The 144,179-nt window shown below is 45.5% G+C and overlaps 1 long non-coding RNA gene across 1 annotated transcript; it reads left to right on the top strand.

Moving 5' to 3' along the window:
- The first annotated feature begins 94,418 nt into the window (after positions 1-94,418).
- LOC124700132 lies at positions 94,419-95,745 on the top strand. Its single transcript, XR_007001649.1, has 3 exons — positions 94,419-94,724; positions 95,285-95,433; positions 95,532-95,745. It is a non-coding gene; the product is annotated as an uncharacterized LOC124700132 (long non-coding RNA).
- The last annotated feature ends 48,434 nt before the right edge of the window (positions 95,746-144,179 follow it).

The following is a 144,179-nucleotide window of genomic DNA, read 5'->3' as shown; positions in this document are numbered from 1 at the left end:
CATGTAAAGAAGCGCCACTCACCGAGATAGAGAAGGACAGGGGCTAGGACAATGATGCGGAACAACCGTGTCTTACAATCCCTGGGTATCCCCGCCGTAGTGTCAATTTTTAGGAAGTCACATGGTGGTCGAGGTGGAGGTCGTTCCACACTTTCAAATGATGAGTCATCTGCCATAACACAAGGCGACAACTCAGATTATCATCCGAGCAATGACCAATTGGTTGACCAGGAGGATGGGGAGGTTGAAGGGAGTATAGGGGAACACATTGAGAAGGTGCATTCTGCTTATCATCTTTGGAGGGCTGGCATTACTTGTATCTCGTTTTCTTATTTATGTTTTGCTATAACCTTGTGATGTAATGCCATTTTGTTTTGCTATTTTTGCGAGGCATTGAAGGATCCCAAGAGTAGAAAGAAAAAGGCTTCGTTAGAAAGACAAGCCCGGGGAGGAGGAGTAAGAGGTTGCAAAAGGAACAAAGTTCAATGCCTCCTGTTAGAGTGTTTGTCGATGCTCAAGGAGGGAGAAAGAGGCATCCGGAACCCGTTCGTTGAGCTCCTTCCAAAAGAGCCACCAGGAGGACATCAAGTGAAGCGTCCGCAACCAACAATGAAGATACTCCGCCCCGCAACAATCGCGGTAGCTCACCGCAGATTGATGAAAGGATCGATGAAGCAAGCAGTCGTTCGCAGGGACACAGGTCCTACTGCATCTGATGTCATGGTCCATCAGCACTTTGATTCTGATGGTTTTCTTGATCCTGAGGATGATGAAGGCAAGTTTTTGTTGGACAACTGTCCACACTATCTACTGCCTTTTTTGTTTATCTTTATAAACTCTTTTGGTTGTGGGTGCTGCTTTCTGACATGATCTTTGTATGTATGCTATTCAGGTGGAACCACTGCTGCAGGTGGCCGTAAAAGGAAGGGCACCGAGCTGGAGCAGATTTGCAAGGGGATGGAAGTCAAGCTTACCATTGAGATTCCTCCAGGGCTGAAACGTCCTGAGAAGCCTTTGCCTGCTGCCAAGTTTGCATCGGAGGGTGGAATGCTTGCAAGAGGCCAGATGCCGCTCCTTCCGCATTTCAAGTTGTACAAGAGGGATGAGAATTTGTTGGCCGACTTTGTTGGAAAGATGGGGGTAATCTTCTTCATCACCGAGTTCATTTGTTAGATGATAGGAGTGCTTGCTTGATTGTTCATAGTTCATGATAACTAACCTCGTCCTTGCCCTTGTTTGCTTTGTAGGCAAATTTCAACATGGACACGAGTCGGAAGTCATCCGGAAGGCTTGCTATGACGTATCGCGGAAAGTGTCGAAGAACAGCGCTACATCCCGAAAAGGGACTACTTCGACAAAGTACCAAGCAAATGAAGTCAGCATCAAGTCCCCTGTTAAGGATGTCTCGGATGAAGAATGGGAAGCTCTAACCGCTCTCGTGGGTAACCCCAAGACACGGGGTATGTTCTTTGCTTCGATTTGCGATCATTAGTGCTTGCATGGTAGACATGATGCTCATCGTTATAGTGTGCACATTACTGAATATCATGATTGTGCCCTTCACGTGAACACATGTACCAAGAACAAGGACAAGTCGTGCTTGCGGTCAAATTTGGCCAAAAGACTGGCTCTCGTAGCTATGCTGCTCATCTGTATGCAACTGTAAGAACACTCTTACAGAATTTCCTTTTGCATCTTACTCTTGTCTCCACAAGCTTATTTCTGATTCTTGGTGAACATCATTTCCAGAGGGAGGAGCGCAGAGGTGAAGAGCTAGATGCAGTCGACATCTTTAAGGCGACCCATCACAGCAAGAAGGATGGTTTCTCTGAGGAAGCTCTAGCTGCAATAGTAAGTGACTTGTTCATTTCACTTTTGTGAACCATTCTTGGACCTGTGCGTTTCCTGAATTGATGAATCTTTTGGAAATGGATCTCCAGGCTGATATGGAAGCTGAGTTGGCTATTCCTGTGCCAGAAGGTGCACCGCCAAGGTCTGCAGTCGCTGTTGTTGCAAAGGTTCTTAGCAAGGAAGCCAAGCACAACACTTTCCTGAAGAATGCTCGGACTTCAGCCCAGTTCCACTGTCAAGCTCAACAAGCCCACCGCAGCTGCTGTATCGGCGCATGTTCATGACCTGGAAGCACAGCTGAAGAGGTCCCAGGAGGAAGCTGAACAGATGAAGCAGCAGTTTGCTGCCATCATGGAAGAAGCAGCTGCCCAGAAGGAGAAGCAAGCGGCAAATGAAGCCGCACAAGCTCAGCGTGACAAGGACTACATGGAGCTCCTCAAGCGGACTGAGGAAAGTGATAGGAGGCTTGCTCACATGATGTCCATCTTCGGAGCATCTGCGAATTAGCTCCTGCTGCTGGTCGCATCCCTTTTTTGTGTCCCGCCATGGAACTTGGTCATATCCTGGCAGCGTGACAATAACTTGGTCATATCTGTGAACTTCTTACTGTGAATCTGTGAACTTTCTTGACATGTTGGTGAATCTGTGAACCTGGTCATGTTGCTGCTGTCACTCTGCTGTGAAATTTGCAGATTTGAAATGTTGTCTTTTATATTTTGCTGTTGAATTTCTTAGTTTAATATATGCACTGTTGGGCTATTGTGGGGTCTTAAAAGGCCAACGCCCAAAGTAGCCTAGAAATATATGGGCTCTTAAAAGGCTAGAGCCCAACAAATAATTAATTACATTTTCGAAAAATGGGAGTTGAAAAGGCAAAAAAGGCCGAAGCCCAAAAACTTGCGGGACGAGTAAAAGGCCAAAGCCCATAACTTTTATGGACCCAAAAAGGCCAAGGCCCAATATCTTTATGGACCCCAAAAAGGCTGAGGCCCAAAACCTTTGTGGACCCTATAAAGGCTTAGGCCCAAAATCTTAATGGACCCTAAAAGGCCAAGGCCCAAAACCATAATGGACCCTAAAAAGGCCAAGGCCCAAAAGTGTAATGGGTCCTAAAAAGGGCACGGCCCAAAACTGTAATGGGTCCTAAAAAGGCCACGGCCCAAAAGTGTAATGGGTCCTAAAAAGGCCACGGCCCAATGAAAATTGGCCCAGGCCCGATAAGTACAGCAGACTAAAAAGGCCGTTGAAAAAAAAATAAGCTAAAAAGGCCGAGGTAATTGGGCCGATTACGGGCCAAGGCCCAACAAAGCCGAAAAAATAATCGAGAACTAATGGGCTCAGCCCACATAAGAAGCTGAATGGACCGGGCTGAATTCAGATAACGACGTTTCTAATTCGTCACAATTTTGCCACGTCGGATTGCCACGGCTGGACTCGGGGGCAGGTGCCCATGACGTTTTGGGAACGTCATGCCGTCAGTGACATTTTAAAACGTCACAAAGCTCTACGACGTTTTCAAGTGAAACGTCTTAAGCACTCACTGCTGACTCCCAGCTTTCGACGTTTTGAAAAGCGTCACGGTAACGTCACAAGCAGCCATCAGTGACGTTTCAGTGACACCTTATTTTTGTCAACTTATGGCAGATTTCTTGTAGTGATACTCGAGTAGAGATTCGGCGGCGACATAAGGGTTTGAGTAACGGCTATGCATGACGTGGTTCGCACGTAACATCCCAAATTTCCAATCAATGAAGAAGAGGAATTCCAAATACCCAAAATCTAGAACCAACAAAAACTTTTACTTTGCATATAGTGATGTGCATAGGACTTGTGCATTATTGTGTGAAATGCCATGATGATTGCTTATGTGCTTATGCGTTACATTCTAAAACCCTAACTTGATCAAGAGAGGATCACAAAATAAAATCAAAGAAAAAGAAAAGAAATAAAAAAGAGAAATTCCAAAACCCTCACATATGGTTTATGCCATTCTTGCAAATCTTTAACCTAGACCAATTTGGCTTGCACCATTAATTGTATAATGTTACTAAACACTTATTACCACTTTTGGAATCAAAGAAACTCAAATCAAATCAAATTTGAGATCAAATAGTGCTCACATGCACTAATGGTCAAATCTGCCAATTCTAGTCTGATCACTAGTTTGAGCCCCTATAGTTTGAGATTTTCAAACCAAACAATTCCAATTCTTTGCACCTCATCCAAGTACACATCAAGGTGAACAACTTTGGTAAAGACCACCACTGCAAATTCATCTTGGATCAAAAACTATGCTCGAGCAAAGTTGGGACTTTTTAACAATTTCAACATCACTCCCACTTTGAAAATTTGCAATTCTTTTTATTTTAAAATTCCACCACCACCAATGTGTGAGGTAGATCATCTGAAGCAAGTCCAATCCATCCTTCTCACATTTCAAATTTTGTTGCAGCATTCAAATTTGACAAAAACTTGGGATTTCAAATCCAATTAAAATCAAAAACACTATTCTAAATAGTGTTTGGCCCAAACCCTCTCACCCATAAGCGGACCCAGGAAAATTTTGAAGCCTGGGCAAATAGGCTTAGTGTGCTAATTTTGTATCAAATACATGTAAAATACAGGCAAAAATAAGGCTGTCGGCCGGCCGGAAGCCTAGGCGGCCGCCCGGGCTGGAGGGATGGTAGATCCGCCTATGCTCTCACCACTGGTCTCTACCCTGTCCCCTGGTTCCCCCTCCACCTCAACTATGCACAGCAACCCTAGGAGGAGAGTTGGCCATGGCCAAACTCTAGCCATGCCGGCCATGCCGTGCTCCCCCTCTCTCCTTTCTTCCCCAACCCTGGCCACCTTGTCACACGACGCCACCACACCCTACTAGACCCACTGGAGGGCGCCATTGCCGGAGAGGAGTCCTGCATGCGCTAGACACGGACATGCCCACGACGTCCTGTGCATGCCAACCATGGCGTGGACACGCCCACGGGCACACACTGGCCACGAGTCGCCTCGACGCTCTACGCTGCCCATGCCCCCCCTCTCTGCATGTTGAGCATCACCGTGACACCGCGACGAGGCCAGACACGCGCTCGACACAAACCCGTGCCCGCCGCTGCCGGAGACGAGGACGAAATCCTGCCACTGCCGCGCAACGTCTCGCAGCATCCCGACCAGGTTTGGCACCGCCTAAGCTAGCTAGCGCCGCCCATAGGATCACCTGGATACGCCGAGCAGTACGGCGCCCTCGCCTAGCCCAATAGCTCGCCGGAGAAGCCGCGCCATTGTCGACTTCACCGCAGCACCCACGGCCACCTCCGCGCCTATAAAAGGAGACCCCTTCGCGACGATTTATTCACACCGCAGCACTCCTCTCTTCTCCCTCGACCTCCTGAGCCACTCCACCGTCGACATTAGCCACCACCGCCGCTCAATTGAAGCCTCACTGCCGTACGCCGCCGCGGAACATCGCCGTCGATTGGAGCCGCCCCAGGACGCGCCCCTACTACCTGGAGCTTCGTCGTCGTCTACCACTTCGTCGAGCATACTTCCCACCGCCGCTGGAGCCACGGTGAGCTCTCCGACCCCCCAGCGCTGACGCGCCAGTAGCCTGTTCTCGCCGGAGACGACGACGTCGCTCGTCCGTCCGATCTCGATCTAATCCTGCGTCCCAAAATCCCCCGTACCGTTTCGGTGTTTAACAGCCGCTGACAGGCAGGCCCCACCCTGTCAGGCAGCCCACGCGTGCGTGGACGCATGGTGGGCTGGGGTTTCGCCGTTTGAATTGTCTTGGCCCGTTTAGTTTCCCGCCGGCCCATTTCATTTAAATTCGAAATTCTAGTTTAATTCAAATTCAATACTGGCTCCATTTTCAAAATTTCATAGATTCACATTGGCTTAACCAAATTTGATGAATTTTATACCGTTTGGAAAGCTAGTGAAAATATCTATACAACCCCAGTGGTCTCACTGTTAGATTCCTTGTAGAAATAATGTGACAAAAATAATAAGGCAGGGACTCTTGCAACTTCAAACAAATATTAAAAATCAACCAAAAATGCTTTTGAGTTGATTTCAACTCTCATAGCTCACATTTCACTTGCACTATTTGTTTCTGCCAAAATATGGTAGGGTTACTTTGAGTGATCATGGCCTATTTTAAATAAAGGACTGTTTGGCTATGTTAGTCAAATGATATTGTCCAAAACTATTATGTAAATTGTATGAGAGGCTTGCGCTCATTTAAATCTTGTCCCAAGTACTTTCATATGAAGTTGTGACCCTGGTCTAATTACTCTCACATGGAATTACTTGGTGATATTAAATAATAAGTGGTATTGATAAATTGCATGAGGTGCTCTACCTCATTTAAATCAATTTCTCAAATGATGGGTATGAATGGTTGACCTTGGTCAACAAGGGTTCACACCTTATTAGCTGGGGAAATTAAATCTTAACTAGATTTAATGAGAGGAAATTATTTCTCCAAGAATTGAATAGAAACATTAATCAATAATTGTAATGAGAGGAAATTATTTTTCTTAAGAATAAAACAATATCAACCAACATGATGGCAATGTGATGCTAGAATAGCTTGTGTAATTCATGTGTGTGCTTAGTCTAGTACTTGAGCTTGTTTGGTGATTGGATACGTCGTATTTATTTTTAGACGCTAGTACCGAGGAGTACCAAGAGGAGGAGGAGGTCTACTACCAGGAGGAGGAAGACCACTTTGACCAGTACACCAACCAAGGCAAGCTAATATTCTTGCAAAGTGCAAAGCTCTACCAAGAGCAAGGCACCCTCATCTTTTCTTATGCTTCATGAACCCATCCCAAGTTTTACTCTTACAAGTTTTCACTTTGAATATTTAAGCTTCCTTTTATAGTTAACTTTGGTCTAAGTATAGGGTACTACAAGAGTATCAAACTTAGCCTAAAAAGCACTACAAGTTAGTTAGCACCCCTCATGACTAGTTGCTAGTGCTAACAACTAAAATTGACTACTCTAGATGGGAACATGTGAAATGAAATGACTTTGAAAGGTTTTGAAGGTGAATATGACTTGAAAGACATGATGAACTTGATCAAAAACTGATGGTGTGGTCGTATGCAATACCATTCCAATTCTTAGTACCCCCACAATACATGATTATGGGTAGGGCTTAACTGGAAGTTTATGTGTCTTAGTATGGGTTCCCACTAAACAAGCGTCATAGGGGTTATGCTGAGGCTTCCTCCGTTGAAAGTGAAATGATGTCAACTGACGTGAAATGAGGTGAATGTCCGGACCAAGCCATGTGCAGTTCCCAAGCTGACGGTTTGTCTTCACTGGGAGGCCAAGCTCATGGGGAGAGGTGCCTATACTAGGATATGTAAGTGAAAGGTTAGGGTTGATGATCCGCGTACTGAGTTACGATTATTCAGGGTTATCCCTGACGGATGAAATCAAATGTTGTGGCACAAGTGTGCAACCTCTGCAGAGTGTAAATCTATTCGAATAGCCGTGTCCATGGTTACAGACGATTGGAAAGGCCATATGTTTCCATTGTCAGATCATTTCTAAACTGAATGGTGACATGAATGGTGACATGAATATTGAACTTGAATTGAATCACAACTGAGTTGTGGGAATGACACTAATGTTCCCACTTGAGTTAGTTAGCATATGAAGAATCTTTCATTAAAATGTTTATGAACTAAAATTGGCTTTATGCAAGTAAACCTAGAGCTTAGCCTCCCCTTAATAAAATTGCTAGTCATTACAATAGTATTTAGTTTGCGAGTATTTTAAAAAGTACTCACGGCTATGTCCCTAGCTATTCAAATGGCCAGAATATGAAGAGGAGCAGCAGTACGAGGATGACGATCAGCAGGACGTCTACACCAACTAGGAGTCTGCTAACGTCAAGCGTTGGCCTGTGGACTAGATAGTCCACTTGTATTACGCTTCCGCTATTTGCGTTGTTGTGTTGATCAATAGATCAACTATGGTTGTAATATTGGATCATGTGATCTAGTTATGTAAGACGATGATGGCTTGTAATGAATGATGACTTATGATATCAACTGTTATGTCTCGCAACAACAATATTCCTGGGATTGCGATGGATGACATAATAGGCATCCGGACTTAAAAATCTGGGTGTTGACAACTAGAAGGCGTGCGTGTGACTGGGTTGTCGGCTTGATTGACAACTTCAGAGGGGGAGTTGCCCTAATCACTAGTAACATATGGGTCTTCTATAACGATTTTAGTTCGTCGGCGAACTTGGCGTTGATGTCCTCGGTCAGGTCCATGGCGGCGGAGAGCGCGTGGTCCTTGGCGGCGAGCTCCCCCGCCTGCCTGTCGGCCAAAGCCCGGGCGTCCCGAAGCCGCGCGGCCTGGTCGGCCGTCTCCCGCCGCAGCCCGTCGATGAGGGCCGACTTGGTACGGTGCTCGGCGGCGCGGGACTCCAACTCGGCTCGAAGGGAGTCCAGCTCCTTGGCCATCTCCTCCATTTCCACGGCGCAAATCAGAAGAAAGTAAGAACGAATCGAGCGAATCTTGCGGAAGGCGGGGGCTTTCGGAGGCGGGCGCGCGGGCGGGCAACCTTTGTGGGAGGAACATGTCGGGAAGAAGGAGCGGGACATGGGGTCGGAGCTAGAGGTTCGACATGGACGGGATGGAAACCCTAGAAGGGAAGGAAGATTTGAAATTCCGGCGGCGCTGTTGCGATTTACCTGGGTTTGGGGACAATGGGAGGGAGGCTTGTGTGTCAGTTGATGTAGGTCCGGCGCGGCCGGGGCAGCGACAGGCGGAGGCGGAATGGATCTGGGCGCACGGCACAACGGCCAGGTCGGAGTAACGGGCTCCGTTTGGGACTCGTCTCGCCGTACTCCGGCTTTTGAATTCGGCCGCGCGGGGGATGCCGGGAGGGAGGGAGAGAGGAGTAGATGGTAGGCTGACAGTTGGGCCACAAACCGGAAAAAAATCACAAAAAATGATAAAATTAAAAGTTATGACTCTGTTCTATACGTAATATAAGTCGTTTTAACAAACTATTAGTTTGCATCTAAACTTACTTCTCGAGCTTCAAATGTTGCATCTAAACTTACTTCTCTAGCTTCAAATTTTGCATCTAAACTTATTAGAAAAGTTAGGTAAAGAAATCGGCATACTTAACCTCCTTAACTATACAAAAGAAAAGGCAAAACACTCCCATGCACAAGTTAAGGGGTTTCCCGATGTGGTTTAGGGGAAATGGGATGGTAAAAAAAAAAGTGAATTGTACGTGAAGCTCTCCTCGTCGTCGTCCCCCCTCCCGTGCACGCCATCGTTTATTAGCAGGCTGGATCTATCAGTTCACGTCTTCGGGTGCACCACATCGTCCACCCTACCCTCCTCCCCCTTTTTCTGGGAGTAGATACCAAAATGCATGCATGGATGACATCGAGAAATCACTTTTAATTCACATATTCTAACTCTCGTTTAATTTCACGAATTATTGTCACTAGTTGAATGCCCGTGCGTTGCTACGGATCATATGTTTTCTGATAACATGTTAATATAATATATGCAAATTCACGTGTATGAAAAAAGGCACAATATATTCTAAAAACCCATAAATTTCTACCTGGTTTAAAGTATATTTTAATAACCAATATAGCTGGCATCGTTTGAATATAAAATAAGTATTGACTAATTATATTTTTATTAACAAATATCTACTCCTCACCGCTCCTTAAATTTTTGCCTACAATGTAAGGGATCAATATTTTCTTCTGCTTTGTTTAATGGTATTTGAGCAACCGTATAAAAAAAATCTTCCTCAACTCATAAATATCCTATAAAACAATATTTTTCATTAACATGTATTATTAACATGATTTTTTTCTAAAAAAAGTGCAATGTAGAATTCTCACATCACTTCTTATATGAACAAGTAATTGCGGAGATTCGTGCCGGAACCCCCACTTTACATTTTAAAGAAAGTATACAAAAGAATATTTATTCTGAATCAGACAATGAAATTCACTCGAGTACTCATGATTACCATGCGCGCGAATATCAACGGTAATCTTCGTTGATTACCAAAAACAACCCATTTATGGATATTGTCAGTAAGGATGCAGATCAAGTATACCGTCTTTTTCACTCCACAAGGATCAAGATCAAATGAATACTTATGGTGAAAAAGATGAGGAAATTTTTGACTATTCAACGTTGGTCGAATCATGGCTATCAGCCATTGGAATTTGCTATATCCTTCTATTTTTTAAAGATAATTCGGATTTAGCATAATGTAAAACAGAAAATAACCCAACACACTCTTGTAAATAAATGCTTCATCATTATGTTGAATAGTAAAAAAACACAGTAAATATTTGTATTTTTTATACTAATGACTTTATCAGCATCCTAACCAGTCTGTGCTAATGCGAGTGCTTCACTTAGGTAGATTGCAATTCTTTGTAAATTATATTTTTGTTGAAAAAACATGATAAAAAGGTACAACGACAAGCAAGTTGTCACCAAAGATATGAAGGCATCGACTTGTAAATATTAGGGAATATGATTCACATATACAAGTCTCTACAACTTGCTTAGTCTTTTTTACGCAAATACAGTGGGGAAGGCCCCCGCTGGGTCATTTTTCATTTAAGGAGCCAAAAAGAGGCATGGGTAGTCACAAAGGATGGAAACAAAAGAAAGTGTAACAATTACAAAAGATCTAACAAGTCTTGCGTCCCCTCCTTAAGACTGGATTTAACCCTATGTCTAATATCTTGCACAGAACTCTTAAAGAAAGGGTAGCATGAATCCATATCCCTATGTTGGTTGTCAAAGATTCTATGATCCCATAAGCTCCAGTATCCAGTAATTATAGGAACTTTGAAAAAAGGGTTAAAAGATCTGGGTTTTTATTTGCTTCAATGAGCATATCAGTGAGCTGACGGTCAGTATTCCATCCCTCTCCAATCTTACTGAAATCACATGAGAAAAATAGATGCAATATGGTTTTATCAGAGTGCACATCACATGGTACACATGATTTATCCTCAATGAAGAAATTCTTCATTCCCATAAGGTTCCTTGTATTTAGTCTATCTTGGATCACCAGCCAGAAGAACTTATGCTTTAGCAGACAAGGTGATTTCCATATCCATCTAAAAGGAGTAGGTGCATTTGGACATTTAGTGAGTTCCTCATATACTCTTTTTGTAGAATAGCTATGTCCATTCCAACTTGCTTAGTCACCAAACTGAGTTCAGAAACTCCCTCATTAAAGAACCAAAAGAAAAGGAGTCCAGCCATATCGATGTAGCCTAAAACGTATTTCTCCTCCACCCCAGCCCTTTTCCATCCTTGTCAGAGCCGCACCTTTTCTTCCTCCTTTGCAGCACCCTACCACCTCTTTCTATAGCTCGCCTAGTTGCATTCTGCTTCGTGAATCTTTGCCCGCCGCTATCACCCTCGGCAACATGAAGTCAGTATGCCACCACTCCACAACAATGCGGCCCTCTAAAGCCTTCTAGGTGCTGGTCGCCAACTCCAAACCTGTGAGAAGTAGCAAATTAGAAGTGTGCATCAAAGAAACCGGAATCAAATCATGCAGTTGCTATTAGAAAGTGTAGTTGCTATTAGAAATGCATAAAAACGATTTGATTCCCAGGACAGCTTTGAATACTCTAGAAAGTTCACAATACAATATGTAGATAGTAAATAAGAAAGATGAACGAATTAATATATATATATAGATGTTATGGAGATACTTGATGATCGGAGTCTGAATAAAAAGAATGCCCAAATTGCACACAAGAGAAAATGCGGAACATCGTAATTGGTTAGGACACGGGCAATACCTATTTAGGACCGCGTCAAATAAATATATCTGTGTGGATAAAATTGTAATGTGCAAAAGTAAATCAATGAACTATCAGTTCAAGAATTAGAAGATTCCATATCATATGTATAAATTTAAACATTCCATTGATAAACTATTGCAAGTAAAGCATGAACAAATCCTTGTTACCTAGGGTAAGTTTCTTATAATAAAAGGCTCAATTGCAAGGCAATTGCAAGGCAATCTAAATGATTCCCATCGGGTTACTATTACAAAGATGAACCATTATGAAATCAACGTACTTCACATAATGTATTTCAGTGTCACGAGCACAGTGCGGTGAACTGAAATTGTAGTTAGGAAATATGCTGGAAGTTCAGATGTATGCAAATTATGATCACACAAGCAAACATTATATACGTACTAAGAATGCTTCTACTTTTCATCATAGATGTAGCAGATAAAAAAAATGAATTGCTTAATCACCTTTGACTGCAGCGAGGAGAAATGGCAGAAAACAAAATGAGAGGTAAGCTGAGAAGGTGCATTGAACAATATAAATGAGAGAAAACATAGAAAAGCAACCTGGAAAAATAAACTTACAAAGAAATTTCCATCCTAATATAAGGATCATGCAATTGGCTAGCCTTCGTGCCATATTGCAAACCTTCATAACACAAAAAACTCCAAAGATAATAATATTGAGGGTGAAATACTAAACTGCAATTTCACCGGAACAGTTCACTACTTTGCAAGCTAGTGAACTCCAGCTTCTCGCCATTGAACTGTCGCCAAACATTGGCTTTGCTTATCACCCATACAGCCACTTATTTCTCCCTCTCTGTCTGCCTTAGCACGATCATTTTGAAACCACTGGAAAATAATACATGCATTGCAGAGCACAAAATAATCCACGGTCAGCATAAACGAACTAAACCTTGTGCGAAATGAAATCGTGAATTTGTAAAGTGAGGCACGAGACTGAACTCACCGTGTCATGCAAAATGTCATTATACATCAGATGGTTTATAATAAGAGCAGTTGACCAAGAAATTTCCAGATGAGGCCGGGTTGATTCCTGGCTCCTGCGCCATGGCACTGCCACATTTGCATTAATTAACAGAAGCAACAAACGTTAGAGACGGCTGACACTCCGTCTCTGCAACATCAGTGAACATGTCATTAATCTGAGATAGTTAGATAGGACTGACATAACAAATACCGGACAAGAAAAAATACCAATTGTAGCACATGTGTTAGCCCCTACAAAATTATTTATCCATTTGATTCATCTGGACGCTCCATGATAGGCATCCATCTTGTCATTTCACACCGTGGAGACAGAATTGAAATCTTACAATCAATCAGACCAAACAGAGGTATCTTTAGAGCCATACATCAACCTCCGGCACTCGGACAGTCAAATGTGAACTGCGGCAAAACATGTGACGGTTAATTCATGTCGTGAACAAACGGGCAGAGAAACAATCTTGAGCCCATAACCAAACCGGGAACTGCATAATAGAGGCTCTATAGAATTGGGGAACACAACATTCCAGTTGACGACAGATGTTGGGACGGAATGGGAAGCTCACCAGATAATGATGACCGAAAATTTACTTCCACTATCTCTTAAATCAACCATTTAGTACTCAGCTCAAATTGTCAGCACAATGATATTTCTGCATGGTAATCTTTGCACCCAAGTTAATAGAAAGGTCATAGGGGAAAATAGATAACTATTGTACTATGGCCAACGGTTAGCTAATAATGGAAATTGAGACATCAGACATGAAATCTATAATCAACATTGTACTTAACGTTACTGTTGAAGAAAATTCATTACTTGGAAAAAAAGAATTTACCATGAAAACTGATTTTGTTTCACACTTGCCACTATGTTTATTATCATGCTTGCATAGCCTTCCATGTTCTGCAACAGTGCAACAAAATGAATTGCACACAACAAGTGGGGACGAACTAATCAAATTTTCATCCGTAAAAAGAATGACTACAAGAAAGAGCCGAGCAAATAAATCTCATTTGCACCTCATCTGCAAAGCAGCCCATTCCCTATATTGCATATTCTTTCTACCAAACGTTCAGACTGCGCTTTCCTTCTTCCATCTTCCCCTTTTCCAGCTGAAGCTACATACAATAGTGAAAGATGAGGATTTCAAGAAAATAGAAAACAAAATTTGATGCTACTGAGTTCAGCTACCACTGAACCAGATTCACGAGTGCATTTCATAGCAAAAAAATCCCAGATACAGGTCAACCAGCACATGTCGTTTTGGTTAACTTCTATAACTCCATCAGCTCATGCCACAGGACAAATACTTGACAGTCTAGATTTCTGACACCAAGCAAGGAAACGAATACAAAGTGATGTGTCCTGCATTTGATCAAAAACTTATATCAGTAACAGTATATATAAGGGGAATTCATTTTCTACATGAATCATGAGAGTTAATGCATCTTGACAAAAGATATTCTGTAGGATGTGGAAATAAGAACCTTTACTCAAAGAAGAATCCAACAGGGAGTGGTGGAACCAGAGGAATAAGAGTAACATGGCCAAGAAAAAGAACATTGCGCCCCTCGTCAACAAATCAAGCCCTCCTCAGTTCTTTCTTCTTTGTTTGACTCCTCCCAACGACAGCTACTCTTCTCAATTCTTCGCCATCGCATCCCCAATGCACACAAATAATTAGATACTTATAATGCAAAATCTAACATTGATTGAATTAGTTCTGTATCCCCAGTCGGAAATCAAGGTCCAGTCTACCAACAAATTCAGAAATACAATTGTTCTCAAATCCCTAGAACTGTTCCAGTGGGGAGGACCTAGGGATGTGGGAGATGGCTGTGGCCGTGAACAGATCACCGATGGCGGTGCCCCTAGTGAAGTGTTTGAGCGAGATGTGGCAGATGGTGGTGGCCACGAACTGGTCAGCGGTATCCAAGAACAAACATGCCATGCAGCTTACCTTGGAAAGAGCAGCAACTGGGAGACGTGTCGCGGCAACTGATTGGGGAGGTGGTCACCGGAATTCGCCGAGAACAGCTCCAAGTGGACGCTGGTAGAAACACCCTGGGCATGCGGCCACCAAGCCGCCATTTATGCGCCGTGGCGAGATCCTTCAAGGCATGCCCCTCCCGCCGGCCGCGGCCAACGCCGAGCGCCACCGTCGCCCCAACTTGGTCGTCCCCGTCGACCACCGGGTTCGTGCTGGGGTCTCAACCGCCAACCCTAGCCTTGGTTCGATCACCCCTTCCCTCGGATGCTCGTCGTGGCGCAGCCAGCCACGAGAGCGAGCACGAGAATGGCGGCCAGCAGGTAGGCGCATAAAGTCCCGCACGATCTGGCGGCAGGAGGAGAAGGGGTGTACGGCGAGGTGGGGGCAGAGGCGGCGGCGCGATGGGATCAAGAGGGAAGAGAAGGGGGTCACGTTGGAGGCACACCAGAGAGAGGTCGTCGCTCGCGAGGAGGGTTGCACGAGAAGGGGAGAACGAGATCGGACGGTGGTTATCCGTTGCGGAAAGTTAGAGGGTCCGGATAGTTTTAATGACGACCATCAAATTGCGTTGAGTGTCAAACGACCAACTGCCATTTAATAGTAAAGATATGTGCAGTGACACGTCTTACCTACATATAAGCAATGGTAGTGTATCTTAATACATCACCTACTAAAGTACTATGTACCAATATCATCAAGACAACAATACTAATACGCTACCTAGCATCCTTTCTTTCTTCTGGGTTACGTCACCCCCTACTTGTTTGTTCCCAATACTTGTTATATAAAGCATCCAAGTGTGTATCACAAAAGGAAAACTAAAATAGAAAAGGAACACATGTCGAAAGGATGTTGAGGCGTGAGAGTAGTATCTGATGGCATTTTTATTGTCTTCATTCATGCATGTGTAGGAATAGAAGGTATTGGGAAAATGATTTCTACACTGGAGGATCAGATTAGACCAAGCGTTGCTTCTTTGCTTAATAAAATAGGTTTCGGGTTAGAGTTATTCATATTATACGCCAGAGCCATTCGCCTATATGGTCAGAATCGACAATGTTTATGTTGTATGAACATGAGCTCTGGGCGACATATAGAAGAGGAGCTCTCCTCAGTTTTATCATGGTTCTGTTTGGACAACCCACAAATGCCTGGGCACCGCCGTCGTCCTATACGATTGATAACTTACGCGCGGCTGCTTGGCCAAAAAAGTGCAGATGCAGCATTTGCCGAAATTCACGGGGAAACACATTCCACCTTCATAGATAGTTCTCTTCGATCAGTAACACCAGAAGTGCCTTCACTGAAAAATATGAGTACCACTACGACCTTATTTGTAGCATACAACTATGATCACTTCTCTAACAAGTGGGTGGATATGATCTGTCGTCTGCCTTAGAAAAAACCACAAAATATGTCTACCGGTTCATTGTGGTCTGGTAGGGGATATGGAAGAAAAAACAGATTGAAAAATGTTCAATTTCAAGCCTAAAAAATTATCATTGATACTTGATAAGATATCCACGCCGTCTTGAACATTTGGAATCTAGTTGATATGTCAGTCCCTCTCCTTCCTCTTCTTATTTTTCCTATTGTTGCACCACACAGTTGACCACCAAATCTGGTCATATACCGCTAATGGAGCCTTGATCAGGCATCAAACCAAACCCGAGAGGCTCCAATTTTACATGTATTGTGTTTGTGAGCACCTTTTGTTTGCTATCGCTATCCTATCCATCTCTCCGTCATGGAGAAATCCAATGAAATACCTAGCTCCACCATGCTAAAGAAATTGATGGCAGTACGTCGCTACCTTTCGTGGAGGCGTCAGACATGACTGCAATTGCTATACGTGCTTCTCTTGTCGTGGCCGGGGGTTGTGGATGTCGGGATGACCATCCTAGATTACTAACGGTTGTGTGTCGAGGCTCCATCCTCGAGTAGAGATTCGGCGGCGACATAATGGTTCGAGTAACGGCTATGCATGACGTGGTTCGCAACTAGAAGTTGCTTGTGTGACTGGGTTGTCGGCTTGATCGACAAGTTCAGAGGGGGAGTTGCCCTAATGTGACCCTCTCTATTGATTTGCAGCGCTAATGATGGAGTAATATTATGTGTATATTTTTAGTTTTAGTTCTTCATCGTATTTCTTATGTTTTAGGTTGTTTTCCTCTGCTTTTGGTCATGCTTTTTTTATCCTATTTATTTTCAATTACTTTATCCATTTTAGCTTCTTTAACTTATTTTTTATTTAGCCATTTTTTGCTATTTTATCTAGTTTTGTTTTTAACCTTTTCAAGATTTTATGTAGTTCTATTTCTGAGTTGTTATGTTTTACCATTGGAAGTTTGTCCCACACCATTATTGTTGAAAATTTTATGTAGAAGATTTTCTTCATTAATAGCTCTTTTGGAGATTTTTTTTTTGAAACCATAATTTTTATGATCTATCAGACCATATTTCAGAACTAGTATGGACATACTATAAGATATCTTTGAATGAGTTGACATTATAGAAACAAAAAAATAAAGAACAAACAAATTTATTGTTTTGTATTTCCTTTATAATTTTGGAATTCTGTTATCTTCTCAGTTATTTTGTTGAATATTATTAATATTATTTTCATATTTTATTTAGGAATTAATACAAAAATGTGAGCTGGCTTATGGAACGAGTGCACATCTTATTTTAGCACGGTTGAGTGGAGGCCCCTTATTCCTCGCTAAAGGTGGAATATTAATGGTTCCCATCATCCTAGGAGAGACTTTTTTTTGACATGCAAATGGAACTCCATTGCTCAGAGTGCACGGCAGATTCGCCGGCAACAAGTTCAGATACAAATTTCAGGGCTACATCAGTTCACCCGACACAGTCATCATCGTCCTCTGAGCCATACTTAGCTAGCGAATGAGCTACTATATTCCAATGACGCCTACAATAACTGAAATTAAACAACTCAAACCATTCTCCCACCGCCTTGAGTTCTTTGTGTTTTACTGCTCTACCAGGCAGCAGGTAATTGTAGAAATTTTCACTGAATTTTGCCACTAATGTAGCTCATGTTAGAAACAGATGTAGTGGCCGGTTCGACACTTTCTTTGGTTGCTTTCTCTCCCACGACCGGTCACTGTTGCCTTTCATGGTTTTTTCCCAGTCATATACAGTCATATACTGATCAGCAGGAATATTCCAATCTCCTTCCACATATAAACATGACCTTGTTGCAAGATGACTGTTTCGGCGCCGTTGTGGCCGGAACTTTGAGCGGCGGCGTGGGTTGTGCGCGGGTTATTGGGGGCGGGGGATTTTTGGGTCGCAGAGAGAAGACTGTGCGTTCTGTTGGGGCGACCGGAGGGGTCCACCCATGTGGGGTGATGGGAAGGGTGGCGGGGAAACGACCTGATCTGATCCGTCAGATTAATCCGACGGTTCTTGACCCAGGGGATCGGGGCGTGGGATTCCCCGGGGGACGCTCAGCACGGCCCGTTTAGAAAACAGTGTCCGAAATCCAGGAACTAAGTGTGTCGATAAAGAAAGGCCCATCTAGGAGCCAACATAAACATAACCTATTGGTGAAAGGTGAGAGCCGACAAAGGTAGATCACAGCCACCAGTAACGGGATGGGACCACGATGTTACCCCAAAGGAGGGGCAGACTCCCTTTAGCGTCGCCGTCGCCGTGGCCACCACCATGGACCAAAGGTTTCCCTTGACCAAAGCCCAACCACCACAATTATACATTAGATCTGGTGAGGCCATATCTAAAGGGATCGGGGTGGGAACCGCCCTGGCACAAGCCACCATCTTTAGATCTAGCAGGAGGGCGACAATGCGGCCCACCGCACCGTGACCTCAATCGCCCTCTCCTCGCGACTCCGCTAGGGCCGAGAAAAAAGGCTGCCAGCACCGGCGAACATCTCCTGCATACGGATTAACGTCGCCCTCATCTCGCGAGGTCATCACCCGAGATGCCAGAGTTCTCCGGGATTGGATCTAAGCACCAAAATCTCCGCCGCCAGCATCCTCATCAGTCACGCGCGGGCTTTCCGGTGGTCACCTCTAGCGCTGTCAAGGGAGAGGAAGAGGAGGGAGATGCTAGTGGCTGCTAGGGTTTGTCGCCTCTCGAGTCGCCCCAGAGCGGAGCGACGCGTGGCTGAGCGAAGTTTGGTCAATTTCAAGACCTAGCCCACCGATTCAATCTTTTGAAGGTTCCAATTCCAGCCTTCGACGCCATCCATTGTTCATGTCTCATATATTTTCTTGACATATGCACTAACTCGTCTCACATGCATCTCCTACGTACCTTGTAGGACTATCATCATCAAAACAATTGTTTGGTACATACAATTGGATAGCCTCTTCTTGTTTGCTCAGTCTTTGTTTTATAAAGCCCAAATACGAAACACGGAAGGAGAAACATATTACTAGTTGAAGAATATTGTCGAGGTGTGAGAGATGCGTAAATGGCCTTTTGATCGTTTTGATTCATCCAGTCTATGTAAGAGTGGGAGGTGTCAGCAAGATGACTTCGATCCACGCCTGTTAAGAGCATCTCCAGTCGCGTCCCTTAAAACGTCCCCCAAAAGGATTTGGGGCGCGTCGGACAAAAAATGCGTTCCAGCCGCGTCCCCCAAAGCCCATTTTTGTCCGGCGCGCCCCGATACGTTGTCCGGCGCCCCGAGCCCGTCCCCGTCCCACAGGGGACGCTCCGGGCACGCCGGACACAACGAAAAGCGAGGCGAACTGACGCGGGCCCGACCCGTCAGCGGCTCGTAAAGGCTAAAATCCCGTCGTCTACCTTTGGTCAAGCGACGTTAATGGCGTCCCTGTTTTCCCAGGCGACGCAGGGACGCGTCTTGTCGAGGAAGGCCGCGTGGCCGTCCGCGCCGCCGTTATTGCGTGCAACCACCCACTGCCGCCGCTGTTTTAAGACGCCCTGCAGTTCTCGCCGCTCACAAACCTTCTCGTCGCCGCCGCCTCCCCCCTCCCAGATCTTCTCCTCCGCCGCTCCAAAAAATGTCGAGCTCTTCCTCCCGCAAGATCGCCGCGGCGAACGGCTTCGGCCGCGGCAGCCTCACCGTGGCGGAGGCGTGGGCGTTGTACCACGCCCGGTATCCAGTCCCGCCGGACATGCGGCTGCCAAGCAGCGGCGGCTGGAAGATGGCCGTGAACGGCATTGGCGTCCCGCCGCCGCCGAAGCCGGGCTCGGACCAATGGAGGGACGCCATCAAGGCCCGGCGGGCTCAACTCACCGCCGAGGAGCGGTTGGATCCAACGTGGGCGGTCGACGACAACGACGCCTGGTGGACGACGTACTTCAAGGCGAAGTACGACGTCGAGATGTACAGCACCGACGGCCTCGTCGGCGGCCCCAACAGCTGGAACAAGGACGGCCACGCCCTGTTCTGGGGCGTTCCGGGGCGCACCCTCGACAACGTCATCCGCGGCATCCGCAACGGCGCTCCAAGATTGGAGATGCCGTCGTCACCGCCGCCGTCTCCTCAATGGCAGCCGAGGAGGACGACGTACTTGTCCTCCTCGCACTCTTCTTCCTCAGGACCGGCGCGATCGACGCCGTCCTCGTCGTACCGGTCGGTGCCCTACACTGTCCCCAAACGGGAGGTCAAGGAGGAGCCGGCGACACCCGTCAACACGAGGCGTGGCGGCAGCCGGCGTCAGCAAGGGAGGCGTGGCGGCGCCCTCCTCATCCCGAAGCCGGAGGTGAAGGAGGAGCCGGAGGAGCCGGAGGAAACGTCGCAGGCGGCGCTGCTGGCGGAGTACGAGCGGCAGCAGCGGCTCATCGCCAGCAGCGACGACCCCGAGGACTGCCCAGGGCTGCGGGCGGTGTTTTTGGCGTCCATGGACGACAAGGACGCCTGGAGGGGCGACCTGGATGCGGCGATCGCCATGTCCATCCGCGACTCCGGCTAGCCGCTGGTGGACCTGACCGACGACGGCGAGGCAGGACCAAGCGGCTTGGTGAAGGACGAGCCCGTCGACAAGCCCGTCGAGGAGCGCGTCAAGCAGGAGGTCGTCACCGACGCCATGTACAACTTCCAGTAGTACTACGACGCCTCCGGCCGCCGCAAGTGGTTCTAGATTAGGTTTAGTTTAAATTTAGTCAAATTTCGTTTGAATCTATGTAAGTTTGGACGAATCTTAATCGAATCTCGTTAAGTTCAAAATTTCCGAAATTTTGTTTGGGGGACGCGACTGGGGATTGATGTCCCCCAAACGTGGCACGAACGAAACACGTCCCCCAAACGATCAATCCGGCGCGGTTTGGGGATGGTTTGGGAGACGTGACTGAAGATGCTCTAAAGAGCCTGATAAGTGAGGCAGGCGGACGCAGGCGCATAAATCAGTTTCATGGTTTAGCTGACAGGCCCAAATTAAATGGGTGTTACAGACTTGGCCATTGTATCTTTGCTCGGCCCGTGTAGCATGCTCATAGAGCCTGTCTTAACTCAACAACAAAAAACTCGTAATAGTATTGGTGTTCGCAAATTACGCTTCATGGGTCATTGTGGTCTGCTGGTGGATACGGAAGGAAAATGTAAAACGTAAGTGAAGATTGGTGTTCGCAAAGAAACCAAACTGATTTGCATATTTGAACTCATGTTGATCTGCTGCCCCACTCTTTCGGTCTTTCCCTTCCTACTATTCTACTGCTGATCGTCTAGCGCCAACCGATACGTTGAGCATGCATAAGCAGGGCCGGCTCTGGCCCAGGGCAAGAAGTGCGACGGCCTGGGGCCCAACCAAAACGGGGGCCCATTATTTCTGGCACAGTGCATATAGAAAAAGGTAGAAGAAAAAAAATTAGGCCCATCTAGTAAGCACGCAGCCTAAATTGGGCCCATTTATAGAATTTGCCCTGGGCTCCTCCAAATCCTAGAGCCGGGCCCTGTGCATAAGATATTCAAACCAACCCATGTGGTCTACCTTTGATGTGCATGACCCCTATTGAGGAGGCAATCCGGTCAGTTCCCCCTTCTTCCTTCTCATTTACTATTTTTCTCACTGCTTTTTTAGCCATCGGTACTATTCCCTCGTCCCATGGAAGGTGTGTTAGATTGTCTAAATTTAGATGTATCCAGACACTAAATAGTGATTAGATACATCTAAATTCAAGACATCTTTAATGAGACCGATGGAGTATGTGAGAGCATTTGTTTTTTAAGCGAGCAGAAAGATGTAAAACTTATACGATGGGTAAATTGTGTTGACACTGAATAATCCTGCACCTAGGCAGGTTAGCTGTTAGCGGTTTTTTTCAGTTAAAGTGTTTCGGCTTTCAGTTAAGCACGATCTCGCGATTGTTAGAGCGGGTCGTGTGTTGGTTCGTGGACGCCCTGGTTTCGCGCTCGTGGGATGGCACGAGCACATAGTGCGGATCATGGCGCAAAGATAGGCCTCGTCTATCTGCCACCTCGTTTTCGATTGGAATAAAAGGAAGAACGAACGAACAGAAAAGTTGCAACGTTTGCAACGCAAAACCCCTGTCTCTCTCTCACGTCTTCGTGTGATTTGCTTTGGCCTGTCTGACAAGTGGTATCAGAGCCTCGTTTACGAGGTCTCGTCGATCCGCCATGGCCGGGAGCAACAAGGATGGGGAGAAAGGGGACGCATCGACGACAGCTGCAGCTGCTGCCAAGAAAGGAGCCACCACGGGCGACGGCCAGGCTTCACGATCTCCGTCACGCACTCCGTCGGGCACGACACGAGCCCGTGGAAGGAGCCTGGTGCGGAGGAGGGGCGACAACGAGATCGTCGTCCACGAGCGCGTGATCCAGACCGGCGGCGGTGGCCACGTCGTCTACCCAACGCTGACGTCCACCAATTACATTGAGTGGGCGTTGGTGATGAAGATCAACCTGCGGGCGCAGGGACTCTGGGAGGCCGTGTCCGGCATGGGCGAGCCTGGCGACCGCGAGGATATGGCGGCACTGGCGGCGCTGCTTCGTGCTGTGCCGCCGGAACTGGTGCCGATCCTCGCCGCCAAGGACACCTCCGCCGAGGCGTGGGAGGCGATCAAGCTGATGAAGATGGGTGTGAGCCGTGCACGCAACGCAACGGCGCAGCGCCTGCGCAGGGAGTTCGAGGCCCTCGCGTTCAAGGACGGCGAGACCATCGACAATTTCGCCATTCGCGCCACGAACGTCGCCAACAACTTGCGATCTCTGGGCGACACGGTGGAGGAGGTAAAGCTCGTAGAGAAAATTCTCAATGCCGTTCCCTCTCAGTACTCGCAGATAGCCTGTTCGATCGAGACTCTGCTCGATCTCGAGGAGCTGACTGTAGAGGAGCTCATCGGGCGCCTCACGTCCGCTGAAAAGCGATGCGGGGGTGGCTCCTCGGAGAGGGGAGGATCGCAACTTCTTCTCACGGAGGAGGAGTGGATCGCACGCGGCAAGAAGATCAAGGAGCAGGGCTCAAGCTCCGGCGGCGGGAGCGGCAAGAAGGGCCGCGGCAAGCCGCAAAACGGCAAGGGCAACGGCGAACGCGACATGTCGCAGGTCAAGTGCTACAACTGCAACAAATATGCAGGGCACTTCTCGCGCGACTGCAAGGAGCCACGCCGGGAACGAAAGGGGCAGCAGCAGCAGCCCCGAGCGCAGGCGCACCTCGCCCAGGCCGGCGAGGAGGAGAAGGCCGCTCTTCTCGTTCGCACCTGCACGATCAGCGACGACGACAACCCGTCGCTGCTGATGGCACGCGTGGACGGGCAAACGACTCTGCAGATCGGCGACGACGCGCATGTCGATCTGATCGAGGAACGCGTCTTCCTCGCCAACGAGCCACGCCGCGACGACACCTGGTTCCTCGACACAGGCGCGAGCAACCACATGACAGGGCATCTCTCTGTCTTCGCGGAGCTGGACACCTCCGTCACGGGAACGGTGAAGTTCGGGGACGGATCTCTGGTGGAGATCAAGGGACGAGGCACCGTTCTCTTCGCATGCACAAACGGCGATCACCTCGCCCTCGTCGACGTGTACCACATTCCTCGGCTTCGTAGCAGCATCATCAGCCTCGGGCAGCTCGAGGAGATCGGCTGCAGCATCACCATCCGCGCTGGGCACCTCAAGCTCCATGATCGCCACGACAGGCTCCTCGCCACGGTGCCCAGGGCGCGGAACCGGCTGTACACCGTCACGCTGGACATCGCCAAGCCGGTGTGCCTCGCCGCGGTGCGTGGAGACGAGTCGTGGAGGTGGCACGAGCGATACGGCCACCTCAACTTCGATGCGCTCCAGAAGCTCGCCCGCCATGACATGGTGTGTGGCCTGCCCACGATCGACCACGCCGGGCAGCTGTGTGACGGCTGTCTGGCGGGGAAACAGCGGCGGACCTCGTTCCCGCAGCAGGCCAAGAAACGCGCCGTGGGGTTGCTCGACCTGGTGCACGGCGACCTTTGCGGCCCGATCACGCCAGCAACACCGGGAGGGAGGCGCTACTTCCTCCTGCTGGTTGACGATCAGAGCCGCCACATGTGGCTTAGGCTACTGACAACGAAGGATCAGGCCGCGACAGCCATCAAGCAGTTCAAGGCCAGGGCGGAGGTGGAGACCGGGCGCAAGCTGGGGCTGCTCCGCACGGACAACGGAGGAGAGTTTACAGTCGCCACGCTCTCTGCGTTTTGCGCAGACGAGGGCGTGGGACGGCAGCTCACGGCGCCGTACTCTCCGCAACAAAACGGCGTGGTGGAACGCCGTAACCAGACGATCATCGCCACCGCACGCAGCATGATGAAGGCGATGAAGGTACCTGCCAGGTTCTGGGGAGAAGCAGTGTCCACCGCCGTGTACCTCTTGAACCGATCACCCACGAAGAGCGTCGACGGCAGGACCCCGTTTGAGGTATGGCATGGTTACAAACCTGACGTGAGTTACCTGCGCGTGTTTGGCTGTGTGGTGCACGTCAAGGTCACGAAGCCGCATCTCTCGAAGCTCGAGGACAGGAGCAAGCCAATGGTTTTCTTCGGCTACGAGCCCGGAACGGCGGCGTACCGCGTCTACGACCCCATCGGCAACCGTGTGCACATCACACGCGATGTTGTCTTCGACGAAGGGACACGCTGGGACTGGGAGAGAACGGGAGGCACGCAGGAGGCGGCTGCTCCGTTCCATGTGGAGTTCTACTCTTTCCCAGCGACAACGACGACGCCTGTCACAGGAGCTGAGGCGGAGCACAGCACCGACGCACCCGAGCCCGCTACGCCAGCGCCTGCATCAACGCCGATCCACGACACGCACGAGGGCACCCCTGATCAGTGCCCCACCCCTTCGTCAACCTCCAGCACGGAATCGGCAGCCGCGGAATCTTCCTCACCACACTTTCTGCACCCTATGACCACGCGTGCGCGCGACGGCATCGTGCAGCCCAATCGGCTGTACGACGACTTCGTCATGGCGGCAGAAGCAGAGGCGCACGAGGTGGAGGAGCAGTGCCTCGCTGCTGCTGAGGAACCAGCCAGCGTGGACGCAGCACTGTCAGAGGCTTGCTGGAGGAAGGCCATGGACGACGAGCTTGGATCGATCCGCGGCAACGACACCTGGGAATTCGCCACTCTCCCGCGTGGTCACCGCGCGATCGGGCTCAAATGGGTCTTCAAGGTCAAGAAGGATCCAGAAGGGAACGTGATCAAGCACAAAGCTCGCCTCGTCGCCAAAGGCTACGTCCAGCGGCAGGGAGTGGACTTCGACGAGGTCTTCGCACCGGTGGCAAGGATGGAGACCGTGCGGTTGCTGCTCGCGATCGCCGCTCACTGCGAGTGGCAGGTGCACCACATGGACGTTAAGTCCGCATTCCTCAATGGCGACCTCACGGAGGAGGTCTATGTGCACCAGCCGCCGGGCTACATCTCCATCGGCAACGAGGACAAGGTGCTGCGACTGCGGAAGGCGCTGTACGGACTCCGGCAGGCACCACGGGCATGGAACGCCAAGTTAGACGAGTCGCTCGTCTCGCTTGGCTTTGAGCGGAGTCCGCTCGAGCACGCCGTGTACAAGAGGAACAGCGGCAAGGGGACTCTCATCGTTGGCGTCTATGTCGATGATTTGATCATCACTGGCACCTGCGAGAAGGAGATCGCCACGTTCAAGAAGGAAATGCATCGCCTTTTTGACATGAGCGACCTTGGCCTCTTGAGCTACTACCTAGGGCTCGAGGTCAAGCAGGGCGTTGCGGGGATCACGATCTCCCAAGGCGCCTACGCAGTGAAGATCTTGGAGGTTGCCGGCATGGCCGGATGCAATGCCTGCCACACGCCGATGGAGGCTCGGCTGAAGCTGAGGAAGGGTACTCCTGAAGATGCTGTCGATGCCACTCGGTTCCGCAGCATTGTTGGGAGCCTAAGGTACCTCTGCAACACCAGGCCGGACATCACACACGCTGTCGGCATGGTAAGCAGGTACATGGAGGCACCGTCGACACAGCACTGGGCTGCTGTGAAGCAGATCTTGCGCTACATTAGCGGAACGAGCGCCTACGGATGCTGCTACGCGAAGGGGACGACACCGGACCCTGTGCTGACAGGGTTTAGTGACAGCGATCACGCCGGGGACGTGGATGATCGCAAGAGCACGACGGGCTACGCGTTCTTCCTCAACTCCGGCATCATCACGTGGACGTCGCAGAAGCAAAAGGTCGTCGCTCTCTCCTCCTGCGAGGCGGAGTATATCGCGGCGGCGACGGCGGCGTGCCAAGGGGTATGGCTGAGTCGGCTTCTTGGGGAGTTAACTGGCAAACCTCCGGCGACGGTGAAGCTCCGCGTGGACAACATGTCTGCGATTGAGCTGTGCAAGAACCCAGTTCATCACGAGCGAAGTAAGCACATCGATACTCGCTTTCACTTCATTCGTGAGAAGGTTGGGGAAGGCAAGGTGGACGTTGAGCACATTGGAACCAACGGCCAGCTCGCTGACATTCTCACCAAGGCACTGAGCCGCGTCAAGTTCTTGGAGATGAGGCTGAAGCTTGGTGTCATGGAGGTTTAGGGTGTCAGTATTAGGAGGAGAATTGTTGACACTGAATAATCCTGCACCTAGACAGGTTAGCTGTTAGCGGTTTTTTTCAGTTAAAGTGTTTCGGCTTTCAGTTAAGCACGATCTCGCGATTGTTAGAGCGGGTCGTGTGTTGGTTCGTGGACGCCCTGGTTTCGCGCTCGTGGGATGGCACGAGCACTGTCGTTGCCTAATCGACGGTACCTCGGAGGAGGGATCCTCACGAGGGGGAGAAGAAGTAGGGGCCATAGGGCGGAGTGCACACGGGACGGTGGTACGCGAGTTACCCAGCTTCGGAACACCTGCACAATGACAGGGCCTACTGCTGCTTGTCTGGAATTATCTGGGCGCTTTCGCGTCGTTACAATGAGTTGTGGTTGTGCCTCTAGGGCTCCCGGGATCCGGCTTATAAAGGCGCACGGATCTAGGGTTTACATGGAGAGTCCTAGCCGGATTACAGACAGCCTAACTACGGTACAATATCTTGCCGTGCACGTCACGGATCCGCCTTCCATATACGTCGTATCGGATCCGGGTTCCTCATGGGCCTCCATGGATCCGGGTTCCTCCTATGTCGGTACGGATCCGGCCCGCCGATCCCGGGCTGGACTTCTTCCTTCATGATCAACGAACAACTGGGCCGCCCGATGGGCCACATGCCTCATCACCGTCTGTGGGCCACCCGGGCTTGCCGGATCTAGGCACTGTCGATGGTACACCCATGAAGTATACCCACAACAGTAGCCCCCAGAGTTCTCCGGGTTTCCCCTGCAGTTTCCGCCATGCTGGTTCCTTAAGTCTCCGGCATCATCGGCAACGCGGAGAAACTCGAAGAGCTCCAACTTTGCATTTTCTTCTTTTTTCCAACTTATAGCCGGAAAATGCTCCCTCCCTGCGGGACTTCATCCATCGACATTCCAAAGAACATCTCCGGGTTACTCCCTGCACGAACGAGAACAAACTTATCCTTACGCAATTACCCGGAATCTTAAAAGACTCAAACGGTTCCGCCAATTCTGGCGCCATTTTCGCGCGATTTCCGCGGTAACTTATCTCTAGCCATTTTTACCGCTAGGGTTTGGGACACGTGTCACGCATCCAACGGTGCGACGCTTGCGTTCCGACCACAGGATGCGGAACACGAATCTTATCCCCTCAGCCTATAAATATCCGCCGTCGAGCCCTTTTACCCTCATTCACCCCCTTCTCAGCTCTCAGCCAAGCGCCGCCCACGAGCTCCTCTCCGCCGTGCCGGAATCTCGCCGGAACTTCGCCGGAGTCGCCTCGCCGCCGCGCAGTGTTCGTCCAGTTCTTAACTTCAGCGAGCCACCGCGCAGAAACCTCGTCGCCGGCGACTCCGACCACCGCGGACTCCATCACGGTGAGCTCTCGAGCGTCGTTCTCGCGCCGTAGTTGGTAGGGGTAAACTTTGGGGAAGACGACATGGGATCCGACTAAAATTAATTTCCGACAAACTATTTTCTTCAGATGTCTTCAACAACTCCGCCTCCAAGCTCGGAACCAATCATGGCGACGCCGATCTCCTCCGCTCCGCCTCCCTTCGCCCCAGTTAAGCTGGATCCTCCGAGGGATTCTGGCAAAGAAACTGAGGGGACCTCCGCTCACCCGGAAAAAACTTCCGAAGCGGGTCAAATGGTGCAGCAGACGGAGGAAGCTGCCAAGAAGTCAAAAGCTCGGAAGCGCGACTCCGAAGCTAAGGGAAAGTGGTGGCCCTGTGCCACCACCGAAATGGAGCTCAAGAACCTCGAGTCGGAGGGCTTTCTGCAACCCGGAAGCTGGAGGTCAGTTCCAGATGAACTTGCTCCGGCTCCGAAGGACAACGAGATGGTGCTGACGAAGGCACTGGTGGAGCGCGGATTTTCATTTCCGCCTTCGGATTTCTTCCTGGAGATACTGAAGACGTATGGACTCCAACCCCACAACATCTCTCCCAACAGCGTCCTCGCCATCAGCAACCACGTCGCCCTCTGCGAAGGCCATCTCCGGGTAACCCCTGAGATTTCTTTATTCCAATACTTTTTCTCTGTCAAGAAAGAGAGGATCCGGCAATCTGCCGAACTCGCTACATGCGGATCCATCACTTTTATACTCCGCCCGGGCCGCGTCTACCCCCCTACCGACCGCCACGAATCCGCGAGGTACTGGTCCGGGGGCTTCTTCTATCTGAAGGACGTCTCCGACCCGGCGAGCGAAAAGAAACTTCCAGTTTTCAAGAACTGCCCTCCCACCGAGCTTCCGTCATGGACGCACTGCCCCCACTTCTCCGACTCTCCTCAACTAACCCGCGCTGTTAGGCGGATCTGCAAGCTCACGGAGGAGGGGCTGACAGGGAAGGACTTAACCCTTTCCTGGTTCACCAAGCGGATCCAGCCGCTACAAAACAGGGACCGCCTGATGTTTGAATACACGGGGCGCGATGATCCAATGCGCGCCACCAAGGATAATCTGTCCGCTGACGCCATCGACAAGAGGATCCGGGTTCTCCTCAAGGTCTCACGTGAACTCCATGTTCACGTATGCAACAAGGATATCCATACAAATGGATCCGGAACCGCGGTACGTCGTCTTGACTTTGGTTTATTATTTTTCTTCGAACTTTTGGCTAAGTGTAACTTCGAACCAGCTCGAGGCGCCGGAGGAAAATCAACTCGGAACTCTCCTCCGAGTCCCATCCACCGGCCACGCGGATCCGTAGGCCACGTCGAGGCGGAAGCTCCCGAAGCTTCACGTCCCGCGAAGAGGAAGAAACCAGCCCCTTCAAGCCCTTACGCGAAACGCCCCCGCGAAACACTCAAGCATCGCGGCTACCCGAAAGCTGAGGCGGAAAAGAAGCGCCTCGCGCTGATTAATACCAGCAACAAGGGGCAGCCTCGCCATCCAACACTTTTTCAAGCCTTCCGGGTAAGCGTCTTCTTCCGAGACCCAAGTTCTGATTTAACACTTGCTCTTATATTTTTATGTTTTTCCTGAAGTTCCGAAGCCAGCCTCCCAAGGCCCCAAGGGTCAACAAGAAAAAGGCCAAGCCATCTCCGGCTTCATTTCCCATTACTCCCGAGGTTGGAGTTCCGCCAAAAGCTTCATCCACCTCCAAGCCGGATCCGAAGGACGTCATCGACCTTGACGACATTCCCGAAGATCCCGCTCACCGGGCGACTCCGCCAAGGGAACCTCCTCACCCGTTCCTCCCTCTGATCAGCCGAGTTCCGCTTTCGCGGGGCCTACCAATGAAGAACAAGAGCAGAAGGTCAAGCTCCTCCAAGTTACCAATGCGCCCCGAGTCAGCCTCGAGCCAACTCCATCCCTCCGTAAGCTCACCCTCGCACGGCGTCACGCGGAAGTTTCCGCAATGCTGAACAAGGTATGGGGGAAGCCGGACGAGGAGACACGAGATCTCGCGGAACTGGAGAAAGATTTGAAAGATTTTTTCGCCAAGCACAAGGAAGTGCGGCAGGTAACACTAGCCCCCAAGCATTGGGTGATATAGCTCCGTGTGTATTATCCGATGCTTTCCCAGAATGTACTTTAGGCGGAAATTTAAAATTTTTATATCTCAAACGGAACTCCTTGCTAGCCCCCAAGATTTTAAATATCCGACTAACTCCCTGCTGTCTCACGTACACCACACGGAAACTGCACGAAGATTTGCGCATCCATGTGCTTGAGCAGATCTCGGAGATTGAGGGGCTGCGACAAAACGCGGAAAATAGCCAAAAGGCTATCCACCTGCTCGAGACCCGCCTTAAAGGTACAAAACCCGGGTATTTCACTTTTGTGTTGTCATAGTTCATATTGCATAACATACGCAACTTGATCTGTCTCCGTAAGAAACTGCCAAGCATGCCTCGTTTGCTGAGCTTTCCGCCAAGGTCAAGGTGCTTGAGGCGGAGAACGAGTCCCTCAACAACTTCATGAAAGAATCCTCGAGCAAAGAGATTGAGGCAAGGAAAGAGCTCTCCGAGAAGCATGCCCGTGAGAAGGCGGAACTGATCGAGAAGCCGGAGAAAAGTCAAGGCCGCGCGCTCACCTTAATTTCCAAGAACAAAGCCCCGGAAGCGGAGGCGGAAGCCATTGACAAGCTTATCTTCCGTAAGCATTTTTCCACGTCGTTTGCTCCGACCAGCTTATATGTTCTCTCTCGACGAGACCGAACCTCTTTCTTCCGCAGCAAGCCTTGGCCTTGAGTGGTCAAAGGATTCAAACCTCGTCGAGGACGGAGGCATACGAGGAAGTGCGGATCTCAATCGATGCGCTGTTTAAAGCCTCGCCGCGGAATCGCCACGGCCCCGTCGCTGAAGAAGGCCAAAACCACGAGTCATTGATACAATGACCAAACTCATGCGACAGTGCCGGAGTTCATCAAGGACTGGCGAGAAGTCTTCTGCGCGCGGAGCCGCCTCCTTAGTCCTAGCCACCTGCAAGGCTTTCTTCCCCTCACTCAACATGGCGCAAGTTGCACGCGGAGCTCCCGAGAGTTCCGACATGTGCGCCCTTCTCGCGGAAACTGAAGGCTATGAAGAGCTGTTTGTCAGGCGAGTGGATAACTCGTTCTGGTACCGCAAACACGATCTGCCCGAAGGTTTTTCCGATGCGGAGGAAGAAGCAGGCGAGCCAGAGTTTTTTGGGGAAGGATCCGGGTCCAAGCAGCGAGCGCTCCGGAGAGAACTCGGAAACGACTCGAAGCCGGATCCGGTGGCAGCGACGACGGCTCCAGCCTACCAGCAATCTGAAGAGGAAGACTCCGAGTAGAGTTCCCGTTTAAAACAATGAAACAAATTGCATCATTTTGGCCCCAGTGAGGGTTTGTAATAAGACTTAAATTCTTAAGTAGCTAGGAACGAAACAATTATGCGTGGGGCGGAAACACTTATCCTGCTATCCGTTTAATATTATGCGCATGTTTCGTTTTATGTCGGAAAGCAAGTGCTGACTTCGTTATTTTCCGGCTTGCCCGCTTGACCTTCCACGAGCCGGAAAACCTTAGCCGGAACGCCGCCACCGGCGACGAAGCCCAATGGCAATCCGTCCATAACCGCGGAAACAAGCCCCCGTGCGTAGGTGCCGGAAATCGCTACTAGGAATCCACGAGTTCGCAACGGATAACAACTTAATCAGTAAAACTTAAGCTTACGTCCTAAAGGACGATTTTGAAAATCACAACTTTCATACACGCCTAGGCGGAAATATCCAGCTCTGCGGTTTTAGTCGGAAAAAACATACACGATCTAAAATGAACAAGTAAAGGAGGTAAAAGACTCAAAGAGTGAACCATAAGCTTTATTTCATTGATCATGTATAATTATTACAGAGTTTGTAACTCGAAAAAATATGCTAAGTGTAGAAAGGACGTAGCTGTGCTATATTCCAAGGGCGATCCGTTTCATCGTAGATGTCATCCGGATCCTCACGCTTGCGTTTCCGGCGCCAATTAGCAGGTCTATCCCTTAGCTCGCGGAAATCAACAAGGTAGTACGACCCGTTGTGAAGTACTTTGCTAACGACGAAAGGTCCTTCCCATGGAGATTGCAGACTTATGGTCTTTCACTCGTCGAAGGCGGAGGACCAGGTCTCCCGCCATGAAGGAGCGTTTCCGGACTCGACGACTGTGATAACGTCGGAGCCTTTGCTGATAGATGGCGGATCTTTGGTCTGCTAAGTTCCGAGCTTCCTCGATCAGGTCCACAGATAGCTGTCTGGCCTCGTCAGCTGTTTCTTCATTGTAGGCGGAAACTCGCGGTGAATCGTGGATGATGTCGGAGGGGAGCACGGCTTCGGATCCGTATACCAGGAAAAAGGGAGTAAACCCTGTTGATCTGTTAGGGGTAGTTCGTAAACCTCACGTAACAGCCTTCCAACTCGTCAGCCCAAGCTCCAGCTCGCTCGTCGCAGCGGTCCTTCAAGGCGTGGTTTAATTCCTGATAATATTAGGCCGTTAGCCCTTTCAACCTGACCATTGGACTGTGGGTGAGCCACAGATGCGAGGTCCAGTCGTATCCCCATTGTCTCACAATAATCCTTTAATTCTCCTTGAGCGAAGTTCGTGCCATTATCTGTGATTATGCTGTGTGGGATGCCGAATCTCATCACGAGGCTGCAGACGAATTTTAGTGCCGTAGCACCATCGGCTTTTCTCACTGGCTTGGCCTCGATCCACTTGCTGAACTTGTCAACAGCGACCAGGAGGTATTCACAACCGCCAGGAGATGATCTTTTCAATTTACCAACCATATCGAGCCCCCAGACCGCAAATGGCCAGGTGATAGGTATGGTTTTCAGCTCTTGAGCTGGAGCGTTTGGTTGAGTAGCGTAATACTGACAACCTCGGCAGGTCTTGACTATCTTGTCAGCATCTTCTTTAGCTGTTAGCCAATAAAAGCCTAGCCGAAAAGCTTTTGCAACGAGTGACCTGGGAGCGGCATGGTGCCCGCAATCCCCTGCGTGGATCTCTCTCGAGGATTTCAATGCCATCTTGATTGGAGACGCATTTGAGAAACACCCCGTTGCGCTTCGTTTGTAGAGCTGTCCATCGACAATTGTGTAGGATCGTGCTCGTCTCGATGATCCGGCGCGCGAGGACCTCGTCCTCCGGCAGCTTCTGATCGATGAGGTAGTCCAGGAAAGGCTGTGTCCAAGCCGGAATGGTAGCCAATACCTCTTTAGCCGGAGACACTGCCACATCCGGGTTTTCCGGGTTAGGGCCCTTCACCGAGGGTATCCGGAGATGCTCTAGGAAAATTCCAGGCGGAATTGGTCTTCTGCCGGATCCGAGCTTGGATAGCATATCTGCCGCTGTATTGTCGTCTCTTCTGACGTACTTGACTTCGTATCCGAGGAAGCACTTGGCGAGCTCGTCAACTTCGTCTCTGTAGGCCGCCATGACGGAATTTCTGGCGTTCCAGGTTCCGGCTACTTGTTGTGCCACCAGGTCGGAATCTCCACAACCATATGATGTGCTTGATCCCGATTTCCTTAGCGATGCGTAGACCGTGTAGTAGAGCCTCGTATTCCGCCATGTTATTTGTAGCTTCGAAGTGGATCCGAGAACATACTGCAGTTCTTCTCCGGTAGGGGACTTCAGGGTGACTCCGGCTCCTGAGCCTTGATGCTGTTTGGATCCGTCGAAGTGCATGACCCATGTTTCTGGTTCCGGCTCCAGACTTGCATCCGGAGCTTCTGTCCAATCTGCAACGAAATCTGCCAGGACTTGGGATTTTACCGCAGTCCTTGGCTTGTAAGCGATGTCGAAGGCGGATAATTCGATGCCCCACTTAGCTGTTCGTCCTGTTGCGTCAGCGTTGTTGAGAATTGTTGACAGCGGAGCTTTGCTCACAACTGTTACTGGGTGCTCTTGGAAGTAGTGTCTCAGCTTCCGGCTGCCTAGGAAAACTCCATAAGCAAGCTTCTGAAAGTGAGGGTATCTTTGCTTTGATTCTCGTCAAGCACCTCGCTAATGTAGTAGACAGGTCTCCGTACGTCATATTCATGACCTTCTTCCTTTCGCTCCACCACGATGACGAGGCCGACGACCTTGTTGGTAGCCGCCGGATAAAGGAGCATTGGCTCGACTCTACCTGGGGCTGCCAAGATAGGTGGGGAGGTAAGTATTTCCTTCAACCCACGAAGAGCTGCGTCAGGCTGCGTCGTCCCGGACAAATTTGTCTCGTTTTCTTCAGCAGCTTGTACAGAGGTAGCGCCTTCTCGCCAAGACGGCTAACAAACCTGCTGATTGCTGCGACGCAACCAGTTAGCCGTTGCACATCTTTGAGACAAGTTGGTCGTTTGATGCACAGGATTGCCTTGATCTTTTCCGGGTTCACCTCAATGCCTCTGTGAGAGACTATGAAGCCAAGGAGTTTTCCGGCTGGCACGCCAAAGACGCACTTCAGCGGATTCAACATCATCTTGTACCTGCGGAGGTTGTTGAAGGTTTCGTGAGGTCGCCGATCAAGTCGGATCCTTTCCGGGTCATGACCGCGATGTCGTCGACGTAAGCGTGCACGTTCCGGCCAATTTGGTCCTTCGATGCACCGCCGCATCGTACGCCGGTAAGTAGCACCCGCATTTTTCAAACCAAAGGGCATAGTAACATAGCAAGTAAGTACCAAACGGGGTTATGAATGAAGTCGCCTTTTGGTCGGATTCCTTCATCCGGATCTGATGATACCCGGAATACGCATCAAGAAAACACAGGAGTTCCGCCCCTGCCGTCGAATCAATGACTTGGTCAATGCGCGGCAAGGGGAACGGATCCTTCGGGCAATGTTTGTTCAAGCCAGAGTAATCGATGCACATTCTTAGTATTTCAGTGTTCTTTTTGGGTACAAGGACGGGATTCGCGACCCAATCGGTGTGGATAACTTCTATTACAAAACCTCGCTTCTAGTAACTTTGCTAGTTCCATTCCTATGGCGCGGCGCTTCTTGTCTCCAAAGCGTCGCATAGCTTGCTTCACCGGTTTAGCCCCCGGATTTATGTTGAGGTAGTGCTCGGCGAGTTCCCTAGGTACTCCGGACATGTCAGAAGGTTGCCATGCGAAGATATCCATGTTAGCGCGGAGGAACTCGACGAGCGCGCTTTCCTATTTGGGGTCCATGTTGGCTCCGACTGACACCTGCTTGGAGGAGTCACCCGGAATGAGGTCATGCTTCTTGGTTTCTATTGCGGGCTTGAAGGAGGTTTTCTCGCTCGGAGATTTGCTTCTTGGTGGTCCGCATCTCGGCCGGATCCACCGCGGCCCCGTAGCCTTTCAGCTCTTCTCCGGATATGACGGACTCGCGAAGGCGGCTTCGCCCAACTCGCACTCATGAGCCTTTTTGTAGTCTCCGGTTATGGTGATCATACCGTTGGGACCCGGCATCTTGAGCTTGTTGTAGATATAGCACGCCCTTGCGTGGAACTTGTGGTAGGTGGGCCTGCCGAAGATGACATGGTAGGAGCTCTTGAAGGGCACAACTTCGAACGTGATCTTCTCCTCGCGGAAATTATGAACATCGCCGAAGGCCACGGGAAGTGTGATGCTGCCGAGGGAGTTCGCCTTCTTACCCGGAACCACGCCGTGAAACTCAGTTGTGCTGTGCTTGAGCTGTTCCTTGGTGAGGTTCATCCGCTCCAGAGTCTCCAGGTACATGATGTTCAAGCTGGCTCCGCCATCCATGAGGCACTTGGAGAAGTCATACCCGTCTATGCGGGGACTCACAACCAAGGCGTAATATTCTTTTGGCACAGAGGCGGGATGATCCGCCCTGTCAAATGTGCACGGAACTTCCGACCACCTGACATACTGCGGCACAGCCGGAACTGTGGCGTTCAGGAACCGGGTAGCTGATTTTGCAGCGCGGACTGTGGGGGTTCCGAGGAAGGTGTGGTAAGCCCCCACGCTCTTCTTCTCGAAGGGGTTGGATTTTCCTGGCGGTTCCGGCTTTGGGATCCGGCGAGTTATCATCCTCGTCCATCGCCTCGGAACTGTCCTCCTCCTTGTCCTTGTTCTTCCCCTTGCCTCCTTTGCCGCGTGGGCGGTGCTTTCGGGCTCGCTTGTATCCTGCCTCCGGGTCGTTCTTGAGGTCGTTGACCCATTTGCAGTTGCGGTTGGTATGAGTGGACTTCCCTGTAGCCGGATCCAAGTGGGCCAGGCAGGGCATGTCTCTGTACTCCTCGTAGGTTTGCGGGGCGCGGGATCCGCCAGCGGTGACCTCAGTGCCATGCTGCTGACCCCCGCCGGCTCCGCCTCCACGGCCGCGTCCTCTTCCGCCTCCCCGAACCTCCGCGTTGGAACGCCATGGCGACCATCTCGGATCCGCCACTCTTCTGGTCATCAGGGTTTTTGCGTTTGTGGCCGCTATTGTTACCGTTATCGCGGTTCTTCTTCTGCTGGTGCGGGGGGATTGCTGTAGCTGCGATGTCACCGCCCGCGTCGTCATCGGCGGCAGTGTGATCACTGGCGATGGAGATCATCTCATCCAGAGTCAGTTTGTTGGCGTTAGCCAAACATGTAAGCTTATGTCTCAGCAATCCTCCTCTCTGCAGTCCACCAATAAAGGCGTACATGGCAGTGGTGTGATCGACGTTTTCGCACTCGTTCCTGCATGCCAACCATCGTGTGAGGAAGTTTCTTGAGGTTTCTCCCTTCTTCTGGATACAAGCTTGTAAGTCGCTTGCTGTGGCAGGTCTTTTGTAGGTGCCCCTGAAGTGTTTCTCAAAAGCGGTCTTCAGGTCGAACCAGCAAAAGATGGAGTTCTTCTCGAGGTCGCTGAGCCAGATCCGGGCTGGTCCTACAAGGTACAACTCGGAGCATGCGGCGAGGCGATGTTAGGGGTTCCTCCGGCGAAGGTTACTGCATTGTAGTAGTCCTCAATCCAGGTATCCGGCCTTTCAGTGCCATCATAATGCTTCAGATTTCCGGGTAGCTTGAGGGAGCTCCTTGGCTTTGGTTCCTCTCGAATCATTCTGCCAAAGCACTTTGGACCAATGTAGTCTGTTCTGTACTCGTTGAGGCGGTCCCGCGCGTCGCGCGAGCCGTGACGTGGAGATTTTGAGCGAGAGCGAGATCTTCGGCCGCCGCCTCCGCCTCCACCTCCGCCACCACCGCTAGGTGGAGGTGAGGGAGACCTGCGAGGTGGTCGGTCTGCTTTCTTGCTTCCGGCTTCTGATTCTCCTCGCCCCTCTCGGTGCTGACTCCGGCTCCTATGGCTGCCTTCGCCGTGGCGTTGGCTGCCTTGGTCGTGCCGGCGGGGCTCCGGGTTATGGCTTCGGCGAGGCTCTGGGTCGCGACTACGGCGAGGTTCTGGGTCGCGCTCCTCATTCCGACTCCTCCTGGGCTCCGGCTCCTGAGGGTTGTTCTGGTTCCGGCGCGGTTCCGGCGAGCGCTCCCTGTTTCCGCTTCTTGGCAGCACGTTGTCGCGGATAACGATCCCACCATGCCCCTGGGGCCTGGCGTTTCCGGCTGGACTACGGCGGCGAGGGAGTCGCGGATAACCATTAGGCGGAGGAGAGGGGTTCCGGTACTTCTCACGTCCAGAATACATTGCATCCTTTCCCTTTCTTGGATCTGATGGTGGCGTCTTTGATGGTACGGGGATAGGATTTGGGTGTTCCCTGACTTTCCTTCTGCGTTCCGAGGATCCGGTGCGTGATTCATCATCAGGGTGGCGATTGACACGGGCGTCCTTCTGCGCGGTAGATACACATTGATCCGGATTGGATTCCAACCTGCGCGAAGTGTCGGCCTTGCTCTGCTGCTTCACTGCTGAAGCAACGAGCGTGCGAACGAATTCGATGTCAATCTCCTCGTTCTTCTTCTTTAAGATCTCAGCAGCCTTCTTCATATTGTCCTTTGGAGTTGCGAGCGGCTGCTGTACTGTGGGGGTGGCGAAGGTAATCCTGCGGGGAGGGATGGCTTCACGCCTGATCCTAGCTTCCTCCTCTTCGACGAACTTTACCTTGGCCTCCCAGTGCTTCTCAAGCTCCCTGACCTTTGCAAGAGATTCATCGACCTCGCGGTCCTTCTTCTTGAAGTGTTCCACGAAGTTGGCTGCTTCTGTCCTCTCGTCCAGCATCGCAGCTGCGGTATTTGCGAACTTTTTGGCAGTAGCTAGCATCTCCTGTCTTGTTGCTTCTAGAGCTTCCGGATCTGCGGCATCATCAGGAGTTATTGGTTTGTTGAGGACACCAGACTTTGCGACCAGGTCCATGCGTGCTTGTTCGACCAGCTCTTCCGGAGACAGGACATCCTCGGGGGACGGATCCGATCTAGCGGAGATCCGACATTGGACGGTCCGGGGTCGGAGGCGGTGTTTTCGTCTTCACCTTCCTGCTCTTCCGGCGGTGCCACGGTTGCGAGGACTCGCTTAGGCAAGGCGGAATCGACCTCGGGCTGATCGTCGCGGCCGTACTCCTCAAGCTTTCGGACGAAGTCATCAGATTCCATGGACGCGGTATCACCGGAGATTGGGCTCAGGTTGCCCAAGATCGACTCTTCACCCGGAGCTTTGCTTTCTCCGACAGGCTGAGCCTGACCCGGATCTGCGACGTTTTCCGGTGCCTCTTCCTGCTCAGGACCAGCTCCGACTGCTTGAGGGGCGGTTCCGGCGGTATGGGCCAAGAAGTGTACGAAGTGACACCTTTGCTTCTCTAACACCTGGGAAACCCAGGCGGATTTGCATTGGTCTTCCACCTTTGTTTCCTGCTCAGGGGCGGATTGGGTGGGCTTTGATTTTTCCAGATCTAAGGCGGAATCCTCACTAGGAAGTTCCAGCGTCTCAGATCGGATCTTCGCGACTGCGTCCTGCTCAGCGGCGGTCGCGTCAGCGCTACTTACCAGTGGGTTTCCATCGGAATCGACGGTTTCCCCGATGAAGATGTGTATGCCGCCAACTGGGACGATGGAGAGCTTGATGGGGTCGGTTTTAGCCGGAATCCAGCACTCATCCGGAGGGACGATCGGCAGATTTCCGGCGTAGAGGACTCGCCCCACAGCGATGGTGTCGTCGTAGCTTCCCATGGCGGAACCCTCCCGGTTCCGGCCTCCAGACGCCACAGGCCCCACGGTGGGCGCCAACTGTCGTTGCCTAATCGACGGTACCTCGGAGGAGGGATCCTCACGAGGGGAGAAGAAGTAGGGGCCATAGGGCGGAGTGCACACGGGACGGTGGTACGCGAGTTACCCAGCTTCGGAACACCTGCACAATGACAGGGCCTACTGCTGCTTGTCTGGAATTATCTGGGCGCTTTCGCGTCGTTACAATGAGTTGTGGTTGTGCCTCTAGGGCTCCCGGGATCCGGCTTATAAAGGCGCACGGATCTAGGGTTTACATGGAGAGTCCTAGCCGGATTACAGACAGCCTAACTACGGTACAATATCTTGCCGTGCACGTCACGGATCCGCCTTCCATATACGTCGTACTGGATCCGGGTTCCTCATGGGCCTCCATGGATCCGGGTTCCTCCTATGTCGGTACGGATCCGGCCTGCTGATCCTGGGCTGGACTTCTTCCTTCATGATCAACAGCAACTGGGCCGCCCGATGGGCCACATGCCTCATCACCGTCTATGGGCCACCCGGGCTTGCCGGATCTAGGCACTGTCGATGGTACACCCATGAAGTATACCCACAACAAGCACATAGTGCGGATCATGGCGCAAAGATAGGCCTCGTCTATCTGCCACCTCGTTTTCGATTGGAATAAAAGGAAGAACGAACGAACAGAAAAGTTGCAACGTTTGCAACGCAAAACCCCTGTCTCTCTCTCACGTCTTCGTGTGATTTGCTTTGGCCTGTCTGACAAATTGGTAACCCGATTAGTCATATGTGGGATATGAATAAGATTTCTTTTTCATAGTTTATTCCTTATTTACACCATTCATATTAATATGTGAATAATTAGTATTTAGTCCAGATGACAAGTATGTATATTCGTATACACTAACTCCCCTCGCGCCTAGATCTGGTGGATGCGCACAACGATGGCTCCCCTATCTGCGTGGCTAGGACGAGCATTTTTAGGGATGGATGGCGGGCCGATTTCCTGCTATGAAACAGATAAGAACATGAAAAAAATTAAAAGTAGGGGAACGCCAAACAAATACTCCCTCCGTTTCAATCTATAGTGTCTATAGATTTTCTGCACGGTAATTAGCGCAACTCATTTTTAACACAAAACCCCCTAAAGTGCCGAACCACGATCACAGAAATACTCCCGATCTACCGATCCCTTGATCCCGCTGTGGAGTCCTTTGCGGAGTATGTTGAAGGATAGAGAGGGAGAGATATGCGGAATATGATGGATGTTGTATTACGCCTCATGGGCGAGTATATATAGAGTACAAAACTTGGAGGCTAAGATAGCTATCCTAGAGATAAGGCAGGAGATGATTACAAATCATATACTACCAAATACACATGTACCAAATATATCTCTAACACTCCCCCGCAGTCGTAGCGGTAGTGACGTGAACAACAGTAGCGTCGCGGACGGTCAGACTGGAGAGAAGCCGAAGATAGGGACCAACGGGCTGACACTCCCCCGCAGTCATAGCGGGAGCGTCGTGGACGGAGTTGCGTCGCGGATGCTTGGACTGGAGAGGAGGCTGGTGAGGCGCAAGCGAGGTGGTAACCCTTTATGCCGATGTCGAGGTAGCCGAGAGCGTGGGTGCTGTAGCCTTGGTCGAGGGAGCCGCGCGAGGGATTGTCGTGGTCGATGTCGTGGGCGGGTGCCAGTGTCGATGTAGCCGCAAGCGCGTAGTGCGCAAGGGGAGTGACGGAGACGCGTCGAGGCAGTCGTGGAGATGGTCGATGCCGAAGTCGATGCAGTCTGAGCCGTCGAGGGCGAAGTACAACCATAGTTTTGCCAGAACTAGGCGCACTTCGGGGACGAAGGCATACTCTGGTTTTGCCAGAACCGAGTACCCATAGAAGAACTAGGCGGTGACGTGGCCGAGGCAGTCGTAGAAGCGATGCCGAAGAAGACGTTGTCGAAGCCGATGAAGACGTGACGTCCGGCGCGTGTTTGCCAGACTCGGGAACGTGTCGGGGACGAAGGCACTTCCGGTGTTGCCAGTACCGGGCATGCGAGGGGCAGGGACCATCATGAACTTGTCGCCATGTCAGAGGGACTAGCAGAGGAGGCCTCCGGAAGCGTCGCGGTCGCAGATCGACGGAGAGATGCCGATGCTACCCGCGGTTCTCGAAGTAGAGTAGCAGGTGGTGTAGACGGGGACGAGGCGATGACACGGGCGACGAAGTCGAGACAGTTGGAGACGTAGAAGGCGGCTAACCCAGCGGTGACCAGGGGTGGTCATGCTGGACGCCTAGACGGGCGTTGCGGTGGTCGGCGAGCCCAGCGCGACCTGAAGAGGTTGGCGAGCCCAGCGGTGACCTGGGGTGGGGGCGCGGCGGCGGTACACGAAGAGTAGGCGAGGGAGACCCAGCGGCGTGACGAAGACCATGTGCGGACGGAGGCGACCCGCGCCGAAGGGGCGGCGCTGTGGTGGCCTCGGACGTCGATGCGCGGGGGACGGCGAAGGTGACCGCGTGCGGCGACGCCACGGCCTGAGGGGCCGACGTAGCTGCAGGGCGTGAGTCGGTGCAGCGGCGGGACGCCACCAGCGACGTACGCGCCTCAGAAGGCGCGTCGTTGTCTAGCAGCGGGGACCAAAGGCGGCGGCGCTGCGACCCGAAGGGGCGACACAGCGGCAACCCGATGCTCGATCGGTGGTAGACGCGTGCTCGGGGACGTGCTTGGCGTTGACGTGCGCGGGGTCAGTTGATCAGACCGACGGCGGCACGATATGCGCCATGGCGTGGACGACGCGCAGATCGGAGTCGATGGCGGCGTTGTCGATGAAGTCCCGGTCGATGGCGACGAAGACGGACAGGCGATGGAGACCGCGCGAGCGAGAACAGCCTGCTGCAATGCACGTAGGGGCGCCCCGTGTGCGGCGCATGCGGCTGTGCCGTGCGGTTGATGGCCGGTGCAGGTCGATGCCGTTGTCGGAGTAGAGGCGCAAGAGGACGACGGCGATGGGCGACTCAATCCGATCAATGATCGGTAAACCAAAGAAAACGCCGGTCGAGCGACCGGCGGAGCAAAAAGAAAACCAATCTACGGATTGGAAAAAAAAGACTCGAGGGCAGCGGATCAACGGATCGGCGGACGAACCCTCATACGGGTTGCGCGGCCCCCGGAGTAGATCATGGAGATCGACCTCCCCGGGGGCGGCGCGGAGCGGAAGCTTGGGCGGCGGCTAGGTCAAGGAGCGTGCCGCTCTGATACCATGTTGAAGGATAGAGAGGGAGAGATATGCGGAATATGATGGATGTTGTATTACGCCTCATGGGCGAGTATATATAGAGTACAAGACTTGGAGGCTAAGATAGCTATCCTAGAGATAAGGCAGGAGATGATTACAAATCATATACTACCAAATACACATGTACCAAATATATCTCTAACAGAGTAGGAGAGAAATAAGGAAAGTGAAAACAGAAACGGAGAAGATATTGCAAATAAACACATATATACTTGTATATTATGAACAAATGCAGAAAATCTATAGCCACTATAGATTGAAACGGAGGGAGTATAATATTAACACAGTGAAAAGACGGAGATAATAAACACAACAGGGAAATTAGTGAATAAATAAAAATAAATAAAAATAACAAACACTCAGAGACTTGTTGGGCGGAGGCAACCTGGTTCACGCAAGGGTAGTGGTGGTGGCATAATTTGCAGCCATTTATACAAAATTGTAGTACTAGCTAATACAGTACTACCAACATGTCTGACATAAGTCAAGAAACCAATTCCTGCCCTCTATACCATCTATTGTTCTCGTCTCACCTATTTTCTTGATATATGCACTAACTCGTGTCACATGTAAGCAGCGGCACATCAAAATACGTAACCTACTTTGTAGGACCATCATCAAAACACTGCTTGTTTCGTACATACAATTCACTACCCTCTTCCTGTTTGCTCTCAGACATTGTTATATAAAGCATCTAAATGTAATGTGCAACAAGAAATGAGACACAATAGAAGAGAAACACGAGAAATGCCGTCAAGGTGTGAGAGACGTGCCCATGCATGGCCTTCTGATCGTCTCCATTCATGCCTTCTATGTAAGAATGGGAGGTGTCAGCAGAATGATTTCTACACTTGTTAAGGACCGAGCCTAATACGGGAGGTAGGCGGACGCAAAGCCATCTGCAGTCGGGGCGTGTAATTGTGTAAATCGGCTTCACAACACAACTCACAGACTGCCCAAGTTAAGTGGGTGTGCCAGACTAGTTCAGTGTAACTTTCTAGGCATGTGCAACATGAGTGTAGATCTTGTCGTACTGCTAAGGAGTCAAAACATAGGGTACGCCGTCAGCCGAATTGCTGGTCGCCAGTGGACAACCGTGCAGCCCAATATTATAGTTGTCCGTAGGATCATGTCTGCTTACTGTGGGCGTCACACCCATTTTTCAGTTCAGCTTATTGTAGCCGGCCCGTTTATTTGAAGTATGCAATGCTGGCCGACATCAAATACGACCATCATTAAAATAGCGTCCTATTTTATTTAGGGTGACTCTTTTTCAGATGCTATACAAGTTATAACGTGTTATATTTGAAATAGTGTTTTAAAAAGGTAAGATAGATATTAAGGATTTCACCATCTAATTCTTTTTACAGGAGAATACATGCATAACCACATGGTTTAAAGTTGTTCTTCAATTGTCTACAATAGCCAATTCCATGGCATGAACAAATATGTGAGGCATAAATCCATAACCATACTCAAAAATGAAAGACAATGTTTTAGTTTAGGTTAGGTCTGAAGTGAGGACAGTATATTGGACTTTTGAGCCCATGGGAGTTGTCTGCGAGTATTTACCTTTGTTTTTCAGGCAAAGGTTTTAACCCCGCTACAAGATATGTATTTTAGCGTGATTTAGTATGATTTAGCGTGATATAACGTGTTTAGCATTGTAGAGACAATATTTGGTTAAACTTAGCATCGTTGTTCAAATCCGCTATAGCGCGCTAAAACCGATAAAATAGCAATGCTATTTTAAACCTTGAGTATGATACGAGAATAAATCTGGTTTTTGTCTATGGCAAGTCCAATACTGAATAATTTCGTTGATGAACCGTTGATCAGAAAGGAAGATCAATGATTCACTTGCATACAATGGTTGTCTTTGAATTTGAATAACCGATGACCTGTACATCATAATCTGCCCAAAGGGCTCAGGTTAATGATTTTGTCATGTTAGGCCACAAGTTAATAACTGTACCACCAAAATGACAGCTGACAACTTTACTCCTAGTAGGTTGGCCTTACACACCTATCGGTTGATCTTGTGTACCCCAAACTCCGGTTACTTTCTTGACTGGTGGGTGGGATAAGATCTGCTATGTTTCTTAGAATGTTAAATGGGATTCCACCTAAATCGTACTTGTAATGCATTTTGCTTTTTTAGTATAAATTTTGACACTAAAATTTAAATTAGAAAAGGCAAAATATATTATAAGTGAAATCCCACCGGGATCCCACCTTAACACTCTAAGGTGCATGCTCAAGCATCGCAAATTACGTTTCATGGGTCATTGTGGTGACCTGGTGGTGGATATAGAAGGAAAAGCTAAAATGTTCAACTCCAAGGCTCAAAAGTGAACATCGGTGTTCGCAAAGAAATCTACTCCCTCGGTTTATAAATAGATTTATCAACTTTGTCAAAATTTAAATGTATCTAGACTCATTTTAGTATCTAGATACATTCAAATTTTTCCTAAGTTGAGACATCTTTTTATAGGCGGGGGAGTACAATGATTTGCATATTTGAACACTTGTTGATCTGCCATCCTCTCTCTTTCCATCTTTCTCTTTCTACTATTCTATTATACCACTGGTTGTCTAGCACCAATGGGCTCGTTGATCATGCATCAAGGCAAACCCATGTGGCTTACCTATTTGATGTGCATGAGCCCCGTTGAGGAGGCAATCGAAGTCGCATTGCCAATCCATCTGCGTGTGGTGCCCCGATGTGCGCTAGAGGTGGAACTACAGACGCGGCGCCTGCTCATGGCCGAGCATGCCACGAAAATGGATCGAATCCAAGAGGCATATCCATCTCCCGTCTTGAGCCAGGCACACCTACCTCTATGACCACCGTTCTTCTCGCGGCATACTCGTGGGGGGTCAAATCTCCCCATCGGGAGGGGGGAGGCCAATTAAATTCCGGCGGCCGCCATGACCACCCACCATTGGCCTCAATGCTATGGAGGAAGGCCGATTTAACACCGGCACGATGATCGAGATAATCGCCGCCGTGTCGCGGACCATGCTGGCTTTGTACTCCCGGATCATCTGCGTGCTCTTTGCGGCCCACCGAGGAAAAGCTTGGTCAGGGTAGCACGCGACAGAGAGGATGGAGGTGCAGGCTGAGGCTGCTAGGCAGACTTCGAAGAGGCCGTTGATGGAACTTGATAGCATGTGTTGTTAGTGTGTGAGTGAGAGAAGATGGCGGTGTTGGGAGTAGAGTGTGTGTAAAGGAGTAAATGGGGCGTCTTCCATGCTTCTCCACGCTGAGTTGATGCATATTTCGGCGACAAGGGGCAAGGCTCCACATAAACTGCTGATCAGGGCGTTCCTGGGGATTAGCCCAAGGGTGCTTTAAGAGCCGTGCTGGACACAACGAGCGTGTTTGCTAGCTCACATGTCATTTGGCCCGTTTGGTTGAACGGAAGCCTTCTGCATTGTGGTCGAACCGGTTCTCAAAGCAGCTCTAGGACTGAACGGGACAAACAGCTGATTCGGCCGTTTCCAGTGACCCACCCTCGTCTCGTGCTCCGCTGATGCAAAAGGAAATCTTTTCCTGCACAAGCATGGACGAGGAGGGAGATGGCGCGAGCTCGAACATGCATCGCTGAAAAACGAAAAGAGAACATGAAGAATTCCGTCACCTCCCGCCGAGCACCCTTCTCTATTTCATGGATTTTCCTCATATATGCAGTGACTCGTCTTATGTATAGCAATGCTACTGCATCATTACATCACATACTACCAGGGGCGGAGCCAGGATTTAAGCATAGGGGGCGAGGCATAGATGAAGTAAAAAAAAAATCGTTGTTCAAGCAAACGGCGGGTGATTTTTTTCTCATATAATCCTCTAGTAATTGTGGAGTTATCATTAGTGAACAAATCACCAATTTAGAGCATTTAATAAAATACCTATGGATTATGAATTGGAAAATGCTTGTGATCAGTCGCCCGATGGATGGCAAAAGATCGGTCAATGCTTCACGCGTCACGCGACCTACGGGCCCACCCACGTGCTCTTCTTCCTTCACCCGTTCCCCATTCATCTCCTCTGCATTTTTCAGCGCCACCAGGAGCCCGACGAACTGAGGTCTTTGCCGCCGGCAGCCTGGATGCCCGGACTCCACCGCCGGAAACACGGACGCCCGGAAGGCTCCTCCGCCGGCGCCCACCGATCTGCACGGCCATGCGCCGCCGTTCTCCCCCGGCGAGCGCGCCGCTGCTGCTCCTCCCCCGACGAGCGCGCCGCCGCTGCTCCTCCCCCGACGAGAGCACCTCCTGCTCCTCCCCCGGCGAGCGCGCCGCTGCTGCTCCTCCCCCGGCGAGCGCGCCACTGCTGCTCCTCCCCCGACGAGCGCGCCGCCGTTGCTCCTCCCCCGACGAGCGCACCGCCGCTGCTCCTCCTGGCGTGTGCGCCGTCTACTCCCCATCCAGCTGTTGCCGGCGGGGGGAGGTATTGGTGGAGATGGGCAAGTAGATTTGGGGGCAGCAGACAATAATTTTTTTGTTGGTTTTACTGTTAACTATTGTTGTTAATATTTTGGAGATTTGTTGTAAATATATTTTATGCTATGGGAATTTTTTGTTGTAAATTTGTTGTGGATTATTGTTGTAAACACCTAAATTATTTTGTGGTTTGTTTGCTAATTATTTGTTGTAAATATGTTACTCGACCTGGTATGAAAGCTAAGTATTATTGTAAACATCAAAATATAAAAAATGTTGTTTTTTGTTGTTAATTATTGTTGTAAATATGTTACTAATTTGGTGTAAAGATATTTATGGCATGGAACCTGACTATTTGTAAACACCCCAAAAAATTGTTTTTTGCTCCTAGTTTGTTGTTGTAAACATATTAGTTATTTTGTTGTAATCATTTGTCATTTTTGTAAATATAGTTTTTGATTTTTGTTGTCAACTAATCTGTAATAAATAAAATATTGTTAACCACTTTTGCATTGCTACAAACACATGTTTTTTTTGTGTTGTAAATGGACTGGCCCTGGACTGCGGGTTGATTTTCAGAAAACCTGAGGGGGTAAATGCAAACATTGGCGTGGCTGTTTGTGGACGCCGGATCGCGATCCAACGGCCGGGACAGCAACCGATTTCAGCAGGCCACGTCGGCCGACCGACGCTGAGCGCTGCCCTTATGAATTTGATGTTTTTTTATCAATTTTATACGCAGCCTATGGATGAAAATTATTGAAATTTCTCCTATCGTTTCTATCGAGTTTGAACACAAAACTAGTGCTGATCGGCTAGCATGTTAGTAGGACTGGAAGTAGAGCATGGACGTACTCAATGACAATTGATCAATTATGTGTATAGGATTGTCAGATAAAAATTATGCGTCAAACGACCAGCGTACCCTTATTTGAGTGTTGGGTTGGATCATAATTCCATATATGGGAGATAGAGGTCCTCTATTATGGCGAGGCGCTGCAGCGGGCTTTTCTTTCGAAAAGATGGCATCGCGAGAGAGCTGGCACTTAGCTCGGTTTGCGAGCTGCGGCAGCGCCATGGCAGATCGCTGAAATTAGGGCAAGGAGATAACCGATTGGCTCCGGTAAAAATAAATAAAATATGAAGCTATTGGCCTCGGCAAATAAACTACAGGCTGCGCAGAAACAGTCGAGCCCCAAGATGATGGCTCTGGTTGGGCTAGGCTTCGGTATGTACATGTGCATTTGCTGCTATGCAGAAGTAGTCGGCATGGAAATACGAGTAATTATTTGTGTCAATTAGTATGTACTCCCCGTCATACATACACCAGATCATTTGTGTCCCGCCCTGCCTCTGCCCCTGCCTAGTGCAGTACTATGTACCAATATCGTCAAGACAACAATACTAAAAGACACTACCTACTACTCGACCTGGATTTTGTGCACATGGGAGTCAGTGCTCCCTTCACTTTTAGATTTTTGAAAATTTCAGATTCTCATATTTCTCTGCTTTCAAGAATTATGACAATAAATATGTAGATAGATGTGTATACGAGGCAATGTTCAAGAAATCGTGAATCGCTAACTTATCGGTCAGCCTTAAAATGGAGATTAATCGCTTATCGGATGATTAATCAATTTTATCGGTCGGCCATTTATCGGCTTAATTTTTTGTAAATTCTAATTTTCAGCACTAAATTTTCTATAATATGCTATGCATAGATAATATTGAAGCATTGAACAGAAGTATTACCTTGATTACTTGCATTTGAATCAATAAAAAATGAAAATTTTGAGCTAATGTATAGTTCTACAGGACTATAGAACAAAAATAATGACTACCTGACCAAATTTCAGCGAAATTTCATTGAAAATCGGTCAAAATATCAGTCATCGGACTGAAAATCGGCCAAAATATCGGTGTAGCGATAAATTAGCCGAGATGCCAAAATCTTATCGGTTACCACACGATTCACGATAAATCGGCCGATAAATCGGTATCTCGGCCGATTTTTTGAACAGTGATACGAGGATTGGAATCAAAAAAGTCTCATCAAAAAATACGTTATATTTTTGGAGATGCAAAAAAGACAAATTTCTGACAGTACACTGACAAAATATACGTACTATTGTACTACTATTTATAGTCAGAAATTTGTCTTTTTTGTATTTTTCAAAATACAAAGTATTTTTAATGGGACTTTTTTGACTACACTCCTCGTGTCTAAATCTGTCTACATATTTAATGCCATAATTTTTGAAAACATAAAAGAGCGAGGTTTCAAATTTTTTCAAAAATCCAAAAGTCCAAGGAGCACTTGTGCTCATGTGCACATGGTACTTTCCGCCTACTACTGTCCTTTTTTTTGGGTTACGCCATCCCCTCTTGTTTGTTCCCAATCATTGTTATATAAAGCACCCAAGTTTGTGCCACCGAAGGAAAAAATAAAACAAAAAGGAAACACATAGGGGAAAGGCCGTCAAGGTGTGAGGGTAGCATCTTGATGGCATTTTTCTTGTCTTTCCATTAATGCATGTGTAAGAATGGAAGGTGTCGGGAAAATGATTTCTACAATAGTGGATTAGGTTAGATCCATTAGGGATTATTTGTCTGAGAAAACAAGCTTTAGGTTATAGTTCGCCATATTAAATCCTAGAGTATGATGTCTCTTCGGTTGGTATGGATGATGACAATCTTGTCCTAGATGTAATGATTGATGACATGTACATGGGAAGCTTACCTCAATGTTATCTTGGCTTGAGGGGCGAACCACAAATGACTGACTTCTAGCGTGACACTATACGGCTGACAACTTACTCCCTCCGTTCTGAAATAGTCTACATTCTAGCCCCAAAATTTGTTCTGAAATACTCTACATTCTAGCTTTTAGTCAACAACAACACTGAAAACGAGGTGGTTTTACTCTCTTTATTGGATGTTGTTGTTTTCAATGTAGCTTGGATTGGTTGCTGGAATATCTAAGTAGTACTAATAAATGCACTACTAATTTGTCTCATTTTTTCTAGAATGTAGACTAAATCAGAACGGAGGGAGTACTCATGAGGGGTTCCTAAAAACTGCATACAACATGTCAAGAACTCACGAGGAAAACGAAATCCACCTCCATAGATAGTGATCTTTGACCACTAAAATTAGAAGTGCGTGCACTCACAAATATGAGTACCACTGCGAGCCTCCTTATTTGTAGCCTACAACCCTGATCATTTATCTGAGTGGATATGATAGCTGTCTCAGCAAGCATAACAAATTACGACTCACTGTTCATTGTGGTTTGGTAGAGGATAGTCCTACTGAACTGAAATCATGAAATTTAGATTTGAACCAATATTTATGACTTTTCCTTATGAAAGGAAAAAACTAAAAAAATGTTCAACTCCAAGGGTCAAAAGTGAACACTGATGTCTGAAATATTCCATGCTGATTTGCACAACTGGAATCTTGTCGATTTTCTGTCCCTCTAAATCGTTCTTTCTTTGTTACTCATCCACGTACCACACGTGGTTTGCTACCAAATACGGGCGTCCACCGTCAACTGATCAAACATCAAACCTAACATGTGGTGCTCCAATTTTACATGTCTTGTGCGCGTGACACCCTTGGTTGACATCTCTACATGGTCAACCCGTTGTTTTTTCTCCTCCCCGCCCTAGTTGGATGTGGTATGTGGGCCTTGTTTGGTTAAAAGCCTTGCCCCAGTATTTGACCATTGTCGGCAAATCCGACAACTTTTGCATTATTTCGTGGAACCCCCTCTCTCCTCGTGGGGGCCTTTAGGATATCCCAACAAAAGTCCTAGCTACTTCTGGGGTTTTGAAGCTAGTGGTGGCAATACGACGCTACCTTTCTTGGAGGCATCAGGCATACATGCAATTGCTACACGTGCATCTCAACTCACGGGGTTGTGGATGTCGGGAAAATTATCCAAGGTAGTTGTTGGCGGTAGTGCGGCAAGTCTCCATCCTCAAGAAGAGATGCAACAATGGCACAATGATTGAAGAAGTGACTAGGGCAGTATGACATGGTTGGCAAGCTCGAGCCATGGCTGTGATGAGGTTGTCGGCTTGATTGACAACTTGAGATGGGTTAGTTGTTGGGGACGTGACCCTCATTTGGAACATCCCTAATAATGAAGTAATGTTATGTGTATCCTTTTAATTTAGTTTCTATATCGCATTTCTTTTGTTTTTTCGAGTTGTTCTTCCTAACATATTTTTTGATTTTATTTTATTTCGAATTTGTATATGTACGTTTGGTTCTTTAGCTTATTTTTATTTTTATTTAGCCAATTGTTTTGCTATCTTTATTTAGTTTTATTATTTTTGAAGCTTTATGCTCTTCAGTTTTAGAGTTGTTATGTTTTATAAAAAGATGTTTCTCCCGTAGCATTTTTGTTGAAAAGTTCATAGTAGATTTTCTCCATTAATAGCTCTTCTAGCGATTGTTTGAGCGCATATTTCTTATGATCTTTTAGAAAAAAAATTCATAACTGCATATATATTAATAACGAAATTGAAGAACCAACATTTTTTTTGCATCCCTTTATAATTTCGAAAATCTTTTTTCTTCTATGTTCTTTTGTTGAATATTGTTTAATTTTATTTGATATAATTATTTTAGGGTTTTAATAAAGAATGTGAGCGGTCTTATGGAATGAGACCACATTGTATTTCAGGACGGTTGGGTGGAGGCCCCTTATTCCTCACTAAAGGCAGAGAATTAGAGCAAACTTCCCAATGTTTCCAATCCTAGGAGACTTGTTTGTTGTTATATGTCTATTTTGGGAGCTTTCTACAGTATATGCCAGCAGAGTCTTAGGTCGGCGACAAGCGAGGTGCCTCCACATGAACGGAGGTCAGCTTAAATATCATGTAATCCACTTAACACAATATGTTTACTGTGCATGGTTATTTATTCTGAAAATAATTGAAATAACTTAACAAAAATGTTCTTTTAATATCTTATAGCTTAGAACTAGAAATAATCACCCATTTCTTAATGTGTTCATATAGTTTACGAGATCGCTTTTTTCCGAATGTATGTTAAATATAATTTTCAGATGATGAAAATTATTCGTAGAAATCATAATTGTTTTGTACCATCCATATTCTAATAATAATGTCTTTGAAACAATAGTATCAATCTTTTTATGGGACACCTTGTGTACTTCACATAAACACTAATGAATTTAGAAAAGGGTGCCCACCTTGCTCAGAAAAATATGAACTATGTACAAGTGTAATTTTTGTATTACTATAAGAAATACAAACTAACATGAAAAATGAAGATGACGTCTTCAAAAGGTATCACAAAATGAAGCATAAAAAATATCTATCTGCAGCGATCTATGCAAAATGGAAATTACTGAAAGGGTGCATGAAAATAAATGAAGTAGGAAAACACAAAAATTAAAATAAACGCGCAGCCAAGTTCATCCTGCAGCTTCCGCCCCTTTCCCTCCTCGACATGTGTCGACTGTGGAGGGTGTCACTGGGTTTGTTTCCTTGTTGTGTAGTTTCAAATACGGAAAACAAAATATCTTTCAAATTGTCCAAATCAAGATCCTTTTCACCGCTATGCTACTCGCCTTGAGATCTTCAAAGGTAGATCCCATATTGATATGTTTTGATGAAATTTTTGTTTCAAGTTGAGTGTATTAGTTGCACTGCCTTCTAGGTTTACAAAGCACTAGGTTTGCATTGTCTCATTTTCATGTGCACTATTTCCTTCGTTTCACCAATTATATGCCTTCAAGTTGGCATGTTACTTTGTTGGGGGTAGGCACTGTGGGCATGGCACTCTGATAGGGATAGGCAGGGCACTACCTTCGGAGTAGATAATGTACTGCATCGGTGGGTAGAGAAATACCTTCTAGTAGGCAGTGACTTCGTCGGTAGGGAGAGCACTGCCTTCGGGTAGGAAGTATACACTGCGTCGTTGTGCAGGAAATTGCCTACCTGATGCCAGCGGTGCGTTGTATCGGTATTCAAGGCATTGCCTTTGGGAAAGGCACTTCATTTTTTTATATCTATGCACTGAATTGTTTCTTTGCATTGTCCTCACAGGAAGAAAGAAAAAAATGCAACCCGCGGCGCATACCCCGCTCTTTCCTCGGGCGTTGCATTGGGCTGTTACGACGCCACGTTGCGGGTCTCCGCGGCCTGCACTAGTCTCGTGTTGCCCTTCAGTGCTCCCACGGAAGGGCACTCTCACCCTAGTAGCTCTCAAAACTAATGATAAAATAAAAAAATAGAAAGATGCAACAATACAAAAAAGCCAAAAGGGAAATAAGTGAATGAAGAAACAAAAATAAGAAAAAATCAGAGCCTTGTTTGGCTTGGCACAGCTAGTTTTAACCGAGGCGGCTTAGTCTACTACCATTTGTACCCTAAGAGTCATGATGGCTTGTTTGGCAGTGAACAAATCCGCGTGTAAGGCTGTTCAAGTGCCCAGTAAGTGTGATGGACATTTTATAGACGACACACCTAGGAGCATCCTTTGTAGGAAACTTGAAATCATAGTCAACTAAATGCATCTAGTACATATAGAGAGGAGTAAGAAGACACTTGTTTTTCTTCTGAAACATAAGGACCACCAAGTATGCGCGTCCATCTCAAATTATAAGATCTACCTTGTTCTGAGTTGTATGTATCTAGATGCATTCAAATGTGTCTGTTTGCTCATTCTAGTATGTATATAGTTCACATTAAAATATGCAAAGCTGGACTACACCAAGATAACTTAACACTAATTGCACCCAACACAAATAACGGTGTTAGAAAATCTTACTCTCTTCTTTTTAGTTTCTTAGGCCCATCTCAAAATAACATATCCAGATTATTAGTTGCAAGTTCATTGCTTTTGGATGAACGTTAACTACAGTCACATCAATATCACCAAAGTTCTTGATGTGGAATCAACCAAAACGTGACCATACATACGTCATTAGTATACGATCCATCATTTAATTAGGTCATTTTTGGCTATTGTGTTTATAGAGCTGACCCTTAGAAAGCAGAAGAGATGGATTAAGCTCTTCGCGAGTGTATGACTGCATAGTACTAGTAGAAAGTACTTCAGGTTGGCGCCGTAACATTCAGCTCTTGTTTGAAACGTGAGAACCCTCGGTTTTTCGGTTTTTTTCTTTGTTGGACTAGCTAATATGGTATTACCAACGTGTATGACAAAAGTCAAGAAATAAATTCCAGGCTTCTATGCCATCTATTGTTCTTGTGGTTTTCTTCATACATCATACACATTAACTCGTCTCACATGTAAGCAGCGGCACATCGTAAAACATCACCTACTTTGTAGGACTATCATCAAAATAAGTCTGTACCCACTTCTTATCTAGCGTCTCATGCATTGTTATATAAAGCATCCAAACGTGAAACACGAAAGGAGAGACACAGTAGAGGAGAAACACGAGAAATGCTGTCAAGGTGTGAGAGATGTGGACCATGGACTTTTGATGTCTTTATTCATGCCATCTACGTAAGAGTGCGAGGTGTCAGCAAAACGATTGGTACACATGTTAACAGCCGAGCCTATTACGAGAGGTAGGCGGACGCTCCAATGCATCTTCAATCACGGCATGTAAATCAGCTTCACGACTTAGCTGATTGACTGATTCGTTTCGTTCTTCAGTGTATCCTGCTAGGCCTGTGTAGCATGTCGTGTAGATTTTGTCGTACTCGTAAGTTGACAACGGTCTGTTCCAGGCAGACACCCCTGATTATTATGAACGGTATGCTAGTCTCTGAGAGTCTGAGACTCGCTTGATAACTCAAACTTACAGTTGTCTCCATAGGATCCTGCCTGCTGATCCTGCCTGCTTGGTGTTTTCTATACGCTAGGTGCGCACACATTTTCAGTTCAGCTGATTGTATCCTCATTTGTTTGAAGTACGCAATGCTGGCCCATGTCAAATACGATATGAAAATAAATCTGGTTTTTCTCTATGGCATGTCCAACGTTGAATGATGTGGTTGATCAGAAAGAAAGATCAAAGATTCACATACATAAAACATAAACGAATGGTAAAGCATATAATACAATTGCACTAATTATTGACTGCTACAAGTTGATTATTTTACTGTTCGTATATCATCTGCATGCATGGCACGCCCAATTTGTGAGTTCTTTCGACGAAGATGGCAACAGGTTGCAGTTTGTTATATTGAATGGTAGTGTTCATATGTTTGTGTGGCAAAATAAATAAATAATACAAATACATCTAAACTAGGATCTATATATAATGGCTGTCTTGTCTGAATTTGAATAACTGATGACCTGTACATGATGAGCTCCGCCTAAATGGCTAACGTGAGGCTTCCGCCCCCCCCCCCCTCCCCTGAAGAAACCCTAGGCTCCCGCTCCCTCTCCTCCTCCGCCGCCGCCAGAGGTCCCGCCGGGCAAAGCCCGGGCGGTGACGGCGGCGGTTGGGCCTCTCCCTCGTGCGGCGGCGGCCTCCTCTTCCGGCGGCGGCCTCCTCTTCCGGCGGCGGCGGTGCGGGACGCGGCGGCGCTCCGGCGGCGAGGTGCTGCAGGAGTCCGGCGCGAACGGCGCAGCTCGGGTCGGCGGAGGTGCCGCTCTCCCCCTGCGATGGAGGCGTCCCCTGCGGCGGCGGCCGGGATCTCAAGGCCCGCCGTGGCTGCATGCCGGCGCGTGGACGCCTGTAGGCGTCGGCTGCTGGGCACCATGGAGGTGTCGGCGGCCGGCTGGAGCCTCACCCTCCAGTCCCCGTTCTTCGTGCGGTGAGACGGAGGTCAGCACCTCCCTCTCCGACGACGGCAGGGTTGCTTCTCGACGGCGGTGTGGCCAAAAAGGCGGCTCCTTGCGGCGCTTCTCTGATGGGCTTGGGTTTGGCGGCAGGACCGGGGAGAAATCCCTGCGTAAGCTGGCGACGGCGACGCCCGCGGGCGCCGTCCGCCGTCACCTCGTTGGAGGCGTCGCCATGGTGTTGCTCCCTCTTCCTCGCGTCGAACATCAGGGGAAACCTTGATCCGATCTTCGGATCGGGCGGCGGCGGCACGGCTGTGTCGTTTTCCTTCTTGGAGGCGTCGCCTAGATGGTTCGGGAGTCCTCGGTGCGCCATTTGGAGTCGGTGGTGGCAGCCGCTCAGAGCTTGGGCTTCCGGGGCGCTATGTACACCGTCGGCGGCACTTCTTCGTGGTCGATGCCTCCTTCGATCTGGTTCAACCCCGCCGTTCACTCGCCGTTCCTGGGCACTTTTTGGTGGGCGGTGCGTTGGCTTGTGCCATCTTGAAGTTGGAGTTGGCTTCCTGGAGTTCTTTTCTTCGGTCGTGACGCGGCCCAGTAGCTTAGTGTATCGTCTCCTTTGGACGGTGCAAGGCGAGTTTATCGTTCGGTTGGTGTGGGTTGTGTTGTAATCCGTGTGGCGTCGTGTTTGTATCGGGTTGCCTTCGTTGGCGTTGTTCGGCCGTCTTGGCCTCTTCTTCTATGAAATTTAATGCACCTTCCAGGGTGCATCCTTGAAAAAAAATGGCTAACGTTCATGATTCTGTCATGACGGGCCAAAAGGTACTAATTGTACCACCGAAATGACAGCTAACAACTTTACTCGTTGCAGGTTGAACCTTTTGCATTCGCACGGTTAAACTTAGGGTATGCCCTTAGCCCAGCAGCTTAATGCAAATTGACCTGGTTGTCCACTAACACATTCCCGTCCAAATTTGGGGACATAATGCGTTGATGCGGACACGACACAGATGCACCCCTGGCAGTGACCTTGCATGCTTCGCCTTTCTGTGCGGTAGTACTGGCGGGGCGACGTTGCTTCACCCTCTCGAGCCACGTTTTAATGGTGCCGCCGGCCACAAAAATAAATGGCCATGCAACGCTGCATGTTCCCCATTCCTAGACATATTTCCTGGCCTTAATGAGCACCACCGCCCCCCTCGGCTGCCTCCGGCGTATAAAATTGGGTGTTCACACATTGGCTCCCTCACACAACGATTGCGTCGTACATCCGAAACCCTAGCGCCGCCCACCACCTACTCCCCATGCGATCCATGGTGGTTGGCCCGATGGCGTGGTCCTGAACGCGACCGCCGTGGTAGGGGCAGGGGTGGCCGTGCTGAATCAGCACCGCCTGCACGCTCACCCTCACCTACGGAGGAGCACACGGAGTGGCTCCACGACATATTCTTCGAGGTCATCATCCTCATAAAGGAGGAACCCTTCCACAAAAAGAAGCTCTTGGACAAGTTTTTGAAGTTTCTCGACAGCTGGAGCAGTTCGGGGTGCACCTACGTGAAGCCAGTTGCGGCTTTTTTCCAGTGGCCCGTTGATGTCATGTTAGATGGGCAATGCCAGATATACCTCCACACCAGCTAAGATAATTTCGCCCGCACCCATAACCTTGAGGTTGGATGCCTGCTAAACTTATTCTATGAAGGCGATGGCAAGATGAGCATGAAGGTGTTTGACGACTCATCCTGCCGTAGGTACTACCACGGTGATGGCAGCGACAACAACAATGATGAAGGCGAGGGCCAGCGGAAGCCTCTAGTGTAGGTTTTTGGATGTTCTTTGTTTGCAGCGACGAAGACGAGGGCCAACAGAAGCTTCTAGTGTAAATTTCTGGATGTTCTTCCCGTGGAACGACGAAGTCGAGGGCCAGCAGAAGCCTGTACAAAGGCTAGCAGTTTTAAACTATGTAAATTAGGGTTAATGTTTGCAGGCCATGCTTGGCCTTTTAAATTCCATGTGTTTTGTTAGCTTCAAAACTATGTAAATTATGGTTTTTATGACTAAAAATATGTTGGGGAAAATAATATGCTTCGAGCAACTAGGGATACCCTGACCCAAAAGGACAAACGAAGCCGGACAACCAATTTCGTGTTTGTGGCTCAACACAAATGGCCGCAAATAAATACTTTTTGTAACCGAAATACGCAGGGCCGTTGGAGATACCCTTACACACCCATGGTGTGCTCCTGTGTACCCCTCAACTCCTATTAATATCGCATACCAATTACATCCGGTCTCTACATTAACAAGATGCACAAATATATCAATGATAGACATATTCAAAAAGAAAAAAGCAAATAAAAACCCGCCATGCTGATCAGCCACACGCAGTGGCAATACTCTAACCAGCACCAAATCCGTCACCAGATTACAAAAGAAGTTCTCCAAAATCAACACCTCCGAGAAGAAAACAATGCACAAACATTGTCGTCCTAATTTTTTTTTACAATAAGCCTATGTGCATGTACAACCAATAAATGCCAGAGCTTGGATTTTGCCCTGAAAAACACGACTCAATACAAGAGGAGCACCACCAAAACCGAAATTCCCTAGTGCTACCTCTCCCACTTACCGAGGCCATTGCTGCATCTAGTACATACTCCCTCCGTCCACAAATAAGTGGATGCGCGTGGTTTTCAAGAGACCTTAAATTTTTTGTAAATAAATCCTCATTCCTTCAATCAATCTGCTCATTAATCAAGAAGATGCTTTGATTTAGATGCTAATAAATGTTGTACATGCTAGTAACCAATAAAACAACATTGAGAAACCAAAAATGATTAATGGGGGTTGGGATCAAGGCATGCACTAGGGGTCTAAACCTAAAAAATATACCAAGAAGTCTAGATGTACACTTATTTGTGGATTTCTTTGAAGGCTAGATGTTTACTTATTTGTGGACGGAGGGAGTATGTGAGTAAGAAATAGAAACATAAGATCACACATTAAGTACATGTTGCAGTGGCTGAACTACACCCATGACTATTAGAAAAGCCAGCAACAACACAAATGGTTCCGTTAGAAAAGCCACCCCAATGTGACTGTAGCTTACTCCCACTGGTAGAAAAGGCCAACCGCGACTAAAGCCCCTCCCCTATATATACCATTCAGCCCACAACACTTAGCCATTTGGTGCCACTTCTCTTCACAAACTTCACAAGGGGGTGTAGGGTTTGCTTTTGGCTCCTCTTATGCACACAAGTTGTTTGATGAAATGTCCCAAGAGCATGAAACAAATATTATATGAAGTGTCGGAGCCACACTTGATCGAGCTTCCTCATTTATTTTTTCCTCCTCGATCGCGGTTAGCAACAACTTGAACCTTTCATATATATGTGTCATTGATAAAATATGCATATGTGTGTAGTTCATTGTTTAATTTCTATTTAGTTTAACAAATGCATGATGGTTAATTATATATTTTATATTATAATAATGCAGATGAATCGACAATGGATGTACGGTAACCGACTCTCCGGCGAGTTCACTACGGGTTTGAAAGATTTCCTCGTAGTGGCTAATGCGAACAAGCAGGGGGTTTTTGTTATCTGTCCATGTGTTAACTGTAAGAATCAGAAGGGTTACTCTTCCTCAAAAGATGTTCACATGCACCTGCTTCGGCACGGTTTCATGCCAAGCTATAATTGTTGGACCAAGCATGGAGAAAGAGGGGTTATAATGGAAGAAGATGAAGAAGGGGATGATTTCATCGATGAAAGCTATCTTGCTCATTTCGGTGATACTTTCATGGAGGATGCTGAAGGTGAAGGGGAAGGTGAAGAAGAGGCACGTGATGAGCCCGTTGATGATCTTGGTCGGACCATTGCTGATGCACGGAGACGCTACGAACCGAAAAGGAGAGGGAGAATTTGGATCGCATGTTAGAGGATCACGTAAAGGCGTTGTACCCGGATGCGATGATGGTCTGAAAAAGTCTGGGTTGCACACTGGATTTGCTTGAAATGGAAGGCACGAGCAGGTGTAGCTGACTCGGCATTTGAAAACTTGCTGAAAATGTTGAAGAATATGTTTCCAAAGAATAACGAGTTGCCCGCCGATACGTACGAAGCAAAGAAGGTTGTCTGCCCTCTAGGTTTAGAGGTTACGAAGATACATGCATGCATCAACGACTCGCATCCTCTACCGCGGTGAATACGAGAATTTGAATGAATGCCCGGTATGCACTCGCATTGCGTTATAAGATCAGAGGCGATGACCCCGGTGACGATGTTGAGGGCCGGAAACCCGGGAAGAGGGTTCCCGCCAAGGTGATGTGGTATGCTCCTATAATACCACGGTTGAAACGTCTGTTCGGGAACAAAGAGCATGCCAAGTTGTTGCGATGGCACAAAGAGGACCGTAAGTCGGACGGGAGTTGAGACACCCCGCAGATGGAACGCAATGGAGAAAGATCGATAGAGAGTTCAAAGATTTTGTAGCTGACGCAAGGAACATAAGATTTGGTCTAAGTACGGATGGCATGAATCCTTTTGGCGAGCAGAGCTCCAGCCATAGCACCTGGCCCGTGACTCTATGCATCTACAACCTTCCTCCTTGGTTGTGCATGAAGCGGAAGTTCATTATGATGCCAGTGCTCATCCAAGGTCCGAAGCAACCCGGCAACGACATCGATGTGTACCTAAGGCCATTAGTTGATGAACTTCTACAGCTGTGGGGCAGACCTGGTGTCCGTGTGTGGGATGAGCACAAAGAAGAGGAATTTGACCTACGAGCGTTGCTTTTCGTAACCATCAATGATTGGCCTGCTCTTAGTAACCTTTCGGGACTGTCAAATAAGGGATACAATTCATGCACGCACTGCTTACATGAGACTGAAAGTGTACATTTGCCAAATTGTAAGAAGAACGTGTACCTTGGGCATCGTCGTTTTCTTCCGAAAATTCATCCAGTAAGAAAGAAAGGCAAGCATTACAACGGTAAGGCAGATCACCGGCCGAAGCCCGCGGAACGTACTGGTGCTGAGGTATTTGATATGGTCAAGGATTTGAAAGTCATCTTTGGAAAGGGTCCTGGCGGACAATCAGTTCCGAAGGGAGCTGACTGGCACGTAGCCATGTGGAAGAAGAAATCTATATTCTGGGAGCTAGAATATTGGAAAGTCCTAGAAGTCCGCTCTGCAATCGACGTGATGCACGTTACGAAGAATATTTGCGTGAACCTCCTAAGCTTCTTGGGCGTGTATGGGAAGACAAATGATACAAAGGAAGCACGGCAGGACCAGACAACGTTTGAAAGACCACGATAACCGGCATCCGGAATGGTTTCAAGGTCGTGCCGGCCTACGCTCCGACCAAAGAAGAGAAGGTCATCTTTTTTGAATGCTCGAGCGAGTATGAAGGTCCCATCTGGATTTTCGTCCAATATAAAGGGAATAATAAAAATGGCGGTGAAAAAGTTCCAAAACCTGAAGTCTCACGACTGCCACGTGATTATGACGCAATTGCTTCCGATTGCTTTGAGGGGGCTCCTGCCGAAAAATATTCGAGTAGCCATTGTGAAGCTATGTGCATTCCTCAATGCAATCTCTCAGAAGGTAATCAATCCAGAAGTTCTACCACGGTCCAATGTCTTGTCAGTTTCGAGTTGATGTTCCCGCCATCCTTCTTCAACATTATGACGCACCTCCTGGTTCACCTAGTCGAAGAGATTTCCATTCTCGGTCTTGTATTACTACACAATATGTTCCCCTTCGAGAGGTTCATGGGAATATTAAAGAAATATGTTCGTAACCGTGCTAGGCCAGAAGGAAGCATCGCCAAGGTCTATGGAAATGAGGAGGTAATTGAGTTTTGTGTTGACTTTGTTCCTGAACTTAAGCCGATTGGTCTTCCTCGATCGCGGCACGAGGGGAGACTAAGTGGAAAAGGCACGATCGGAAGGAAATCAACGATATGTATGGACGGCCATTCTCTCGACCGAAGCACACCACACGGTTCTGACCAATTCCAGCTTGGTGGCTCCGTACTTTGAGAAACACAAGAATATTTTACGCTCGGACAACCCGGGAAGCCTGAATCCTGGATTAGGAAGGCCCACATGGAGACTTTCGGCAGTTGGTTGAGAAAACATTTAATGAATGACAATAAGGTCGTAGATCAGCTGTACATGTTGGCCAAGACACCATCTTCGACTATAACGACTTTCCAAGGGTACGAGATAAATGGGAATACATTTTACACGATCGCCCAAGATATAAAGAGCACCAACCAAAACAGTGGTGTCCGCTTTGATGCAGCAACCGAGAATGGGCAAAAGGTCACATATTATGGTTACATAGAGGAGATATGGGAACTTGACTATGGACCCTCCTTCAAGGTCCCTTTGTTCCGGTGCAAATGGTTCAAGCTAACGAGGAGGTGGGGTAAAGGTGGACCAGCAATACGGAATGACAATGGTGGATTTCAACAATCTTGGTTACCTTGACGAACCATTCGTCCTAGCGAAAGATGTCGCTCAGGTTTTCTATGTCAAGGACATGAGTAGCAAACCGAGGAAACGGAAAGATAAGAAAACGATCAGTATATCATGCGATGATCCAAAGCGCCACATTGTTCTTTCAGGAAAAGAAACATCGTGGGAGTGGAGGACAAGACAGACATGTCAGAAGATTATAATATGTTTGGTGAAATTCCGCCCTTCAAAGTGAACACCGACCCAAGCATTAAGTTAAATGATGAGGATGCTCCATGGATACGGCCCAATCGTAAGCAAGCGGGGACACAAGGGAAGAAATGATGTGTAATAATTTATTGTACCAAACTTTGTTGAATGGATCATGTGAATTATATTATCCGTGATGTGTTCGGTGTCCATTTTCGAATGATTCGATTGATTCGAGATAGCACCGATGATACATGAAATTTGGAGTGATTTAGTCATACTCCTGCCTAGGCGTATAATATGCATACTCGTAGTCTTCATAGTCGCCGCCGTTGTACTGGTAGTCGTCGCCTTCTAAGTTGCCGCCGTCGTCGTCGCTGCTGTCGTCGCTGTCGTCGGGCGGCGCTCGTGGCTCGAACCCGAGGGTAGCGCAGGCGGGGGATATCGCCGGCCGTGATGTAGTCCATGACGCTCTGCAGAGTCCGGCCGTACCACCATAGCCGACGGCCGGCCTCGTGGAAATTCCCAGGAGGCAGACCGTCCTCCTCATACCTGGCGAGCGCCCTCTCACGCCGATTGATGAAGAAGGCGTCCCAAGTATGCTGGTTATCGGGATGCCAGCGGATTCATCCGCTGCTCCGGCGTGAGGTCAAGGTAGTAGTGGTTCGTGATGGCCGCCGGCGCGCAGTACCTCGAGGGACGGGAGGGACCGAGCACGCCGCCGGCGCTTAGGCTCCGGCCGGCGGGGACGCGGTAGCCGGTGGGCAAGGGTAGTTCGAGGCGCAAAGCTCCTCCACTGCTTGGTAGGTTAGAGTGGGTGCGGTGGAAGCCATGAGAGAGTGATGAGAGATTGTAGAGATGTGATAATGCTGGCCAAGCCGGGCAACATATATGTAGTGAGAAATGGCGGGAAAAATGGGAGCGGGAAGACAGGAGGCGGGAAGAAAGTGGCGGGAAGAAAGAGGCGGGAAGAAATTGGCGGGAAGAGGGAGGCGGGAAGAAAGAGGCGGTAGGGAAGAACTGGCGAGAAGAGCGGGGCGGAAAGACAGAGGCGGGAAGAGGGGGCCGGCGGAAAGACAGAGGCGGGAAGAGGGGGCCGGCGGAAAGACAGAGGCGGGAAGAGGGGGCCGGCGAAAAGACAGAGGCGGAAAGATTTTTAAATGAATTAGTTTTATTTTTCTGAATTTTTTAATATATTATTTGTATTTTTAAGATTTTGAACTGAATTATTTTTATTTTTATGAATTTTTTGATATATTATTAGTATTTTTAACATTTAGAAATGAATTAGTTTTATTTTTCTAATTTTTTTGATGTATTATTTGTATTTTTAAGATTTTGAAATGAATTAGTTTTATTTTTCTGAATTGTTTGATGTATTATTTGTATTTTTAAGAATTTGAAATTGAATTAGTTTTACTTTTCTTAATTTTTTGATATACTATTTGTATTTTTAACATTTTTAATTGAATAAGTTTTATTTTTCTGATTTTTTTGATATATTATTTGTATTTTTAACATTTTGAATTGAATTAGTTTTTTTCTGAATTGTTTGATATATTATTTGTATTTTATGATTTTGAAATGAATTAGTTTTATTTTTGGGAATTTATTGATATATTATTTGTATTTTTAACATTTTGAATTGAATTAGTTTTATTTTTCTGATTTTTTTGATATATTATTTGTATTTTATGATTTTGAAATGAATTAGTTTTATTTTTCTGAATTTATTGATATATTATATGTATTTTAAACATTTTGAATTGAATTATTTTTATTTTTCTGAATTTTTCGATATATTATTTGTATTTTATGATTTTGAAATGAATTAGTTTTATTTTTCTGAGTTTTTCTGTATTTTTAAAATTTTGAAAAACAAAAAGTAATTTGAAAAATACCTTTAGTCGCGGTTGGCCTTGCCAACCGCGACTAAAGGTCCGTGCGCGCGGGAAAGAAAAACCCGGCGAAAAAAGCTTTAGTCGCGGTTGGTCTGGCCAACCACGACTAAAGGGTACCCTTTAGTCGCGGGTCGCCTCCCTGATGACCCACAAGTATAGGGGGTGTATCGTAGTACTTTCGATAAATAAGAGTGTCGAACCCAACGAGGAGCAGAAGGTGTTGACAAGCAGTTTCGATGAAGGATTCATTGTAAATGCTCACAGACAAGTATTCAGGGGGTTTTGATATTGCAGATAAATAAAGTACAAGTAAATAAAATGCGAGAGAAATAATTGCAGCGAGTGGCCCAATCCTTTTTAGCACAAAGGACAAGCCGGTTTGTTTACTTATAATGACCAAGCGTTCTTGAGGACACACGGGGATTTTAGTCTAGTACTTTCGCTTCATGTGGCTAAATAATCTTCATTGTTTTGATAAGTGTTGTGTGGGTGAACCTATGCTAATGCACCGCCCTTCCTAGGACTAATACATACTTGTGATTATACCCCTTGCAAGCATCCACAACTACAAGAAAGTAATTAAGATAAATCTAACCACGAGCCTTAAACTCTGAGATCCTGCGATCCCTCTTGCATCGATATACTAACGGGGGCTTAGGTTTCTGTCACTCCGGCAACCCCGCAATTAGCAACCGAATACAAGATGCACTCCCCTAGGCCCATAAATGGTGAAGTGTCGTGTAGTCGACGTTCACACGACACCACTAGAAGAATGACACCACAACTTAAATATCATAACATTGAATATTACTCAACCATAATTCACTACTAGCATTTAGACTTCACCCATGTCCTCAAGAACTAAACGAACTACTCACGAGACATCATATGGAATACAATCAGAGGTGATATGATGATGAATAACAATCTGAACATAAACCTTGGTTCAATGGTTTCACTCAATAGCATCTATAACAAGTAGAGAATAATGCCGGGAGAGTTTCCCCTATCATACAATCAAGATTTAACCCGAATTGTTACAGCGGTGACGAGGTGCAGCGGTGGTGATGACGGTGTAGATGGTGGAGATGATGATGATGATGATGGAGATGATGTCCCGCTCGATGACGATGGCGATGGCGTCGATTTCCCCCTCCGGAGGGAATTTCCCCGGCGGATTCCCGCCTGCCGGAGAGCTCTTTCTCTCTCGGTGTTCTCCGCCCCGCGAGGCGGCTGTAACCCTTCGTGAGGTCCTCTCGTGGCTTAGGTTTTCGGGACGAAGGAGTACGCGAAGAAAAGGAGGCGAAAGGGGCTGTGGGGCCCCCACACCACGGGGTGGCGCGGCCGGAGCCATGGGCCGCGCCGGCCGTGGTCCAGGCCCACAGTGGCTCCTCTCTTCTTCCCCTTCGGCTCCCTCCGTCATCCGGAAAAATAGGAATTTACGTGAAATTTCCTTCCACGAGTTGATCTTCCGAAATATTGCGTTCGACGGTGCTTTTTCCAACAGAATCCCGGCTCCGGTGCTTGATCCTCCAATAATGATGAAACATGCAAAATAGATGAAATAACATAAGTATTGTATCCCAATATGAAATATATCAATGAATAACAGCAAATTATGATACAAAATAGTGATGCAAATTGGACGTATCAACTCCCCCCAAGCTTAGACCTCGCTTGTCCCCAAGAGAAACTGAGCTCGATAAACAAGACCACATGTTTATGGAGTGAAGAGTCGATAAATAAAATACGGACAAGAAGCATCATATTCATTCACACAAGACATTCTAGTAAACAACTTCCTCATATAACTCATCTTGAAATAAGTAAAGAGAAATCACAAGTAAAGGTGCATGAGAAATCATAGTTGGTGATGGCAAACTTTGTTCTTGGTCAGAGAACTACTAACGGATTGTACTTCTAAGCAAAGCTTTCATATTAGATTTTATAACTGAGCCTTCATATTCAAACATAACGATCTCTTCATAATCATTGATAACTTCGAAGTCATATTCATTCCGATAAAATTGGTACTAAACAAGAAAGTATAAAAGACATGATTAACTGAATCATAGCATAAATGATTGATTCACAACAACTCAATTGCTTGCTTGAGATAGAGAGAAATAGGTTTACTGACTCAACATAAAAGTAAAAGATAGGCCCTTCGCAGAGGGAAGCAGGGATTAAATCATGTGCTAGAGCTTTTCAAGTTTTGAAATCATATAAAGAGCATAAAAGTAAGATTTTGAGCGGTGTTTGTTGTTGTCAACGAATGGTAGCGGGCACTCTAACCCCCTTGCCAAACGAACCTTCAAAGAGCGGCTCCCATGAGGGACGGCATCTCTACCAGCAAGGTAGATCATCCCCCTTCTCTTTTGTTTACACATGTATTTTAGTTTTATTAAAGATGACACTCCTCCCAACCTTGGCTTTCTCAATCCATGGCTAACCGAATCCTCGGGTGCCTTCCAACATTCACATACCATGGAGGAGTGTCTATTGCAAAATTAAGTTGCTTACTGATAAATCAGAGCAAAACATGTGAAGAGAATTATTAATGAAAGTTATTAATTGGGGCTGGGAACCCGTTGCCAGCTCTTGTTGCAAAATTATTGGATAAGCGGATGTGCCGCTAGTCCATTGGTGAAAGTCCGCCCAACAAGATTGAAAGATAAAACACCACATACTTCCTCATGAGCTATAAAACATTGACACAAATAAGGGGTAGTATAGTTTGAATTGTTTAAAGGTAGCACATGAAGTATTTACTTGGAATGGCAGAAAATACCATGTAGTAGGTAGGTATGGTGGACACAAATGGCATAGGTTTGGTCTAAGGTTATGGATGTATGAGAAGCATCTCCTCTCGATACGGTCTTTGGCTAGCAAGGTTTGATAGCAAGCATAAAGGTTGAGGGAAACAAACAAATATACATATGCTAGAACAATCATGCATCTTTCTCATAAGCACAAGCAATTTTAACTTCAGAATACTAAGCATAGAGATAATAGTAATATATCTAAGTGTATTTCTCTCTTTTAACTAAACATCAAGATGTTGTTGCTATTGACCAATGCTAAGTTTGCCAAAACCAAATAGATTTACTTGATGCTCCCAAAGTGATATCAATACTCATGTCAAGAGTAATCATATAATGGAGATTGCAAACTAAATAAGGTGTGCAAAAAGTAAATGATAAGACTTCTCATTAATATTCCATAACGATAACTCACACTAACGGATACATAGATAACTAACTAAGAGAGATACTCCCACATTGCATACTATTCCATATGATAACTTCCCTACTCATGATATGACACTACTTGATAGTAAAAGATAAAGGTGGTGATGATGTGATACCGCGGCACTCCCCCAAGCTTGGACAAACCAAGGGGATGCCAATATCGATGATGAATTACTCCTTCGGTGATGGTGGTGATGGATTCTTCTCGACAAGCTTGTTAACCAGCTCCTTTAAATCTTCAATCTCATAGGTGAGGTTGCGAATCATCTCCGAGTTGTGCTCAACGCGGCTCATAATCATGTCAGGTGGTGAATTCCAACTCCTAGAGTTGTTTCCCCATCCTTCGCCTTCAGATTTCATCTCTCCTGCAATGTCAGAACGATCTATATCCCAATTACTTGGCAACACTACCTTGGGGGTCCTTTCAGTTTGACGATCGTAGATCAGATTGCGGTAAGGGTTGTAATTGCTCGGAGAAGATGTCCTTGGAGCCAAGTAACGACGTGGAACCGCTCCTCCGGTAGCGATTCGTGCACTCCTCTTGATGTTGGATGGATTTGATATCACGCCAATACTTGCAATGGTGGCTCGCTGGTGTTCCTGCGGAGCTTCCTCCACTTCTTCCTCATCCTCTCTTGCATCTTCTTCCTTCAGTTCCGGGTCTTGAATATTTTCCTCCAAAGGTCCCTTGTCCTTGTTGTTGGAGACCATGGTGCTTCTAGATCAAAACAAATCTGGCAGAAAACAGCTCGAAACAAAACACGACGAGAAAACGATATTACGGACCTCCAGGGGTCCGGGGGATTATATAGCAAATATTTTTACGACAAAAGGAAGGTTCCAGGCCGAAAACGAGTGGAAACGGGACGCCGAGGTGCCGTCACCATAGGTCGGCGCGGCCGTGGTGGGGCCCGCGCCGGCCTGTGGTGACGGGCCCTCGCGCGTCTTTTCCACTCCGTTTCGATTCCGTAATTTTTCATATTTTCTAAAAACAGCAAAGGTATTGTTCGGAAAGGTAAACGCGGACTTTTTATTACCTGTACTGTTACCTATTCAAAGTCGAGTTCGGCGGACTGTCAATTTGTCCTTTGATGAAAGCCTCCGGTGTTTCCACTTGAATAATATCAACATCAACATTATAAGAATCACCCGAGATATAATGCTTGAGTCTTTGTCCATTCACCACTTGTGTGGCATTGCCTTGGAGAGAGCTAATTTTAATTGCTCCTGAACGATACACCTCCTCAACAACATATGGTCCTTCCCACTTCGAGAGTAATTTCCCTGCAAAGAATCTGAGACGAGACCGATACAATAGGACTTTATCCCCAATATTAAACTCTCTTTTGATGATCCTTCTATCATGCCACTTCTTAACTTTTTCTTTAAAGAGTTTAGCATTTTCATAAGCTTCACTTCTCCATTCATCTAGAGAACTTAATTGCAGCAACCTCTTATTACCGGCTAATTTAGGATCTTTATTTAGTTCTCTAAGAGCCCAATAAGCTTTGTGCTCTAGTTCTAAAGGTAAATGACAAGCTTTTCCATAAACCATTTTATAAGGTGACATTCCCATAGGATTTTTATAAGCAGTTCTATAAGCCCATAGTGCTTCTTTCAATTTGCTAGCCCAATTCTTTCTAGATTTATTAACAGTCTTTCCCAAAATAGCTTTAATCTCTCTATTTGATAATTCTACTTGACCACTAGTTTGAGGGTGATAAGCGGAAGCAATTCTATGATTAACACCATACTTAGCAAGATTTTTTCTAAAACCTCCATGAATAAAATGAGAACCTCCATCAGTCATAATATATCTAGGCACTCCAAATCTAGGAAATATAACATCTACAAGCATTTTTATAGAGGTCTCACCATCAGCACTTTTTGTAGGTATAGCTTCTACCCATTTAGTAACATAATCAACAGCGACAAGTATATGAGTGTTACCTTCTGAGAAGGGAAAGGACCCATGAAGTCGAATCCCCAACAATCGAATGGTTCAATAACAAGAGTATAATTCATAGGCATTTCATTGCGTCCGGAGATATTACCAACTCTTTGACATTCATCACAAGATAAAATAAATTTCCTTGCATCTTTGAAGAGTGTTGGCCAATAAAAACCTGATTGTAGAACCTTTTGCGCGGTTCTATCTCCAGCGTGATGTCCTCCATAAACACTACCATGACATTTACTCAATATCTCCTGTTGTTCATATTCGAGAACACATCTCCGCATAATACCATCCACTCCTTCTTTATATAAGTGTGGGTCATCCCAAAAATAATGCCTCAAGTCATAAAAGAATTTCCTCCTTTGCTGAGCTGAAAAGGTTGGAGGCAAATACTTCGAAACAATAAAGTTAGCATAATCTGCATACCAAGGGCTCTCTCGCGAGCTCACCTTTATTACAGCCAATTGTTCATTTGGAAAACTATCATTAACGGGAACAGGATCATAAGCAATATTTTCCAATCTAGAAATTATCAAAGAACAGGATTATCAAGCACCTTTCCTATCTATAATATGTAAATCAAATTCTTGCAACGAAGTACCCATCTAACAAGCCTTGGCTTAGCATCTTTCTTTGTCATAAGGTATCTAATTGCAGCATGATCAGTATGAATTGTAACTTTCGAATCAACAATATAGGGTCTAAACTTATCACAAGCAAAGACTACAGACTAACAATTCCTTTTCAGCTTGTAGCATAATTTCTTTGAGCAGCATCAAGAGTCTTACTAGCATAATGAATAACATTCAATTTTTTATCTACCCGCTGTCCAAGAACAGCGCCTACAAGTAAAATCACTAGCATCACACATAATTTCAAAAGGCAAATTCCAATCAGGAGGTTCGACTACAGGAGCGAGTTGTTAAGGCTTTCTTTAGAGTTTCAAAAGCTTCCTTACAATCATCATCAAAAACAAAAGGTACATCTTTTTGAAGAAGATTAGTAAGAGGCTTTGAAATTTTAGAGAAATCTTTAATAAATCTCCTATAAAACCCAAACATGACCAAGAACACTACGAATACCTTTAACATCCCTCGGATAGGGCATCTTCTCAATTGCTTCAACTTTAGCTCTATCAACTTCAATACCTCTCTCGGAAATTTTATGTACCAATACAATTCCTTCATTAACCATAAAGTGGCATTTCTCCCAATTAAGAACAAGGTTAGTTTCTTCACATCTCTGCAAGACTTTATCGAGGTTAGCAATTATCAAAAGAATTCCCATAGACAGAAAAATCATCCATGAATACCTCTACAATACTTTCGCAAAAACCATGAAAAATAGCAGACATGCATCTTTGAAAAGTAGCAGGAGCATTACATAAACCAAAAGGCATACGCCTATAAGCATAAGTTCCATAAGGACAAGTAAACATGGTTTTCTCTTGATCTTTAGCTTTAACAGCAATTTGTGAAAACCCGTAATAACCATCAAGAAAGCAAAAATGAGTATTTTTAGATAACCTTTCTAGCATTTGATCAATAAAGGGTAAAGGGTAATGATCTTTCTTAGTAACTTTATTTACTTTTCGAAAATCAATGCACATTCTATAACCTACAACTATTCTTTGAGGAATAAGCTCATCATTATCATTAGGCACAACAGTCATTCCTCCTTTCTTAGGAACACAATGCACAGGACTAACCCATCTACTATCAGCAATATGATATATAATACCAGCTTCAAGAAGTTTTAATACCTCGTTCCTTACCACCTCTTTCATCTTCGGAATTAGACGACGTTGATGTTCAACAACGAGCTTTGCATCTTTTTCCATATTAATAGCATGTTGGCAAATAGAAGGAGAAATCCCTTTCAAATCATCAAGAGTATAGCCAATAGCTCCTCGGTGTTTCTTCAATATTTCCAATAACCTTTCTTCCTCAATCTCTGAAAGCTTAGAACTAATAATAACAGGATATATTTTCTTATCATCAATATGAACATATTTAAGATTATCAGGTAAAGGCTTTAAATCGAAAACAGGATCTTCCTTTGGTGGCGGTGTTGTACCCAAATCTTCCACCGGTAAATCATGCTTGAGAATAGGTTGGCGAAGAAAAATTTCCTCAAGCTCATCTCTTTCTTTCCTAAAAGCTTCACTTTCACTATTCTCCAAATGTTGCTGCAAAGGATTATTAGGAACAAGAACAATAGATGCACACTCGCTCCATTTTAAAATCATTATTAGGCAAGTCAGCTTTATAAGGAGTTTTGGTAAATTTAGAAAAGTTAAATTCATAAGGTTCACCAACAAATCTAGTCAAAATTTTCTCTTTCTTACAATCTATAATAGCTCCACAAGTATTTAGAAAAGGTCTACCAAAAATGATAGGACAATGATCACTAGCAGCAGTAACCAAGTACCAAAAAGTCAGCAGGATATTTAATCTTACCACATAGAACTTCCACATCTCGAACAATACCAATTGGAGAAATAGTTTCTCTATTAGCCAGATGAATAACCACATCAATATCTTCAAGTTCACAATAACCAATTTCGTGCATAATCTCCGTGTAAAGCTCATAAGGTATAGCACTAACACTTGCACCAATATCACATAAACCATAATAGCAATGATCACCAATTCTAACAGATAGCATAGGAACACTAACTTGTTTGGGTTTATTAGGATATGAAACAATATTAGAGGCATCTTCACAGAAAATAATATGACCATCCTCCACATTTTTAGTCACAAGATCTTTAACTATTGCAACAGCAGGTTCAATTTTAATTTGTTCTTCAGGTTCTTTGGGTTTCTTTTCACTTTTATTAACCGCACTAGATACGACAGAGTACTCCTTCATTTTAGCAGGGAAAGGAGTTTTTTCAATATAAGCTTCAGGAATAACATTATCAACAGTTTCAATCACTACACATTTGTTTACGAGATGAATCAACTTTATCTTTATACGGTTCATGATACTTATCAAAATTCTTCTTAGGCAATTCATAATGTGAGGCAAAAGCTTTATAAAGATTTGCAACAACTTGGGAATCAAGACCATATGTAGCACTCATATTACGAAATTTATCGAGTATCCATAAAAGCTTCAATGCATTTATAATCATAAATTATACCCGATTCTCTATCTTTGTCGTTCTCCCATCCTTCGGTATTTTCTTGGATCCGATCAAGAAGGTCCCTTTTAAACTCTTCTTTGTTGCGTGTAAATGATCCGGAACAAGAAGTATCCAAGCAAGGTCTTGTCTTGAAAAGAAAGTCTTGCATAGAAATTATCAATAATAACATTACCAGGAAGCTCATGAATGGGGAATTTGAGCATTAAAGACTTCAATCTCCCCCAAGCTTGGGCAATACTCTCTCCATCATGAGGCCAGAAATTATATATGCGGTTCCGATCTTTGTGAATTTCACTTGGAGGATAAAATTTGGAATAAAATAAAGGCACAATGTCCTCCCAATCAATAGAATCACCATTCTTCAGCAATTTATACCAGTGCGCCGCTTTACCAGACAACGATATAGTGAATAGTTTCTTTATAACTTCATTCATAGAAATACCTGCACATTTGAATAACCCGCATAATTCATGCAAAAACAATAAATGATCACCAGGATGGACAGTTCCATCCCCTTCATAGCGGTTATCCATAACACGTTCAATAATTTTCATAGGTATTTTATATGGTACTACTTCCTCACCTGGCGCTTCATCCACTACCGTTGCAGTAGTAGTAGATTTCCCAAATAGAAATTGAAGAGAAGATCTCTCCATAATGATTTATAGCAAGCAAGCAGTAAATAAAATCAGCACAAACAAGTAAAGGTTTTCCTTACCAATTCCGCTTACCAATAGCGCTTCACTCCCGGCAACGGCGCCATAAAATAGTCTTGATGACCCACAAGTATAGGGGGTGTATCGTAGTACTTTCGATAAATAAGAGTGTCGAACCCAACGAGGAGCAGAAGGTGTTGACAAGCAGTTTCGATGAAGGATTCACTGTAAATGCTCACAAACAAGTATTCAGGGGGTTTTGATATTGCAGATAAATAAAGTACAAGTAAATAAAATGCGAGAGAAATAATTGCAGCGAGTGGCCCAATCCTTTTTAGCACAAAGGACAAGCCGGTTTGTTTACTTATAATGACCAAGCGTTCTTGAGGACACACGGGGATTTTAGTCTAGTACTTTCGCTTCATGTGGCTAAATAATCTTCATTGTTTTGATAAGTGTTGTGTGGGTGAACCTATGCTAATGCACCGCCCTTCCTAGGACTAATACATACTTGTGATTATACCCCTTGCAAGCATCCGCAACTACAAGAAAGTAATTAAGATAAATCTAATCACAGCCTTAAACTCTGAGATCCTGCGATCCCTCTTGCATCGATATACTAACGGGGGCTTAGGTTTCTGTCACTCCGGCAACCCCACAATTAGCAACCGAATACAAGATGCACTCCCCTAGGCCCATAAATGGTGAAGTGTCGTGTAGTCGATGTTCACACGACACCACTAGAAGAATGACACCACAACTTAAATATCATAACATTGAATATTACTCAACCATAATTCACTACTAGCATTTAGACTTCACCCATGTCCTCAAGAACTAAACGAACTACTCACGAGACATCATATGGAATACAATCAGAGGTGATATGATGATGAATAACAATCTGAACATAAACCTTGGTTCAATGGTTTCACTCAATAGCATCTATAACAAGTAGAGAATAATGCCGGCAGAGTTTCCCCTATCATACAATCAAGATTTAACCCGAATTGTTACAGCGGTGATGAGGTGCAGCGGTGGTGATGACGGTGTAGATGGTGGAGATGATGATGATGATGATGGAGATGATGTCCCGCTCGATGACGATGGCGATGGCGTCGATTTCCCCCTCCGGGAGGGAATTTCCCCGGCGGATTCCTCGCCCGCCGGAGAGCTCTTTCTCTCTCGGTGTTCTCCGCCCCGCAGAGGCGGCTGTAACCCTTCGTGAGGTCCTCTCTGTGGCTTAGGTTTTCGGGACGAAGGAGTACGCGAAGAAAAGGAGGCGAAAGGGGCTGTGGGGCCCCCACACCACAGGGTGGCGCGGCCAGGCCATGGGCCGCGCCGGCCTGTGGTCTGGGCCCACAGTGGCTCCTCTCTTCTTCCCCTTCTGGCTCCCTCCGTCATCTGGAAAAATAGGAATTTACGTGAAATTTCCTTCACAGTTGATCTTCCGAAATATTGCGTTCTGACGGTGCTTTTTCCAGCAGAATCCTGGCTCCGGTGCTTGATCCTCCAATAATGATGAAACATGCAAAATAGATGAAATAACATAAGTATTGTATCCCAATATGAAATATATCAATGAATAACAGCAAATTATGATACAAAATAGTGATGCAAATTGGACGTATCACTCCCCAACCGCGACTAAAGGGGGGGGGGCTATAAATACTCCGCGCGAACCGTCGCCTCCACATCGTCTTCTCCGCGCGATCGATCTTCTCCGCGCGAACGCCTCCGTCTCTCTGCCGAGCGCCGTCAGGCTGCCGCGCGCCTCGCCGTCGCCGCACTCTCGCCGTCGCCGCAGACGTCGTCGCCGCCGCCCTCTCGTCGCGCCATCTCCATCAGCTCCCGTATGTCGCCGCGCGCCCCCGCCGCCTCTACCGTACTGTCGTCGCGCGCGCGTCGTCGCCGGCCCCTCGTCGTCACCGGCGCCGCTCGCAGAGAGAGAGAGGAGAGGGAGCGGCTCTGCTCGCCGGCGCGCCGCTCTGCTCGCGTGAGAGAGAGAGGCCGGCGGTCGCCGCGTGTGGCCGCGCGGTGCGCATGAGAGAGAGAGAGGGGACCCCCCTGCCTTTTTTTTCTTTGTTTTTTAGTTTTTGTTCTTGTTAATTTTGAAATTAAAAATAACTAAAATTTGAGTTTAAAGTTTGTGTAAAAGAAGAACTACAATTTGACTTAAAAAAACAAATAATTGAGACTTAAAATTTTGTCTCAAAAAGAACTACAAATTTGACTTAAAAAAGATTGTGTAAAAAAACTAAAATTTGACTTAAAAAAAACTAAAAATTGACTTAAAATTTTTGTCTCAAAAAAGAACTAAATTTTGACTTAAAAAAACTAAAAATTGACTAAAAAAACCACCGTACGTGCTCGACACGCGGACCCGCCGTTTCGCCACCGGTTCGCCACCGCCACCGGTTCGCCACCACCCTTTCGCCACCGGTTCGCCACCGCCACCGGTCTGTCGGTCACGCGGTCACTGCGAGGTCGATCGTCCGCATATAACACGCGTTCCCCCTCTCGCCTCCCCCGTCGCCCTCTCTCTTTATATGTAGAAGAGATGTGATAATGCATATACACAATTAATTAGTTTTTACTTCATGTTTTCAGGACTGACATATGGCAGACGATAGAGCTGACCCGATTATGGACAACTATGATCCGGACGCTGAAGACCATACGTTCGGCATCATAAACGGCGATATTCTATATGTGCCGACCGGACGAGAAGAAGATGATATCTCTTCTTATATGAACCTTGACGGTGAAGATGAAGGGCGCCGTCAGCAAGATGATGCCGAAGAAACGTCGATAAACGACGATCTTCAATTGGAAGTAGCAACCACCTCCGGCGCCGAGGTATATATATACATTGAGCCTCTGGTGATACAAACTAACCGATTTGAATAAATATGTGTGTACTAACGCGCGCGACTCTCTTTCTTATTTTAGCCCTCGGCCGGATCATCGAAACAATCGAGTACGTCGTCAAAGCGTGGCGCAACCAAGACGCTGAAACAAGGAGAAATATATACCATCGAGGTTGTCGACGGTGCAACCGGCAAGCCGCTGGAGCCCGAGAAGAACGCCACCAAGTTTATCAACCAATGCGGAGCCGTTGTTAGAGACAACGTCTCGATCACCATCCAGGAGTGGAATGAGCCAAAGAAGGCACGTCTTGGTTTCACTTTTGTCGAGAAGAGAACAAAAAAAGATTGCTTGCAAAAGCTTATGGAACATGTCGTCCTACCTCCGGAATACCGCAAATTCGATGAGGAGGGTAACAAGATTGAGGAAAACAAGAAGAGGAGGAAGCTACTCAAACAGTTCGCTCTTCAAAAGATGGCCAGTGCATTCCGGAAATTCAAGCAAAATCTAGCCCGTGACTATGTCAACCAGAACAAGACTCCGGATTTCAAAGGACAATATGAGAAACTGAAACATGATTGGCCAGAATTTGTGACGCAAAAGAAATCGGAGCAGTTTCTTGAACTATCGAAAAAAAATAAGGAAAATGCGGCTAAGAAGGAGTACAATCATATTATGGGGCCAGGAGGGTATCGCCTTTGGGAGCCTAGGTGGGAGAAGATGGAGAACGAGCTGAGGGCGCGAGGAATCCGTCCAATTACGGAGGGATGGGACCCAAGGGCCAAAAGCTGGTGGTACGGGCATGGGGGATCGCTGAACCCGGAGACAGGGGAGTGTGTTTACCGGGGCAAAATAATTAAACCCACCGAAAAGCTTATTGAGGCAATGAGGGATGCTCAAGAGGGGAAGATCAAGTTCAACAGAGAGAACGACGCGCTGACAAAAGCCCTCGGGAATCCTGAACACGGAGGACGTGTACGAGGCATGGGGCACATTCCGTGGAAAATAGGGTTCCCCCGGAACGATGACCCGTACGGTTATAGAAGCCGTAAGAGAAAGATGGATCGGGATGCAGATGTTGTGGCGCGGTTGGCATCGGAAATGGATGTAATGAAGAAAACCGTGAGTGTACTAGTAGCCGAAAGAGATGCAGCTCGGGCGCAGCATGAAGATCATCCAATGGATCTCGGAAGCCAGCAGCAGAGAAGAAGCAGCGTGGCTTCCACGGAGGCCCCACCGGCTGGTGCACCGACGAACGAAATTACTGCACCGGAGCCTCTGCTGGTCGAAATTACTGCACCGGAGCCTCTGGTGGTCGAAATTACTGCACCGGAGCCTCCTCGCTACCCCGTGGACGATATAAAGGAGATGAAAGAATGTCATCTCGTATTATCCTATCGGGAACATGTCCATGAAGGTAGCCATCGGCGATGCTTTACCATGTTTACTCGGAGCACTCCACCACAACAACCCCATTCAAGATGGCTATGCTCGTGTCACGGTGGAGGACATAGTCCAAGGGTTTGAGGACCTGGACATTGACATTGCTACACCCGAAGGGGCAAGAAGACTTGGAGATGTCAAGCGCCAGCTCATTCTATGGCAAAAGAAGTTTATCAAGTTTCCGAGCGAGGCGCCAAGGCGAACAAGTCCACCCCCTCCGGTGGTGGTGGCGGCGGCGGCTGGTGGTGGTTCACCTACACCTCCTTCACGTCGGCCGACGCCGCCCCCAATTCACCTCCGGCGGGTAGCGTACACCGCCCCCAGTCCTCGTCCGACGGGTGATCAGACGCCACCCCCCAATCCACCTCCGGCGAAGAAGCAGAAGCAGTCTTGGGTTATTAACCCGGAGCCTTATGTACCTGCAACCACAAAGATACCAGAGCCATCACTAAAGCCTCTCACCCCGAGGCCTTGGGAACTTAGTGTCGAGGAAAATGCAGCGGCCGTGGCTGCTCAGCATGAGAAATGGAAGGCGGACTGCAAGAAGAAAAGAGAGCCCGAGCCCAAGCAAGTATTTTCTGAGAAGGAAAAGAGCTGGGCTAAGTCATTTTTGAACACACCGTCCCAAGCCGCGAAGAATCTGCCTGACGACTATGAACGTGAACTTCGTAGTCAAGCACTCGCGGTCAAGAGGAACCAAGAGTTGGCGGAGAAGCAGGAGGAGGCCGAGAAAGAATTACAAAGCAAAAAAGGGGGGAAACAAGTTGCCCAGCTCGGGGAACAAAGTAAACAGTCGATCGCCCCGCTCATAGTGAAAGCCGCCGGTCCGGACGATGCCCCTGATATCATAGCAGCTGCTGCAGCACAGGCCGGATTGACTGTAGCGAGTGCCACAGAACAAGCGGCCAACTTAGGTCTGACTCTTCGTGCAGTGTTAGGCCTTGATGAGGCGCCAATGAAGGACGTAGTATTTACATATGTGCGTAATGGGCCTCTCGTCGAGCCTCGCGCAGGAAGAGGATCTATCTCGACAAATGACAGGTCCGCTAAATTGGTACAAGGCTTACATAAAACTTAAAAACGCCAAAGACTATATTTATGCGGAAGTTAGACCTGAGCATCACTTCAAACATTACTATATAACAATTCATCGGAGTGAATTGTTCCAGCTGTTCAATCTGCGCGAGCTCGACAAATCAATCATCAGTTGCTATGTTCTGTAAGTGATTTATTAATTTCTACCCCATCTCGTTCATTGCCTGCACTATAAATATATATATTGTCCTAACTATCTTGTTGTGTACGCTATTATGCAGAATGAAGAAGCGGGAAATGCGAATAAGGCGCATTCATGATGTTGGGTTCATTGACCCACAAATCGTTAATTCCTATGTGTTAGAACACCACCCCGCCGACGTGGAGGATGACCTGTGGCGGTTTCTTATAAAACAGGAACTCAAAAGTGATATTCTATTTCCTTACCATTTTGGGTGAGTGTTTCTGTCTTGAGCATATTCTCTTTTGTTTACTCCATGCATGGTATGTGGCTAATCGATGAGTTATGCATGACTGTGCATGTATCGTGTCCGCATGTTCCACTGGATTCTGCTAGTAATTCAAATTCAGAACTCCACAGTTATCGTCCACGACTCTCTGAATATGGATCCGAAGCATTGGGCTGACATGAGAAAAATGATGCAAAAGTAATTATTTTCATTCGTTTGCGCTCTATATCGATCGGCCTATTTCGTTCATCATTTCCTAATATCAAGTAACTAATTAATAACTCTCTTGTTCATTTAATTTTCCTTGCCTCGTAGGGTTTGGAGACGGTTCGTAGATCAAAAGGTCGGTGAATTCAAAAAAGAGCTACATTTTAAAAGGGCAAAGACTGCGACTGGGGATATTCAGCCACCGGGGACCAATCTATGTGGATACTATGTTTGTGAGAGGATCCGGAGATACACCACCGAGCGGCAGCCGTCCGAGAACAACATCGGGAGGAATAACCTCCGAACGACGCTTAGTCCGAAGCTCGCTTCCGACCACTTCAAGAGGAACTAGCTGGATGGTTCGCGAGGGAAGTCATCGATCCTAGAGGAGAACACTATGTAGAGGACGTAGAACTTTATATGCACTAAATATGTATGGAAACTTGTTCAAAATTGTATATGGTCATCCGATATTGAATATATATTGTATATTCCTCTTGAATTCTTTTTGGTTCTAATTTCAAATTTTTTTGAAATTGTACATTCATATGCATGTATGAAGTACGGTAGAATATGTGAAACTCCTTCAAAATTAAAACCCAAAAGAAATAAAACAATACAAATTAAAAAGAAACCAGATTTAGGGGGAGGGGGCTAAACCCTAAACCTCGCGGAGGCCTTTAGTCGCGGTTGGCCAGAAGAACCGCGACTAAAGGTCCTCCGCCCTGGCGCTCGCCTGCCGCCCACGTGGACGGGCCTTTAGTCACGGTTCGTAAGAACCGCGACTAAAGGGGGGGGGGGGCTTTAGTCGCGCCTAATTGGTCGCGGTTGCGCAACCGCGACCAATGGCAGTTGCGAACCGCGACCAATGGCCATTTTTCTACCAGTGTCCCTTCTTTTTAATTTTCAGACTTGCGACAAAAGTACTCCCTCCATCCCCATTTAGGTGGCACGCACGTTTTTTAATGTCCAAGTTTAACCATTGATTTGGCAAAGTAAACATGAATTATATGACAAAGAAATTATAGTACTCATATTCGCATTTCGATACAATTTCTAACAGTATGTGGTTTATGATAACTAATTTATTAAAGGTTAAATTGCCGGCAAGGTTAATTAGTTCATGGAAAGCGAGGGTGCCACCTGAAATACGGACGGAGGAAGTATATCCAAATTTGTAGTTGTAAGTTCCTTCTTTTTTGAAATGGGCAAACATTAACTATAGGTCTATAGTCACATGAATTTCTATCTAATTCTAGTTCTTAATGTAGAATCAACCAAATTTATGATCCCTCATTTAGTTAGGTCCTATCTGGTTATTGTGTTTTTGGAGATGGGTCTGATAAACCAATAGAGATGGAGCAATAAGCTACTTGCGATTGCACACTGTACATCTTATTAATACTATTATAAAGTAAAATATCTCTAAAATTGGTATGCAAAATTCAACTTTTGTTTGGAACACGATAACCTTAGTTTTGGAATTTTATTTGTCGTACAGAATAATACGGAGTACGATATACTACCAGCATGTATGGCAGAAGTCAAGAAATCAATTCCAACCTTTTGGCCATCCATTATTCTTATTTCATCTACTTTCTTGATATATGTACTAACTCGTCCTCATCTGTAAGTAGCAGTACATCATAATACATTACCTACTATATACGATTATCATCAAAATAACACTACTTGTGTTGTAACTTGTATGTACTATTAGCCTACCCCCTTTCTTTTGCTCCCACACTTTGTTATATAAAGTATCCAAATGTAAAACACGCGAGGAGAACAAAACAAGATAGAAACTAGATGGACATGCGCGCTTCGCCGCGCCGCCTACAGTGCGCTAGACTTTTCTGTGGTAAGCGTGGTGGTCATTTGCATTGGCATTTCCGTGAGAGCCACGTTCATGTGGGTCATAACATGTTTAGTTTTGTTATTCATAAATTAAACCACTTTATAATCCTTATAAAATGATCATTCGACACACAGATATCGTAACATAAATAGCAGTCTATATTAATTGTGACCCACAATACGAAGAGACCATGGGGACAAAACAACCCTGACTGTTTCATGTTTTGTGTACATGAAATAAATGTATATAACTGCCAATACGAAGACAAATTCGCTTTAAATGTACCAGAGACACTCAAATCTCCAAACCACTGCACTAAAGAATCCAAGGTTAGTTCCCCTTAGTGTTATAATGTCTACAACTTCTATGCCATAACTCACCTTGCTACTTTGCAACATAACGAAATCCTAATATTTCAATGCATTGAAGTTCATGGTATATGCGAAATCATGATGGAGAAAACTATTAGTATTCTTTTGCAGGTTCAAATCAAACATTTGAGATGTTAGTTAACAATAAATTTTCCATTATCCGGCTCATTATTCTTTGAATCGGAAGCTCCATTGGTCTGATAAAAAAATTGAAGGTAATTTTCAGTCGACCAATAAAACCACCATATTTGCTTGTATCTCTCCAAGAAGGCCCGAGTAATGTGAGATAGTTGGCCAGTGTTCTGAAATGTAACTTAACATATAACACATATATACTGAAATTGTTTGAAAGAAGCAATAATACATATAGATCTGAAGTTATTATAGATAATACAGATTAAGAGATTTGGACCTGTAATGCCAGCTAGCCTCATCTTCCTGATTAAAATCTCTAAGCTTCAAAAGTGTGGCAATGCATCTTTTTGTTTGAAGTAGAAGTTAAAATGTATCCAGCAAGAAGAGAAGGAAAAGACTTGTACCAAAAGATGACCCTAGTAAGTAGAATTAGAAGATACAGAAGGGTGTAGCTGAATGACTAATAGCTGGTATTAACCTCATTTATTTTCGATAATGGTAAGTTGTCTTCTATCCATATATAGGTTTTTAATGATCCATAGAATTCATTGGGTGTAATAAAAGTTTGGAAGCTATCATGCTACTATGTTTGACTTACGGTGAAGATTGAGAGCCACGTAAGAGTTATAAAATACTCGTGAGGCCAATTGTAGCCATCTTTCTTAATTAAGCCAGCACGCTAAAACATACAACCACTTGAGCAGTGAACCTAACTAAGAAGCATATCATTTTACTGAAATTTCTGAACCTCTTGTATAACTAATTACTTCTGAACCTCACTTTTCATGCATGGCATTGTTAAGCATATTTTTTAGGCAAAGCTGGTTTTGAAATTCTTTGCGCTGAAGCTGGCACAAAAGTTACTGTGGTAAATCAAGACATTTTAGGACACTTTAATTTTGTGAAGACCCCAAATTAAGCTGACTCCTATAATGCTAGAACTTTATATCTAGCCATCACACGTAATGTTCTCACGTCAAGAACTACATATCTGCACACCAGCGACACAGTTATAAGGCACTCAATTAGAGGATCCATGTCTTACTTTTGTGCACTTGACTTTTATATAAGTACAAAAGATTCAAGGTTTCACAAATACATCCAATGTCCAGACTACTAATTCCTTCTAAGTTGTAGATCATGATACTGTAGCAAACTTCTAACTGGACATGCTAATTTTTAAATTTTGTTAGCATTTGAGTTGTCGATCTTTTCCTCAAACTCTATCCCCAGATCAATCTTGGTATCTACAATGTTCAACTCGTGACCTTCAGACAGACTCATGTTAGTAATGTAGTTTTGCCTCCTACTTTTCCAAATGCGCAGTGAACACAAATTGAACGGACACAAGCATGATACTATACCACAAGCCCGCAACATTAGCAGATCGATCTCTTCCCTATATAATTCAGTATGCTTTCTATCTCTTTTTCTCTTACCATGCATAAGAACAAGCTCATAATAGCCTATATAAAAGCTGAAAACTTTAGCCAATCCCTCCTTGATTTGGTTGCTCTAGATAGCCTATTTTCTCTCACGTTCGTCCAAACAGCTAGCAACACATACCCTCCTCTTCCGTTTCTTACCTATTCAGTCCATAGATAATTTTCGTTTGCTTTTTTTATGTATAAATGGACAACCGGTAACTGGTTCCAAGACCTCCTTCCTTCTGATTTTGGCATGCCTCTCCCGGTTAGGATATGTTCGGTTCCTTTGGAAACATCTAGTGCATGAGCCCTACCGTCCACCGTTTGGTTTCATGAAAACAGAACACTTCTAGTTACGTACATGCTCTTTTATAATGGTGAAAGCTAAACACACAAATGGACACTATAAGGAACTGAGTTTCAGAAAACTTACAGTATGCAGTATGAAATGAACTTACTGATATTGTCTCCATGAAGATCTAGGATTCCAGGCTAAACCTAGTAGACCATGCATTAAGCGATCATGTATAAAGTCTCATATACTCTTGCATTGACATTTTGAATACCCAAAACTAACATGAACAATCTTTCTTACGGTGACCTTAGACTCAGTTTAACATGTGTCAACCTAGTACCATGATGAAAGAAAAAGGTAATCCTGCTAGTTGACTTACAGTGGGAATGAAGCACAATAGGACGTGATAAAATTGTGCTCTTTGTACATCATCAGTAACAAAATGAGCAAGCAGAAGAGTAACATTGAAAATGCATAGCATTGCATAAAGCAACGGGCTAGATAATTTTTAGAGAGCGTATTTTTTGTGGGATTTTCCTCCGCTGCTTTATATAGCATGACAATTTACATTTGAACAATGAACAGTTTGACACCAGTGTCTTTAATTGCATAAGCCTTTCAAATCGATCTACAGAATGCACAACTTATGATCTAATTAGAAATTAAGCGTGGCATGTGGCATATACCTTCAGATAAACTTTTGTCATGGGTTGTTGCCTTTGTGGAGTTATGTTATCTAATTCCTGATAAAACCAACAACAATTTCACTATCAGTTCACGATTTCTTAGTGTTTTCAACATATATATATCCAAGCTACTCATATTTGAATATTTGGGTTTGGGGTAAATGACGGTAAATGTTAGTACTTGTTTCAAAAAAAAAAAGAACTATGCATGCAGATAAGAAACTCCACAACACAGTAGTTTATTGAGCAGGGCAAATGCAGGTTCACTAAAATTTCTTGTGAGCCACAATTATGCAATGTAACCACATAACTTTGTCCATCATCTTATTCCAATTTCCAACGACGGCCAAAGAAAATATGAACAAAGATCAGACCATGCAGTGAGAAAAATGAAAGAGACTTCATGGCATTCTTGTTGAAGCTGACAGTGGCTAAAATGAAATAGGGGGAAACAATAAAACTTGCATCCACTCAGCCCTAATCTATTATTTCTATAACATATAATTTCTATAGATCAGTATGGTAGCTGCAGTGACTAAAACAATACTTCTTGGAGTATCCGTTCAATTCTCCACATCTTTTTCCTTGAAACAGATACCAATAAAAGTAACCAATTCAGGTAAAACTTCGGCATATAGTGAATATCATTGAGCAAATCTTATGTTGTAGAGAATAGCTCCACAAAGAATGGTGCAGTTTGCGGTGTTAGTGAGGCATCGCGTTGATCGATTAACTATTGATTGCAAGTTCCACAAAATATTTCTCTAAATTTTCTCACATAATGTACCATGCATATAGTTTCTTGCTTCGCTAAACATGAAAAGTGGTGTTCCCAAAGTGCCTGGAAATGAATAATTAACATGAAATTTCATAAACCACGGCTCATTCATATTGTGCAGCAAATGCAGAACCTCCAATTGAATCACATATTGTTATAGTGACATCCTATAGTTGGAAAGTTCTTGTAGCAAGAAGGCACATGGGCAGTGTACATGTTGAGTGTTCAATTACGATTTGAACATGGCTAATGCACATTAACAATAGAAAGCCTGCTCGATATACTTATACATGATCTGAACGCAAACCAGTCAATAAATCCATCTTTTACCTTGCAACTGGAAAGTGGAGAAAGGCCACTCCTAGGCCTGATGATCTGCATCCGTCACACGTGCTTAACATTCCATATATGATGCAAGACAACAGGAGGAGATACAACAAATAAAATTAGTAATGACTAAGAAGAACCCAGCCATTTTGCTTTTGCACTGACGGACTATTGTAACCAACAATCGATTTTGTCGGATGCAACTGCAACCATGCTGCCTAGACCTACTTCCTCTCCTACCTCCCCTCGGGTTAGATACACAACGGGATGAAAATGAAGTGAATCAAATCTTTACCTGTGTCCCTTCCATGTTCCATCTGAATGATGGCAGGAGAATGGTAGTTGCTGCCCTTCCTTGTCCTGGAGGCGGCATCGATCTCGACATACAACGCCGCCTACACCGCAGCTGCGAATGGCTCCGCCAAGGACCTCCATCCGTCATGGCCTCGCCCAGGACCTCCGCCCGCGATCTCGCCCGCCGCGGCGCCTGCTGGTGCTCGCGACCTGGCCGCATGATCCCGCGACCTAACAATATTCCGCAGCCCCTGACCCTCTGCCTCCAAGCCCCCATCTTGACCGTTCTAGTGAGAGAGGTAAGAGGAGAGGCGCCTCACCGGCTGCGCAGGGGTGGAGTTGTTCCCCGCAAAGTCGTCGGAGGCCTGAGGCTGCGGAGCGGCCCATGGAGGACACCAGGAAGGATGGCTTCCCATGGAGAGAGCTGCACATGGAGGACGACGGCAGCCGTTACCCACCATGGCCTGCGTCGCCCACCGGCGCGTGGTGGTGGCCGGATCGCCGGAGTGCAGCGGCAGCCACCCTCGGACACGGGCTCAACGCAGACGGGCGGGATCGACGGAGCCGCGCACGACCGGCGCCTTGCCTCCGTCGTCGAGGGAGCCGAGGAAGGAGGAGGGATAGAGGGGAAATGAGTCGAGAAGTGGTCGGTGACGACCCCACACGGCGATACCGCACCGTCAAAGCGCTGAGAAGCCAGGGATTGCAACAGCATTATATCTTGTAGTAATGTATTGGGACATGCCCTCGAGGTGTCATTTGACTGTCTTTATTCAATTGTTTACGTGAGACTGGGATGTGTCAGCAAAATGGTTTCCACATGGATCAAGGTCCAAACTCAGTACATCATGCAAGGGGATGCTTGAGCTCACAGCACTGGTTTAGCCGGCGCCACATAAACAAGCTTCGCGACATGGTAAACAGACTTCCAAAATTAAGTGGGCCTCGTAGACTCGTTCCGTGTATCCTGCTCGGCCCGCGTAGTCAGCCGAAATGTATGCAACCTTTAGCTGGCCACCGCGTGTTCGGCCACAATCCCTGTTCGTCTAGCTGGCAACCATCTATTCCACGCAGGCAAACTTTGTACTCTCGTGGTCGGTCGATGGCAGCGAACAGGCTCGCTTGACATCCCAATATTTTTTCATCCAGCTTACATTACTTTAAACACACATTTTAGTTCCGTTTACCTGATTTTATCCAAAAACTTTTGATGTAGTATGCAGGCCTCTGCGAAATACACGATCCATAAATAATCTGGTTCTGCTCTATGGCACGTCCTTTTACCAAATGCTTTGGTTGATCATAAAGAAAGACCATGGATCAACACTTGTAACAAATAACACGAATGACGAAGAACACGACATGGAAGTACTAGTAATCAACTGCTACGAATGACACACCTATTTTGTTATTTTAGTGAGATATGTTTGTGGAAGCTTTAATGTTTGTGACTGTCTTCTCTTAATTTGAATAAATAACAACTTGTACATGGTGATCTCTACCTACAAGGGTCTCAGTTTTATGGTTTAATCAGCACGGGCCTCAAATGATTGGTTGAAAATAAGAGTTTCATCAACTGACATTTGGCAACTTGCTGGTGATGAGTCAGCCTCCCAGACCCACGCTGTGACGCCTGCGCTGAGTTCACGAGAAAGCTATGTGAACGAGTAGGTTAAATAAAAATGGAGGCAGAAGCTTTGCTTTATCCATTAATTAATAAGAAGATGCCTAGTTAATTAGCAAAAACCCAGGAGAAACCGTACAACAAAGCCAATACCCATGGGGCCATGCCCAGAATCTCGAAACGCCACTCCATCACGAACATATGGCATTAACCACCGCAAAGATAAGACGAAATGGCTTCCTTCTCCTATCAGCTTCTTTCTATCTTTCAATTGGCATCCCCTTTCCTTGTCGGGCTTTCTCGCTAGGAAACAATAGTGCCATTTCCATTGTTGATGGAATCAACGCATGGACAGATTGAGGAAATCTCTCACCAGAAGAATATATGGCTTTCGATCGAGTAAAAGAGCGTGCGCTTTCCTTGACATGCTTCTATCGTAGGAGTAGACATGCGAGACTTGAACGCAAATGAAGAAACAATCCCTCCGAGGAGCCGCGGCAAAGAAACTCCAATGATCAGCATTGATGGCAACCACGTCGCCTGCACGACACGAGGTCGACACCGTAATTTGTAGCCTACAACTCCAATTACTTCCTTTAGTAATGGTTTGATAGGATCTCCCTGACTGCCTAAGCGAGCATCAAAAATTGCTTCTCATGGTCATTGTGGTTTGCGGAGCATATTGAAGAAAACTGGAATTGGAGAATATTCGGTCCATGGCTGAAAATGCTGGGCACTGATGTTTGAACCACACTGATTTGTGCATTTGGAACCTTGTCAATCTGGCACATCTCTCTTTCCTTCTTTCTCTTCCTACATGGTTAAGTGCCAAATCCGGTCGTCTAACGTCAGCAACGTCTTCATCGGCCACCAAATAAAACTCGAGGGGTCTGGATTTTACCCATTTCGAGTACATGATCATCATTGGGATGCCAATCCTAGTTACCTTTGACGTTGCCATCTTCTTCATGCTAGTCCCTTTTCTCCCCTCCCCAACATCGACACCCTCAACCCAGTTGGTCATGCGCGAATTTCCTTCGTAAGCCAACCGAAAGATGTCATGTTTACCATGGGTGAAGCTAGTGGTAATCTTGACATGGTTGTGATTTCTTCTTCATGGTTTATTCCGAAATTAACCATATAATATTAATGTAAATAATAGACATTCTATTCAACACCTAGGGCACAATGTATGTCATTTTGCACCAATTGTTTTTTTAAGTCATTAAATTTGAATTTACGTTTTGTATACGGATAGTGAAGTTCATGTTGACTGACAACACGAGTGAACAAGAAACACAAAAGCATTCATGCCACAACTTAATGAAATATATGTGTAATAAATGTTCACATTTTTTAGCTTAGGTGTTTCACCCATTTTTGTAATATGTTCATATTTTCTGGGAGATCTTCTTCATATCAAATGAAATGTTCAAACAACTAGTTAAAAATAATTACTACAATTCATATATTTCTTACCAACCATCTTCTTATAATAGTGCCTTTTCATACTATTCATATTTTTGGGTGGAATTTTTGTATTCTTTAAGAAAGGGTACATGTGTTCAGAAAATAGTGTCCACATTCTCCACATTGCTCAGACAAATATGAAAAGTCTACAACTATAATTATTCATTTATAAAAAGCAAGAAATATTAATAGACATGCCGATGAGAAAATAATTAATTCCAAAAGGTATCACAAAATGCAATCTTAGAAAATATCTTTTCTCAAGCAATGGACAAAACAGATGAAAACTAAATAGTCAAAGTACATGAAATAAGTTAAAAGTAGAAAAACATCGACCGGTGATAAAATAAAACACAATAAAATGAAACATGTGATAAGAAGAAGTAAAAAAGGGAAGTAAGTAAATGAAGATAAAGAAACAGAGAATAACAAAAATTAGTTCATTTTCAGCCTAGCTCAAGCTGGTTTTACACTAGGGTAGCGATCACGGCTTAGTATGTACTCCCTCCGTTCGACATTATTAGAACAAGAAAAAAAATTAAAGTGCATCTAGTACATATCAAGAACAATATGGAGTGCCGTTTATTTTTTTTAGAAAGATAAGGAACACCTCTTTAAGTACTCTCTCCATTCATGTTTATTTGTCTCCTAATGAATTTTTGAAAATTCTGTCAATTAGATGCAATTAGATACTAATGAGACATTTATTTAGCCAACCTGGATTTATCTCGCGTCTGACATTTTGTATCCGCCTCCCGTATATCTTCATCGTGTGTTCCCTATTAATTTCAGAATTTGATCTAATGAGGATACACAGTAGTCCGACGAGCTCCGAACAAAAAAAAACATAATATGTATATAGCACTCCTCCCTGGAAAAATGCTCGAATATATCCTACTTGTTGCATATAAAACATTTAAGTTAGCCCTTAGCATTGCATTATTGCATATGTTCTAGTATAAAGGAAAATACTTCTAAAGCTAGGTCGACGGCATTCAGCATATATCTGAAGCAGGAGAACCATGCGTGTTCGGTTGTTATTTGCAGTGCTCGAAGGGCCGAGGCCAAACTATTTATTAGATCAGAAGAGAAGTCGTACAAGGCGTGTTTGTAGGATACTACAAGGTGTACAAGCAAACCCGAGGGGGAAGACCACAGACATGAGACATGGCAGCAACCAGAAGCAAACATGCTGGTACTGAGAGACTACGTTACGTACAACCAGGAGACCCCAGGTGTACAGGGAACTAATTAACGGAAGGAGAGCTGTGTTCCCGCTGAAAAAGATTGAGAATTCCTTTCTTTCCACATTCTCCAGTTGACGAGGATGGCGATTGACAAAATCTCGACGTAGGGTCTTTTTACTTTTATTTATTACTAGTTAAAATGCCCGTGCGTTGCCACGGGTGACAGGCTACTCAAGTCTTTAATACTACTTCGCCAAACAACTTTGCTCATACTACAGAAATGTCTTTCACAATTGTCTCGAGACAACTCCATGTGATTGTCTCCACAATTGTCTCGACGTGTTTACAAAAAACATCTAAAATGCCTCCACATCTTTGTGTTGCTACAATACTAAAATACTACAAATAAGTACAAAGATGCAATCAAAATGATATTAAACTTCATTAACACAATCCAAATTGTTAGTTTTGCAACCTTTACGGTTGACTTTGTCTACAACTACTCCCTTGATACTCCCTTGATAGTAGTGCCATTGTTGATCAACGATCAATTCCAAACACCTGGTGGGATAATATGTTTCACTTTGAACTCGTAGAACAATATGTTTCCTTCACCATACTAATACTATATATGCAAGACCCTGATAGTGATACATGCATTTTCCAAGAAATATCTAACATTCACCAAAGTTAAAGGGGCATTGAAACAAGCATACTAATAATAGTCTTCAGAAAATGAGCATGATTAAATAATACACTTATTACCGTGTGCATCAAATAGAAATTATAAGAATACAAATATTTCTAGTGACAAAATGCAAAAATAACCAAAGTAAGGCCGACTAAGAATAATAACTTTATAAGCTACAAACTGAAATCACATCCACAGATAACGAATACAAGAAATTATAAATGATAAGATGATGTGACGGAGCGAAATCCAACAGAAGAATCCTTGTCTTCTAATTTTTTAAATGCTTCATGTGATACATTGCATGAAATGAATAGGAAGATAGTGAAAACGTATATATCATGAAAATGATCTCTACCCAGTGTAATATTTAGTATTATAGTGACCGAACCCTTAAACATTTCAAATCGACCAGCTACAAAAGCGCACCTATTTCTAACCAGGACCCATCTCTCTCATATGATAATTTACCATGTCTTGCATTGCCGCCTAAAAGCATGTAAATGACCCCAAAGTTAAAATAATCGTGTTCAGAAGAAAATAATGTATTTTCACTCCATCAAAAAGGAAACCATTTTTATTTTTATGATTTAAGTACATGCAAAACAATCCACAAGGAACATACACAAATGCCTCTAGAAATTGAGTAGGTAAATAATCAACCATCATTGCAGTGTTACTGTTCAAGCATAAAACTTAACACATTCTTAAACTAAACTTATCATATATATATTTCTGCACCTAATTAAATCAAAGTAGACTTCTGCACATGCATCACGTGATGGTTTATAAAGTTAAGTTGAGCATATATTTCTACACGTGAATCGATTTGGTGAAATACAGTAGAAAATGTTGCAGAAGATTGCAATCATCTGATGAATGAATTTGAGGCATAATCTCCCTTATCTCAGCCTGGTCCATGGATCCTCCATTCATCCTTACAGCAACAGATTCAAATAATTCTAACCTACAAATAGGAAAATGCTGAATTTACTTAACTGAGATGTTTTAATTTGAGTATATCAAGTATATCATTAAAATTTAAGAGAAGCTGATATAAATACGTTTTAACAAAATTCAAACCATCTAAGTTTAGCCAAACATCTCAACACCATTGATAACACCTAACAACAGAGAGAAAGCAGAGTTCATGCTACAGTCTTTATGAATATACATGCTGACTACACGCTTCAGACAAAATTGTTACACTTATAACCCCTTTTGTCGTGAAATGCTATGTGCGAGATTAGGGACATATTAACCAAAGCATAATCATGTAACTGTGTTCACATGCCAAACTTGCCCTACCCCAGGATTGCTTTGAGTAGAGAGGTTGTTTTTGGCATTTCTATATGTAAAAGCTTGCGTTATAAAGTGAGAGCATGTGTCTAATCCCTTCCTAAGTTTCAATATATCTAGAGCTATGAAAGAGGATTATCCTGCCATTTTGATTTCCCTCATTCACAGAATGAGACTCCTCATATTCTCATTCATGTTCTTGAACTATGGATGATCTTTTCCAACTTCAAATGGAATGCATTGTTACCTCTATTTTTCCAACTCAGCATGTATTATTGCTCCCTCTTCCTGAAGCTCATCATGAAGCCGTTCTGCATGTACGGCGTGGTATTCAGTTTGGGCTTCACCACCTGAAAACTATTGCAATATCATTAAATTAGGAAAGAGAGCTACTACAGGGCAAAAACCGGTGAACAAGGCATCATCCCCGGATACCGTTCATGCCTTCCATATAACCTAGGAACCATAATGTGAACATTCACATTCAAAGCTCTTGGCAAAACATAATGCAATCACAGTATTTAAGTAGATCCATCTATTGTATTATAAGAATGTAAAATTCCAAATAATCAATTATTTAAAATGCAGTGGATAAAATATACCGAATTCAGAGTTACATGTTCATGCTTCTAGAGAGAATGAAGAGGGTAATGAGTTGGATCTAGAAGAATGCGAGAAGCCTATAATGCATATGTAATGAGTCCATCAATCCATGAGATGTACATAGAAAGGTCAAACCATGGAATGAAGTACCATGAGAATATTACTGGTTTTCCAATGACAGTGATTCCCCAGGCTAATGATGTTGCTGCTCTAAATCACCAGTTTCAACTGAGGAATGAGCTGAGTAGGCTTTCTTATCTAAACCGCTTTTATTTTGGCTTCCACTACTATTAAGTATACCTGCTGAAATACTTTACCGTGAGCATGATAAGATATGTTAGCATCTTGGTGAGATATCAGTGTGACATTAGGCAAACCTTCATTCTATATGTTGAAATATATATTTGTTGTGAAATGGCTTCCATACTGGAAGTTAGAACACATCAGATCTTTTTGAATAATATAAAATACTGTAGCATTAAGACTAACCATTGACTTATTTTAGACCTTGTAATGGAATAAAACATGGGCCATCATCAGCCAAAGACGGCCAGAAAGCTTCATAATCGCGCATCTACAGATGAACCTATTTTGATAAGGCTTATCACAAACATATATTTAGAGACCTTGACTGAGATTTAACTCAATAACATAGCTAAACCTTGACAGTATTCATTTCCGAAATATTAGAAAATTAATCCAGCCAATAAGAATATGAAGTTGGAGTGAAACGCTCTTAACTTACCTTTGCTATGATTTCCGAAGATGCCAACTCCAAAACTGCTCTTCGGCTCTTTTCCTTCATCCACATCACCCTGCAATGAAATAGATCCCACGGTTAAGTTTAGATGTACCCAAAAAGTAGAATGCCACAGGAGTTAGTAATCAACAAACATGCTATAGCAACATAATGCGGCTAAAACAGAGAAATATACCATCAGTCCTATCCTCGATAGTAAGGCTTCTGACAAAGCACCACAAATTGTCGGTCTGTTCTTTGGCCATGGATCTGTACAAGTAATGATCATCTTAGTATCTCTCTCTATATGAGTCAAAGAAAAAGAAGATTAACACCTAGCATTGTAGCATGGTTTTATTTTCTGGGAAGCTCTTTTAACACGACGAGATATCTAATCCATACACATGTAACTTATGTATTTTTTTTTTTCAAGAACAATCAGCTTCAACCATGGAAGAGGTTCATATGGGGTAGATTAAAACTACAAACACATGATGGTAAATTCACCGTTACAAATTAGTAACACATCTGTTCTTAACCAAGGTGAAGAGTCATAGAAAAAATGCAGCATCCATGTACGGATCTATACCATGAAAAGTCTGAATATAACATATAGTCATTTTCCCCTTTAGGTAGAAATATAGTAATATAGCTAATACATAGATCAAGCCAACAAATGTAAATACAATTGGATTCCGCCAGCAAATTGTAAGCTGACAGTATTTGAATTCCAGATGTCTTCCCATTCAGTAGAATGTATACAGTACAAGGTTGTACCTGTGTAACTATTCACCATGTACCACCATGGTACATGGTTACGACTTACGAGTAGCACAAGTCCTTGTTGTTTCAAAGCTCCCAAAACCAATCTGCTATTGCTCTTTCGACTATATCATATTTCCGATTTACTTAGAAAATATTTCCCGTACCTAGAAAATATTTCCCATAACAAATTAACACCAAAATCATTTTCCCATGGAACAAAGCAGCATCAAGATGACAATTATAATTTGAGCTCTTTTACGGTGATTGGCACGGAACTTTAGCTCCGTCTAATTGAATCTGGGTTCCGTCTAAAGTAATTTTTCGTAGCCGTTGATTAAATCGGTGTGTACCTTCTATAATACTTCAACAACTCTAAATGGACGTTTTGAAGGTCAACTCATGAAATCATAGTCAGGAAAAAAAATCAGGAAAAAAAAATCATCAATCGTGTTCTGCTCTCCCAATCGCAGACGCGAGCCGCGGCCGCCCCCTCCCTCCGTCGCAGCCGGCACCACCGCCGCCCCTCCCTCCGTCGCAACCGGCAGCCACCGCGGCGTGGCCCTCCCCTTCGAAGGCCTGCCTCATGAAGACCACCCCATGCCTCCCAGCAGCCGGAGTTCTTCGATCCTCCCAGTGCAGCCAGCTCAGACGCCGCCCCCTCCTCATGTGCCAGATCTCGGTCGACGCGACGACGCCTAACCGAGGAATTCTCCTCCTCGGCCAAGTCTGCTGCGCCATCGCTCTCTTCACCGCCTGGATCGGAGCCGCCAGCCACCACATCGGGATCGGAGACAGCGTCATCCATCAGGCGTGTAAAACTGGTTTATGCCATGAGTCATGCATCATCCGTCAGGTTTTTATCTGAACTCTCTTACAATCTACAGACTATGCTAATCATATATACCATGAGCATAACCAGATTTGCTCATCATTTAATTATCATTACCGTTATCATTGTGAACTGTGAATGTTGCTTAGTTTAGCACGAATGACTCACATATTACAGAAAGTGTACCACATGACATCTTTTCTTGAGCCTCTTTTGTAATAATATCTGTGTATTGCTGTCTTTAGTAACAGTTATATTAGCCTGAAAGGTGCATGTTTTCTCTGCGATTGACAAGTTGAATATATCAGTGTTTGATTGGTGAAATTCTTTGTAGGCTAATTGATAATATGGACTTATACATCTAATTTGTGATCCATATTCAGATATTTTAGTATACCGAACTGGACTGAACCTGATGCTTTTAGTACCCACTTTTATTTTTCTACTTCTTTATAAAGACTTTGATTCCTAAGTAGAATTAGGAACTGAATATCTACTACTTATATTTTTGATTTTTGTGTGTAATTGTTTCCTCTGTTCATGGATGGCAGAGACATGACAAGCTATCCAAGCTCTATGTGGAGGCCTGCCGTGCAGAGAAAGGTTCCTAATTCCCGCTGTAGTGGTGAGCACGTAGTCGTTGCAGCGGTACACACACGTGTAATACCGATACGTTGGATCGCTGACCACACCACCGTGCATCGAGAACATCATCTGAAACATCCTCAGACAGGTATCTCTGTCAGTTCCTTGACCACAAGGAAATAGTACTCACTACCGAATCAAAACATGTTCTCTGAATTCAACATCCATGTCTGGAACCTGTTGGAGGTGAGGGAGATGACGATGGAGCAGGCCGCCGCCCTGGACGAAGGCTACATGCGCAACAACAGCCCGACACAGCAGCTCAACGGCTGCACTGTGCAGCTATATCACCGGTCTGGGAGAACAAGACGAACGAGGCCTGATCGATGTGCATCGGTCCTTTGAAGATGATGGCGCAAAAGTTATTGCAGTTTCTTTTCTTTTTGGTTTCGTTTCACCAAAAGATAATCTATAGTTGTTATTTCTGTACTCGTGTTAGGTTCCTAACAAGATTTGCTCTGTCAGTTGATGTGATATAGATCAAGGGATTTGGACCTCCAACAAATCTCACATTTTCGTGATGACCTGATCATGTGTGGTTATGCTTGCTGCAAGTTACACTTCGATGTAATATTGGTTGAGGGATTTGCAAGATCGATCATCCTTTGTTTGTCCTACTTCTCTAAATTTCTACCTTGGACCAACATAAGGGTGTCATGGGCGTCTCTTCACTTGAACCATTTTATTTACTATTTGTTCTGGATCTGTTGAAAATGTTGTACACTGTCCCACGCAATATAATTTACTTGGACAAAGTAGCTGAAGCAGAGATTAAAAGAACATACGATAAAACTATTGCAACAAAATATTGTTGTATGCCAACATACATGTTGCAGCAGCCACGGTTCATCAAGATGCTCATATTACATACTTGAACTGTAAATCCAGAAACGTTGGCACATTTTATGCAACTTAAAGTGAAAAAACTTGAGAAAAGTCACTATAACAGAGTTCGTCCTATAGCTCTCATACATATACGTGTCTTGTCCTTTCCACTATGTTGTGAGCAACCGATACACGAGGCCTTTCAAATATCTACAATTACGAATCCATCGAGCTTTGAAATCCGAAGACCGCGTCGACGGAAGTTATTGGGACCTGGATAGGACAACCAAATTTTAATTATGAGAGCCAAGATATCAATCCATCCTTTGAACAAGGTAAAATGTTGCAGAATGACTAGAGCATCGTATTATCCTCCATGAAATGTTTAGAAAGATATGTTGTGCCATTTCATACATTGTAACTTTTAACTAGTAATACTTAGTCTGAATTATTACATCCTTGCTAATTAACTATAGAACCATTCAATCATTCACACACTTTAAAGACGTCCTAGACTTACAAAATTCATGAGGCAATGCCATCCTTCAGTCAGTTTTATCTGCCGAGAGATAAAACAATTGTATCCAGTTATAAGAAACTAAAAAAGTAAGAAAGAATGTATGGTTTCGTTTTCAATGAAAAGGGAGCCAGGGAGTGATCACTGTTATTTGAAAAAAATAGGTAAGAATATATTCAGTACAAAAAATTGGAGGAAAATGTGGATATATGTCTGTTGACATAATATCTTATGTATACTACTCATCCATAATTACAACTTATTACAGTTTCATGATATCAGAATACTGCCCGCTAAGGATTATATCCTACATAATATTTGATAGGATAGGACCTATGGCAACTTGAGAAAACCATATTACTAGAGGTGGTGGTGGTATTGTAGGTATATCTACAGAGTAAGAGGTATATTTTCTAGTCAACGAACATTTAAAATGAAAAAAAGTCATGGCGCTAAATTCATTTTCTACAAATATGTCTTGAGAATTATATGTTAATTCAGTTATTAGCTAAGGTACCAAAAAAATTGGAATTTAAAGTTTGTGTTGTTACCATGGAGCTGCCTGGGGAAAGCCTGATGCTGAATCGTCGGAGATTCAGGACTTCAAAAAGGAGGTCGGCCAGTTCTGCGACCAACTCCTCTGCAGGCACAAGGTACTTCCCAGTAGCCCCCAAGTATGTAGGCGGAAACTAGTCAATAGTTAGCACCTAAATACTTAGAGAGAAACTCAGACTGGAGAAGATTTTAAAGTGTCTTAGTAGCCCCCAAGCGTTATGGCGGACAAATTTTCCGGCAATAATGCTTCGAAAGGATCCACTGTTGCATAGCGTAACCGGAATTTTACTCCTGCTCTGTTTCTATTTACAGGAACAGCAGGCGTCGCATTATGAGCTACATAAGAATATCGCCCTGCAATGCCGCGTAACCTTGGGTCAGGCGGAGCAAATCCGGACTGTTAAGTTAGAGAATGCAGAACTGAAGAAACAGCTAGCGGAAGACCAAGGTTGGTTTCCGTCCTATCATGCCATTAGTCCATGTTCCGACTATCAAATTGGTTTTGACTTATCTTTATATAGGCTCCTTGCTTCTGGGCTGGACGCCTGATGGGCCACATGCCACCATCACCATCTGTGGGCCACTCGGGCTTGCCGGATCTAGGCCATGTCATTGATATACCCATAAAGTATACCCACAACATAGAGGGTTTCAGGATTCACCATTTCACTAGGTACAACAACCTGCGATTGAATGTGAAACAAATGGGCATCCCTTCTTTTTAAATAAATAAGTCACCATGTGTGTTCTAAATAGTTCATTTTTGGATAGGAGTTCTAAAGAGGATGTAATAAATAAGTCTGTCTGAACCTGGGCGCCCGCTGGCTTCTGTTCGTTCTCTCTGTTCTGCCAGAAGTATGTCCTGATAATGCATCATCATGCCGTCCCGCCCGCTCCTGCCTCGCGTAACTCCGTCGCCGAACAGTCTCCTCCTCGCCGCTCTCGATCCCGTCCGCATCCGCTGCCCTCGGTGCTCCAGCCGCCGTCGCCTAGAGATCACCGGGGAGAGACGCCGCCCCATCTCCCCCTTGTCGTCTTCGATTCCATCCGCCTAGGCCGCCCTCGGTGCGCTCCAGCCACCATTGCCCTTGAAGCTCCAGCCGCCGCTTCCAAGGCATCGTTGGAGAGAGACGCCACCACGTCTCCTCCTCGCCACTCTCGATCACATCCGTCTCCGCTACCCTCGGTGCTCCAGCCGCCGCCGCCAAGGGATCGCCGGGGGAGATCATCAGATCAGAGAGAGATAGAGAGCAAAGAGAGGATGAATGGTGAGAGACGAGAGAGATACAAGGAGAGAGATATTTCGGTGATTATGACATGCTCAAATTTCTTATTGATTTAAGATATGAGCATATGTTAATTGTTTGTTGCTTTAAGATTTGTGCAGTTTTATTGGATGTTTTAGCCGATCAAAAGGACGTTTGTTTTCTATAATGTTTGTAAAATATATGAGAGGTTCCGGTCCCACGGATTTTGGTTCCGGTCCCACAATTTTGGTTCCGTCAATTTGGTTCCGTCTTCTTACCACCGTCAGATCATGGTGAATGGACGGTTATTAAAAATGCCAATCACTGTAAAACTTGTATTATAATTTATTATTAAGCAACACTTTAATTTTTCCAGACCATTTCAGATAGAATAACAAAGTTTAGAAAGAGAAAATAATATTTGTTCCTAACCAGAGATATTAATTATCCTCAGCATAGGGGTCCAGATCCTCCTAGCAGAGACCAACCATTGCTCCAGCATAATGGTATTGGGGGATTGGGGTATAGTCGGCTGCAGCAGATAACACAGTTTGAGAACAAACAGCCATAGCGACACAATGAAAGAACAGTTTGCAAGGAGATGGGCTGCAGATTCAGGAACGATTGTACAGAGGGAACAAATTACAGTGAACTCTTTTTCCTAGACTCGAGAAAGGATGGCAGTAAGAAGTGGTCAGTGCTATGAATTGACCATAAATAATTAAACCATGGTGTTTCAGCTACTGTAAATAATCGTTGTACATGTGCAAATACGCTTTCAGATAGATATGAGATTCCATATAAAATCCAACAAAAATAAAAATATCCATTCTTCTAGAACAGAATAAAACTGAAATACTAATCTTACCATCCTAGTACTGCAAGTTGATACTAATTTAATGAATGCACAATACGATAGATGACCAACCATTGCCTATTCATGATCACCAAGTTTCAGTATGCAGTAGTGGAAACAAGATGGCCATGGGGATTTGATACTGACTAACCGTGGAAGAGGAGAAGAGCCTTCTTCCAGGCCAAGGAGAAGCAGCTCAGAGCGCCAGCACGCACGGGTGCCGAACACGCCCAAGCTCCTTCGTCAGCTGATAGAGCCGGTGGAGCTCGTCAACGGAGCGGATTGCGGTACATAGCAGCGGGCAGACTCGCGTGGCGGCGTCGAGTGCTGGTTTGTGGAGGCCGTTGGCGTGCAGGATCGAGGCGGCGGCAGCGGGGAGACTCGCGCAAGGTCCGCGGCGCCGTGGAGACTCGCACGACGGCGAAAGGCAGGCTTGCGTGGCGGCCTCGCGTGCTGGCTCATGGCGGCGCCGGGGAGACTCACGCGACGGCGGCGGCGGCGGGAGACTCTCGTGACGTTGTGCGATGGGCAGGCTCGAGTAGCGGCCTCGCGTGCTGGCCACCGGCGTGCAGGATTGAGGCGGCTACGCCGGGAGACTCGCGCGCCGGCGACGGGCAAGGTCGTGCAGCGCGGCGGCTCGGGTCGTGGAGCAGGGGGGATGACGAGCTGAGGAGCGAGGGTTTCGGGTGTTGTGTTCATGTTCCATCAAGACGAGGTATCTGGGCTTCGGCCCAGTTGAGCCCGTGCAGAAAAGGAACGCTGGACGAAGCGTACGACGAAGATTTTGTCGTAGTGAGGGCTGGGCAGAACAGGGAACATGTTCCTCCTTTTTAAGTAGTGTAGACTAGCACAAATATCCGTGCGTTGCAACGGAACAAAAAAAGTTAGAACTACAGATGGTTGGAAAGAATCGACGTGGCAATGAAAGAAGACTAACCAGCAGCTTTGAAACTTCACTAAGCGTTTCTAAAATGGATTTTGTTATTAATGAATTCAAATGCTACCAATGCATTGCTACAGATAGACCACATGTCCAGCCTATATAATAATTCGATTTTGTTATTACTGGATTTAAATGATCAGTGCAAACACGTTTTTCTTATATTTTCATGTCAAAATATTTCCTGAAGCTTAATCACACTAGTTCTTGATTTCTATGTTCCAAAATGTGTATATTTAACTATCTTGGTTCTGCCATTTCCATAGATGAACTTGCTATTGGGTATAGCTTGACGTCATTGCTGCGGACGGAAGACGCCATCAGAAACAAGAGGCATCACCGCATTGATCTATTGTTTTCCTAAGAATCAATGTTTTCCGATCGAGAGGACATGGCATTGGTCTTTACTGACCACAAACATTTTCAGAAGCCCATCTTTACATTAAAGAAACTGAAAAACAGTAATACTTTTATTGAAAAAAACATCAACTTACCCTTAGTTTTGGTCCTTTGTAACCACGTCAAATATTGATTTGGCTAAGTCGGTCGGGTTATTGTCACTGATGAAGTATGTGCTACCATGAGAGCATGCCCGATTGTTGTTGTATTATTCGAACATAGCAACACCGATTGATAGAGACTGAATTTGAAGAACAGTAGTGTAGTAATACAATGGTGGAGCTGAACCTGAATTGTTTTTTCAGTCGGCAGCTGCGTGGGTACTGATTTGTGCCGCTTTTTTTTCCTTGTTATTTCCATTGCTGCTTTTTGTATACAGTGGCATGGCCTGAGTTGGAGAACTATACAAGAGCAAGGCTATTGCGACTGAATTATGTAGATTTCTCCGCCTATGAATTCTTCTGGTCGGCCCCTTGCTCCCGGGGAGCGAGAGCAGGAGGAGCTGCGCCACCACAGGGGAGTGAAAAAATTCGTATTCAGAAGAGTTGAAACAGAGCAGAGCCAGAGCGATTGCGGCCTGCTCCGTCCGCATTCTTGCGGCCGTCGTCGAGGTCTCACCCCTGCACGCGCTTCTGTTCCTCTGGTCGCCCATTTGCCAACCACATCTCCATCTCTTGCGCGCCCGATTTGCACAAGAACGGGAACCAGAACCGGCAGCCGAAATTGTGTATCCTGTGCAGGCCGTCAGGGAGAGCCGGATCTGCAGCACTCAGCAGTTGGCGGAACTCCTCCACCGCGACTTGCTACGCCTCCTGGACGCGCATGCCGGCCTATCCCGAGAAAGTGGCTGCTGCAAGGTACTTATTGGCGTCCTCCGGCGACTTGATGGCCGGCATGTCCATCCGCTCCCTGTCGAAGGGAGTCCCACTGCTCCACCATCCCCATCCTTTCCTCAGCCTCTGCGACCCTCTCGTCCTCCAGCTCGTTGCAAGCAAGGAGATTGGGGAATTCGCCCAGCCTACTCTGCTGGTCCGGTTCGTCGTTCCTGTGCTAGTCATCAAGATTGGGCACGGCGAGGTTGCTGGTTCCCGTGCCGTCTCTGCACCCAGCAGCGCGCGAGGTGATGGCAAAACCACTCCTCGGTATTTATAGTGCTAACTAATACGGTACTATCAGCATGTATATATGACGCAAGTCAAGAAACCAATTCCAGCCTTCTAGGAGTAGGTCATTCATTTTCATCTATTTTCTTGATATATGCACCACGCCAACTCATCTATAAACAGCAGTACACCCGCTTCTGCTCCGGTGCTCCCCCCAGAGGAAAAGTGGAATCGTCAAAACACATGAACGGTTGAGATCGCGCGATACCTGTTCGGATTGAGGGTTAGTTTTGTAATTTCACGTTTCTGACAGATACGTATAGACCCGGTAGAGGCCCGTATGGCCCGCGACTGTGCTGTACGTATTCTGTGAACCGTCGTGTACGTGGCGTAGTCACGTGCGTGTACCGAAGCGGAAGGGACATATAAAACCTTCGTCGGCTGCTCCGCCTCCCTCGCCCCACCATTTCCCCCCAAATCAGGAACGGAGAAAACCCTCTCCCTCGGCCACTTCGTCTTCTCCACTCCCTCTCCACTGCCAGTTCTCTTCTGTAATCCCTTCTTCTCCGCGCATTTCCATCGAATCGGAGGCCGATGGAGGGTAGCAGCTCGACTGCGCGGGCGTCCGCCGCTGCCTTGGTCAAGAACACCGGCGTGGCGGAGGCAGATGTGGTACCGGGTGGAGGGAGCCGTCGTGGTGCGGCCGCGTCGGGCGGCATGGTGGCGGCGGCGGTGGACCAGGAGGAGCAAGGATTTGGCGGCGGAAGCGTGCCAGATCTGAACGTGGTGCCGGCGGACGACACTGTGGTATATCTCGCTCGCTCGATTCTCCATCTTCTATCCCCTTCTGTGGCACTGGTTAGATGAAAAAAAGAAGGCGATGAACCCTAGGGTTCGTTATTAGGGTTCGATTTGAATGGAACAGATGGATGTAGTATCTCTTTTCGGATAAGGTTGGCGCAGACCTAGGCAGTAATTTCGGTTGGAGGTAGTACTAGATTGGCCTAGGGTTTGTGACGGATTTTATTTCATTTTACATGGATAAATTTGCTGCAAATATTATGTGTTGGAACCTTTGAAATGGATGTTTAAATGATGGTCAGCCGCATGAACATTAAGTTTATTTTTTTGATTCTGATTCATAATCGTCTCAACAGAACAACAATGCTGCAACTGCTAATTATTTCATTTCCATTTGCCAACATGTGTTTGCAGTAACTTTGCCTTTTAGATAGCCACCCATTGGTAATGTCTAGCAATTGCTTTTCATCCTAACATCTTCTGGTGCTCAGGTGCCTATTTTACTTGACAATATTTATGGTATTGATGCTCCAGGGGCATTTCCCACATGTCCATAAGATATTTCCTTTTTCAGATTGTGTTGAAATCTATTAATTCCACCTGTACAAAACAAGCTTTATGTAGTAATATTTAACATGCTTTGTATAGTAAGATATAGTTGTCATGTTTTGAACTTACTGTTGTTATTTTGAATGTGCTCTCTACAATGTAGTAATGATTGCAATAGAATTATGAATCTGTTTACTCTATGAAATTTAATAATAAGAGCAATATTATGTCAAGGTGAAATATAATATTATCTATGTTTACTCAATGATATTAAGGTCAGTATTAATGATAGGTTGACATAATTATGTTTCACCTTAACATAGAAGGATACATATAATGTGACAGGGCTACTATGATTGCAATAATGATTTGTAGTATATGTGTTTTGCTGTTATGACTATGTTTACTTTATGATATTAAGATCAGTATTAATGATAGGTTGACAGATCTATGTTTCACCTTAACATAGTAGGAGAAATATAATGTTAACTACTGGCCTGTTATTGTAATGATTGCAATAAGGATTTGTAGTATATGTGTTATGCTGCTATGATTGCAATTTAGATTGACATAATAATCTGTATATATTCCATCAGCTTGGTGAGACCTCCTCTGTCCTCAAGAGGAAGTTTGAGGACTTTGATGACTCGGAGGACTCTGGCCACTCCTACATTTCCTCCGAGGTCGAGTCCGAGGACGCCGTGTCGGTAAGATAGCATTCTCAATATTGATTGTGCATGGTTGACAAGTTTATTGAACTCATTGCTGTACAATAGTTGTGACATATGATTGTGACATTGTTGTTTTGCAGTACAACTCAGATGCTTCATCTGATAATGAAGTGAGCAAGTACAATGTGCTGTCATATGAGAAGAAGGTGGAGGAGAAGATCTGGGCTGAGGGAATCAGTGCTTACATGAAAAACGATGGGACGTACTACTGCAAGTTCCATCCCTCCAGGCAGGTTCCTAGGGATGGTTTGCGTGAAGGACTTGTTCGCCATGCGAAGACTGTGCACCCGAAGGACCTCCGCGACAAGGCGAACCATGCTGCCCTGACCAAAGTACTGGAGTACTATGGTCAGGATTGACAGAATGTCTCAAATAGTTTGTGAAGAAGTACATCATCTGTAGTTATGATGATGTTAAGTACTGTATGTTATTAAGAACTGCTAGTTTATGTGTGCACCTTCTGTTATGGTGCGGTAACTATGTATGGACTTGTAGGCATGTGAACTTTAGATATGGTAGCTATCTATGCACTGTAGCAGTGTGCTACATGGTATGTAGCACACTGTGTTTGCTTTTGATGGTTCTTCACTTTGTTATAAGATAAGTGAAGTTATGGATGGCTAGAGAAGTATTGTCAGCCTTTTTATCAACCATCCATGTTTTGTTGGAAAAATGGTAGTCCATAAATATTATCTTGTTTGAGAGGAAATGGTACTTCTAAAATTTTGCTTGTTTGAAAAATTGCTAGTTCAGTAATAATGACTTATGTACCAATTTGATCTGTGTCATAATATTTTCAATAGTTTAAAAAACATAGTACATAAGTTACATGAATGAATAACAAGCCGCTATGTGATGAGAATAGCAACCACCAATGTCATGAGAATAAAACAGAGTAGCAATTTCATATGTTATTTGTATCTGATATTTCATATGTAAATTTAAAAAATCGAATTTATAAAAAGTTCATAAAAAGTACAAAACATGCATTGAAGGTTGGCAGATCAACCCAACCTTGTATGTTTTCATTAATTTGTTTTCGAATTGTCCTTTATCAAAATATATACTTCAAAGTATACTGATTGAAATAAAATTCTAAGTTTTATTTTTTATTTTTTAAATAATAGTTGATATTACACACATGGGAGCCTATAAAAAAAATTTGAGGTGATTTAGAGATGGTCGAAAAAATCACTTGCTCTACGACGGACCGTTTGGTATAACTTTAGCCCCATTTTTAAGCAAGTGATTTTTTCGACCTCCTCCAAATCACCTCAAATTTTATAGACATGGTATGTAACACAAACAATCATGGAATGTGAAGATATTTTTCATTTTTAGATATTTTAGTATAACTAGTGGATGCTCCATGGTTGGGAGGTGCAGATCGCAGGGTTTTAGGGTCAAAAATAGGTCTACCATGGCCTAAAAAATAGCCAACCACCTTGGATGGGCCCAATATTTGGCACACTTGTGCATGGTGGTGTGCCCCACCCTATTTGGCTTGGTCTTTCTAGGTTGGTTTTTACATTCAGGGTGATCCCATGGTTGGGAGGTGCCGATACCAGGGTTTTAGGGTCAAAATGGGTCTACCTTGGCCTAAAAAATAGGAAACCACCTTGGATGGGCCCAATATTTGGCACACTTGTGCATGGTGGTGTGCCCCACCCTTTTTGGCTTGGTCTTTGTAGGTTGGTTTTTACATTCATGGTGATCCCATGGTTGGGAGGTGCCGATACCAGGGTTTTAGGGTCAGAATGGGTCTACCTTGGCCAAAAACATATCCAACCACCTTGGATGGGGCCAATATTTGGCACACTTGTGCATGGTGGTGTGCCCCACCCTTTTTGGCTTGGTCTTTGTAGGTTGGTTTTTACATTCATGGTGATCCCATGGTTGGGAGGTGCCGATACTAGGGTTTTAGGGTCAAAATGGGTCTACCTTGGCCTAAAAAATAGCCAACCTCCATGGATGGGCCCAATATTTGGCACACTTGTGCATGGTGGTGTGCCCCACCCTATTTGGCTTGGTATTTCTAGGTTGCTTTTTACATTCATGGTGATCCCATGGTTGGGAGGTGCCGATACCAGGGTTTTAGGGTCAAAATGGGTCTACCTTGGCCTAAAAAATATCCAACCACCTTGTATGAGGCCAATATTTGGCACACTTGTGCATGGTGGTGTGCCCCACCCTTTTTGTCTTGGTCTTTCCAGGTTGGTTTTTACATTCAGGGTGATCCCATGGTTGGGAGGTGCCGATACCAGGGTTTTAGGGTCAAAATGGGTCTACCTTGGCCTAAAACATAGCCAACCACCTTGGATGGGCCCAATATTTGGCACACTTGTGCATGGTGGTGTTCCCCACCATATTTGGCTTGGTCTTTGTAGGTTGGTTTTTACATTCAGGGTGATCCCATGGTTGGCAGGTGCCGATACCAGGGTTTTAGGGTCAAAATGGGTCTACCTTGGCCTAAAACATAGCCAACCACCTTGTATGGGGCCAATATTTGGCACACTTGTGCATGGTGGTGTACCCCACCCTTTTTGGCTTGGTCTTTCCAGGTTGGTTTTTACATGCATGGTGATCCCATGGTTGGGAGGTGCCGATACCAGGGTTTTAGGGTCAAAATGGGTCTACCTTGGCCTAAAAAATAGCCAACCTCCTTGGATGGGCCCAATATTTGGCACACTTGTGCATGGTGGTGTGCCCCACCCTATTTGGCTTGGTATTTTTAGGTTGCTTTTTACATTCATGGTGATCCCATGGTTGGGAGGTGCCGATACCAGGGTTTTAGGGTCAAAATGGGTCTACCTTGGCCTAAAACATATCCAACCACCTTGGATGGGCCCAATATTTGGCACACTTGTGCATGGTGGTGTTCCCCACCCTTTTTGGCTTGGTGTTTCCAGGTTGGTTTTTACATTCAGGGTGATCCCATGGTTGGGAGGTGCCGATACCAGGGTTTTAGGGTCAAAATGGGTCTACCTTGGCCTAAAACATAGCCAACCACCTTTGATGGGCCCAATATTTGGCACACTTGTGCATGGTGGTGTGCCCCACCCTTTTTGTCTTGGTCTTTCCAGGTTGGTTTTTACATGCATGGTGATCCCATGGTTGGGAGGTGCCGATCGCAGGGTTTTAGGGTCAAAAATGGGTCTACCATGGCCTAAAAAATAGCCAACCACCTTGGATGGGCCCAATATTTGGCACACTTGTGCATGGTGGTGTGCCCCACCCTATTTGGCTTGGTCTTTCCAGGTTGGTTTTTACATTCATGGTGATCCCATGGTTGGGAGGTGCAGATACCAGGGTTTTAGGGTCAAAAATGGGTCTACCATGGCCTAAAAAATAGCCAACCTCCTTGGATGGGCACAATATTTGGCACACTTGTGCATGGTGGTGTGCCCCACCCTATTTGGCTTGGTCTTTCCAGGTTGCTTTTTGTCAACACCCGGGTTTTTAAGTCCGGATGCCCTATTATATCATACATCGCAATCCCAGGAAGATTGTTTTTGCGAGACATAATAGTAAGTCGTTCAGAGTCATCATTTATTACAACACATAAGGTCTTACATCAAGGGATCACATGATCCAATATTACACCAATAGATTGTTCAACATCACACATAAGTAGCGGAAGCGTAGTAGTAGTGGACTCATAATTCCACAGGCAACGCTTGACGTTAGAAGACGATCCTAGTTATCGTAGATGTCCTGCTGTCCGTCATCCTGATACTGTGGCTCCTCTTCATAGTCTGGCATTTGAATAGCCAGGGCAAAGCCATGAGTACTTTTAAAGTACTCGCAAACTAATACTAGGGTAAAGCATAATATATTGTATTGAAGAGGTACTAAGCTCTAAGTTTATTTGCATAAAGCCAAGTTTTCTTTTGATAAACATGTAATAACATCCTCATTATTTAATAGACTAACTCAAGTGGGAACATTAGTGTCATTCCCACAATTCATTTGGGATTCAAGACAATTCATCAATCACCGTTATTATTTCCAACATAAATTCTGATAACGGAAGTAGTATGGCCTTTCCAACCGTCCGTAACCGTGGACACGGCTATTCGAATAGGTTTAACACTCTGCAGAGGCTGTACTCTTGTGCCACAACTATTGATTTCATCCGTCGAGGATAACCCCGAATCATCGTAACTCAGTACGCGGATCATCAATCATAACCTTTCACTTATATGTCCTAGTATAGGCACCTCTCCCCATGAGCTTGGCCTCCCGGTGTGAACCAACTGTTAACCCGGGAACTGCACAGGGCTTGGGTCGTACATTCACCTCATATTCACATCATTTTCACATACGGAGGCAGCCTCGGCGTAACCCCTATGATGCTTGTTTAGAGGGAACCCATACTAAAATACACAAGTTTCTAGTTAAGCCCTACCCATAATCAGGTATTGTGGGGGTACTTGTATAATTGGAAAGGTATCGCATTCAAAACCATATCAGGTTTATATCAAAAATCACCATCTTCTCTTGGTCATATTCCAAGATTTCAATTTCATACCAAATCCACTTGTTCCCATCTAGAGTAGTCAAATTTTAATAACTTAGCAATAGCAACTATATGAGGGGTGCTATCTAGCTTGAGTAGTGCTCATCTAAACCAAGTATTGTTCTATTCTATACATGGTGACTCATAAATCAAAAGTACTTTGAAATAAATAAACCAAAGTAAAATTTAAATAAAAACATGGGATAGGTAATACATAAAAGTAAAGTGGGATGATGCATTTGCTCTTGTAGAGCTAAGCATTTGTATTTAGCAAGGGTTAGCTTGCCTTGAGCTGAGTAGTGATCAAAGTGCTCTTCCTCTTCTTGGGAGTAGGCCTCCTCCTCTTGATAATCCTCGTTACTAGCGTCTATATACGAATACGAGGTATAAATACTAAACCAAACTCATATGCTAAACTAGGAACACTCAAAGAGTTCACACTCTAGTCCTATTATCAATCAAACATGGCATGGTGAGTTATTTGATGATTTCTTATTTATTAGAAAAATAATTTCCTCTCATTATTCCTATTTCTTAAATTTAGATAGGTAGATCCTTAGAGAAATTCATTTCTTCTCATTACTTCATAATCAGATTTAATCTCTTCATATAATAATCAGGTATGAAATATAGGTTGACCCAAGTCAACATTTCATATCTATTATATGTGAGTCTAATTTAATTAAAGTGCTACACTACACATTTTATCATATTATTATTTTAAATGCATTAAAATCTCTAAGTAATACTTATCAGGGGTTCTTTAGCCTAGGTCATTTCCCCTGGTTATATTACTTAGGATCAAAATTTAAATGAGAGAGTAGCTCTCATACTATTCATTAGATTTAAATTCCAAGTTTAATTGTTCTAGAATTAACTACATAGCTATCTTATTTGATCTAGTCCATGATCATACACATAACATGGCTATATTATTGCATAATTAATTAGAGTACATCATTTGTGATTTATTAGAATTGGAATCAACTTAAAATCATTTATAGATTATTTTTAATAATTATTTGAAGTTAGAAAAGGCCCTGCCTTGTTATTTTTGTCATTTAAAATTTAATACGAATTTGGACATGAGGCCAGTGGCATTAGTTAGATAATTTCATGAGCTTTCCAACGATATAAAGTTTGCTAGATTTGGTTTGGCAGATTTCAAACTATTCAATTTTTACTAAACCATCTGCAGCATAAATCAAATTAAGTTTAAACATTTATTTGAATTCTGGGCTTGGGCGGGAAAGCTACTGGGCCCAAACGATTTAAACTAAACAGCGCGGCCCAGCAAGCAACGGGTGCGGGTGGGCTGCGCTGACAGGGTGGGGGCCACCAGTCAGTGCCTCGTCACACGCCGAAGCGGTACGAGTGAGATAGGCCGTTGGATCAGATCGTCGATCTACGGTGTGTGTGCGTCGTCGTCCCCGGCGGGATTCCGGCGAACTCACAGCGCCAGTAGGGGGTCGGAGGGCTTACCAGGCCGTTGCAGGACTCTGGCAGGGTGCGCGGTGAAGCTGTCGTCGATGAGGAAGCTACTGGCGCAGTTGTGGCGCTCGGGGAGGCGTCAATTGAAGCAGAGCTTTCGCGGGCTCCGGCGGACTCGAGCTTGCAATTCGAGCAGCTCCGGCGAGCTCTGGTGAAATTGACGGGTGGAGGAGTCTCAGTGAGGTGAGGGGAGTGGATTGTGTGAAGAGTGAAGGTGCCGATCGTCGCTATTTATAGAGGGAGGGAGGAGGCCGAGCGTGCTGCAAGGGCACGGCCATGGCGCGGCTCCTGTGGTGCACGAAAGGGCAAGGCGAGGACGGCTATCGATAGGCGGTGTCCTGGCGATGCTCAACTCGCATTGGCGCAGAGAAAAGGGCTACGGAATCGCTCGAGTTTTTCCAGTGATCATTACGGTACCGCGGTACGTCGACGACGAGGACGACGGCGACAGGGCTCTGGGCGGTGCTTGAGCGTGTCTAGGGCGTAGAGTGCTTGGAGTGGATGCTCGACGCCAGGGTAGGGATGCAGGGCGAGGACGCTCACGCTCGAGTGCACGGTGTCCTGGCGCGCTCCAGAGCGCGCTCACCGCGGCATGGGCACGGTACTGGCATCAACTTGGCACGCTCGTTCCAGCCTCTGTCGTGCGTTGGCGATCAAGTGGAGGGTACTGGCTGAGTCCTTGTGTTGCAGTGATGCTCATGGACATGGAGAAACGACATGGGAGTGGCCAGGGAGAAAGTTGCACCAAGTTGGCCGGCATGGCCACGGCATGAATTGTTTTAAGATGATTCTCTCCTTCCTCTCACTTTAATCGACCAGGGCAGGTACAAGGGTGATGCAGGGGAGCTAGAACTAGCAAATGATCACCATTGCAAAGTGGTTTAGGGAAGAAACCAGTGGACATATGTGTGTAACACAAATTTGATTCTATGTCTGCCAAGTGTTCGACATAATGCCCGCAAGAGAAAAAATATTTAAATTCTGAAATTCTTTTTGATGAATCTCTTTTATATAATTATAGTGATGTATTGGTGGTGGTGGCACTCAATTTGGAAAAGAATTGCAAAGTTTCAAATTGGAGGTGATCTAGTTTTTCTTCTCAAATCCTGTTTTGGCAATTAAATTCTGGTCAACCTAGTCAACTCTGGCCATGGTGGTCAACATGAAAAGTACTCACCTTGACCTGGTCTTGGATGACATGGCTTTGGTTGACAAAGTTTAGTTTAGGTTTTAAGAAATACAGGGGTGCCAAGTGGTGAAGAAAATATTTTTCACCCAAGTGACCATTATCACATGCATGTTGAAATCTTTATTTTTCTTGATTTGATTCATGATCCAATGATGCAATTGTGTTAGTTTATCATATTAAAACATTTTAGAAGCAAGGAAGCAAGCAATTATGGCCTTGGTGATGATTTTGCATTTTGGCATATGATGTATGTGAGTGAATATGGGTTTTTCCCATTTTCTTTATTTCTCCTTATTTTAGGGTTTTGTGATCTTGATTAGGGTTCATGTAGTAATTGATTAACATGCTAACACTCATCATGGCAATTGCACACAAGAAAAATTACTCAAATGCATGAATCTATATGTGGCGCGCGTGAAGATCGTAATTAGATTTTTTCACTTTCATGGTTGCATTTGGCATTTTGGGTTGGTCCATGTTGGGCCAACGAAATTAAACAACAAAATTATAATCTATACTTATCATGAACAATGTTGATATGAAAATTTGGACAACATTAATAAAATATTAAATTATTTCGTCCATAGATTTGTACACAAGTTTAAGAATTGCACGGTAGACCCATATTTTGACCCTAAAACCCTGGTATCGGCACCTCCCAACCATGGGATCACCATGCATGTAAAAACCAACCTGGAAAGACCAAGACAAAAAGGGTGGGGCACACCAGCATGCACAAGTGTGCCAAATATTGGCCCCATACAAGGTGGTTGGCTATGTTTTAGGCCAAGGTAGACCCATTTTGACCCTAAAACCCTGGTATCGGCACCTCCCAACCATGGGATCACCCTGAATGTAAAAACCAACCTACAAAGACCAAGCCAAATATGGTGGGGAACACCACCATGCACAAGTGTGCCAAATATTGGGCCCATCCAAGGTGGTTGGCTATTTTTTAGGCCAAGGTAGACCCATTTTGACCCTAAAACCCTGGTATCGGCACCTGCCAACCATGGGATCACCCTGAATGTAAAAACCAACCTGGAAACACCAAGCCAAAAAGGGTGGGGAACACCACCATGCACAAGTGTGCCAAATATTGGGCCCATCCAAGGTGGTTGGCTATTTTTTAGGCCAAGGTAGACACATTTTGACCCTAAAACCCTGGTATCGGCACCTCCCAACCATGGGATCACCATGCATGTAAAAACCAACCTGGAAAGACCAAGACAAAAAGGGTGGGGCACACCACCATGCACAAGTGTGCCAAATATTGGCCTCATACAAGGTGGTTGGATATGTTTTAGGCCAAGGTAGACCCATTTTGACCCTAAAACCCTGGTATCGGCACCTCCCAACCATGGGATCACCATGAATGTAAAAAGCAACCTCGAAATACCAAGCCAAATAGGGTGGGGCACACCACCATGCACAAGTGTGCCAAATATTGGGCCCATCCATGGAGGTTGGCTATTTTTTAGGCCAAGGTAGACCCATTTTGACCCTAAAACCCTGGTATCGGCACCTCCCAACCATGGGATCACCATGAATGTAAAAACCAACCTACAAAGACCAAGCCAAAAAGGGTGGGGCACACCACCATGCACAAGTGAGCCAAATATTGGCCCCATCCAAGGTGGTTGGATATGTTTTTGGCCAAGGTAGACCCATTCTGACCCTAAAACCCTGGTATCGGCACCTCCCAACCATGGGATCACCATGAATGTAAAAACCAACCTACAAAGACCAAGCCAAATAGGGTGGGGCACACCACCATGCACAAGTGTGCCAAATATTGGGCCCATCCAAGGAGGTTGGCTATTTTTTAGGCCAAGGTAGACCCATTTTGACCCTAAAACCCTGGTATCGGCACCTCCCAACCATGGGATCACCATGAATGTAAAAACCAACCTACAAAGACCAAGCCAAAAATGGTGGGGCACACCACCATGAACAAGTGAGCCAAATATTGGCCCCATCCAAGGTGGTTGGATATGTTTTTGGCCAAGGTAGACCCATTCTGACCCTAAAACCCTGGTATCGGCACCTCCCAACCATGGGATCACCCTGAATGTAAAAACCAACCTGGAAAGACCAAGACAAAAAGGGTGGGGCACACCACCATGCACAAGTGTGCCAAATATTGGCCTCATACAAGGTGGTTGGATATTTTTTAGGCCAAGGTAGACCCATTTTGACCCTAAAACCCTGGTATCGGCACCTCCCAACCATGGGATCGCCATGAATGTAAAAAGCAACCTAGAAATACCAAGCCAAATAGGGTGGGGCACACCACCATGCACAAGTGAGCCAAATATTGGCCCCATCCAAGGTGGTTGGATATGTTTTTGGCCAAGGTAGACCCATTCTGACCCTAAAACCCTGGTATCGGCACCTCCCAACCATGGGATCACCCTGAATGTAAAAACCAACCTAGAAATACCAAGCCAAATAGGGTGGGGCACACCACCATGCACAAGTGTGCCAAATATTGGGCCCATCCAAGGTGGTTGGCTATGTTTTAGGCCAAGGTAGACCCATTTTGACCCTAAAACCACGGTATCGGCACCTCCCAACCATGGGATCACCCTGAATGTAAAAACCAACCTGGAAAGACCAAGCCAAAAAGGGTGGGGCACACCACCATGCACAAGTGTGCCAAATATTGGCCCCATACAAGGTGGTTGGATATGTTTTAGGCCAAGGTAGACCCATTTTGACCCTAAAACCCTGGTATCGGCACCTCCCAACCATGGGATCACCCTGAATGTAAAAACCAACCTAGAAATACCAAGCCAAATATGGTGGGGAACACCACCATGCACAAGTGTGCCAAATATTGGGCCCATCCAAGGTGGTTGGATATGTTTTAGGCCAAGGTAGACCCATTTTGACCCTAAAACCCTGGTATCGGCACCTCCCAACCATGGGATGACCCTGAATGTAAAAACCAACCTACAAAGACCAAAACAAAAAGGGTGGGGCACACCACCATGCACAAGTGAGCCAAATATTGGCCCCATCCAAGGTGGTTGGATATGTTTTGGCCAAGGTAGACCCATTCTGACCCTAAAACCCTGGTATCGGCACCTCCCAACCATGGGATCACCATGAATGTAAAAACCAACCTACAAAGACCAAGCGAAAAAGGGTGGGGCACACCACCATGCACAAGTGAGCCAAATATTGGCCCCATCCAAGGTGGTTGGATATGTTTTTGGCCAAGGTAGACCCATTCTGACCCTAAAACCTTGGTATCGCCAGCTGCCAACCATGGGATCACCCTGAATGTAAAAACCAACCTAGAAATACCAAGCCAAATAGGGTGGGGCACACCACCATGCACAAGTGTGCCAAATATTGGGCCCATCCAAGGTGGTTGGCTATGTTTTAGGCCACGGTAGACCCATTTTGACCCTAAAACCCTGGTATCGGCACCTCCCAACCATGGGATCACCCTGAATGTAAAAGCCAACCTGGAAAGACCAAGCCAAAAAGGGTGGGGCACACCACCATGCACAAGTGTGCCAAATATTGGGCCCATCCAAGGTGGTTGCCTATTTTTTAGGCCAAGGTAGACCCATTTTGACCCTAAAACCCTGGTATCTGCACCTCCCAACCATGGAGCATCCACTAGTTATTCCAAAATATCTTAAAATGAAAAATATCTTCACATTCCATGATTGTTTGTGCTACATACCATGTCTATAAAATTTGAGGTGATTTGGAGGAGGTCGAAAAAATCACTTGCTTAAAAAATGGGGCTAAAGTTATACCAAACGGTCCGTCGTAGAGCAAGTGATTTTTTCGACCATCTCTAAATCACCTCAAATTTTTTTACAGGCTCTGATGTATATCAATTATTATTAAAAAAACATTAAAAAAAAGTTTACAAGAATAATGTGAGGTACACCATGGTTAGTTGCACGCAGACACCCGAAACATAGGGTTTTAGACGAAAACATGCATGATTTTGGGCAAATCAGGTAGATGGGCATGCTAGGTGAGGCCACACTTGCACATGCCTGCACCATTGCATGCCCCACAGTGCTAGCCATTCCATCTACAAGAATATTGGCCCCATCCAAGGTGTTTGAATCTATTTTAGTGCAAGTTAGACCCATATTCACCCTAAAACCCTTTTCGACACCTCCCAACAATGGAGCGTCCACTACTAATTCAAAAATATTCATAATGATAAAAATATCATCACATTCCATGTTTATTTGTGTTACATACCATGTGTGAAAATTTTGAGGACATTTGAAACCACATTTAATTTTTCGTCCACACACACAAACACACTTGCATGATATTTTGACATGACCACATCGTTGGAAATAAAAAAACTATAGTTGTTTGATGTTTTTTTTCAGCTGCAAACACAGAACCATTTTTTCATCTCGACATTTCCAATTACACACCTGACTTATTTCAAATATGTTGCAAATAAAACAACTATTTGAAATGCTTGCATATTATTCCTACTACTAACCCAAACATTGCAACACACATAGTTGCTAGGAAGCAAATAATATTGTCCTTAGACTTCAACACTTTTCTCTGCATTTTCAATTGTATCTTGAAGGTATTTTCTTTGTCTTCATTTTCTTTCTGCACCTTGTTGATCTTCTCGGATAGTTGGCCTATCACATATCTTTCTCTTCCTTTCCATTCACTGTCAACCCACTCTACATACGCGCATGTATGTATTCCCTGAAAGAAAAAATTTCATATGAAAACATAGCATTTGAAATAATGTTCACACATGAAATTATATGGTTTGAAAATATACCTCATATGGACAACCCAAAAACCTTCTGCCAGTGTCGTAACCATCGTTGCAAACACGCCGAGCAGGGAACACCGAGTGGCCACACCTGTTCTTTGTGTTCTGCTCAATACCGTAGTACAATGGATCAAACTCATACTGCGGCAAAACATCAACAAACTGAACCATGCCTTCGTCATCATCCTATATTTCATCATATGAGATCATGGGTTAAGGAAGAATTCTTTGAAAAAACAGCAAATAATCACGTACTAACCGGCTCATCTAGGGTATGTGCTGCCGCAGTCTTCATCTTCCCTATGTTGTAATGCACAACGGATGTAAGCTTCGCCCATCCGTGGTCGCCGTCCATCGGATCCGCGTGCAGCCGCCGATCACCCCCGCGGCGAGACATAGGCAACACAGACAAACCCTAACGGCGAGTTAGGGAACACGTTGTTAAATAGAAACGGCCCATCGAGTTAGGCTTTATATTTAATTGGGCCGCCAACTCTATCGGTCCAAGACATGCTATACCCAAGAACCTAACTCGAACATGCAAAAAAGAATATTAGTTTATTATTTTAACATCATTTACGAAAGAAATTCTTTGTGTTCTCAGAAATTTGTAATGGAATTTTTCAATATAACGAGTTATTGTGAAACATTATAGGAAAGAATAAAACTATAGTACACAGAACCAACATGAAAGCAGGCAATAATATAGAAAAAATTGAAGAAAAATAACAGGATACATAAAAGAGAAGCGACCCACTACAAATCAGCTTTACAAGAATTGAGTTAATTGACTAATATAAAGAGAACATAGTACAGTACAAATCACTCATAAAAACATAATAAACACAGTAATCCTTCCATGATTACTCGAAGTTCAGCAAAATAACATACAATTTCACATAAAAGAGAGAGGTAGTTCAAGTAGTCGCGACGATTACATAGATTTGCACAAAAGACACCGAGTGAAATTATCCACCAGTTTACAAACAGTAGGTTCATCGTCTGAAACTTAAACCCCTACATCTTACTGGAAGTAATCACTCGATCACATCAACAGACATAAAAAGCATGCCCTCCATCTTGAAGAACAAACACATGACTAACTGGCCAGCCACCAAGTTATTCTTAACACAGAAGTCAGTCCAACCCGACTTAAACCTGATTCTGCCATCAACGGATGTGTAGTACACAGCAGGGCTGTCATCATCATCCTCGCCCCTCAGAAAGTAGATATCACCACTAGGACGAACGTCAAGAACAGATACAATAGTCTTCGGGATACGCTGTGATATAAGTAAAAAAAACACTTCAAAATGACAATCATAAAAAAATGACACGAAAAAATCATATGTCAACAAAATTACCAGTGCATTGGAAGCAACATCATATGTAGATAAGCGATGTACAAAAACACCGCCAAGGCCCAGACCACGGTCGTTAACACGGCTGTTGATATTGATGATCTCAGAATTTTTAAGTTCAACAGTTTTTGAGATAAAGATGGATTTAGCATCTCCTTCAAAATGAAAAACTTCTGCAGGAAAAAACAATGAGAGAAAAATTCATCAGAAAAAGAGCAGTTTGTCAAAATCAAATAACAGATGAACAAAAAGTCACTGCAAATTACCTTTCAATAATTCCTTGGAGTTATCTTCAATGTCTAGTGCAGTAACAAACAGATTTTCTTCTTCCTCTATGATATCAAATCTTATCTTCTCATTCAGATGCATATCATAATCAGTGAGGAATTTGTTGTAGTCAGGACCGAAAATACGAGTCTTCTTTTCCATCTTGTTCAGAAGAAAATGGTAAACACCCCTGTCCCCAGACTCAACAGTCAAGGTATTACTAGCAGACTTGTTGATATACTTCCTAACATAGCAAGGGATGTTCTGCAAAAAATTTTACATTAGTAATCTTACAAACCTATTTTCCCTACATATCATATTTAGCTGCATGGCAAATTAACATTGTAGATACTAGAAAAAAATGCAAATCAAAATAACTTACAGAGTATTCTACAAAGTTTGTACGCAGATTAATGCAGAAGAACGCTGGTTGGCAACCACCATCACGGTTTCCACAGATTGGGCACTTCATCTAATATATGAATACAAAATTATTATAATGGATACAAATGTGCATATCTAAATTCATACAAGAAACCATATTCATTAAATGAACAAACACTCTTAAGTACACTGAAAAAAATGAAACAGGATAATTTCTCTGCATACCAAAAAAAGGTGCACAAGTAATAAATACTACACGAATTATAAAAGTTTTATCATTACTGCACTCCATACAGAAACAACTAAACTCTATTTAGGTACATCTGAGAATGCTTAGTTTACTACATTGTTCATATTGCTACTGAAAAGAAATCCTAAACCATTAAGAAGTGCAAAACAGATCAATTAGACTCAAAGCCTAAAGAAACAATCTTATTAAGAATTCATGCAGACCATAATTACTAGAAAGAAAAGCCTAGTATCGGCATTAAGAGAAAGGGAAAAATTAATCCCATTCAGAGAAAGGGAAAAATTAAGGGGAGAAGTTTTAGGATTTCTCTCATCTAAAACATACATGCTGCATACAAATAAAAGCTCCATTAGGACCCAGCATAAATAATAGGGATAGAAAAGTAGGGGAAAGTAATACATAGACAAAGACAAAAAAACAAGTACAAGAAAAGGACCACCGCAGTAGGACCGCACAACACGTGCACATACAAAAAAAGGACTTCCAGATCTGGGTGGTGGATAGAAACGGAAAGAAAAAAGAGGACATGCACTGACAGAGAATTGATGAAAAGCCTCACAGTGACTAGATCGAGTACTAAAACCAACAGATCTGTTTGGATTTACCTTCTTCCCTTCTCTGCAACGGCCGGTTCAGACGGCCACCTCCACAAGCTCCGACGTTGACAACGAGAGGAGAAGAACAGTCGACAGGGGATGGAGAAGAAACGACGGACCGGTCGAGGGTTCAAGGCTTCAACCGGAGTTAAATACGAACGGCCCAACAAAACGAAAGACAAGGCCCGAAAAAAGCCCAGTAAACGCGTAGTGAGAAAAAACAAACCCAACCCAAAAGCCTGTCCCCGGAGCCCAACCCGCGCGGTAATGATGAAACATTAGCTGATTAACTGTTTATTTGTCATTTCTGTTTTACTTGCTGAATATAAATCTTCAAAATTCTACAGAAACTTCAGCTGGCCACGTTAACTGTTTAGGTGCATAATTAATTACTACGACAACCGAATATTCCTCACAGCTTATATGCGTGATCACAATTTACCTACTGTTTAACACAAGTTCTGACTGTACTTACACATAGACGTGAAAAGCTATTGATTTGATCACAGTGTACAGATATGCATGCTCACTACTTAGGCCACCATTACATGCATCTTAATATGGAGAAGCTTGTACAAGGTAATGGAGTTGCCATTCAACAGAAGATGCTGCACGAGACCACTACCTGGATTGTAAATTACATGCTAATTATAAAATGTTCATATGTTCAATTATGTAAAAAGGACAGCTTATGGGCACTCACTTGTTGTTAAGTTTACATTTCTTGCTGCGTCGGTTGTGACCTGGCTCTTTGCAAGCCCCGCACTTAATTTTGTGCTCGTCGTACGATAGAGGTCTTCCATTTTTAGACTTGGGGCGGTTGTCATCGTCTTTATTATGTGTACCTTTGCTTGATACTTTAATAGGATCCTGGACCTTAACTATGTTTCCTTCTCGGTCCTCCACATGTTCAAATGCTAATGAGCTTAGACAAATCGGAACAGCACCCACCGTACCCTCCTTGTCGTACTCAATCGTCTTTGCTATCACGTCCTTTAAACTGTCCTGTAACTGAGCCCAAAGTGTTGGGTGTTTGCATGCTGCATGCATAGCTTGCGAGGATAACACACTAACCTTGCTATATTCAATTCTATCCGCTGTACTCGACCAACCTACTCCAAACATATCACTCGTTCGCCTAGCAGGCAGTCCATTTCTTGCATCTTTTGATAACCGACGAAGAACACAACACTTTGGAATTTCAGATATTTGCAGAACACATAGAACATGGAATATATGTTTGCAAGGGAGTCCTTTTCGAATCATTCTCCTGCAGCTGCACTTTATAGTTTCTTTAGGATTTCCGGTGTATATTCCACGGTGAACTGCCTATTTGGTTTATTATGCCATGCCACGACAAAAGTTTCAGACCCACATCCCAGCTTTCTTTCCAAAGTCACTATGCCGCCAACTGACCTCAAATCTAGCTGCAATATATAGAAGTTTGCCGGGGTAAACTCGTGGGAAGCAAATACCTCCAGATCCTCGCAGCTTGTTACGGGCACGGGTAATGTCCGTGAGGCCGTGCAGTCATCATGCGCCTCGTTCTCACGGATGCGTGTAATGCAATTCTCATAGTGCAGTATCATGTCCACTAAATTCATTTCTCCATCAAGGTGCAGGTGAAGGCAGGAATTCAGACTTTCACTCCGCTGGTTGCTCTTCATACCAAGCCAAAAACCCTCTGTCAGAAAAGCTGCAGCCCACAGGTGCCTCTTCCTGTACATCCTCTTCAACCAAATTTCGGTGTTCTCCGTCTTCCATCTTTTTAAAAAAGCCTTCCATCTCTGCTCAAATTCGGCTATGGACGTGCTATAGTACAACATAGACCGGAACTCGCCCAACGACTTGTGACTGAGATGGATCTTCATATTCTTTTCAACATGCCATGAACATATGCGGTGCCAGACATCGGGAAATACAGTGCGGATTTCCCTAATCATCGCTGAGTCGGCGTCCGTAATTACACTCAGAGGCTTCTTCTGACACATTGCCTTCAGAAATGTTTGCAGCAACCACACATAAGTTTCTTCTGTCTCATTTGAAACTATGGCACAACCAAAAACCGTAGTCCTACGGTGATTGTTCAGACCAACAAAAGGTATGAATGGCATACGATAGCGATTCATCTTGTACGTGCTGTCAAACACAAGGACATCTCCATAGTCCTCATAGTCCTGTACAGACTGCGAGTCACACCAGAACATTCTCTTCAGCCGTCCTTCTTTATCTAAGTCGTAGTCGAAATAAAAACTTGGGTCCTTCTCCTTTCTGCTCAGCATAATTCCTATGGTCGTGGCAGCATCACCCTTCGCAAGTAGTTTCCTCTTTTCCTTGCTGCAAAGGTTGTACGGATCCCGTCGGACATATCCAACGCCGCCATACCATCCACTTCTGCTAATCATGGAATCCATTATGGTGTGCTTCCTAATACCTGCAGCTCCCATAGCTAAGATCTCAGCCTTCTGATGCTCTCTGATTTTTCTATGCGACCAAAAAAAAGGTGTTTCATCCGGTCTTGCGGGCGTATGACTGTGCTTGTCATTAAAACTATCAACATACCAGATACCAAGTTTTTCATTCAGCTTCACAGTCATGTGCGCCTCACAGTTGCATCGAGACAGAGGTCTGAGCCTCCGGCTATGTCCCTCTTCGGTCATCAACTTTGGATCACGCTCACCTTCCCTCGAACACAAAAACGCCTGTAACGCCTATGTCTAGTAATTTTTTTGCTATATCTGACCTTATCCGAGTCTGATGCTGAATCCATTATCTTTGGCATAGCTGTTGTAGAATTCGAATGCAGCCTCTTCACTAGGAAAAGTCATTTCCTTTATCATCATGTACAGCTCTATTGTATCCTCTGCCTGACAAGCTAAACTGAGGTTCGCATCATCACCATCGTCAACATGGGACTGTCACATGAAAAACATAGCAATCAAACTCTAATTTTATTATGTGTCTATTAATTTTTTTGGCTTCCACAAGTAATTAACCAATACATACCTGCATGCTTGCATGCTGTTCGACGGCTTTGGCTCCATATAATGGTTGCCACCTACTGACTCATCATAAAAACAATTCTCCACGTCGGATTCACCATAATAGTCATACACATTTTCAAGTCCATATATTTCCTGCAAAAATTAAAGACAACAAGTAAATGTACCTCATTACTATTTCCCACTTTTTAATTGTAATCTCATTTCGTTGCATATCAAATAACAATTACACTCCATGTACCTCATTGCTGTTATCGTCCAACGCAACCTCAGTAATATCTCTCTCATAATCATTGTCAATGTCCATCTACATATTCAATGATAACATGACAATGTTAAAACATTTATTGTTCTGCATTTGATTTCCATGAAAAAATTGAATATATCAAAGACACTTACATTAATAATTGCTTCCCTCCCATGCTCTGAGCTCATGGAATTATCTGACCTTGAACCAACAAAAATATTCTCACTCGCTAAAAAAGATTCATCACCAAGCCCCGTTCTAGAATTATCTGACTCATCTCCATGAACTCCAATTCCAGGAACCCTCTCTACCTCACAAACACCAGACCTCGTCTCATCCATTTCGTAGCTACAAAAGAAATCACAAATTCAGTGCATCCGCATCAATTTTTTCAGAAGTTACCATGATCCAACAAGAGGTGAGTTATCATGTGCGTACCTACCAGTCGATGCGCCGGAGGAGTAAGCCTACCCCCACCACAGGGGTCGATCGATGCGTCCGAGGAGGAAGAAGCCGCTAAGGCCACGCTCAAGGGAAAGAGGAGCCGGCCCTAACCCTAGCCGCGCTCGCCCAAACTTATCTGGTTGGAGCGATCAAGGGCGACGGCGGAGACGGCCGGCGGGCCAGCGGCACATCCCACCCGAGAGGAAGAGGAACCCTACCCCCACCAGCTCGTGCTCGCGCTAGGGTTCCAACGAGGAGTAAAATGCTCACGGCGATCGCGGCAACACAAGGGGACGTGCACGACGGCGGAGACTTTATCTGGTTGGAGCGATCAACGGCGACGGCGGAGACGGCCGACGCGCCAGCGGCAGATCCCTCACGAGAGGAAGATCAACCCTACCCCCACCAGCTCGTGCTCGCGCTAGGGTTTCCGACGACGGAGGAGTACAACTTCCTCCTCCTCACGACGATCGCGGCAACAGAAGACACATGCACGACGATCGGCGAGTTTTACGCGGATTAGATCTTAATTAACTGCTCACGTGATCTCCATTTTTTTTTAACGTGACGTACATATACCGTATCCATACATATGGGTATACACGGGCTGGATATGGGTTCGGGCGAGCCCAACGCTTAAAAAAAAAAACTCTATTTGACCCCTCAACTTCACTTAGGGGGGAGCACCGGAGCATCCCTCCAGTACACCATAATTCATCACCTACTATGTACGACTGTCATCAAAACAACAATACCTGTTTTGCACATGCAATTCGCTACCCCCCTCTCGTTTGTTTCCAATCTTTGTTATATAAAAATCATCCAAATGTGGAACAGGAAAGACAAAATAAAGCAGGAAAGAAACACATGGGAAAACATCGTCGAGATGGGAGAGCTGTCCACCATGGCCTTTTTGATTCATGCTAGTATGTACTAAGAGTGGGAGGTGTCAGAAAAATGAGTTCCACGGCTGTTAGTGATTGAGGTTAATACGGGGTGGAGGAGGACGCCGCAATCTTTCGTGTGGCTTCAGTCTGTGCCACGCAAATCAGTTTCACGACTTGATCGACAGTCTACCGAAATTAAGTGCGCCGCCTATATTGCTTGGCCCGCGTAGGCAGCCAAATCACAGGGCATGCCGCGGCGCCCCACGCTTTGTCTGACTGGCTTCCGTGCAGCGCCCCGCTATCTTCCCACGGCAGCGGCCAGCTCGCTTGATAACCAAATATTGTATTACCCGCTAGAGATTTCAAGTATTTGATCCTGCCTGCTTACTGCACGTCTGCACACACAGTTCATCTCCGTTGAGTGTATCCAATTTATTTGAAGTAAGAATACAAAAACGTTATTTGCTGGCCTCTGTCAAATTTGAACCGTAAATAACTCTGGTTCTGCTCTATGGCATGTCCATTGTCCAATACAGAATTCTGAATTACGCGGCGCACGACGTGACCACCAGTAAATTCCAGAGGGCCGCCGTGCGACGAACGGTCGACTGATGACATCCGCGTATTCATCATCCGTTCGGATGGCTGTGGAGGAGCAGTCAACTCTCCTGAGGCCTACCTCCATCCGCCGAGGTTGAAGGCGACCGTCGTGTGACCAATCCTTGATTGAGTGCCCACCGCTCTTCGCCGAGGTTCAGCAAGGGAGGAGAAGATGTCGCCCACCACCGAAAGATTCCCACATGCGTGGGCACGTAGTGTTCGACACGAAACCTCAAAGGTAATTTCTTGTACTTTTTATTTTCTGAAAAATGTTTTTGCCATGTATAAGAAGTTTGTAATCTAGATTATTGTTTATTGAAGATGGTTTCGTTCGACTACACCTCTTCCCATAAAGAGTTTGACATGGAGGAGGATATTGGTATGCTCTTATTCATGCACAAGAAAAAGAGCCTGAATCATGTCGGTTCCGTCTTTGGACGTGGGTATATTAAGACTCCAAATTTATGTAGACCTGAAGCTCATGATACACTACTTCACAGACAAACCGGTGTTTCGCCACATCTATTTTTGCCCCCGGTTTAGGATGCCTCTCTATTTTTACAAATATTGCAGAGTGTTTCAAGCTGCACGATCAGTTCTTCGAGAACCGGAGTAACTGTGCGGGAGAGCTTGGGCACAACACCTTCCAGAAGGTGACTGTCGTATTGCGCATGATGACATATTGTATTCTGAAAGATTTTATCGATGATCGCTTGGAAATGAGTGAGAGCCAGAGCATCAAGTATGTCAAGCTCTTTGAAATGGCGATAGTTGAGGTGTTCGGGTCTGAGTTCTCCAGAGCACCCATTGTTCAAGACACGGCTCAGCTGCTAGAGATAAAAGCAGCATGTGGGTTCCCAGGTATTCTGGGCTCCATATATTGCATGCATTTGGGGTGAAAGAACTGTCTTGCAACAAGGCATGGAAAGTTCCGAGGACATGAGAAGGATACCACCATCATTCTTGTGGCCGTGGATGGTAAGGAGACATGGATATGGCAGGCTTCTTTAGGGATGCATGGTTCGTGCAATGACATCAATCTTCTCCAACAACCACATCATTTTGCGAAGCTTGCCAATGTCGAATCTCCACCGGTGATGTTTCAAAAGGATGTACCTATAACATGGGATGTTACCTTATGGATGACATCTATCCGAAGAGGTCAACATTTCTAAATCCACTTCTAGTCCCCCAAGGTAAGAAAAAAATCCAATTCTATAAAGCTCAAGCGACGGCTAGGAAAGATGTGGAGCGAGCATTTGAGATTCTGGAAGCCCAATTTGCTATTGTGAGAAGACTAGCAAGGTTTTGGGATCAAGAAATGGTACATCTTGAATGCTTGCATGATCATGCATAACATGATCATTGAGAATGAGCTTGGCAAAAATGGGGTGTATGGTGTCTATGACTTTGCAAGAATGAGCTTGGGAAAAATAGTGTGTATGGTATATGGTGTATGGGGTGTATGGTGTCTATGTCATAATCATTGAGAATGAGCTTGGGAAGAATGAGCTTGGCAAAAATGGGGTGTATGGTGTATGGTGTATGGTGTATGGTGTATGTGGTGTATGGTGTATGGTGTCAACCAGTGCAGCCACGTAGAGGTAGAGATTGAGTGCATTGCTTTGTCGAGGCGTACCATGAAATCCAACATTTAGATGGACACGAACATCTTCAGAAGGATATAATCAAGGAGTGATGGAATGTAGAATGGTGAACAAAACCGCTAGATTTGTCTCTATGTCATGTTGTTAGATGTGATGAACTCTATGTTGTTTGTGTGTTGATCCGTGTGCTGCATGATGAACTATATGTATTGTGATGTAATAATTAAGTACTATTTGTTTTCATTTTTTTAGATTTATTTTAGTTGAGTTTCATAGTGTGTGTTGATGCAATTGTTGAGCAACTAGTGTGGTACATGTGCCCTAAAATACATCATCTAGAAAAGTAGGGACTACACAGGTAATGTAAAACCCCTTTTTATGTATAATTCTTACATCACTTGTTTTCGGTGACCTATTATACATCATCTCTTAGAGTTTCTCCTATTTACCTGCATCCCAAGGACCAAGTGTTGTGCATTAGATGGATAGGGATGTCAAGAGCACGTTTATGATTTTCATGGTATATGCTTATTTATTTTTATGTTGAAAAGCCCATGGCTCTATAAGATACTAGCATTATAAATGTACATGTGAACAAAGCATTTTCAAGCTATCTACTCCCTCCATCCTATAAAACTTTTCTTAACTTTATCTAAATTTGGATATATCTAATTTAGCATCTAATACATTCAAATTTAGAAAAAGTTAAGACACATTTCATGGGACGGAGGTAGTACATAACTTCATATGTATAATCTTGACAGTAATCCATGTCTAAGAAATCATAGGACAAATGACCTACTACGTTTTGATTACCATCAATGCAAGTTCTCCCTACATATCGGTTTATTAGCCCGATGTCTAATTTAAGTAAAAAAGTTTAATCATAAATTTAGTCAACAAAATACTTTTTCCCAAATCCAAGATTGGAGAAAGAATATCTAAGAGGACCCTATGGAGTATGTGGTCATAAATCCATAATTTAGTCTGACCACAACGACCGAATTGATTATCCACATCGTGAAACTTAGACTACTAAATAGAAAAGATTTTAAAATCATGGCATGGGTCTCCTTTTACTCAATTATATGTGTTTTTAATGGTATAATGTTTTAAAATATACTTTAGTATTTTTAAACCAAATTTATGATCAAACTTTTATCTTGAACTATGCGTCGGCCCAATAAACCAATATTTTGACACCTAACTTTGTAGGTTTATAAGCCCCCTTTATTTTTAAGTAAAACTTAATCATAAATTTAAGTAAGATGATTTATATGACACAAAAAATATACCATTGGATTTCTCATCATAGTATTTGTTATAAGTAGTAGTTAACTCATAGCTAAGCAATAATATCACGCAGTACCAACTACGTTTTGATAACAATCAATACAATACTACACCTTTTTTTTTTACTTTAACCTCCTATCTTTGCTATATATATAAAGGGTCCAAACAAGAAGCCCGATTAGAAAATGAATACACAAGAGAAACACAGCTGAAAAAGATCAATGATCGCAACTAGAGGATGGAGATCACGATCATGTGATATTTCTGTTGTCCTCGGTTATGTATGTTTGCATAAGGATGAGAGGCATGAGGGAAAGTATTTTCACATGGGATTTTCTGGGAAGAGTAAACTGTGGGATCTTCTTCCAGAAAACTGACATAGGGTTTCCGATCCATAACGAACAGCGGACAACCAGCTGTCATGTCTCGACGTGCCAGCCTACAAAGTTTACTTGATTGGAAGAAACAGGATCTGGGGCTTCAGGTGCATGATGTGATTGGCCCCTGTTCTCTTGCCGTTTACAGTGGTATAGTACTGGACTGGCGAGAACTCGATAGGAATGGGAAAATCAAAAGAAAGGAGAGATTTTGGGAAGAAACAAAACATAAAATCTCACCTCGACACCTTGGCGTTCAATGCCTCCACGTCTCTCTCCTGTTGCTCTCGTCCCCATTCATGAATCGTGTTTGCTACTGTGCACGTACCGGTCCCGGTCATGGGACTCTCTCCCGACAGGGCTGCACATCTCGCAGAACCTCCGGCCTATTTGTTGCCTGCGGACCTTTTTTTTTTAGAAAATGCTTGCGGCCGGCCGACTGATGCGGGGCAAAATTCGGTCGTGCACGCGCGCGCACCCACCTGCTAGCTTCTCTCCGCGTCGTAGTAGCTAGGCTTAGGTTGGTGCATATGCACGCGCGCTCTGCTACAAGCTTCGTGCATACACACGCGCGCCCGCATAGCTAGCTAGCTAGCTTCTCGTTGCGTTGGTGCATGCATGCGTTTGCAGTATGGCCGACCATGGCTAATCCGGGAGACATGGTCTGCCGATTAGTATTTCAATGTTGCGTGCGTTCAGTTGTAACAAGAAAATGTTACGATCAGCTGACAAATCACTGGCGAGCAATCGGTCATACGAGCGAGGAATCGTGCGAGCTCTCTCCGTCATGATCCAGCTAGGTTTAAAGGCTCGTTAGGCTATAACTCAAGGTTTTTTTTTTCATCATGGCCTAGATTAATTGGATGCCGGACATTTTTCTATCACGGCGGTTGACCCAAAGACCAACTAAAGACTCGCTTATCTGTGCATCAATTTTTGTTGTTGTAATCATTTGCGACTTTCGTAAAAATAAGTTGACGATTTTTGTTGTAATTCAATATGTAGTGAATTAATTATTGCGTGACCATTTTTTATTTTTTGGAAACATATGACTTTTGGTAGTAATCATTTGCAACTTTTTGTAAAAATACGTGATGATTTTTGCTGTAATTGAATTTGTAGCAAATTAATTATTTCTTAACCACTTTTGCATTTTTTTTTGCAAATGTATAGATTTTTGTTGTAATAGTCCATGGTTTTCATGGATAATGTTTGCGACTTTTGTTGTAAATCGATCTGCAGAAAAAAGTTATTGTCTTAACCACTTTATTGTAAAAATTACTTTATAAAATTACTTGGACGTTTTGTTGTGAAATTTTTTTTATACATGGATGACTTTTTTCATTCTAATACTCTCTGTCGAGGATAAATGAGCACGGTGACATATTTGTTGTAAATATCTAGAAGGACTGTGGGTTCATTTTGCAAGAACCAATGAGGTCAAACTGTAAAAATGTGGTGTATTTGTTAAGGACGTTGGATGTCCATCGGACGGCCGGAAGGACAACCGGTTTCGGGCAAAATATCAGCCCTAGCATCCGCCCGCATAGGCTGGGAAACAAAATGGGTTGTTTGGTTGGCTGGGTTTCTCCACGTTGTTGCACAAACCGGGTTTTAAAATACCCTCGTGTAAGGCTCCGGAGGAACGCCGAAAATGGTCGTTTCTACCGGATCTGTCCCAGTTGTCTTTACTTTTCCCCTCGATGAATGCAACCTTTGTGGATTCAGTTACGCTCACTCTTCCTTAAACTACTCTACACACCATCATTTCAAATCAACACAACCATACCCCGAATTAAAATAAGTTGTACATGAAAAATATGTGTGTCGATGATATGAATCAATACCGACAATCGGTTTTGAGTCAATTTTGTGTATAAAGTTTTGAGCGAATTTTGCCAAAGTCGTGGCACAGGCTCAGTTGTTTGAAATTTATTTTGAGAAGTAGGTTGACCTCACCATTCCGCATGATTTTCGTGTTGAAAGATTTTTGTTTCGGTGAACATAGACATATAGATAAATGACTCGCTAGTATACTGTAATTCGTACGTATGTGTGAGTATATTTTGGAGTACTTTTGGTCAACTTCTCACTTGCCATCTTCATGAACGGTGACGTGGTGATCATAGGTGAGAAGTGAGAGGTGATAATCCATGGTGTAGGCGGCATGGTGATGTTCATCTTCGTGGTCGGTGATGTGCACTAGTAGGAAAACCATTATAGGTGGAAACCACCTCTGTGGCGCACAAAATGGCTCATGCGCCACAAAAATATTTTTGTGGCGCAGCACCAAAATGCGCCATAAAAAATTTAATGTTTCTGTGGCGCACGTGCAAGCATATGCGCCACAGAAGATGGAGATTCTGTGGCGCACGGTGGGTAGTGCGCCACAGAAAGTTCGTGGGACCCACGCTGGGTCCACCACTGCACATGGCCGAAGGAAATTCTGTGGCGCATGGTCCAGCGTGCGCACGTTGGTCCATGCGCCACAGAATTTCCTGCGGGGACCACCCCCCGGCTCACGCCACCATGATTCTGTGGCGCATGAGCTCATATGCGCCACAGAAGTTCATGTTTCTGTGGCGCATATCAGCATATGCGCCACAAAAAGTGAATAGTAGATCTCACTTTTGGAGACAGCTTTCCCCCTCTTTTCTTCCACCCACCACCCTTTCCATTCTTGTCTTCTCCAACCAGCTCGTGTTCCTCCTCTCTCCCACTCCATTTTGGTCATACTTTTCTCCATTGTTGATAGCTCTAAGCCTATTTTGTGGGCATATTTGTGAGGGGAAGCCACTCCAACTTGTAGAGGGGTACTAAAAACCACAATTCTCTTTCCCTCCTCCTCCACTTTCCCTCTTGCATGGTCCATTGTTTTTTCTCCACCACCCCATCCTCTTGCTCCACCATGATCTTGGTAGATTTGTGAGAGGTTGAGTACTATTGGATGCATGTTTTGTGTGTATGGATGTTTTGTAGGTGAAGATTATTATCGCGCTCCCGGACGGTTTGCGGTGGCGAGACGATGATGTTTATATGTGTTGAGCTTTGTGTTGTGGTTGAATGTTTGCTTGCGAAGAAGCTTATTTGTGTTGTTGGTTTGTGCCGGCGTGTGGTGCATGGATGTTTGCCGAAATGTTGATTCATTTCCATTTCGGCAAATTCTTGCACTAGCCATATGTCCCACTTTTAGGATAGGTCATGTCGAAATTTTCCGGCGATCATGCATGCATGTGTGTTTGTGCATGGTGTGTGTGGTTCTAATTAACTCTCTTTTGCTCTATATATGTATGATGCAGTCAACCATGGTCGTCCATATGAGGGAAGGACAAGTGGTTAGATACAAGGTGAACGCGAAGGCCGACATGGTTAGGAACAACATGACCCTGATAAGATGTCCGTGTCGAAAATGCGGACTCCGGCAGTGGATCGACCCTGATTCTGGACAACTGGAGGAACACCTGCTCAGGCGCGGTTTCATGCTCGGCTTCAACGAGGAGCCGGCGGCAAATGTTGGTCATGAAGAAGAGGCCGACATCGGGCGAGAAGACGAAGAGTCTCCCGAACATGGTGTTCATCATGAGGAAGGAGAGGGCGATGAAGGAGATGATGATGTCGGAGGAGATGGTGGTGGAGATGCCGAGAGAAAGCAGACGCCGCTAACGTCGGCCCTGCGGGACCCTCATGTTCAAGAGCTTCTCCTGAAGGACACGGGCAACGCCAAACCTGAAGCCAAGCTGGCGCAAATGGAGGTAGACGGGATGACTCCATTGTATCTAGGGTGCCGGCCCGAGGATACACGCTTGAGTGTAACGCTCGAGTGTCTGGAGATGAAGGCGGAACACAAATGGACCGACAGCAGCTTCAGCGATAACATGAAATCCTGGCATGCTCGTCTTCCCAAGGACAACACATTGCCGACAAGTATCGACGAGGCCAAGAAAGTAGTTTGCCCACTCGACCTACCGCACGTAAAGTACCACGCATGCATCAATGATTGTGCACTTTTTCGGAATGAGTACAAGGATAGAACCACATGTCCGGTGTGCGGCCAAGGACGGTACAAGAGAGGGAACAAGAAAGTTCCTCTGAAAGTTGTCTGGTACTTTCCTATCACTCCCCGTCTGCAGCGGTATTTCGTAGATCCTAAGGAAGCAAAGCTCATGCAATGGCACGCGGAAAGGGAGAAGCCCGCAGATGATCCGGAGAAGGGCAAGATCCTGACACACCCTACAGACGCTAGCCAGTGGAATGCGTTGGACATTGAGTTCGCAGATGAGTTCGGGAGCGAACCGAGGAACATTCGTATGGGCATGAGCACCGACGGACTCAATCCCTTTGGAAACCAGAGTAGCACGCATAGCACCTGGCCCGTGTTTGTATGGCCATACAACCTCCCCCCTGGCTGTGCACAAAGCAGCGGTACGTACACATGAGTATTCTTATTCAGGGGCCAAAACAACCGGGCGTGGACATGCATCTGTATCTCGGTCTGTTGAAAGAGGAGTTAGCCACGCTGTGGCAGAGGTTTTTCGAGTGCCTCCTAGGAGTAAAAGTTCCTCACGGTTACTCGGGGAAGATAAGCAGATATCTGGACGTAGCGAAGAAGAGGTTTAGCGGGATGAAGTCTCACGACTGTCACGTGCTGATGACACAGATACTTCCCGTTGCGATGCGAGGGATAATGGACGACCACGTCCGCGAGACGCTGTTTGGCCTCTGCAACTTCTTCGACGTCATCTCTAGGAAGTCCATCGGCGTTAAGCAGCTCAACAGGCTACAAGAAGAGATCGTCGAGATACTATGCGAGCTCGAGATTTACTTCCCGCCAGCGTTCTTCGACATCATGGTGCATCTGCTTGTCCATGTAGTGGATGACATCATCCACCTCGGGCCGACATTCCTGCACAACATGATGCCATTCGAAAGGTTGAACGGTGTCATCAAAGGATTCGTTCGCAACGAGGCCCGTCCGGATGGAAGCATAGCCAAGGGCTTTCTCACCTACGAGTGCATCTCCTTCTGCCAGAACTACCTAAGCACCGAGAACGAGGATGTCGGTCTGCCCACCAGGAAGCACGTCGGCAGGCTAGCAGGGTTTGGTCACCGCGAGGGCTACCGCGCAATGCATGTCGGCATCGCTGGTCGACACGCCGACTTTGACAGGGCACACCGAGTCGCGCTACAACACATAGAATTGGTCAGCCCTTGGGTGGATAAGCACAAAAGCTTAATCGAGCAGAAGTTCATCGACCTAGGACGGTCGAGGAAAACAGGGGACGTTACGAAAGATCACAACTCCACCTTCACGGGGTGGTTCAAGAAAAGGCTACTGGAAAGTCCCGCACCGTTGCCTTCTACTCGAAGAGCGAAACTCATATTCTCCCCGTCACGGGGACCCGGGCACAACGTAAGGACCTATCGGTCGTACGACATCAACGGCTATAGATTCTACACCGAGGAAAAGGACAAGAATAGCGAATATCAAAACTCAGGAGTAACTATGCTATCCTACACCGATGATAAGACTCGATGTCAAGGAAAGATTCTACGGAAGGATCGAGGAGATTTGGGAACTCGACTACGTTGGAGTGACGATGCCGATGTTCCGTGTGAGATGGGCCAAGAGCGTCGAAAAAGATGGACTATATTTCACCACCATGGTTATACCCGATGCCAAATCGAAGACCCCCTCCGCGAAAAATGAGCCGTGGGTGCTCGCTAGCCAAGTTGACCAATGCTTCTTCATTACCGACCCGTCAAAGCCCAGCCGTGTGGTCGTGAGGAGGGGCAAGAGGAGCATCATCGGAATGGAAGGAGAAGCCGACAAGCAAGACATCGACAAGAACGGCGATCCGAAGATCGAAGAGGAATTTGACAAGTACTTCGACAAGCCTACTACTTATTCGAAAGTAAGAAGGAAGACCACCCTACCGGCTAAAGGTTGCCCCTACACGAGAAGAAATCTCAAGGTGGCCGGGCTAAAGTATTCAACAACCGCGATGAAGAAGGGCAAGAACATTGTCAAGAAACGCTAGCTAGCCACCGATCGGAACCGAGAAGTTCAATTGTGGCTTTTTTTTGTGTACTATGTACTTTGGCAAAAACACATGTGTGTATATGTGTGTGTATGACACACAAGCATCCATGCATGTGTGTATATGTGTGTGTATGACATAAGCATCCATGCATGCATGTGTGTATTTTTTTAATTATCTATATTAATTAACTAGCTTGCATAACATTTATTTCTTGAATAAAACACTAGTAATGTATTAAATGAAATACTTTTAAAAATTAATAAAACACTTGGGCATATGATGCAGGGATTTAGAAATATGCCTAAGTGTCGAATTTCTGTGGCGCACCAAACGACCCATGCGCCACAGAATCTTGAGATTCTGTGGCGCATGTTGCGTTGCGTGCGCCACAAAAATTTGACACTTAGGCATATTCCCCAATTGGCCACACAGGGGTATACGTACTATATTGCTAAGTCATGGAATTCTGTGGCGCACCAGAGCCAACATGCGCCACAGAATTTCAAGATTCTGTGGCGCATGTTGGCTTTGGTGCGCCACAGAATTCCATGACTTAGCCATATACGAACGGTTCGGCCTTCTTCTCCCCCAACCCTAGCACACATCTCTCTTCTTCCCCTCGCCGCGCCCAACTCATCGCCGCGCCGCCCTGCTCAACCGCCTCGCCGCGCCCCCTGCTCAACCGCCTCGCCGCGCCCCCTGCTCAACCCCGCACCCCTGCTCGCCGCCTCGCCGCGCTCTCCTCGCCACGCGCACCAACCTCGCCGACCAGGAGGACCATCGCAGGAGGAGGAGCGTTGCCCGCCCGCCTGCAGGACTAGGAGGAGCAGAGGACGCCACCGCTGCTCACCCACGCCCGCGCTCTCGTCGACGACCACCCGCACCCCTCCCTGGTAAGCTTCTTCTCCCCCTCCCCTCTCCCCCTCCATGAAGGTGGCCTGCCAGATTTTTGAGTACATGTCTGTCAGGCTACAGAAGGGGAATTGGAAAGAACTATAGAGGAATTGCAAGAAAAACTGTAGTCTGAAGATAAATATCAAGAAAAACTGTAGTCTGAAGATAAATTGCAAGATAAATTGAGGTAGTTAGGGTTAATGCAAGTGGTAAAATTATTTCATGAGTAGCTTCTCCTAGAGTAGCAAGTGGTAAAATGGCATGTGATTTAATTGACTAATGGATTCTTGACTGAAAATGAGGTAGTTTTATTACCAGGGATGTTAGTGACACCTTTATTAATTACTTACCAGGTATTCTTGACTGAAAAATGATCAATTACTTAGTTGTTTCTTACTGTCATTTAATTGAAGTGATGCTTAAATAATCTGGCAATGTTGGAAATACTACAAAATGTTGCTCTCCTATATAAGCAATTAGTGATACCCTGGTTAATACTCTGGCAATGTTTGAAATACTAAATTGATGTAGTAAATTATGAAGAGAGATTTATCCCTACAATTGATGTAGATAAATTCAAGTCAGAGGGATTTATCTCACTAAAATGATGTAGATAAATTCAAGTCAGAGAAGAAAAATTGCTACTGTTGGCATTAGCAGTAGACCCTTTAGGAAGTTGATCCAGCTTACAAAATAAAATGAGCAAATAAAATGAGCAACCAAAATTGCTAGCCATTTTCTGATAGGCTACAGTATTTCTAATATGCTACAGTACACACATTTTTTTTGGGTGCATTATATTGGCAGTAGTGGCATGCAGTAGCTAGCTAGACAGTTGGCATGCAATAGTCTTAATTATGCTTGATGAATATTGGCAGTAGTAGCAGTAGCTAGGTAAATTATATATATTTGTATGCTGGTTTAATTAAAAATACTAAGCTGATGCTATTATTCATGTAGCCCACAACATTGTCAGTTAAGTTCATTTTAGAGATACCACTACACTTGCACCACATGCTATTGTCTCTTGAAGCAAGCATGCAGTAGTGGCAGTAGTGGCATAATACTGGAGCATTCACAACATTCAAGAAAATAGCCATTCTTTACAGAAGAAGTTGTTGGTAGTAAGCAAGTAGTAGTAAATTGATGTACAGTGTAGCAGTAGCAAGGTAGAGTGTGGGTATGCTACCAGGGATATAATTCATTTTATGTTATGGTCACTTCATTTTAAATGTATAGGCTAAGCATGAAATGTATAGACTTTGCTTATTTTAAATGTACAGTCTTAATTAAGCATGAAGAATTACTACTGTTAGTCATCCTATAAGATATGCTACAGTACACTGAAATGGATATGCTACACAGAGAAGTGTTGACTTGTGCAAAAATGGTTTTATGTAGCTAGGATTTTTCTATATATTTCAGTCAGAGAAGAAATACAATGAGTAAAGCGGTAGGTGTTGTTTTTTATACTGCCTTGGTTCTTCATTCAAGAAGGCAGTAGTGGCAGTAGTGCTAAATTCTGTCAATTGGTATACTGGTTATATAAAAATTGGGTCTAAATTCTATCAATTGCTCAGAGAAGCAAGTCATTTCCAGGACTGCAGCTGTTGTTTGGCTGCAGCTGTTGCAAGGCTCATACAGGAAGTGTTTAAATTATGTCTAAATGAAGTGTTTAAGTGCTGCAAAAAATAAATAATTTGATGGTTATTTACTTTATTTACAATGTTGTTGGTGTATGCTGGTGTATGCATGCTGGTGTATGCATGCTGGTGTGGTGTTGTTGGTGATGACCTGGTGGTATATATGCTGGTGTATGCTGGTGTGGTGTTGTTGGTGATGGACCTGGTGGTATGGTGTAGTATGCTGATGTGTGGTGTTGTTGGTAATGGACCTGGTGGTATGGTGTATGCTGGTGGGTGGTGTTGTTGGTGATGGACCTGGTGGTATGCTGGTGTATGATGGTGCATTATATTATGTGAATTGTTGCAGGGACTTCAAATGAGCTGCCCATTTCTCCCGAAACGTTGATTCACTTCCGTTTCGGTTGAGAAATGGGGCTCCTATGTCCAAAAATTAGCAAAGGTCATGCCGAATTTTCCGGCCGACAATTGTACTAATAGATTTCATCCTCTTCTTTATAGAAATTGCAAATATGTCGGCCGACGACAACGTGGCCGGCACTTCTAAGGCCGCCATGACCCTCGAAGAGGAAGCCGGAGCGGCGAACGTCGAGTTGCAGGGATTCGGCCCCTCCCGGCGACAAGAGGAGGAGGAGGTGGACTTGGCGGCGGAGGAAGTCGGAGCTGACCGTCGGATGACCTGAAGCCGGGGAGGAGGAGGAGTATGAACCCACCACCGACGACGGCGACCACACGGGGGTGACGGCGTCGGGGAGGCTGACGGCGGCGGCAACCCGGCCGCTAAGAAGAAGAAGAAGCCGCGGAAGGATCGGAAGCCGACGGTGCTCGCCAACACCACCAGCGAGATCACATTGGTCTCCGAAAGTGGGCAACCACGGGAGCCTTTGGATGTTGCCGCTGGGTACGGCATGCAACTCGGGTGCATTGTCCGGGAAAGCATGTCGATCAACACGGTGAATATCCGAGGTGAAGGCAATGAGCATTTGGTCGAGCTCGCCTTCGGAAGCTTCACCGACGGTACACGTTCCCGGCGCCATACAATAACTTGGAAAGATCCAACCCGATGAATAAATTGGCCATCACGAAGATGAGCAACGCCACTGAGCAGCTGGAAAAGCCGGGTGAAGGCCAAGATCGACAAAGGTGAAAGCTTTGAGAGTATTAAGAAGGGTGAGCCGATGCTCGATGAAGCGAGTTCCGGATATTCAAGGAGCGGCTGGATAGCGAGGATGCGAAAGCATGGACGGAGTGGGGTAGACAAATGCATGAGCTCAACTTAGGAGCACATCACCTTGGAAGCGGCGGTTATAGAGGAAAGATTCCCATTTGGGAAAAGGAGGACGAAGAACTTGCACGTGCTGGGAAACCGAACCCATGGTTGAAAATGACGGACCTGCAGGTGAGGTACTTTGTCCGGGCCCGCTACACTCTGGACAGGAATACAATGGAATTCGTTACCGAGCATGACGACGTGAGGAAGTTCGAGGAAAAGCTGGTAAGGGAATTTACTCGCGCGGTCCATTGCTGCACATATTACATATATGACGTGAATGCAATGCCCTAAATGTGTTCACCCTATCCTTGTCTGCAGAACGAGCAGTTGGCGGCGGCCGATCTCCCCGAGGCCGAATCGTCGTCCCAGGGCTCGACGGAGCCGTGGGACACGCCTTTCAACAGGGCGTTGAATATCCTCAAGGAGAGGCCAGTATCCAAGCCGCCGACGTCGGCTGGACGTGTCTGCGGCTTTGGTACAAGCATGAAGTTTCGTGAGTACTACAAAGAGGAAAGCAGCAAGAAGAGAAGGAGGAGCGCGATGTCAGAAGAGGATAAAGCCGAGGTGGAAGAGCTGAGGAAGAAGGTCTCCATGCTCGAGGAAAAACAGGCAAACTCGATGGACAAAGATGAGGTGGACAAGCTTTTCGAGAAGAAGCTCCGCGATTTCCTGCCCCCTCAGGTCATCGAGGGGATAGCTGCGTGGAATGCGGCCGGTTAGGTGGGGTCGATAAAAGTGCCTAGCGCCGGGGCCAGCAACTCGATCTTCAACGCGTCGCCATCTCCGGATCTGGTTACCCCGCCACCCACCATCGCCGCGGGGAAGCCGATGGAGTTGGATGAACCGGTGCCCCCCGCTGATCCTGCCGAGGCTACCAAGGCGCAGCCGGCGGCGGTGGTGCTTCATAATGCACCCGAGCCGCAGAAGATTGATAGGCCGGCCGCCACTTGTCTCCACATTAGCACAGCTCAACGCCATCACCAAGGTACTTAACTAATTAGTTATTCCATGCCATCTCCTTCATGCGTTTTAATACCCGGCTATCTAATTAATGATGCCCAACATTACTCAGGACACTCCTTGCGTGCTCCTTCACTGCGCGCCCGGCGGCGAGTTGAAGGATGTTGCCACGGTAATGATCATACAACCGAAGAGCACCACGTTGCACACCGTGGCTATGGACGCCAACGTCCTGAAGGTCACTTTGGGTCGAGTGTTGCCGGGGTGCGAAGACATGGACCCCCCAATACAGCCCGAGGGAGCCGACGAGCACCTGACGCTTGAGAACTGCCATGGCTATTCCATGGTATGGCCAAAGACCCAGATCCGTCTTGGGGGTCGCTCCACCGGCGCCTCCTCGATCATCCGGCAGCCGATCGTCCGGCCGCCTGCTCGGAGGGCAGCTCCTCCCATCGTCACCGCCACAACAAGCCGCCACAAGAAACTGGCTGGGAGAGTCTCTCGCCTCAACCGCCACCGGCGAGCCTAAAGAGCAAGGCCGCTGCACCGCTATCGCCCATCCCATCACCCAACGAAGATGACATCGATGATGATGGGCTGGTAGACGTCGATGCCTACCTCAACACCGGCGCCGACATAGATGATTTGTACATGGCGGGCGCGGATGAAGAAGCATACCGCGCTCACGACGAACCAGCTGGCCCACCCAAGGCAACCAAACAGTGCCTGGTGTTCCGCGGCTTCTCTCAAGAGACGCCTCCGGCAGCCGATACACAAGAGCCAACCGCCGCAAACATCTTCAGCCCCAATACGCTGATCAACAAGGTCAACGAGCAGTTTGAAGCTTCATGGGCCGTTGCTCCGAAGAAGCCCCGTAAAAGACCTAGTAAGAACAAGGAGAAGTCTGCGAGCCAGCCACCTCCGACGATCCGTCATCGGGACTCCATGGTACCTCCCAGCAAGGATGGCTTGACAAGAATGCATGAATCTGGCAAACCAATACTGGGTCCGGAGCTGCAACACCTTGCTTCCGGAGATATGCTGCCTCTGCAGGACAGTATCCTGGTCCTAGAGAGTATCCTTCTTAAGGACAAAGATCCAAATTACCCGGTCTTCACGGTCAAGGTGCCAAGAGATGTGGGCTTCGTCACTGATGCCCCCGCGGATATATTCTTTATAGCGTACGAGGACATCTTCAAGCTATTCCACGCGAGAAGGCTGGACTATAACTTGGTCCGCCTATTCGCGCTCAATCTGGCGATGAAGATCAAGAGAGAGAGTACCCCGGACGTCGCGATAGCGGATCCCTACTACATGCGTGAAAGCCAGTTGAACTTATCAGCGGTGCGGGTACGGGCTTCGTTGTACCTACAGAAGTGCTTCTTGGACAACAAGAGGAAGGACAACATCCTCTTGGCTTACTTTCCCGAGTAAGTACACATCCGCTAGCCCTGTAATAAATTTCTTTTCCATTGCTCATTTCCAACCTCGAACTTGTTCCACATTTGTGTTGCGCGAGACACGCACTTGCGTACTCATCTCCATTGCCCCGAAGTTTTCTCTTGCCACCTATTTCGACTCGGGAGTGCGAAAAGAAGAACTACGCCGGAATAAGGGGTGTGCTAGATGATGCTCTCGAGGGCTACTTCAAAAAGGGAGGCGCCTTCAAAGAAAAGGCGGAATGTTTCAGGGATGATGGTAAACACAAGTTCAAGCACGTGTTCGAGTTCCTCTGTGTCAACCAGCCGGAAAACAGCACTCCGGGACGCCTTCTATGTCATGCATCACCTAAAAGGGTTTGTCCGGGATAGCCGGAACTTGCGTTTACCATCTGCTCTCCGAGGATGGGCCGAAAAGTTGGCGCGGATCAACGATGATGACCTCGGAGAAGACTTCCAGGATACCAGGGTCAAGTTATCACATATCATCATTCAAGACGTCACCACAGGGGAGGGCCCTTGCACCAGGGTAGAGCGTTATGCAAGAGGGACATCGAACACCGCCTCAAAGCGCAGGGTGACACGAGGACGTGGATTACAAAAGATCTGTACAAGCCGTTCCCGGAGCCCTGCGAGCCTTGACTTAGTGTGTGATAAACTAGCTATCTTCATCGGTTAGTTTGTATATATATCGATGGACGTGGTCTTTTGTGTGGGTCGTAATTAAACTCTAAGTACTATGTTCATCGGTTTATGTGTATCGGTGGACGTCGTCTTGTGTGTGCGTGTCGCAAACTTATTTTTTCCGTGCTCAACTTTACTATATACTTTGGTCTAATATTTATCAACATATATATATATGCATGATGTACTAATATGATATACTAATATGCCCTTGTCAATAGAGATGCCGACGTACGTTGTGTACAAGGGTCGGGTTCCAGGTGTCTACGAGGAGTGGCAGGACTGTCTCGAACAGGTGCACAAGTTCAGCGGGAACAGCTACAAGGGATACGCGACTAGAGAGGAGGCGGTAGCACAGTGGAGGGCACACGTGGGCAAGAAGAAGAACCGGCTGAAGTTCTTGGTCCCCCTCTTACTCACCGCCACCGCGATTGTACTCTACTTTACTTCTAGGTGGCCGGTGACGATGCATGTGCATATGAGACGAGATGAACACATGTATGTGTATGCGACGATCAAACACATTTCTACTTGTGTAATTTGGATCTAAATGATGTAATGATGAAGACTTGTGTGTATCATGTCATTTGTGTGTCATTTCTGACTATTTCTGTTATTTCTGGAATGTGCTATGTATTTGCTGTATATATACCTGTATATTTCCTGTCAAATACCTGTATGTACTGCAGAAATGAAAAAAAATTCGAAAATCAAAAAATTAACATTCTGTGGCGCATGCGTTGGCAGTGCGCCATAAAACATTGTAAGTATTCTGTGGCGCACGTATCGATCGGTGCGCCATAAAAACATTCTGTGGCGCATGCGGGCTAATGCGCCACAGAATTCCAAACTTCTGTGGCGCACTGGTGCGCATGCGCCACAGAATTCCAAACTTCTGTGGCGCACCCACTGCTGCGCCACAGAATTTAAATACTAGTCGCGTGGCATCTGTGGCGACGGCCATATGCGCCACAGAATCCTAATTTGGTGCGCCACAGTTAGCCCTTTTTCCACTAGTGGTGGTTATGCTTGTGACCGGCGTGACCGCGGTGTCATGGTGGTATTCAGCTTCGTGGTCGGAGATATGGTGATGCTTACGACGGGCGTGACCAGCGATGTCATGGTGGTTTTCAACTTCATGGTCGGCGACGTGGTGATGCTTGTGACCGGCGTGACCGGTGGTGTCATGGTGGTGTTCAGCTTCGTGGTCGGCGACATGGTGATACTTGTGACCGGTGTGAACGGCGGTGTCATGGTAGTGTTCAGCTTCGTGGCCGCCGACGTTGTGATACTTGTAACCGGCGTGAACGGCGGTGCCATGGTGGTGTCTGGCTTCGTGATCACGGCTGATGTTTGTGATGGGTGAGGTAAGATCACTATATTGCCATGTAGGTGAGATTAAAAAAAATATGCGACCAACCAAACAACTGGCACTTGGGTATCAACTGATGCAATCCGGACTATAAAACAAATTGCTTTTTTTGACTTGGTTTGAAACGAGATGTGCATTACATCACACTGCGTCATTCATTCAGTGAGACGAAAAATCCACTCAAGCTACCAAACGGGACCCTCATGGACTACTCATTCATGTGGCCTGTCTCGACATTCAATACTTAAGAATGGTGTTCCATATATGAATAGCCATGCAAAAATTGTCGTGCACCTTGATGATCACGAAAAACAAACTTAGCGCAGAAAAAGATCAAGCTCAGATAGCGAAAACAGGGCTAGATTATGCGACAGGTTGACGACGACTGCAACATGCCTGCGGGTGCTTGCCACATACAGCTGCTACGACACGTTTGGTGTTGCGTTGCTTGGCCAAACAGCGCTGAGGCAGTGGAAAATAAGAGTGTCGGTCGCTATGGTTTTCAGAGCATCTCCAGCCGCATTTCTTAGAGCGTCATCCAAACGGTGCCGGATCAAGCGTTTGGGAGATATGTTTTTTTTGTGATGCATTTGGGGGACATAGGTATGCCGAATAGCCATGCCGAATCCCCGGGTTATCTAGAGAAGACGTGAGCCCCGCGATCCGAAACTTTGGAGGCCCAGAAGCTCAGAGAACTTCGAATAGGGAAGATAGAGTTGTATTATGAATGATGTAGCAATATAGGAAAGGCCCGGTACGTCTCTCTTAGGTTGTAACTTATACGACACGAAAAACCTCGGCTCCACCTTCTATATAAAGGGGAGCCGAGGGAAAAGCAAATGATCGAATCTATTGTCAACAGAACCACCATAACTTTAGTCGAACATATTTGTCGGCTGAAACCTTCGAGATCTACTTTCCCTCTACTTACAAAACCTTAAGTCTATAATCTGTAGGCATTGACAAGTTAATCCCTTGTCAGTCGCTCCCCAGCCGCGTCTCCAAACGCCGCCCCTAACTTATTTTAGCATTAAAATACTTTTTTTTTGCATTTTTATTTCAATAGAGAGGAGGAACATTCCACAAACTAACACATAATTGGAAATATGGTTTTACACAAACTAAGATATAGTTTAGAACAAGGTTTCCACAACCTAATACATAGTTAAAACATTACAATATTAGGAAACCTAACTAGTGTTGGCATCGCAGATTTTGTAGGTTCGCTGCCAAAAAAGAACACTCTCAGACACTCTCAGTCACCCAAACTGGAAAACCCAGCTGGTAATGATAGCTCAGTTGGTACTTTCGAGGAAGAACATCCAGAAACCTCCATTACCATTTTTGCTGCGAAGAAAGAACACTGGGCGTGTTCAATCGTCCTCCTCTTCGTCGTCGTCGTGGTAATGCTGGCGGCAGGACGTGTTGTCGAACACCTTGACGCTCATATCCGCGTCGCCTAGGTAGGAGAATGTGAGCACGCAGCCGTCTTGGAGGTCGTGGTAGCGCGTGGACTTCTCCCAACCGTTGTAAAGGTACATCTTGCCGTGTCCGTCGAAGAGCACGTCCACCGGCCACCGACAGCCGTCGCAGTCAGCCTCCCGCAGATGTAGCAAGGCTGGCTCGTTGCCAGCGACGAACTCGACAAACTTGTCCGGCAACTTCTGGATGCCGAGTGGGTCGCCATTGAGGATGACGACGAACTCGAACATCACTTGGTGATATTCCTACATGTACGACGATGAAGACGACGACGTCGCAGGCGACGGCGACCGTGCAACTCCGCCGCGGCCGCGACCACGGTCGCGACCTCAGCCTCGGCCTCTACCTCTACCAGCCATGAAGTCGACTCTTGAGATTGTGGCAGCTAGGGTTGGGGAGAGAGGCGCTAGGGTTTATATGTGAGGGACGATGCGAGAGCGCCTTTTTATAGGCCGGAGGGAGGCGGGGGAGCGGTATAGCGGTGTATTCCACACGGGCACACACAGACACGGCAATATTATTGGAAATACACCGCTATACCGCTGCAGTGTCTGTACGGGGGAGGCGAAATAGCTTAATTTCAGATATCCTTTGATATTTTTCAGCCCTGAATTTTCCTTTTTTTTCCATTGGTCCATCTCAAAGTAGTAATGAATAGTAGATCAATGGAGACGGGGAGCACCCATGAGTACAACTTTATTAATACATGATCTATCTTTCATTATCATAAAGTGCCTAAAATATGTAAGAGCCGGCTCTTGGATGAAAATTTACTTGCCTTCTCTCTACTTCAACTAAGCATAAATATAATATTGAAATTCTTATAACCTGCATATTAAATCTTATTGTACCACTCTTACAAGATTACGGTAGCATGAACTCAATATAAAAATGAAAAAACAAAAGAAAACGAACAAAGCTCATCTCGATCTACATAAGAGCATATCCAGCCGCGTTCCCCACACCATCTCTAAAGGAAATTGGGACGCGCCAAATCCGCCCTTAGCCGCACGCCCCAAAGCACTTGAATGAATTCGAGTGTTTTCGGTTAAATCTAATTTTATTGAAATTTCTATTTAGGGAAAACAACTAGAAATAGATGCGTCAAAAAGTCGGCACCACGCGGCGGCGGATCCCAAATGCTGAATGTGGTGTTATTACTAGACGCGGTTATAGAGGACGCGAGTGAAGATGGTCTAATGTGTACACCTTTGTGTCCA

Source organism: Lolium rigidum, chromosome 3, assembly GCF_022539505.1.
Source record: "Lolium rigidum isolate FL_2022 chromosome 3, APGP_CSIRO_Lrig_0.1, whole genome shotgun sequence".
Taxonomy (NCBI): Eukaryota; Viridiplantae; Streptophyta; class Magnoliopsida; order Poales; family Poaceae; genus Lolium; species Lolium rigidum.
The sequence above is the reverse complement of the archived record's forward strand: the minus strand, read 5'-3'. Positions and strand labels throughout refer to the sequence as shown.